At 44.2% G+C, this 143,515-nt stretch overlaps 4 protein-coding genes and 1 long non-coding RNA gene across 7 annotated transcripts; 4 read left to right on the forward strand and 1 right to left on the reverse strand.

The window, feature by feature from the left end:
* Positions 1 to 10,873: 10,873 nt before the first annotated feature.
* On the forward strand, positions 10,874 to 13,449 carry LOC115393462 (uncharacterized). The gene is made up of 4 exons (XR_003931956.1): positions 10,874 to 11,002; positions 12,174 to 12,218; positions 12,757 to 12,938; positions 13,125 to 13,449. It is a non-coding gene; the product is annotated as an uncharacterized LOC115393462 (long non-coding RNA).
* Positions 13,450 to 15,363: 1,914 nt separating this feature from the next.
* Positions 15,364 to 27,563, forward strand: vstm4b (V-set and transmembrane domain containing 4b). The gene is made up of 8 exons (XM_030098965.1): positions 15,364 to 15,478; positions 17,197 to 17,604; positions 22,356 to 22,409; positions 22,591 to 22,698; positions 22,776 to 22,809; positions 23,508 to 23,632; positions 24,547 to 24,611; positions 25,268 to 27,563. The coding sequence occupies exons 1-8, from the start codon at positions 15,427 to 15,429 to the stop codon at positions 25,391 to 25,393; spliced, it is 972 nt and encodes a 323-aa protein (XP_029954825.1). The 5' UTR covers positions 15,364 to 15,426; the 3' UTR covers positions 25,394 to 27,563.
* Positions 27,564 to 40,249: 12,686 nt separating this feature from the next.
* Positions 40,250 to 67,432, forward strand: arhgap22b (Rho GTPase activating protein 22b). Its single transcript, XM_030097687.1, has 10 exons — positions 40,250 to 40,387; positions 49,226 to 49,425; positions 52,843 to 52,930; positions 60,478 to 60,606; positions 64,463 to 64,670; positions 64,759 to 64,891; positions 64,971 to 65,044; positions 65,380 to 65,501; positions 65,791 to 66,814; positions 66,966 to 67,432. Exons 1-10 carry the CDS (start codon positions 40,345 to 40,347, stop codon positions 67,186 to 67,188), a joined length of 2,244 nt encoding a protein of 747 aa, XP_029953547.1. The 5' UTR covers positions 40,250 to 40,344; the 3' UTR covers positions 67,189 to 67,432.
* Positions 67,433 to 70,607: 3,175 nt separating this feature from the next.
* mapk8b (mitogen-activated protein kinase 8b) lies at positions 70,608 to 94,210 on the reverse strand. Of its 3 annotated transcripts, none has more exons than XM_030097716.1 (12): positions 93,916 to 94,210; positions 88,805 to 88,985; positions 87,662 to 87,791; positions 87,107 to 87,165; positions 85,986 to 86,124; positions 82,818 to 82,983; positions 81,404 to 81,475; positions 77,828 to 78,010; positions 76,960 to 77,084; positions 76,170 to 76,233; positions 74,997 to 75,074; positions 70,608 to 74,855 (listed from the first exon to the last, which is right to left on the reverse strand). In XM_030097716.1, exons 2-12 carry the CDS (start codon positions 88,924 to 88,926, stop codon positions 74,686 to 74,688), a joined length of 1,308 nt encoding a protein of 435 aa, XP_029953576.1. In that variant the 5' UTR covers positions 88,927 to 88,985; positions 93,916 to 94,210; the 3' UTR covers positions 70,608 to 74,685. The 3 variants fall into 3 exon arrangements, with proteins under 3 accessions (XP_029953576.1, XP_029953575.1, XP_029953577.1); XM_030097715.1 differs by lacking the exon at positions 81,404 to 81,475 and adding an exon at positions 79,587 to 79,658 and having other exon boundaries at positions 93,916 to 94,209; XM_030097717.1 differs by lacking the exon at positions 81,404 to 81,475 and adding an exon at positions 79,587 to 79,658 and having other exon boundaries at positions 74,707 to 74,860; positions 93,916 to 94,207.
* Positions 94,211 to 96,261: 2,051 nt separating this feature from the next.
* On the forward strand, positions 96,262 to 109,630 carry frmpd2 (FERM and PDZ domain containing 2). The gene is made up of 28 exons (XM_030098851.1): positions 96,262 to 96,518; positions 98,945 to 99,066; positions 99,172 to 99,335; positions 99,436 to 99,501; positions 99,592 to 99,771; positions 99,861 to 99,936; positions 100,536 to 100,623; positions 100,953 to 101,109; positions 101,227 to 101,298; positions 101,518 to 101,692; positions 101,846 to 101,981; positions 102,428 to 102,566; positions 102,784 to 102,936; positions 103,026 to 103,211; positions 103,297 to 103,456; positions 103,534 to 103,732; positions 104,679 to 104,773; positions 104,906 to 104,989; positions 105,139 to 105,246; positions 105,446 to 105,562; positions 106,345 to 106,526; positions 106,610 to 106,708; positions 107,170 to 107,263; positions 107,389 to 107,474; positions 108,140 to 108,341; positions 109,119 to 109,333; positions 109,435 to 109,501; positions 109,581 to 109,630. The coding sequence occupies exons 2-28, from the start codon at positions 98,946 to 98,948 to the stop codon at positions 109,616 to 109,618; spliced, it is 3,459 nt and encodes a 1,152-aa protein (XP_029954711.1). The 5' UTR covers positions 96,262 to 96,518; position 98,945; the 3' UTR covers positions 109,619 to 109,630.
* The last annotated feature ends 33,885 nt before the right edge of the window (positions 109,631 to 143,515 follow it).

Below are 143,515 nucleotides of genomic sequence, written 5' to 3' on the forward strand. Positions count from 1 at the left end.
TGTGAACCTGCAATATAGATTTGCATCTCTCCTGGGCTATCATCATGTTCATTCTTAATAAATGAAAGAGAGCAGTGTTGTGCTTTTAAAAACTCTGGAGCAGGAAAATTCTGTTAAACAACAGTCGTCTTTATTGGAATGGATCACAGACACAAGACAGCCCTGCTTGATTCTAGTTTTCTGTCGAGAAAAAGGCCAATGCAACAAACTTGCAAAACCAATCATCTCTTTCTGACCCCTGAATATTTAAAAAAACAAACTGCATTAAAACCAGTTCAAGCTTCTAGACAGTATAAATAACATCTGTGACGTATCAAACTCATTCATCAGGTGCAATTTCACTTTCCTGCATGCAAAATCATTCTCATATTTAGTTGCATTGACCAACTGAAGTCAAGAATGCTCTTTTTTAAGTTGATTGCCAAGTTAGTTCAAGTATGTCTCAAACAACTGCAAACTGTCTTTGCAGGGAACAAAAAAAGCCACAATACCTGAAGATGAGAGGAAACCTAACACCGCTGTAGTATTTACCAACCAGCCAGCATTTACAATAAATAGACATTATACATTCAGGCTAACCCCCCCTCTGTTTACACTTAGATACAGTATGTACATGGATCACCCATGTCCCTTTTCTCCTTCTTGAAAGTGACACATTATCTTACATTGCCTTTTTTTCACAAACCCATAACAGCCCTCAGTGTCGTTTAAAAAAAAAAAAAAAAAAAGCTGACACAGCAAAAATGTTATAGGCAATAAAAGCAAAACCAGAATGAAAAATCTGAAATTAGAAAACATTTAAGCCTGTTAAGAAAAAAAAATGTCATGATTGATGGATTTTGACGATTCAGGCGAGACACGAGAGCAGAAGCTCTCCTCTGGAACAGATGTTTCATTCCAGTGTTACAGTTCAGGGAAAAAAAGACACATTGAAGTCAAAGTTGATGTAAAACAAAAGTGAAAAATGACATAATTTTAAAATGTTTCATGAAATTTACTCCTGGAATGCAACATACATCCCAACATCAAGAGAAAATAAAAAGCATTCGGGCAAGGTGGGTTTTCTTCTCAACCTTCTTTCCGATCACCTGGGGCAATCCAACTCCTCAGTGCCCATAAACTCCCCCAACATGAACTCCCGCTGAGCGTAGACGGGCTCTAAATATGGCTGCCCCTCTTTACTGTGCATCTGCCTCGACCTTTCTAGGTGCCTCTGCTCAAACTCCTTTGCCTCCTTACAAGGTGCCTGAACGGGGGCTTTCTGAGCCATCGGGGACAGAGGCACCGGGACAAAGCCTCGATAGAGAACCATCGGTGGGCTCAACACCTCTATGGGGGAGGCCTGGGGGACGGCGCCTTCCGGTGGCTGGACAGGCAGCTGCACATAGCTTCCTGTTTCAGGGTCGAAAAAGGTTTTGGTCTTGACTTGCACGGGCATGTCAACAAAGAAGTACTGCCCCGAGTCTGGATCCTGCAGGAGCTTGCGCTGGGTCAGAGGGAAGGACTGCACGATGGCGTGCTCGATGCTCGACTGACGGGACAGCTGGCTGGTGTAGCTGGACTGGCGGGACAGGGACGAGGGGTGAGGTACTTCGGTGCTGTAGGCGTCGATGCTGTGGCTCCTTCTCAGCGGGTTTTCTCTGCTCGGCTTGTCTCTGGCTCGGCCTCTCTGTTGAAACTCATCCATGATGGATTTCTCGATGCGCTGGGCCCTGGGGTCCAGCTTTTCATTGGCGGACATGTCAGCGCTGAACCTGCGCTCCGTTTTCTCCCCCATGTACCTGTCGATGCTCTGCGTTCGGTGGAAGGGCCGATCGGACAAGGGTTGCTCTCCGACTTGAGATTTGTACACCGGCACGTTGCTGATGATCCTGTCGCTGCTGTAATGTCTGGACTCCGGCTTATCCCGAATGTGCCGGTTGCTGGCGCGTCCCTGCCGCTCCGACGCCACGGGGAGGAACTCTTCCCCTCGCTGGCCGCTGCTTATCATTGAATCGTAGCTCGGTCTTCGAGTCTTGCGGATCATTTCTCTTTGGTTGTCATTGTTCAGAAATTGCTGGTTTGTGTGACTTTCATTGTGAGGGTGATTCCCTTCTGTTTTCTCTCTGTGTTTCTTCTCACTCCTGCCACTTTTACCACTGCTGCTGCTGCTCTTTTGCTCGGATTTGTCGCCCTTGTGTTTACTCTCCCTGTGTTTGCTGCTGCTTTGGGACGACTTCTGGGACGACTTGTTGGCTTCTTCCTTCTTCATCCTTCTGTTTGCCAGCTTAATGGCCTTCAACACCGCCTTCTCAGATTTGGGCAAGACGGCTGGTGGCTTGGGCAGCCCTGTCTGACTGTCGTTACCACTGCAGGTGGACCCTGAGCGTTCGCTGAGAACCTTTGTCACCTCGCTGGGCGCTGCCAGCTCGTCGGCCGTGTCGGCTGCGCTGGTTGTTAAACTCTCCACGCCTTCAGATAATGGACTCACTCCAGAACATCTGTCGTCTTCCAGTGGGACAGTGAGTAAACTTCCAACTTGGGGGCTCTTTGTGTTTTCTTGTGGGAGCAGCAGGGGTGGGGATGGGTTTGGTAGGATCTCTTCAGGCGTTATGATTTCAGGGGGAATTAAAGTGCTCGTACTGCTGGGATTTTCATGAACCAGCAGGATCTCTGGATTTTCTTTTACTTGATGTGACTCCTCCTCCACCACCTTCCCTGTTCCACTTAAACTCCCTCTTGGTGACCAGGGTTGCATAGTCTTCTTCAGTTTATTAGTGAAAGTGTTGTCTTTGACTTTAAATAGAGCAGGGATTCCCAAAGTTGGAGAAAAGGTATTGGAGAGCGAATTTACAGTTGAAGTGTTTCCATCTTGAACTAAACTCTGATCGTCCTTATTCCTGCTCTCTATCTGTGGTACTTTTGGCTCTTTTTTAGGTGATTTTATCGAACGTTGCACAACTTCAGGCTCACTTTCATGATCGCTCAAAGAATAGTAATCCGGGTCGGCTCTTTCTGAGTCCCGTCTTGAGTTTTGTGAAGCGTTCTGGATTGCGTCGTCGGCCTGCTCCAGCTCCCCGGTCAGGTTTTCCAGTGAGAGGAAAACATTGGACTCCGTCTCGATATTTCTTTGCAGTGCACTCTCCACAGAAAAGTATGAGGACTTTGACGACAAGCTGGCTTGATCAGGCGGGCTCTGATTTATGCTGAGTCCGTTTACAAGCAACAGAGGTGAAATGATGTGTCTGGGAGCTTCATCCAGAGCCTCTTCTTCCAAAACCATGTCCTCCCTTGTTCTGCTTATTGTGTTTTGTTCTTCTGATACTGGAGACTGGAGGCTGTTTTCTGGCACAGCTGAGTGATCTGGTTTTAAAGGTGCTTTTCGCTTTATCTTACATGTTTCCTGCGCTTTAGTACTGCTGTTTTCAGACGAGGCTTCGCTTGTGGGACTGTAAATTTGGAAAGTATTCACACTGTGTTCATTTGCTCGGATCTCTGGGGATAAACAGGGTGTGTTTTCAGACGGTGTGTAGCTTGAATTCAAACTGGCCTGATCTGATTTTGGATAATTTCCTAGATTCCACTTTTCATGATAAGTACTGGTTTCATTTTGACTCGGTGCAGCTTCTTCAAACGGTGCCTGCTGGATTCCTGAGATCGTCCACGTGTTGTTAAAGCTCACCCCACAATCTTCATGTTTCCCGGTTCTGTGAGCGACATCTTCACCAACAGCATCGCTCTCGGTAGTCATGCCTTCACCGCCTCCCTTTTTGCTCCGAGGAGGGACGGGAGGAGCGTCCATCTTCTTGGAATCAGATTCATTCATCGAATATTCGCCACTGTCATCTGACGTCTGTCTGGCTGTCACATAGCTTTGATTAGTTTTAGTTTTTAAGAGTGCATCGAGCTCAGTTCCTTTGTTCTCCATGCCAGGAAGTGCGATCCTTCCGCCAGCTCTGTGACTCTCGCCAACTCGAGGCTCAGTTTGTGACAGAATCTGTCTCATTTGATTATGGTCTCTCAGATCAACTAATCTATCTTTTAATTCTCTCTCTTTAAATATAGAAGTGCTGACATTTTGTTTTTCAGTAACCTCCATCATAGAGTCTTTAATAGCTTTTTTGCCGTGCTGTATCCTTGTTACATAACTTTCCTCACTAACGTTCTCATCAACATTTTCATCATGCTCTGCGGATTGACACTTTCTTTTCTCCCTTTCTGAGATGATCTCCTCCAGGGCCATTTTAGCTTTGTCATAATTGTCGTTTATCAGTGCTTTGTTTACAACGACGTTACTGTCTAACCTCAAGAAACCCTCGTGCTTGCTCTGCTCCTGCTCTTTCTTGGTAAACATCTCCCTCTTGGACGACGTATTCCCCCTCATTGACAGCATGCCTTTCTTTATATTCCGGAGCTCTCTCGAGATCAGATCATTTTTAGCCTTTGCCTCTTCGATATTAACCGCTGTCAGTTTTTGCTTCGTGTTTTCAGGAGCTCGATCGCCAAGCCTTGCTTTCTCAAGCAGATCGTTAATGATGTGCTCACTGTCTCTCACTTCCTTCAGTGACATTATATTGTCATCGACCTCTGTTCCAATGTTCACATTCAACTGACCTTCCCTGTCCTCTCCTACATCATCCGCCACTGTAGATCTTTGATGTTTTATGTAATTGTTCTGTCTGGCTGAGAATAGATGCTTGTGCTGGATTTGTTTCTTAACTGATATGTTGTCATTTAGTGGTAAATCCATTTTTGCATCCCCGTCGTCACCATTCGATACTCTCTCACTATGTGTTTGCTGTTTGTCCAGAGCAAGCTGGATATCAGATTTAGCAAAATTTCTCCTTGGAACTGGTGGTGGCTCTTTTCTGACATTGCTGCTCTGGCCAGACAGAGTCGATTCACTCTTGTTGTGAGATAAATTACTGTTTTCTAGTTCCACACTCTCCCACGCTGACATTCCCCTGCTGCTAAGCAGTTCTTTTGAAACATTCTCATCCATTACTTTCTGCCCTAGATCTTTTACTTCTGACATCGGCTTATTGATGCTCTCTGATCGGGCTTTACTTTTGGCTGTGTTAATGGCCTCCCTTGCTGCTCTGATCACGTCCGTTGTGCTCATGGTTTGGCCACCAATCTCTCGCTCTTTGGGCAGAGATTGCCCGCCAAAGTCTTTCTCCATTACATCTTTCACTGGACGTTTAGTTCTGTCTGGTACGTTCTGGGGTCTTTTCTCAGCTAATGATTGTCCCTCTTTCTCAAGCACGTGGGGCGATCTTGCAGGTGAACTATCTTTGGTGATATTTAAAGTATTTGGTGACAGCCCCGTGCTGGCTGGCTTTGGTTTTGGAGAAAGATCTTTGTTTAGTGTCAGTGGTGAAACGTCATAGGTCTTAGGCGATGGATCTTTGTGGGCAGGAGAGCTAATGCTCAGGGGGACTTGGAGATACGCGCTATCACTGTCAATGGGATTTGCTTTCTTGTATAAATTTAGAGATGGGTAGTTTTGTTTTTTCGCCATGGGGCTCTTGTTCTTTTTTGATTGTATGAAGGGGGAAATAGGGCTGTCCTCCCCAATGCCTGAAGCATCTTTTTTAGTTTGCAGGAGGTTTGATAACAAATAATCATCTGAGAGAGGCTTGTCAGCATCAGGCTTTGTAAGATCAACATCTGGAGATGAGACAGGCTCCACAATAGGGCTAAAAACTGCAGGCCCCTCTTTCAGAATGGCAGGAGTACTTAAGCCAGATGCGTTTCCCTCAGATCCAGCATTTGCGGATTTCACATGATCCGACTGTGGAGACGGGGCACCACTTTCAAGCGACTCTAACGTTTTGAATTTAGGTGGGCTGTATCGGCTCTTCACCCTTTTCCTGTTGTCTTTAAGGTTAAAGAGGATGCTGGAGGCCAGTGCTTTGTAGCTGTCCCGCTTGACCGGAGGTTCAGGGGTTACTTTGGCCTCAGATTGAGGTCTGAGCGGAAGGTCAAGTGCCAAAGGAGAGAAGACTCCTTGGAGGATTTCAGACGTTTCTGTTGGTTGCCTGGAGGGAATCAGCGGGGTCATTAGCTGGCAGATACTGAACGGAGTCGAAGCCAAAGAGCTGACTTCCTCTACTGCTTTCACCTCCACAGATTTAGCTTCTTTTTTGACCAGCAGAAGACTTTCTTCTGTCGTTTTTGAGATGTTCTCTTGAACAGGCATCCCAGGGAGATTGCCTGGTACGGTACTTTTAGCCCTGTTCTTGTTTCGCCTCCAGGGGGCAGCACTTACATCCAAGCCTTCAGATATGCACCTCTTCTCAGTCTGAGGGGCAGAGGGCTTTGGAAGGACTTTTGGTGGTGGTGGGGGAGGAGTGGGCTTCAGGGGAGAGGAAACAGAGGGTGCCGGAGGAGGAGGAGGCGACTCGACTGCTGCTTTCTGACAGGCCTGTAGCTCCTCTTTCTCCAGAATGTCTTGTCGGTGCGCCTCAGTTAGCTGCTTGTAAAACGGAAAATCGTACCATTTGGGGATGCTATCTGCTGGGAGAATGGAGGTGACGGCGTCCTCCTGGCCAAAAGGGAACCGATTAAAATCCGTCCATGTTTGAAAAGGACTGAATTCACTGTGGAGGAAAAAGTTCTTAATGTTAAGTTTCCTTAGTTTAACACTGGTTTTGCTATTTTTAGTCTTTGTTGATTTCCCTGAGGGAAGGTTGACGTCTTTGCTTGCTTTGTTTGATGAACCGTCGATGGATCGATGTCGATGCTGGTTCCTGTAATGTCTGTCTGTGAGAGTGGTGTGGTAATCTGAGGAGAATTCAGACAGCTCTCTTTGGATGCTTCGAAGCGCTGACTTATCCCACGATTCCCCGTTTGAATCAGTCATAGCTCCATTTTTAATCAGCATCCCCTCACAGCTTTCCTCGGTGGCACTCAATGCTTTGAGGAAAGAAGACATCTGGGATATATTCTTCTTTTGCTGTTGCTTCCACGGTTGTGTGTCGCTCTTGTCATTCTTACTCTGCCCGTGCTTTTTGGAGTCCCTGTGGTGAGTCTTTTTAAGCGGCTCCCCAACCAAAGGCTTGTGGCAGCTGAAGGGCGAGTATCCGTACAAGAAGTCGTCGTTGTAAACCGCGTCGTCTCCGACGCACAGACTTCGAAAGGCTCGGTCGGTGAGGGTGCTGACCTCTCGGTCGGTTTCATCCATGAACAAGTCAGTAAATCCATTGGGGAAGCGGTGGTGGAGCATGCTTCCCACCCGGTGGTTCATGAGTCTCTTTTCCACACAGCTCATGGTGTCAACAGCCGTCTGTCAGTCTTGTCATCACCAGCCTCCGCTCCTTTAAGGCCGCAGCCAGGTAGCTCCTTTAGTTTTCTCCCGAGTCAGGTGAACATCAGAGAAGTGAAGAGACTTTCCTGAAAATCAAAACCAGGAGTTTAGCAACATAGAGTTTATAGTTTTGGTTTCAGAACAGAGCTTAGTCACACAATCTGTCTTTTTAGCATTCGTACAATTAAACAGTTGAGTGAAAGCTGTTTTATTGACATCATTACTATAAATGGTTTTAAGCTGAATGACCTTTCTGTACATGACTTCTGCCGCCTTCGACCATGCTATCGCTATGCAGGCAGTAGACAAACACTTCATACCATGTGCTTGGCTATTTTAAGCAACATGTGGTGTCTTAAACTGTGAGCACTAAGCATTTTGCCCATGGGTGAGAGCAACTTCTGCTGCATCTACAGAAAGAAGATCAGTCAATACTAACATTTACATTGCAACCATCAGTGCATTTTATTGAGAAATGTTTATTTCAGCTCACATATGAATATAATTTTTCATTGTGAGATTATAATAATTGGAAATTATGCCTACAAAGGTGTATCACAGTATTCTCACCAGCAAATTTACAGCACAAAGTACAGGAAATGCAAGTGAATGATGGCGAGTTGAAGTGCAGTTCAGCAGCTGCTGCTGTACTGTAGCTCGCTTTAGCGATCTGGGTGAGGTCTTAGAATAGCTCATTAACCCATTTATATGGTCTGACCTGGGAGCAGAGCCACTGGCACGCAGCTCAAGTCTCCAAACAGCCACAAAACATCACTGTCCTTATAAGAAGATGACACCGCTTCGCACAACTATATAGATTAATTCACAAATCAGTGACTGAAGGTAAGAAACTGGTCGAAATTCAAGTGTCAAGAACTGAATCGACAAATATCAGATAAATTTACAACAAGCAATGTTATAGGCCAATGATGATATTCTGATTCTTTTTAAAACTGAACCGATCAAAAGCCTCGAAGTGGGTGACTTTACTGTATCTCAAGCCTGACTTACAGAATGCGTTGGCTTCCCAGGACGCTCTAGTGTCCAACTATCTTCCAGCTCTTATAACCGGAGATCAGTTAGCGACGGCGGTACTTTCCCAGCATCTGCTTGTGTATTTATACCCTTCGAATCACTGAGCCAAATACACTGCATAACCCTGAAATCACTGGAAAGTAGCCTTCATAAAAGTGTGACAATCAACTTAATTTATAGAATTCTATATTATTCTTTTTCTAACACAAATATGAACAAACATTTGAACTTCCATGTTCAGTTTAAAACTTAATTTCACCATTGCTGTTTTGATCTTTCTCTGTGTTCAGTTTAGGAACACACAGCGTTTCCTCACCTTTGAAACAGAAGTTTCATCCTGAGTGAAGGATCCAAACCCAGAATCTGGCGTCAAACGATGCAGAATCCAAGTATCCAGTGTTTTACCCCCCGATTTCTGTTCACTGTTCACTGCTCACTGCTCAGTAGAAAAAAAATTAAGAAAAACTCACCAAAGTGAGTCAAGCTCTCAGTCCCATGTTCTAAAGCCCTGGTGTGTCCAGGCTCCTGATAGCAGGACTCAGGAGCTACCAAAATAGACGTGCAACCCTGTGTGGCCAAACTGAGCAGCAACAGAGGTCCCAGCAAGCTGGCTCGCTTTGGAATAACCGGCGGGTGTCAAGTGGCAGGGCAAGACAGGGCAGCGGGATGAAATAGACGCTGTCATTGGTTATTTTTGCAAGCAAGCAATGAGGCCTGATAGGTTCCCACATGGATCTTCCTCTGACTGTTTGATGCCTTCAGAGGGAGCATTGGTCTGTTTAGATAACACAGATGGGAGAAGTTAACTTTACCTGGTTACAAGTATGGAAAACCTCCAAGCTGAATCAGAGAAACGTACTCAGAGTGACAACACAAGACGAGCTGGAAGGGTAGGGCGTCTATTGAACAATCGGCCTGTGGAAGAGCTGGACTCACTCCTGTTGCTCAAGCTCTGTTTACAAGGTGGTCATGTGTGGCGGGACGCTCCACTTTTAGCAGCTGTTGTTGCTGAGAGATTACACAGAAATGGAGGCGGCATTTTGTTGACTGGTTTGGCCCTTGTGAGTCAGAGGGAGTGAATGCCATCGCATGCAGGGACCGATCAGCCCGTCCGCCAAAGTGGATGGAAAAATAAGTCCGTATTTCAACAGAAGGATGAACAGTTCATGGAGAAAAGCCGTTCATCGCACCTGAAAAATGAGTTTTGAAAACATGAGATGGCAGCATCCGCAGCGCCGTCCTCCATCAAGGTGCCATTTTTAAGCCGGTCTATTTTTTGCCATGTTGTATTTCATGAGGTAGCAGCGTGCATGCCCCACTGCGGACTTCACTGTGCACACACACGCAACACAATCAGTCAAACCTCACACATGTCAGCTGACGGACGTGTGAAACAACGGTTAATGCGCTCCATGTCAAAGTGAATCACTCCTGATCTGTGACAAACACAAACGATGTGAAGCAAAAATTAACTGAAAATCATTTTCCTGTTAGAAATCAGTTTGGATAAAGACAGAACAAAGTATTGAAACCATTTCAGACTTGGAAACAGTTGCAGTCTGAACCCCGAGTCTGTGCTGGAAGTGATCTGACACACATGGCGAGGCCAGCTGGAGCAGGACAGGCAGGCCTGCCAGACTGGGCAGGTTTTCACCCACTTGGGCCTGTTTTCAACACTTTGGGTGGGTTTCTGGAAAATATTCCAGACAAGATGCTCACAAAAAAAGTTCCCATAATAACTCTGCTGCAGCTTCCTTGATCAATGCTTGATGTCGGCTGTGGTTTGTTTCCAGTCTTCTGGTGGACAACTGTCGAGTCCACAGTCCTGTCAGTGCCAGTTTGTTTGTCTGAGACTGTGACTAACTTGTTTCTCAACCACATTATAGGATTCCCTGATGATTGTTCTTCTGTCTGCTCAGTAACACGACTCCACGATCCCGACCTGATCCGGCACGGCTGTGAGAAAACTGTTCAGTCAGCTCCGCAGACACAACAGAACTCTCTAGACATCGATCCCACCTTTATATAACTTTATAACCGGCCTTGCCGTTATGTTATTGGCCTTGTGCAGGAGGAGTGTTGACAGCGGGGCAATAAGTGATACTCTCGAGGGCTGATACGGCAGGCAGGTGGCGGACCATTCAGCCCAGAGCGTTAAGATGCTGCGAATGCCAAAACATCAAGATGGCATGATCACAGCGACGCGTTAAACATGGATTAACTCTCTTTTGACTTCCTGATATGTCCACAGCATAAGACCGCCGGTGTCTCTCTGGCGCAGTTAGACGTAAAACCTTGAACTGTGACCTTTTGCTGACAGTAATAAATCTTGGGTGCATCAGTTCAGCTGTGAGATTAAAAAAAAAAAAAAAACCTGCAGCAAGTGTCTTATGAAAAGTTACATTCTCATGAAGCAAAAACTATAAAGACATGATTTTTAATCAGTAAACTGTGAAAAAGACCCTCCATTACTGCAGACTGCACAACATTCTAACGAAAGTCAGACGTTTAATCTTTTAATCAGCAGCAAGTTTCAAACCCACAGGCTCAGGAAGTCGCTCACGAGAGGCTCAGAACGCTTTAAGGTGTCAGTAAACGTCCCAGAAACACCCAGAGAGATGGGAGTGAGTGAGAAACGTGGGTGGTTTTCAGCATTTATCACAGCTGTCCTCTTCACTGGTAAGTTCAACGCTCTTCTTTTAAATAATTCACAAACTGGGCTTCTTTGTGTAGAAGGTTTATGAATTTTTTTTTTTAATCTTCTGTTTTAAGTGTATCTGCAGCTGTTTTGAGTTTAACTTTCAGGCTGTGAGACTTGTCCCCTTCCTTGGGTCAGAAACCTCAGTGACACATTACATAACAGGTCGGCCTCTGGTCACGGGAAACGTTATCTGGCTCGCTCTGGATGTGTCGAGCTGAAATTACCGCGGGCTAATACACACAAACAGAAAGCCTTGCAGCACTTCTGCAGAGATCAAACTGTGTCCGAGCTCTGGAATCATTCTGGCCTTTTCCCTTTTTGCTTGTTTTCTTATGAAAAAGCATCGATTCTCGTTTCCATTCCTTTAAAACAGGCCTGCCAGTGATGTGTGTGTGTGTGTGAGTGTGTGTGTGAGTGTGTGGCTGGTGGGTTCAAAGTGAACGATAGCCACTTCACAGCGGGAATGGTGTGTTTCAGAAACACCCTCGCCTCTCATCACGCCTCTCCACTTATCGTCTGGAGGCAACGCCTGACTCAAAACATTCAAGGATTCAAGTTGGCGTATTCAAAAATTAAAGTAAAAACTCCAAGATGAGAACTTTGATGATTTTACAGAACCTGAAAATTAATTTTTATTTCCCACAATTTCATTTTCTGTACATCACCGTCCTGTCATTCATTCCATTTAAGGCTTCAGGGAGTCCAGCTGATGATGGGAAATGTCAGGAAATGCACATTGATGCAGCAGCAAGTGGACAAAAAAATGAATGATAAGCGTGAAACACAATAAAACTTAATATATCAACACGATAATAGACGTGACATTATTTGCATTCTTACATGATATGGTTGGTCGTGATTGAAAATATACCAGAGACAATGCTATTGTTGAAAACTGGAACTGCAACAGCACAAATCAAGATGAGCTATGTAGTCTGACATTCTAATCTCAAAAGGGAAATGCAGTGTTTGGACTGCTTGTGTCAGTTGTGTGAGTGTTTTGTGTGGTCTGAGTGCAGAGCGTTAACATGGAACTGTACCGTATCTGATCAAAACAGACACGCTGCAGCTTCATGTCCTTCCTGTTGACCTGAAAAGGCCCTGTGTAATAAAAACATAACCCCAAAACCCCTTTTTTTTGTTATTCAGAAAGTCTGCTGATGTGTGCAAAGGCAGAAGATGGAGAAGATTTCAGTGAGTAAACTGAGTCCAAACAAACACACAGTGGGGATTTCCAGGTTAGATACTGTATGAATGTACAGTATGAAACAAACTTTTTAAAGTACTGTCCCAATTACATAATAAAACAGGATCAAGTTTTGAGTGAAAAAATAAAAACAGTGAGTCTTTGACCCTCATATTCACTCAACAACATTTTAAGTCAAAATGCAAAAACAAAGTGCTACAAATTTTCCACTTATTTTCACTTTAAAGCGTTTAAACAAGCCCTCTGTTTCCCCCGGAGGAATTAATGGATCTTTCCAATCTATATCTCCTTCTTGCTGATTCTTCTCATCCTAATTGAACATGTTTAGTTCAGTTAACGTCTCACCTTCACCGTCAGCAACCCCGTCCGGTGACGCAGCTGAAATCTGCAGAAAGGAGCACGAGACCACAGCAGAGTAAACAAGTTGTGAAATCAAACCTGATCTCAGGAGAACATGAGCCGCCGCTTCCGAAAACCCCGACGCTGGTGTGTTGTGTTGCTTCATGTTTGTTGTTTTCCTTCCAGATATTCGGTACGCTCTGATCGGAGCCGGGCTCGGCCTGTTCCTGGTGGCCGTGTTTATTCTCCTGATGATCTGCGTCGTCAGGAAGAGAGCGACTCGGTCACATTAGAGCAGCTTTCAACGCGTTTCTACCTCCGTCCTCGGAGCAACGAGACAACAAAAGGCTTGAAGGAAGCCTTCAGAGGTAGGATGCTAATCAAATTTAATCAATTTAAACAACAAAACGAACATAATTCCTTTCTTATCCTGAATTTTTGTGTATTTTCATCATTGATGATCAGTCATGAATTCATCCAGGTGTTTTGTAGAGATGAAGGAAACGTGTTTCTATTAAAAGCTTCAAGTTCCCATAACCTTTATTTACTTGCAGCCGCAGCCTCGGCCGCTCGCTCCCGGACTCCTGAGCCAATCGGAGCGTCCCATGACGGCGGTGTCGAGTGCCGTGCGGTGTTAAAGGTCAGTCGCGGTGACTTGCGGGATCCTGCAAGAAGTGGCATCCGGGAGAAAGGTCAAGCGGGCCGCCCGCCGTCTTCTCACGTTCTGTCGCTCAGAAGCAACTCGACCTGGTTTACTGACACGCATCGTCACGGCCGCTCGCCGACAAAAGCCTCTTTCACGATCCGCGCTCAGCTGTTTGGCTTCTGAAGCTCAATAAAAGGCGCTGCGGCTTTTCTGGATCTATTTGTGTTTTCATTCGCTCTTTTCCACATGCTCCACTGACACACAGAGAATTCCAGCCACTCAGCAGGAAGTCCAGAAAGCAGTTGGTGTCTTTTCCACAAGGAGGCAACATTTCGCTCCAGTGCTGAGAGCGCCAGAGGGTCCTGGAAAACATCTCTCTGAAATGTCTTTACAGAGTGTGAGAACGAAACAGAGTGACCGATAAAGACGAATGATTTATGATGGAGTATGTACAAAAAAAAAAACACACTTTGTTTTTGTTATTTAAAGCTGATATAAGTCTATGTCCATGTCTAAACATACATTCTAAACATGTCTCCACTTACCTGATCTCTATAAAAGTGTATCTGCCTTGCAGTTTGACTCGTGCTCAGACTTTACAGCCTTTGCTGCACTTTGGCACGGCGTCCTCCCCACACCATATGATCCACATCAACCAAACTGGGAGTGCGAACCCGTTGCCAACTTTATGAAACGGCCTTTTCCATCCATAGACAGAGCTGAGGAAGAAGCAATAGAAGCGCTCCCTAATATCCCCGTAACTCGATATGCAATCACAGAATAATACCGAACAGATGGAGTCACTGCTGCACTTCTACTCTTGACAACACAGTTGCTCTGAAACACTGATCCAGATGAAAGCTGCAGAGAAACATGACGTAGTGCACCTATTTATGCATCCGTGTGTGGACCCGAGTTATTACCCAGTGATGGAGAAAACCTATTTATCACCTGCAAATGAAGAACTGGTGTCTTTTGTTATAAATATTTCTTTATTGATGACCCAGGTGGGTCTTCTCTTGCTAGTGGACGGATTTGAACCCCGATAGCAGGGATCTTGAGCTAATGGAGCTTTTATCTTCCAGCAGACACTGAGAATGTGTTTGTTAAAGGACATTAAACGACACTGCACCCTGCAGAAACTCCTGAAGTCGATGAAGCTGGTGTCACTGAAGCAGGACTGTCTCGGGGGAACGTCTACCGTTTGTAAACTGTCGCCAGACTTGGAGCTTTTCGGAGGAGCTGCGAGGCGTCCCCACTTATCTGGACATCAGGACTGTCTCAGATCTCTGCAGCACTACTTTGTGAAATTTGATAAAAGCCTACAAAGTGTCCCACACACCCCCTCCTGATTCTACCGGCTGTACAAAGACCCGCTGTGGGATGTTGAGTTGTAATGGGAGCATTTTGTAAAAAAGATTAACAGAATAGAGTGGCAGACAAACAGCGTGAGAGGACAGAGACAGAGACTCGACAGTTGCACAACAGAAAATAGATAAGCTAAATATTTTCCCATCAGGAATAAATGAAACTGTGCCCAGACAGAGTATTGATCAGAAAGATCATTTAGAAGTGTTCAAAGAAACCCAGGCACAAATATTTTTAGAAATAAAACTCTCAGATAGCTTGAACTACTTGACACAGACGGCAACCATCCCCCTCGGCCCCATGTCCTGCTTCCCCCAGTCAGCATGTGTGTGTGTGTGTGTGTTCCAAAATAAAAACCCTGACTGGTCTGCGGCAGCGTCCCCCCACAGCTGGAAGTGTGATTTGCTCGGCGTCAATCTCAACAACGCCGCCTGCGCCCACCCAGCATCCTGCCCAGGAAATCACATTCCCCTCAGAGCCAGAGGTGTGTGTGTGTGTGTGTTTGTGTGTGTGAGCGTGTTTGTGTGTGTGTGCGTGTGTGTCTGTGTGTGTGTCCCCTCACCTGTTTGTTTCTGTCACCTTCGCGTGTGTTTGTGTGTGGGCGTGTGCGAGTGTGTGCACGTGAGCTTGTAAACTGGGTTTCTGCCGGGGATGGAGGATCTGGGGGAGGGTCAGAGGGAGGTTCTGAGCAGAAACAGAGCCTCCAATGTTTCATATTTCACTCCTCAGCTGGGGAGAGAAAACAGAAGAGGAGGAGGAGGAGGAGGAGGAGGAGGAAGCTCGGGGCTTCTTTTCTTCAGGGGCATTTAACTGGGAGTTTATGGAGGCTGCAGTAGTGGAAAATGAAGATCTCCTCTGTGGTCTTCGCTCTCCTCACCCGGGTGCTGTTTGGAGGTAAGAAAAGTTTATTTTCCTCTGCTGCAAGGAAAAAGAAAAGGATGCGTCTCAGATCACGTTCTCCTTCAGAGAAACTTTGCAGGAAAGCTGTGAAGATGTTTGAGCAGCTGGTGAGGCGTAATATTGGTAAAAGCTTGTTGATTTGCCTGCAGCTGGACATGGTTTTCAGGGACGTAATGACCTGTTTTTCAGCGAGACACGTGTTTGAACAGATGAGAGGGAATCCCTCAGTGAAAATTGGTGGTTTTTCCTCCAAATGTCTGAAAGGTAAACTGAACTTGCAGTTTCACCTCCGTGGTAATTCATGGTAATTCAGTCGACCTGCAGCACTTTTCCCTCACCAGACTATACTTGCATTCTTTTGTTTTTGTCTCTAAGAACTAAAAGGATGCAGTGAATTGTGCTGAAAGCTTCTGCCTGATGTGGAAAGTGGATGATGAAACAGCTTAAAGCTTGAAAAAGCAGATGTGCTACACATCACCACGCGACATATGCTGCAATCCCGTCTGTTCCTCATATGCGGCCCACGTACGTCTGCAACAGCGCCAAAAGCAACACGGGAGTGGGAAGACAACTTGTTGAGCAACAAAAAAACTTCCTGTTGAGTCTCGGGCTGTGTGGCGTTCACAGGCGAGGGTTTGTTGTGGGGACCTTTTTTTTTTTTTTTTTTTTTTTCCCCCAGAGCTTCAGTTATCGAGAGTCAGTCGTGCATCACTGCAGGCTTCTGCTCACAAACAGCATCTTTAAGCCATTAGGATTCAGCGTCACTGAGAAAGTCAGGGTCCAGTTAAAAATGAAAAGGAAAATAATCGTACCTCCTTTGTTGCTTTGCTCTTTTCCAAACTTTGACATTGAGACCAGTCATAAACTTTTTTCTTTATTAGATTTGGATTTATTTGCTGTGATGCTCCATTGTTTTTGATAACTTCCTTCATCAAACAGTTCCAACTCCGTAGTAACACGTTTCATTTCCTACTTGTTGGGGTTCTTTGCGCCCAGTCCCTCCAGGAAGTTGCAATGTTGCGATCATGTTAATAAGATCAGGTTCTGGTGATTGCAAGGTCAGGCAGATTTCACAGAGTTTGGTTGAAATAATTACATTAATTGTTGTGATCGCAACTTCCTGCAGGGACTGATTGCTCCTGCCAGTCGCTCTGCTGTGAACACAAGGAAACAAACTTAGAAACATTAAGATGTCCAGGAGATGTAAGAAGGGCCAAAAGCAAACAAAACACCAACTGAATACTGTGTTATTCTGAGTTGATCACCAGCAAACTGAAAATACATCAAGCCCTGGGTGTAAATGTATATTTTCTGCTGTTGTAGTCCAGATCACCAAACCCGAGACCGTCTTGAAAGCTTAAAGGGACCGAGACTAACCTTGAAATCCTAGTCCCGAGACCACTGTTCTGGGTTTCTGGTGAATTTCAGCAGACCTTGAGGTTTGCTCCCGTCTGTCAGTTTCAGGCTAAGTAAAACAAACTGCAGTACGATTTCAGCAGTAGTCTATTGAAGTGTGAAAGCAGCCACTTAAACATGCTTCCGCATCAAACGAAGTGACAAAAAACATGACCTGCTCTACTCTCGAAGTACCGTCCAGATACAGAATTTGATTGGTGCCAGAAGAGCCTGCTCCCTGCAGGTGATTAACCTCTATAGCTCTCAGCAGGAGATCCGCACAGAACTATGAATTAAACACAGATTCTGCCTTTCAGATTTGTGTCTGGCCATCAACGTCACCATCACTCCCTACCCCTTCACGGTGGCCCAGGAGGGTCAAAACATCACTCTGACGTGCGTGGTGTCGCAGCGACGCCGGAATGCGGCTCTGCCGGTGGTTAAATGGACCTTTCTGCCGGCGGGCACGGACAGACCGGAGGACGAGCTCCTCATCGCCCGCGTCAACATGAGGAAAGCTCGCTTCTACGGCAACTACACCAAGAGCTTCCCGTGGCCCAAGCTGAAGCTGACCGTAGTGAAGCAGGGGAAGATCTTCGACTTGTTCATCCTGAACGTGTCGGAGGGCGACCGGGGGCTCTACATGTGTCGGGTGCAGGAGTTTAAAAAGCACCAGGCCCGCTGGAAGGCTTCGTCCAACTGCACGGCTGCCACGGAGCTCAGAGGTGAGAGCTCCATTTATTCGCCTTGTTTTTTAAGATCAAAACAGAACACAGCAGTCTTCCAAGACCAGACCGAAGCAATGAGTCTCCCAAAGAAACCAAGAGTCTAGCTTGTTTGGCTGTGCAGATGTCAAACATTCTCTCATTCTCACTTCAGTTTAAAATAAAATAGCTCAGCTCAATAATTTTCTCACTGTCACACCATTGGGTCATGAGAAGTTAATCATTCATTGATAATAACCATTCTGCATCGCGTGAATCAGAGGAGAGTACCAGGCACATTGAAATAAACACTGATAGTCATTGACTGACATGCATTATAAGGGTAATTTCTGTAGAATTTCAATTAATTCTTTGGTGCTAAAAAGCACAGCGCTTGTGTTTGAATAGTAGAACAGCAGGGAGACTTGCTGCTTAAGGCAATCTAAAGCCGAGCTCATACTTTACCGATGTATTGTTTGGAGAAACCTTTGCACTAGGTTCCACACCATTAAAGCAGAATGTATTGCAATGTATATTACATGGGCATTCATAAACTATTTGTGCTTTTTCTGCTGTGGGTTTTCAGACTTTCAGAGACTTTCAGAGGTTATGCAGGTTTTATGTGACAGAGGAGATATCGAGACACATTCTAAACCTCGCTGTGTTTTATAATTCTTCAGTAACCAAAGATCAAACTCCTTAACTGCAACTCTGGAGTTGCAGTTAAGTCTCGAGTGCAACTCACTTACAATGGAGTGGCAAAACGATAAACTCCAGAATGATAAATTCACATATGAAGTATAAAAATATACTTTTTATTGCTAAAATGGTTTGACATGGGGCTCCAGAGCTATAACTCATTGGTAAAGCCACAGTTTCATCATATCTTGCAGAAGCTTAGTTTTTTTTTTTCTTTCCCGTGGCGAGGTTCCAACGAAATGACTTCACCGCCTTAGATGGTGTGAAAGCAGAGATTTAACAGCCATTCCTCCAACCACAACAAAAACAACGGCAAACACTGTTTTGATAGCAGGACGACCGCCAGGAACTTAAAGCAGATGTAGGTTTGGGATTCTGGTGCCAGGAGCAGATATCGGTGACCGAGCGGCTCCTGCTCTGAGGGAGAGCAAGGTCTCCTCTTCTGTCGGCCACATTTAAAGCACCTCCAAACAAACACAAGTTCAAGGTCAGATTTGTTGTTCAAATATACAGATCTGTACAGAGAACACTCAAACAGTGATAACTATTAGTCCTGAGGGAGCAATTATGTGTCTCCAGTAGCAGCAGTTTCTCCCTGACCACAACCCGGTGCTGTCATCCATCTGGCTGCAGAAGTGAACCGGAGCGAGCCAGAGCGCCGCGCTGCTTTTGATTTAGGAAGGGAAATGTCACCGCGCAGGAGCGGGCACGGAGATAAAAGGATCCTCCATCCCCATAAGTCGCGGTGGCTCTGACGGAGTCGCTGGTCTTGGAAGGAGAGCAGAGAGCGGCGAGGTTTCATCGCCGCCGCCGCCGCCGCCGCCGGCACTCCAGACATTCTCACAGCGGAACGGATGACACATCGACTGCTATCAGATACTCTACTCACAAAACCAGAAGCAGACCTGGTGACAGGACTGAGCACCGTGGACGGCTGTGAATTTTTGGGTTTTCTTACTGATTTGGACTCTAATTTTTCACACAGTTTTCATTTGTGTCCCTTTAGGGCAGCAAAGTTTTGAACTAAAAGAGCATAAGAGGACGTGATATATACATTGTACCGAAGCAACATCACCAACTTGCTTGATTCAAGAGTGATTTGGAATGTTTCATCTGAAGATACTTCACGTTTCGATCTCCTCACCCTCGCGCTGTGCGCCGTCTGCCTCCCCGACATTCCTCGCGCCACATTTTCCATGGAAACGTTCCTCCGGGCTGCGACTTTCAGCGGCGTCCGCAGCCAAGCCCGAGCCCCGGGCAGACGCGCAGTCCCCGCTGACAGCTGTTGACATTGGCCCCGGCGTGGAGTTTCCCTCCCAGAAAGTGGAGCAGACGGCGAGTCCAGAAAGACTCAGCAGAAATGGAACAAGAGATAGTTGTGCCGAGGAAGGTGAGGCCTGCAGGGCCGGCGGCCGTGGGCGGCCGGCTCGTGTCTGGCTCTTAACCTTTGGCGGTGGAGGATGTGGAGAGCTATTTTAATCTGAGGAAGTGCCGGTCCATTATGGTTGCAGTGATAATAATACGAGAGCTTACTTTAACATTTTTTAGATGAATACAGCAATTAGGGAAGTTAAAAATACAACTACATGAAGGTGACAAGGAGCTAACCTCGAGGACGGCGAACAGAACACCTTTGAGAAAGGAAATGGAAGAGAAATCCTTCCAAAGTTAAAAACATTCTCAGCCACAGGGGTCGAACATATTTTAGTTCGGGGGCGACATACACCAATGTCATCTTCAGTGGATCTGGACTGATAAACATAATAACCTTTAAATTTTAAATTTAAAGCTTTTCACTGTCGTAGCGCAAAGCAGAAGTCATGAAAATGTCTCAATTTTTCCAAGAAAAACAGCAGAAAATGACTGTAATCTCAACACGAAGCCAGTTTTGATGATACCTTCGGTTACAAAATGCCCTGAAATCTATAGCTGCTGCATCATGCATGTTTTTACAAACTTACCCTGATAGCTGTAGCTAGAAACCAGCATGGCAGCATCACTGATATCTCAGCTTGTGTCTCAATGTTTTCCAGCAGTCTTAAGAAAGCGATTCTTGCAACTTACTCGACGGGCCAGATTGGAGGCTGTTGCGGGCTGGTTTTGGCCCACGGGCCTTATGTTTGACACCTCTGCACTTGCATTATCCCCATGCTATGCACAGCTCTGTGCTGGAGGGATGGTAATGGACGAGTCGAGGCTCTAGAATAAACAGGAAGCGTGAACCCCTTCAGGCCCGAGTGTTGACAGCTGCGATCAACATCTGGAAGGTTCAAACTCACCTGTGGGACCAATGTCGGCTTCAAATATCACAACGCAGATAACTGAGTGAGTGTGTTTGTTTCTGTGACGTCGGAATTCATGTGTTGGGGAAACATCAGGTGACCAGGTGTTTCCACAATCTCACAAAACCGCCCATTACCGCCTTACTAACACGTTTCCTTCGAGGTCAGGGGGTTCGGCACCGTGTGCACACGACCTCCTCCTGGCATAAACACTCTGAGCTCATAGGCACGTGGGCGATCGGGAGTAAAGGCGACGGCCCGTTCCTACGAGGTAGACGGATGTGGTGGAGTTTAACTATAGCATGAAGAAAAATGAGGATCAGAACCACAAGCGGAGCTTTGGAGGCTGCGCTGCAAGAAATGGAGGAAAACAAATGACATAAAAAGAAGAATCCAACAAAATAAGCTTGTATTTATGTTCATGAAGAGAACACAGTGTACGGAAAACATTCTCTTTTTTTTTTTTTTTTAAAGGAAAGCAAAGACGCAACAGGAAGCTACAGGCTGGATTATTTAAAGCTCTGTGAGGACACACACACACACAGGCTGTGTCCTTACATTCATCTCCAGTCATTTAGAATACAGTGAATTAAAACAGTGACTGATTCAATCACACAGAGTCATTATTGATGTTTACAGCCACGAGAGTAGAATGCAGAGAGTAACTGAGAGCAGCTTTGTGTCTTCGGATGAATTAATAGAAAAGGGTTGAAGAATGTTTCCACTGTGGTCAAGTCTCATCTTCTGCCGTTCAGGAGCTGCAGTATAAAGACGGCGTTTCAGAGACGAGGATAAAAGACAGTTTTATGGCACGCAGTCCACCAGATTTATCTAGTTTCAGCGTCTTCCAGCGTGTGCAGCTGCTGCACAGAAAAGAAACACACCACATAAATGTCATCAGTGATATCAAAATCTGCTGTGGGAATAATTCATCATGACTTCTGTAATAAATCATCTGCAAAGAGCGTTTCATTTCACACAGCGCAGCTTTCAATCAGATGGATTTTGTCTGTTACAAACTTCTGGGAGTTTCTGATTGAGTAAGAAGTGTCCAAGCTATGGCCCGCAGACCAGCTGCAGCGCGCTGGCCCAGAATAGGCCCGTTCCAATAGTATATAAGAGGCTAGTGAACACGCTGAGTTCGTCTTCTTTCTCTTTACAAATGATCACCCAGATAAGATGTGGAGATTTAAGCTCAGAGAAAAGCTTCTCGTCTGCAGTTTCTCTCTGATCACGGAGCTTCTGGATTGCCCCAGGGCGGCCTGCTGACATACTTCCTGGTCTGCTGGTCGGCCAGTCAGCCTGTCTGTGGGAAAGTCTCCACGGGCGCGGTGGCGAGCCGGCTCGTCCTCAGCTGCTGGCGGTTTGGGGTATTTCAAGATGCGGCCGTGGGTGTCACTGCCACGGCGCGAGCTTCCCAACACCAGCTCAGCAAGAGAACAGCTAGGTTTAAGACTGCTGGATTCAGATTATTCCGACTATTCTGGATGAAATCAGTACAGTTTGTTCTGATCGCAGAGAAGAGGACGAACGTGTGAGGCTGAAGTTTACGATGATGCATAACCTCAAAGCCATTTTCACCGATGTCTGGGCTAATGAGGCTTTTGGAGTTTGAGCCTTGTGGACAGTGAGTCAGAGACACAACCAAGCAGGGAGGAGACGGGCTCAGACTCCTTCTCTTCCTACGTTTGGCTTTATTTAAACTCCATCCAACGTGTAATCAGACGGCAGAGGAGCCACAGCGCAGGCTGCCCACCTCACGTGTTTCTCCTTTTCTTTCCTTCCACACAGTGCATGTCCTACCAGCTACCAAGGCCAAAGAAAGCCTGTGGAGCTTGTTTGAAGGTAAGTCGGAGTATTTTTAGTTGGGGATTCAGACTGTGTCCTCTCTGGCATTCAAAAATAGCTCAGACCAAAGGGAAACACTGTAGTGGCTTAAAATACCCTTTTTTTTTTTCATCCTCCTTCAGATGTTTTCATACTGTGGAGCTACAGGCTTGTTTGTGATGTGCTGGTGTGTTTCCAGATGTGTACCTGTGTGCCGTGCTGATCTGCTCCGTGGGGCTGCTGTGCATGTGCATGTTCACCGTGACAGTCACCTGCCAGATTATACAGAGGAAGCAGAGGCTAAAAGGTCGGTGGCCACACACGTTCAGACCGCGCAAATGTGACTCTCATGCTCCGTCTTCATCCTGTTTCTCCTCTCTGCAGATAACTACCACCTGGTGAAAAGTGCTCAGAACAGGTACGAGTTTTGAGTTAATTCTATGAGAAAAGTGACCATATTTGAATTGACCATATTTGGTATGTTGAAACCGATACTAGTGTGTTGTTTCCAACTGATGTCGGCATTAATAAATAATATCAACATGATGATTTAGTCTCAAAGCTGTATTGAAGTGCATTCAAGCAGCCTTAGGTTGAAATTTCAAGGTAATTCACTAAATGCCTGATAAGAGGTTAAAGAAAGGTTGGTCTCCCTGCAGTAAATGAGCATCAGAGTGAAATGTGTTTTATTGTCACTGGCAGATTTAGTATTATATCAGATTTGAAATGCCAAAAATGCTCCATACAAACAGCATTTTCAAATTGGAAGATATTGGGTTGAAAAAATGCCTAATGGAGGGTAAAGCTACTAATTACTTTATCAAAATACACAATTTTATTACTGAATTTTGAATAAATGCACTGTATACCGAGACAACAACCACATTTCAAATGAAACAACTTCTTCTTTTTACTGCCCATGGATCTCAACAGGCATCAAAAGTTACAATATTTCTTATAATGCAATTAAAGATAAAAGATGAGAAAATGTGACCAGATTTTTAAGTTGTTTTAAAGGATCTCATCTTCCCACTTTGTGAGAACTCCTGCTGTAATGACTATTGCCAGAAAAGCATCAAAATGTTCTGACTCTTCGGTAACCTGGTTCTTCTGCAGCTCAGGAGAGACGGTCACGAGTGTAGCCAGTGTTTCTCCAGCTCTACCGAAGAAGGAGAGGAGGTACAGGAAGAAAAGGAGCCGAGACTACCAGGAGGAGATACCACCAGAGATACCAGCCAAAGGTAAATATCAGTCATGGGAACATTCTGAACTGAAATGTTTCGTCTGAATTTCCTTTACATCCATCACACTTCAGTTAAAAGCTCAAAAGAAAAACATAAACACATCATACAGATACGACTGCATCACTGCAGACGCTGCACTGATCCACCTGTCAGTCTCCCTCCCCATCCTTCCCCCACTCATCACCAAGGCCCCGAGGTACTTAAACTCCTCCACTTCAGCCAGGGTTTCTCCACCGACGTGGAGAGGGCAGGGCAAATTCTTCCGGTTCTTCCGGTGAAGGACCATGGCCTTGGATTTGGAGGTGCTGATCCTCATTCCTGTCGCTTCACACTCGGCTGCGAACCGCCCCAGTACATGCTTCAGGTCCAGGTTCGACGGAGCCAACAGGACAACATCATCTGCAAAAAGCTAAATCCTGTGAAATCCTGTGGTCCCCAAACCGGACGCCCTCCGGCTCCTGGCTGCACCTAGAAATTCTGTCCATAAAAATTATTAACAGAACCAGTGACAAAGGGCAGCCCTGCCGGAGTCCAACATGAACCAGGAACAGGTCCGACTTACTGCCGGCAATGCAGACCAGACACCTACTTTGGTCATTTGGGCCAGATGGCCCTTAAAGGGGCCCCGGACTCCGTATTCCTGAAGCACCTCCAACAATACACCACAGAGACGCATTCAAACACCTCCTCCAAGTCCACAAAACACATGTGAACTGGTCAGGCGAACTCCCACAAACCCTCGAGCACATACATACTGGTGCTCGAGCTGAAAGATGTGCAGTAAATGTATTGTAATCGCAATATATATTGTGATTACAATACATTTGCTCTTCATCTTTCAGCCCTAGAACGCATAATAAACCATACATACGTTCTGTTTGCTTAACGGTTGATGTTTTTTGTCCCCGCAGCACCCATTGGAGACAAAACGCGAAAACCCAAACTTTTAAAACCTCAACCGAGAAAACTAGTGTTGGTGAGTAGCAGCATTCATTCTCCTGACCACATTTTCAGTTTCAGTGGCCCCCGAGCACTGTCGTGTGAATGAACACCCAGAACTCGGCGAAGGTTTCCATTTTCACTGGAAAACATTGCAGTGCAAACGGGGTCAAAGTACCATTTTCACCCATTCACACTATCAGTGCTGCCACGCAATGTGCTTTACCTCCGAATTCGAGGTTCAGCGTCCGGCTAAAGAATGACTACTAACTGACAAATAAGCAACTCGTGTGACAGCAACGTCTGCAAAAAGTAGTACCAAAACACTCATAAAGTGCGCCACATAACCCAGGTTGGGTTTTATAAGGTCACTGGAATGAAATGGATGTGTGTTAGCTTGGTGTTTTAGTGGCACCAAATGCTGCAGGATGCTTGAAAAACGTCTTTGGCAGCCTCGATGGAGAACCTCAGTCAGGAAGGTGGCATCTGCTGCCATTTCTCGAAGCCAGGTCGTCGTTACCCCGACGGCAGCATCCTCGGCTCTGTAATTAGCTTAATGGAGTCTCACATAAAACATTTTGTTTCTTAACCTCCTTTTTCCAGCAACTGCCTCTCCCCCTCATAACCCCATCATTATCTCTCTCTCTCTCTCTCTCTCTCTCTCTCTCTCTCTCTCTCTCTCTCTCTCTCTAGCCGAAGATCGTGGAGGAGAACCTGACCTACGCGGAGCTGGATCTGGTGAAGCCGATTCCGGAGCCGAAAGCGTCGCGCAGCGGCACCGTGTACGCTCAGATACTGTTTGGGGAGCAACAGTTATAAGAAGAGCGCACACACTCAAATACACACACACACACCACTAGTAAACTGTGCCTTAATTTTTGGAAAAAAAAAATTATTTATAATCTTCATTGTTGTGTATTCAGATGTTTTGTCAAAGGTGAATGTGTAATGCCACAAAATTGTACATATGATTTTATATGAACTTTGATACAAATTCTTTTAATAAGGACAAATGATATGTGCCTTTTTTTATATACTGTAGATATTTTTTTCTTTTTCTGTTTTGATCCTGTGTTGTCTCTGAGCGTGTTATGAGAGTAACAAAGTGGATGTTCGGACCTGCGGGCTGGTTTGTGCCTCCTCAGTCAATATAAGTATCGAAAATGATAAATGAATAATGATGCTATGTGTGATTTTGAAAAAAAAGAAAAAAGAATATACACTATAGCAAAAAAATTACAAAGAAATGAAACAACCTTGATCTGAAGAATGGATGTAATTATCCCATGGAGTTCAAAGAGTGAAAAAATCCACTTTTAGGAGGTTGGATGGATAAAATCATCAACATTTTCATTTCATAATTTTGGAATAAAATAGCTGATGTTTGTTTCAGCTGATCAGAAATGTGTCAAGCCTACCATCTAAACTATTTCCTGAATTCTGGAACTGCTCCTTTTAGTCTGCCGGTCTGTGTCATTTCACTTTCTAATATTTAATTCAACTGAAATTACATTCAGGCCGTGTGCAAGCAGCGTTGAGAATTCTTGAAATCACTTTTACAGAGAAATGTGGGAAAAGTAAAGTCAGCAGATTTATAAAGAAGGGGAAAAAAATGAGCTGTCATGAATGTGAACCAACATGTTGTTAAATTTAATTGACTTTTCAGTGTGTTCCCATCATTATCTCGCTCACAGTGTCAGTGTTTAGTCTGCATTTAGTGACCACAGCTACACCAAGTTCATGCTGAAGCGGCAATTAGCTCACTGACTGCCCCCACCACCACCACCCCACCCCCACCCAGACCCCCAACAACCAGCCGATCTCTTTCATCTGGTGCCAACGTAAACTTAACAGGCTGTTAGCCGCACAGACGCTCACACACACATACATACATACATACAAGGGTGGAGTTACCGAAGGGCTAAACGCAGCGAAAGGCACGAGCTGCGAAGCCAAAAACCTGCAAACAATTCTGACACCTGATCTCTGGGATGACATGAGACCTGCGTTTGGCCCGGTTCACATTAACGTCAATCACAGTTTGGGATCTTTGACTTTTGCTGTTGGAGATAAGAACCAGAGGCCATTCTGGCAACCGTCCCGGAAACCTGCGTGACGGCCTCCTTGCCTTCTCACGTTCCATGAAGCGGAGTGTGAAAATACTCTGGACTCCCTTTTTTTTTTTTTTTTTTTTTCCATTTAATGATCCGCTGGACTCCAGCATGGAAAAGCAAAGGAGAGCTTTTTTAAACAGTGAACTTGAAAGCCAGACACAAAGGCACCGGATCCCTCCCTTCCCTTCTCGGAGGAATCCACACTGATCCACTGTGTGTAGAAGAATTTTACCATCTCTTGATCTGCTAACTAGCTGACTGTGGTAAACAGATGAGATCCTTCTCTAAAGGTATGAACGATAAACTATGTTGCAGCTCTAATTCGCCCGGTAACAGCTGACGAGACTGTATAATGTCAGACTGCTGCGCTATCACAGATTGAGGCCATGTTTTTTCTGAAAAAGATTACAGTGTGAGACCAAAAATGTGTAGATTCCTGCAGCCAACCGGTGGTTAGACACTTGGACATGTTTTGTTCTCTCGAATGTTTTTAACATTACAACCTAAACCACTGTTGACCTTCGCTTCTGAGGGCGTTCCAGTTTTTCCGTCATCGTTCTCTCGCCTTCATCTCAGTTTGGATTAAGAGTGTCCAAAGTGACATGGCTGAAGGCGACCTTTCAGCGGTGGGTAGAAGTGTCTTTAAACTGCCCTCAGACTGTGAAACGTAAAGTTTCTCCCAGACCGCATTGTCCTTAATGGGAGTCGGCTCTAACTGGAACCATGTGTGTGAAACTCGCCTCTGTGCTTTCTTCCTCTCTCGTTTCCCTCTCTTCGCCCACCACTGACCTCCACATCCATCAACATTCCACTGTTTTCTGCTCATGTTCAGTTTGTACATTTTCAGTGTGCATCAAAAGGTGAAATAAACATGAAAATAGAGATAGGACGAGGATTCAAGAGAAGTTTTTTTGTTTGTTTGTTTTTTAACTAATCTGTTTGAGAGATTGGTTGATCATGGTTGTCCTGACTGAAGTTGTCTTGTGATGATTGAGTTCCTTCAGGTCCTCTCAGTATTTGCTGTATGTAGGAAATATCTCTACTTCTGCAGATGATGCTGTAGTGAATGTTCACTTTGTGGGAGGAGTTTTAAATCAGACAATGAACAGGGTTTGAAATCAGTGAACAGAAAAACACTTGATCACTTCAGTGTCACCTTAAATTATTTACCTTAGTTGATTTTAAAGATAGAGTGAAGAGCAACATGCAAATATTGTCACTTGCCTGATAAATGGTTAAATCACATTGATTCGTTATTCTGCTGACCTTCAGTAAGTACTTGATGTCATAATTTCACTTTATCTCGTCCTTCATCACTATAAACGATGATAGCATCTGTGTGCTGAGATGCCGAGGCTGGAAACTGTCTATCTATGGCTTCATTGTTCATTTATCTCTTCATCTCAGCCAAATAGTTCCTTCAGGAGAAGGCAGATTTGTGAGATCTAGAAAGCTAAATGATCGTCATTCATTCAGACTTTCTGTCAGATAAATGTGAAAATGTCCATAATGTAACAGCAAAACCTATGATAGATGTATCCAGTGAAAATGATTTTATGACTTCTCTATACAGAACGATAAATGTCATATTTATCAGTCTTCCTAAAAAGTTGGGAGAACTTTCAGAGTTATCATCCTGTGTACCCACCATAAATATTTTATTGATGTAATCGAGTTTATTGCAGTGAATTTTCATTACACAGTGCTAAAAATACAAAAACGTGTCCAGCTTCCTCTCGCTGTGAATACACAGTCAGGCTTTGCAGTCAGTTAAAAGTGACCACCGCTCAGATTTCTGTGTCAGCAGAAAAAAGCCGGAGGAAGGCTGCAGTCAGATTTGGGTGTCAGCTCCGCTTGCGGTGGTGAAAGGGCTGTAATGAGAGAGGGGGAGATTCAAACGTGAGGGTTAGTTTACCTGCTCCCTCCAAATGACTTAGGGAAAAGGAAAACATGGAACCCCGCTGCATGTGAGAGACAAAAGGAACCCCAGAGAGCCCAGAAAAATGTTTCCTCCTCATAAGGAAGTGGTCCAATAGCAATAAAATATGATCTATGGTATAAAAACATTTGTAGGTGAGATTGTTGAAAAGGCGCAGAGAGAGGAAATGAATGCAGAAGAGAGGGTAAACTGTAAGACTGATGCGGGTACTGGCGAGCAGCCGGCCTCGCAGGCGCTTCCTTTAAAAAGAAACAAGTGATGTCAATGGTAAAACAGCCAAACAACCTATTGTTACCGCTGAAACCATGCCAGGCGTGCGTGCTCCTGCTGCATCATCTCCGTCTATAGAAACACAATGCTCAGTAAACACGGTGGACCAGCAGCGTATCCTGTGTGGTGACAGTAATGTATAGCTACAAAAGGATAATGAAAGACTTGAGGGATGAGATTCGGGCTCCATGCTGAAAGAAACCTCCTCGGTCCTATAGGAGGACCTCGATACTACGATACCTCAGCGCAACAAGCAGGGGCTTTGAGTCGTGTCTTCTGGGGACAGCCGATTGGTTTGGTTTCTTGAAAACATACCGGAGGACACTCCTGCCGAGAAACAAAGCACTGCGTTCAAGGGAGCAGTGGAGCGGCCCGAAGGATCACAGACTGAACTCCGCAAGCCAAGCCAGCTGAAAAATATGCGCCCTCTCAGGCTACTTGTAATTTAGGAGGGGAGACTGCTTGTTTTCCAAAGTTCCCAGTCGATGAGTAGGAAAGAAAACATCTGAGGAAATGGAGGGTTTGTACCGCTCACTGTTCACCAGAACCCGAAGAACAAAGTGCTGTTCGAAACGTGGAGAAAGAGACATTTCTGCTTTCTGCCCATTTTAAATCCAAGTATTTTTTTTTTACTTTTCCTGCCATTCAGATGCATTTGTCACATACAGATTTATTAACTGTCATCTCTCATTGCTGTGATTCACTCCCCGTGTTGTGTGGAACTGTGGGCCGAGCAGAACTAATGAGAAACAGCTCGTCAGGCTCTGGTTCAAAGGCGCACAGTTCCAGCTGCTTGTCACTCCTCTGGGCTCCCCAACATCAACACGTCATACTGCATCGGCTTGAAGGATCAGCACTTGGTGTGAGTTTAGTGCAAAGCTGTAAATGGTGAAGTTAATGAAGGTGAAAATCTGTTGGGAGTTTCCCCAACAAAAGAGCTGAGTTTGGATAGTTTGGACCATAATCTGATCTTATATCAGGGGTCTGCAACAGTTTTCACCAAACTACATTTGCCTGCAACCAGATAATATGTTTAACTTTTTAAAAGAGAATAACACACTTCATAAAGTTATGATTTTACTTTTTGTAAAACAACTATGTCTTAGGTTTCATTCATGGACCGTTGGAGGAAGCACACGAGACAGGAGTGTTCTTTCACAGATGTTTTTATTAACCATTTTCCACAAAGGTCTAAAGAGAAGTCAACCCCCAACAATGGCCAGTAACCAAGGCTGAGCCCAAGGCTATCGATTCTATCTGACCGATCTCAATGTACAAACGATCAGGTCTTGATAAATTTGGCTGCTGAATTGAATCGCATTGACATATCATGCCCTTCAATATTCACGCCCCGCCTTGTGGACCTGTCATGAGATTTGATCTTACGTACACTCACACCCATATTGATAAATGCCAATCCTAGCCATATGTTTAGAGTCAGTGCTCCGTTTCAAAGCTTTGACACAAAATTAAAATTTTACTGAAAAATCTAATATTAACAGCAATCTCTGAGACCTGATATATATGTTACTTGATCATTTGTTTTAAATAAAGGTCTAAAATGATAAATTTGCTGAAATTGTTTTTTAGGATACATTGCTGATGGAATGTCAACGAGATGTTGCTTAATTATTGACTAGTTACTTTGTTCAGGCATACATGTGAATAAAAGTGCCTGTAAACTAATCTTGTTCCTTTCTAATTCATTCATCCTGTGAACAACCGGACCTTTCTCCAGTCCTGCTGAGCTTTTGCAGAGGGTTAAAAAAGATAATGGGCAGAAAAACAGACACCCTTTTTTTTAATGTTGTTGACTGTCTTGAAGTTATTTCCAATGCACACTAATCTCAGTGAACACGGTGCTATTCCACATCCAGACGCTAGGAGGCGCCTCGCGCTGGTGGTATCGGGTAAAGCAGGCCGCAGAAGAAGAACAAACCTTCCTGTTTGGAGTGAACCAACTCAACATGCGCGTCTTCAGTATTCTCCACCACAGGTTAGTAAAAGTTCATCAAAATGAATGTAAAAAACAGAGATCAATGGCTGAAAGTGTTGTTTATTGAGTAGATCGTTTCCGGTTGCAAGCAAATTAGTCTATGAAGAGAATTGTGAGGAAAAAAGCAGCAAAGAAGGTCTGTTAATCCATGCTAATGCTAGCGGAGCTGGATAGTGCAGATAATCTAACCACAAGCACCTGAGAGACTTTCAAATTGCATTTCTTTGCACCTTCTGGAAATGGTTCTTGCAGTATGATGCCTCTAATATGAAAAGTGTGTGGTGGATACCAAATTAGAAATGCCATATTGGAGGTGATGGTAAATATGAGAGAAATACTATAGAAAAGTCACCATTAGAGAGAACTGCGTACTCTGGTTAGCCTTTGTGTAAAAACTGTGTTGTATTTTATAATCAGTATATTCAGAAAATAAAGAGCAAAAGTTCATAGTGCTTGGTTTAAAATGTGTTTAATTGTGTTAAAAGTAAGAATTTTGTCAGTATAATGTGTGAATTGGTTTTTGTACAGACAAGGCGACAGTCAAGAGTGAGGGGAAACAAGTTCATGATCTTAGTTAAACTGTTCAAGTAATTCTTCTTGAGACATGTTAAGTCAAAGGAATGTAACAAATGCAGATGTTGGTCAATGTAAAAGAAAGATGATGGCCTGACTGAAGTGATTGATTCCTTCCTATGTGGAGCGAATGAGCTCAACCTGCATGTCCTCTCTGTTCTCCACCACAGCACACTGAGACAACCATCTCCACTGCTTCCTTCTGATCATATTGTCAGAGGGGCAACACTTTCCTGAAAGAAAACTGGACAAACATTTACAGAAAGGAAACCTTTGAACCAGTTTCCCTGAAGTGCAGACACACGGTTCAGAGGGGAGGAAAGCCACGTCCGTTCAAAGCTCAGACAAACTCTGAAAACGTGTCTGCCTCCACGGTGCCCGCTTTCCCAAACATGTCCAACAAGCCACCACTCATCTCTGCACAGAGGCTTTGCTTTGGCTGAGACAGTCTAAACACCAGTTTGTAAAGAAGATGAGGTATGAAAAAAAAAAACACGCCATAAAGACAGAAAACAACGATCCACATGATAGACAGTGTTGAGTTTGACCAGACTTCAGAGCTGTGGTTGTTTTAATGTGTCTGATTCTGAGTAGGACAGACAGAATTTAAATACTTTAACCCATTTATCAAGCTTGAAAAATCTGATCTCATTTTGCATTCTTTTAAAACTTCCATTTGTGCACTGAGCTCCTTGAAGTTGTTTATTATGTTTCCCTTCTGCTTATGGAAAAAGAAAACTCTCTCACCTAAGCACTTTTTAAAGGGAAGCGAGAACGTGACCCCAGAGAAGTGCTGGGTGACGGTTCACCACCGTGCATGTCATGTGATCCCTTGATTGTTTTTGTGGTTTGGACTTTGTGGTTTGTTGTGCTCTAAATGAAGCGGATTCCTGTTTTCCCAAATCAGTTACATTAGCAGACACTGAAAAAAAATCTCAGTTGTTTACAGATTTAATTTGGAGGCTCTAAACAACAACTTTTTACATGTTCATGACTCAAATAATGATGCATTTAGTTCTTGGCTGGAGGTGAAACAGCAGGAAAATAGGCCAGACAGCTGGCAAGTAGATGTAAAGGAAGGCAGGAAGTAAAATAGGAAGGAAGGAAATCTTTGTTGGACAAAGACAAATGCAGCACGGGGACAACATCTTGAGGTTATTCTGGAAATATTTGCATCTTTTTGCATTACTTCATATTTAATTATCAGCTGTTTGTTCTGAAGTTCAGAAATCCTGCCTTTCACCCTGATCCCAGCTTCAACAAGGCAAAATAGAAGCCTCTTCTTTTAACATTCACAAGTATACAAATGCTTTTTGTGACACTTGTCTGTTTACAGCTTTCAGACAGGAGTCTAAACTAGATTAAACACAAAGATTGTGTGGCTTTCTGGGCTGACAACTCCACCTGCTGGCAACAATGACTCCCTGTGGGTGTCGGCTTGCTGTTGGTCACCTGAAAAGCATGAGGCTCATTCAGACGCTTCACAGCTGAGTAATCCACGCGTCCATGCAGTGGTGATACATTACACTTACTGCTGACGGAAGGCTGTATGTTTTGGTCATGAGATCAATGTGCCGTCACATCAAGGGATTCTTGGGAATTGGGTCAGACTGGAAGCTATTTACAAGTCGGCCTTCAGGGCGAAGGCCACATTTCTGTCCTGTGTGGAATATTTTCCTGTCATTATCTTTTTTAATTTGTATCCAAAACATTTTTCAGGGTTTATTACAGCAGATTTCAATATATTTGACTGTCATGATTCATATGAAGGGGCTCTTGTTTCATTTTATTGAAGCTTTTTATTCCAAAATATTTTTGTTGATTGAAATGTCGTCTCGTGACTCTCCAAGAAAAGATTCATGATGATTGATCACTGCAATCAATGATAAATATCCCAATGAATCTCTCACTTGGAAAAATAATACTTAGAAATGAGCAACTTGCCAGTTTTCTGAAGCTTCTTCTCTGCTCTGTCAGTTAAAACTCACTGTTCTGGTCCTGTTAGATCCCAGCTGACTGTAACTGTAGCGGACTTCGTTTCTTTGCTGGCTCTCAGAGGAGGTGGACGCTTTTTCTATCGCCGCCTACTTTGCTTCTCCCTCCCTCTTGTCTCTGCTTGCTGCACTCTTGTCTCGTCTGTTTTACTGGAGGAATCACTTGACTTGGTTTTTTGAACTAACCAAATATCAACCGTGGAATTGATCAGCTCGTCTCTCTACGCAATTGATACGATTTTTTCAATGAAGCGCACAGGAGCGGGGGATCCTGCCTGTCCGGACGGGACTCGGCATGCTGGGTATGTGATGGACGCCCGGGAGAAGTGGAGGGCCTGGCACCCCTGTCCGTCAAGGTCATTTACATTTTTGGATTTATGATGATTGGCCTGCTGCTGATTGGCTTGTGCTGCGAGCTGATCCTCTTGAGGATTAGGAAGAACAACAAGTTGCTGATATTCTCACAATCTCCTTGGAATGTTTAGTCTTCGTTCCAAAAGTTCATTGAGAAACTCAAGATTTTATTTCTTTCCTCAATAGTCACACTGATCTAAGAATACTGCAAAAACAAATCATCTTCCCAAGTTTATTAATCCTGTTTTAAATTAAAATGCCTCATCCCACTTGATTAGGTGACATTATTTCTCCTATAATATTTCAGCCAAATAAAAAACATTTTTTTAATACATTTTTAAAGTTGAGGTGTTAATTTGCATGAGACAAATAATCTTGATTGAAGAAATAAACTTTACTTGATCTGAGTTAATTCTTAAAACTCCTTTTCAGAGCAAAAACAATGGACTGAAATCACATCCAGATTTTTCCTCACCGTAGAACTCAGTGCTTGGATGATGCTGTTCAGGTAGGATATTCAGATCTAGTGAAAGTAAACAGAAGTTTTTTAGATGCTTCTCTATTTACAGATTCAGCCTTGAGAGAGCAATAACAACGGCAGTGCAATGCAGAGATTACTTGAAATGATCACTCAAGTTGTAAAACATGCATTACTTTTATTTTTCCCTAGAGGGCAGCACCCACCAGCACAGCTGAGAACATTCTGGGTGCCAAAGCCCGGTCTCTCTACCACAGGGGTCTGCAGCCTGCCTCTGAGGAAAATCAGCTCCAACTCAACAAAATCACATTTTCACCAAACCTGCACAGACTGTTTCCTCCGCACCTTCTCAGATTCCTGATGCTCATTCTTTTTTCAACGGAGGACAAGAAACTGATCAAATCAGCAGTTTGGATCCAGAGCACCTGTGTGGAGGTGGATGACGAATCATTCCAGAACTCATATTCCCTGATGATGGTGAGGCATCAAATCATTCCCAAGTTTGAACTTAAATTAATGCATAATAGAAATACCACTACATAACACTTTCACCATGTAACGTCTTAGTATATTGAAAAACCGCTTGCCAAGAAAATTAAGTTTTTTGTCCATCAGGATTTGATATTCCCTCCCTCTTTTTACCAGTTGAAATCAATTCCCTTTTTTTTCTCTACTTGCTAACATCACATCCACACCAACAGTCAATACTATCTGTAAACAGGGAATAACCTCGAAGCCCCGCGGCAGCCAGGTCCTCCCTCAGTGTGGGGTCGATGAGTGCTGAGTGGACTGGATAAAGATCTGAGCAGACAGACTCATTAAGAGGCAAGCCGCCTGATATTGACTAAGCCGTATTATAATACTGAACAACAGTACACTAAAATGAGAAGCAGATTAGAAAATGGCTCAAGAGGCACAGTTTGCAGCAACAATCAACCTTTAGCCAATCAGGCAGCAGCTTTAAAGACTTTTTACTGAGTTGTCAAGTTGTACTTAAATGTGAAGAGTCATCTTGCTGGAGTGTTTCGTAAGCGAGTATTCATCACAGTCAACAACTGAATGGATTGAAGTGGCTTTTAGCCAAATGAACGGCGTGGCGCTCGTGTTTGTGCAGTCCTTCAGGTGAAATTAATCATCTCTGGTGGCTTACAGCTGAAGAAAATGTTTCTAGGAATCTGTGTGATTGTTTTGTGTTTTTTCTTCTTGCCTTTTGATTAATCATTGCCTGCTAAGCTCGTGTGATCTTTACTTGAATATCTTCAGAAGCCCGCCACGGCTGAGCAGGCTGATTCTGTTCCAGCTCCCGGATCCACCGACGGACTCTGTCACAGCAAATGAAAATCAATTCACAAGCATATAGATTCGCAGCCGTTCCATTCCTTCTTTTTCCCTCCCTCTCCTCCACTCCATCAGTCCGTCCACCCCCATGCTCTCTCCTTGTTTATAGGTGTGTGTCAATCAACTGAACACACACAGGCAGGCAGAATGAAGGCAACGAAATTGCTGTGGAACAACGTGACCACAAATAGAATCTAATTAACTGATATTGCTTTGGCCTTGGCTTCTGTGATTGAGAGGATCTGAACTTCGAGGGAGTCAGTCTACCATGTGTTCATTTCAAACATGCAGCATCATATTTTGATTGATGACTTTATTGTATAGCCTAAAGACCAATGTCTTGCTGCTTTTAGGTGTGTGTTGGAGTGTTTACTGTTTCAGTATTGAATAATCTTTGGGCACGTTTTAAAGTCGCTGTACATGGTCTTGCTGTTGCATCGACTAGATCAAGTGAGATTGGACAATAGTGTTCCATTTATGCACTTGGTGTTTGGCCAGTTTGCACAGATCTGTCAAGCAGTAGTGAAAGTGAAAGCTCACCATTCAAACTAGCTATTTCTGCAGCTGGTACCTGAAAATCTTTACAACAGTAGCAGATTCTTGGGGCCTGACAGATTCTGAAGAAGAAAAAAATGATGGCCGCAGGAGGAAAAAAAGAAATTGCTGCGAATGGACGGAAACACAGTTAGGCAGGCAGAAAGCTGTCACCCACACAACGTGCACTCTGCCGCCCTGTCAGCTCCTCTCATGGCCATTAGTGGATGAAGTCATAGCCTGGTTGTAATTGCCTGTGACAGAGTGAAAGACGGTAATGGGGGCACAGAAGGTTCGAGAGAGAGAGAGACAGACAGACACGCCTCACGGGAAAACACCTGTCTTCAGTCTGTCCTCTGTGAGCATTTTAATTAGATGAGAGATTTAAATCAGTAGACTGTTACTTATTAGAGGGAGAAAGGCTTAATGAGGAAAAATTTCAGATCAATTTAACCAAAGCTGGGAACAGCGTTGGACTTCTATGTGAGCTAAAGTCCAATTAATAATCCTCATAGGAGGTAATGTGTCTCTGTGAACTTTGACAGACACAACAGAATCGTTTGAATTATACCAGAGCATATTACCAAAGCAGAAATTGAAAATGTGAGTCCCAAAATGGCCACTTAGATTGAAAATGAGGAACCATTAAGAATATCATAGAATCTATGAAACAGGCAAAAATAGGAACACAAAAAGGCAGTTGTAAATGATTAATTAGTATTAGTAAACAACAACAGGCATTAAAATACTAAAAACAAATGTGAATGGGTGTAATTCCAATGGAAAAGTCAGAATGGATATTCCTGAATCTCCCTTGTTTTGCTGTAGCAGAGTTGATGTGAGAGCAGCTTATCTCTAATTGCTGCAGACAGCCAGTCAGTGGTGATCAATAAGTAATGCTAAGTCAACAGTCGCACCTTTAGCAGAACCCCTGCACAGAGCCATCAGGGCAAATATGAAATATTCATCATCGTCTAACACAAAGCAGCGATTGGCAGTGACTCCATGAATTTTAACTTCGGATGCAAAAACCAGCAGACTCGAGCTGCGAGCTAGCTTCCTGAACCGCCGTTCACCTGCATTCTGCCTGAAATGTGATGCCTTTGACTCATCGGCAATCGTACCTTCGTCGTAAGTGTGTCCTCCATTTCACCAGCTGTCAGTTCCCATTGGGCTCTGATGAAACAAGAAGATGGATTGATGTTACGATTCAACTGATTCACAATCGGCAGAAACCTCTAATATCCAGCGTATCCTCCTGGGGCCGTTGTGATGTATCGCCTTCATCATCTGGCTGCTTGAGAAAGCAATTCTGCAAAGCCGAAAACATGTCTGCTGTGGAACAGAACAGCAAAAATCACATTTGACTGTCATGTGACTGGTGCGAGTGCCTCTTTTAAGCAGCACTCTTCAAATTTATGTGCACACAATAATCACATCCCGTCCTCCTCCTCCGCCAGACACATGGTGCCGGGGCCAATCTTGTTTATTTTATACCAAACCAGCAGGAATCAAGGAGTCAGCAGAGTGGGCGAAGCGCGGAGGCCAGACGGAAACACAAACTCTCGCTGTGTGGCTTCTCCGTCCCGCCTCCCGCCGCCGTCCCGTCCCACTTTCCTCACTTCCACAGCACGACTCGGGCGATAAATTTAGAGGGAGCGGCGCTCGGAAGCCGCGCCCGGCGTGGTGCGGTCACGCCGCTCCCGCCCGACGCCGCTCTGCAGGCCTTTTCCCTCCCTTTCACTGCCGTCTCATTTTGGCTTCTCGCTGCGTTTGTGCACGTGTGTCGCTGTTTCATTTCAGTTTGTTGTGCCTCTTCCTCCTCCTCCTCCTCCTCCCACTCTGGTTTCGACTGGTGTGACTCCCCCCCGCCATCATACTCATTTCTGCCGTGATCTCTATCTGTGTGTTCTCGACTTCATTTCAGCCACTCGTATCTTGTGTGTAAATGTACTTATATGCTGCGTGTGTGTGTGTGTGTGTGTGTGTGTGTGTGTGTGTGTGTGTGTGTGTGTGTGTGTCCCTCTCAGCTCTGTAATAGGAGCAGCTGTGGTTGACGCGAGGCCAGCTCTGATTCAATTGCAGTGCAGGACCTAAAGCTATTATCCTCAGTCCGCCGAAGGGGAGGGGGGGCGCACAGCTGCTACACACACAACAGGTTTGAAGCTGCCTTCCAGGGAGGGATGACAGCGAGTGCGACATTTCACAAATCAGACAAGGAACATGCAGAGAAACTGCCCTCTGACACAGAATATCAGAGCTGAATCTTTAAACCGCGCTTCCCCGACCTTTTGTTTTCCGAGAAATACATTCACACAGGTTTGGTAACATTTTTTTTCAAATCACCAGTGAATATGTATAACATTCAAACAATGTTAATATAGCTAACACACAATGTTTATTTAGCATTTTTTTTCATTTGCAGCATAGCATAGGCGGTTCAATCGATTTATTCTTGACATCTGTGATTTTGGATGTATATTTAGATCAGTTCACTCAATGACAATCATCTTTCACACCCATGGCGAGCTAATGGAGAGCGCTGCTGGAGCTAATGGTCGCTCATGAGTGACATGTTGGAGGCCCCTGCTCGAAGCAGATGTCTGTGGTGGGGGGGTCGTGGTGATCGTCAGATGTGTCGTCATGCAGACAGAGCAGTTCCTGCTACTGCCGTGCTGAACGTGCACATCTTACTACAGGATATCCAGACTGCTCCTGAACACTTGACACACCTATGCTATGCTCCATGACATGAAAACCAATAGTAGAGAATCTTGGATCTTTTTATTCCTCTGATATAGATTTGCAAACTTGTAGCTCAGAATCTGTTGATATTAAAAATGATATTAAAACACTTCAGAGAGTCTCAGGGTCTGTTAACACAGAGAAAAAGGCAAACTTGACTTTCTATGTTTTGGGTGTAAACGTTTGCTCATACAACAGTGACTGAAAGTACCAATATTTTGAAATGACTCGAATGGTAAAACATTTTGAAACACGGAAAGATGCTGTTTCGGAAATGCTCCATCTCCATGTAAACAGGGAAAAATGCTGTGTTTCTGAAACACTGTTATTGCTCATGCACAGTAAATAGCTCTGCACATGCGCGAGTAGATGGACGGTAACACCAATGTTTGAGTGCCATGACTTCCGGTCCAGATTTTCCTGGACACGACTGTGTACTCGTCATTGTTTACAGACATTTTGGATAAATGTCCAGAGCACAGTCTCATGCTTCCTGCACTTTTTGTTGTTCTTTATCTGTTCACTACACAAAAATCATGACATAAGTAGACAGAGATCCTGGAACTACATCTATTTAGGCTGGCGTAGCTCCAGGCGACAGGACATTGTCTTTCAAAGATGGATCTGTGTTTCTCTTCCACCCTCTTCCCTCCAATTTTCTTCCGCTGGAATACCTGCAGGGCGTAATCACAACTCACTGTACGAGCTGGGAATTCCTCATGTCTGAGCATCACTCTTAGAAAGCCAAGACTGACACAGAGAGAGAGAAAACACGGGGTTATTAAAAGAAAACCGGAGACTGACAGCTTTGGGCGACACGGCGGAATTGGAGAAGGCTTGTGAAAGGGGAAGGTGAGGAAAGGATTTGAAAAAGAGGGTTAAATATTGAAGAAGAGGTGGGGAGGAAGGGTGATTAGGTGGAGACAGGCTGAAGACCTCCACGGCTTAATTAGGTGCAGAAGGAGGAAACGCCTGCCAGAACCTCCCCCAAATAACAAGACAGATCTCCATGAAAACACGATCATGATGGAAAATAAGGACACTTCAGAGCTTGACATCTATTATTTGCCGGTCCGACCTGTGTTCAGTCTGAAACCCCAGCCCCAAAATACCCGTCCTCCCCCCGACTCCACTCCTCCATCCACCACAGGCGGATGTAGCGTTATGAATAATGTATCAGGGAGGGGTTGGAGGACACTGGGCGTGTGTGCAGAGCGGAGGGAGGGGTGGCGGGGTAGTTCCTCCCCCTCCTCCTCCTGCACCACCCCCCATTCCCTTCCCATTCTCCTCCTCCTCCGCCGGAGCTCACCCAACCCCCTAGCAGCCGGCTGCACTGCAGAAGGTCAGAGCAGAGGAAGAGGAAGGAGGCAGAGGGAGACACAGGGGTGGGGTGGATGTACAGGAACATGCCGACAGGAGAGCGTGCCGACCAGCGATGACAGCCATGCTGAGCCCAAAGATCCGACAGACCAGGAGAGGTAGGTTCCTACTGCATCCTCCGCTCAAACTCTCAGTGACGACTCTTCCGATCAAAGTCTTCTCGTGCTGGAATCATCCTTTTCAAGCCTGCAGAATCACTTTTTTTCCCTCTTTTCCTCTTGTCATCTGCCTACACTAGTTATTTGTGAATGAAGCAACCCACGCAGGAAAACCTCTCACTCACGTTAGCTTTCCACTCCAGCTGGTGTGGATGCTATCGGGAGGACGGAGCATCTCTGGTTTCATCACTGCAGCGCTCAGCCGTCAGCTGCTGCGTGTGTGTGTGAGAGGATGGCTGTATTAATATGTCCAAGTGTGCCAGTGTGTGTGTTTCCTTCCTTCCTTGGCACTAATCTCCATGACTGCAATTATACAGCTGGATCTGATTAGAATGAAATGAATAGTTCCCAAGAATGACACAGTGATGTGTAAATCCTCGGCTGGAGCGGCCATGAAATTGGCAGCAAAGTGGATTAAATCTGTATTTGCATATATTAAAAAAAAAAAAAGCAGAACTGATTGAAGCAGCTTAATAAGTGAGAGGCATTCAATGTGTGGATTATGTTCATTATCACTTTATTGATTACCGCGTCTTGCCGGGCCCTGAATCACTTTAGCAATGTGCTTTTCATCAGAATTGAATATTAATGTTGAATTTTAAAAAGTGCATTAAGAAGAACGTGATTGTTTAGTGTAAGCCTGTGGGATCTCCATCAAATCCTCGCTGCATTTCTAATGTGGCGAAACGACGGCGATTAAAGCCGCCGAGCGGTTCGGCGTGAGAGGCGTTCTCTGCATACCTTCTGGAAATTGGTGTTTCGCCGCTGGCTGCATCGCATTTGTTGCATGGATAAAGGGGTATGTGGCAGATGTAGCAGGTTGTGCTGCACATGCTCCGTCAGGGTCGAAGCAGGACAAGACGGAGCTCCGCGCTCGACGGTACATCAAATACTGAAACGACAAAGGCATGATTGTTTGTGAATGAGGCGTTTATTATGGAATATCTGCCTTGTGGATCAATAACACAGTTAAGCGGTTCAAATGACAAGTTTTAATTTGGGGTTAAAGATCTAACTGCCAACCAGCTTCAGTGCGCCACTTACTTCATGTTTAGGGGAAAACAGAGAAAAGCTACTTTTTGACTCCTAAAAAACTCTGAAGTGTGATGTAGCGTCATGTTACACAATTTCTATGGCACGTTTGAATTTGAACTGTAAGGGGGCCTGTTTCAATAAGATGATTGCATTTCAGTTAAAGTAATTAAATTGTACACTTTGTCTCTTTTGCACTGAGTTTGCACTTGGTGAGAAAAAGCATGAAGCTCCAACAAGGAGAATTTTACGCCACGTTTTCAAATAAAAACGGAAAACTGCCGATACATTTTCAGGGTCTGTTCACACGAAGCAGTACTCTGAGTGACAAAAAAATCCATCAGAGCATTTTTCTGTACAAATGAGGAAAATTCAACTTTTCTGAAACACTGCTACACTGCCTGTGCATCACTGCCATAGTGCATAGTTCTTCTGCACATCCGTGAATCCATGGAAAACAACATTGTGGGGATATTGTCTCCTGTTTCCTCGTTAGCTTGCTACACACTGTGAACCATTTACACAAAAACACATTTATTCCTTGACTCTCTATCTGCTTGATTGTTATTTAACTTTGTGATAATTTGGATTTAACCCTGAAGTCTCGTTAGTTATATCTTCCTCTCGGTGTTTCTCTTAATTGGGGGCCCAATTTATCTGCGATCTGAGATGCTTGCAGACAGATGTCTCCACCTAGGAATCTATTTATTCACGCTGTTTGCTCCATAAAAGAAAAATGTAACTGCTGTGCTTCAGTAATTGCTCCAACCAGCGACGTATTAAAACTGTAGCAGGGTTTTGGGCTGGCACCAGATACGTAGTAGCAGCTTTAATTGCCCACATATCAGCTGCTTCGCTCTCTCGCTGCGTCTTTTTGATCTGCGTTGCCATGGTTCTACGATCAAAGTCCTGCTATGTAGCAACACTCTGACATCCTGCCGCTTTTTGAGACGCATGGAACTCACACACAGATACCATGCATGTGGAGATGACAACATGCCGGCTCTGCAGCTCCACCGATGCTCTGTATTACACACCACACCTCCAGCCTGCCACACACACACACACACACTCATAATGGTTAACACATTAATCAATAGCGATGGGCTAACGGGAAGCTACGCTCTGATGCACCTGTAATCCCTTTTACCATTTTGCACAAGCCATAAATCACTGGAAAAACAACCAGATTAATGAAATTGAATTCCACCAATATGCCTGTGTGGACGCTTGTGCTTGTGTGTGTGTGTGTGTGTGTGTGTGTGTGTTTGTGTGTGTGTGATTTAGCCATCAATGGAGTATTGCACTGCTGCTGTGGAGCGCCCGCCTCGACATGCTAATGGAGAGCAGCCATACATCCATTATCTGCCGATGATTAATATACGGCTCCAAACTGGATAAACCGATGTCGTGTGTGTGTGTGTGTGGGATGTGTGTGAGCGCGTAGCATCATGTGTCACACCAGTTGTGCTTTGTTTTCGGCCTGCAGACGACCATTTGTTCATATTGCGGCATGAGCTCCATGTGTGCTGCTGGCGAGGCCCATTCTTAGAGATCAGGTTCTCAGACAGACCAGTCACTGTCCCAATCAGCAGAAACGTACAATCATTCTCCTTTGGAAGTGTCTCTAACATTCATTCTGTTTCTAATTTGTGCATTAGAGACCCAAAGCAAAAGCAGGATGACCGGTATGCGACTTAACCGCTTTGGCCTCTGGTCTCCCAATAACGCCGCAGATTACTACTTATATCCACCGTCGGCGTTCAGTGCCAGTGCAGCTGGTGGTTTGTCCTATATGAGGAAAAACACGGCGTGGGAACCGGGCTGCAGAAGAGAGGGTTTTGATTTGCACAGACCGAGCATTTTAGAGATAAAAAAAATGAAATAAATTCACAGGCTTTAAAGGAGGAAAGTGTCAGTCAGAGTCACAGAACAGCATTAAGCATTCTGTATCTTCATGAGCCGATTTTAATGTAATTTAGCTTAACTGTCAGCTTCCCAGTAATTTCAGTTCGACTGAAAGGAGAGACGTGAAAGATAGTGAATATGTTTAGTCTTTCGAATGACCATTGAAACTTGTAAATAAGAATGTGTTTCTTTTGTCGTCTTTTGAGGTTTTGGGATGATAAAAGTATATCTATCTTAAAGTCCCACATGACATCAAAGACTGTTTAATGATTAAAAATGTGCAGATTAGATTACGTCTATATGTTGACAGAGGTATGATTTCTTTTCCTCTCTAACGCTGGCAAACTTGTTTTTGCGTCTATTCTTAACTGAAGAGCAAACCACATAAAATAATCACATTTACTGGTGCTACATTTCCTCGGCATGCCTGTTTTTTGAAAGGAATTGCTATAAAAAGAGAATAATAATAGAAAAAGCTTCCTAAATCATCTGAATATAATGTAGTTGGAAATGAAACAATAGTGCAAAATGAGTCAATGATGAATGCTTAAAGCAAAGTTTATCTTGTGGAGCCATTCCAAAGAGTTAATGCCTACAATCTCTGATTCATTGCACACGTTTCCAAATTGCCTCAAACCTTCTGAAGGCTGCAGTAGATCAGAAATTAGGTTTCACAGGTTCTCATCCAGCAGCTCCTGCTTCTAATTTCTTTCTCTCCTGTCTGAAAACAAAATGATTGCTGAACCTCATGTATCTGTGGTTTTATTTGCCGAATGCTGAATGAATGGATTTTGTGGTGACGTGCATGCAGACGCACGATCCAAGCTTCATCAGGAGATCAAGCAACATTTTGCAATAATTGATCATTGCCAATCTTCAAATTCACCAATGAAACTGAGGCATTTGGGTGCCACGTACTCACGAATTACTTCTTCGGTTGAGCTTATTTAAAAGTAAACATGTCACCTATTTATTGGCAGCGGTCCCCTAAAGTACAGTATTAAATCTTCCTGTGTGTTATTAAGACTGACTGGAGATAAGAGAATTGTTTATTGAAATGATCTGATCCAATTCCAGCTGTCTCGTCCCCCAAAAAGGCCAGGGGAATACAATATCAGAGATATTGAGTTTACTTTTCGTTGACAGCTCCAGTGTGAGCGTTGAGCTCCCGCAGCCATGAACGTGCATCCTCCCCAGACAGGCAAATCCAATCTTTGTGACGAGCCCACTGAGAGTCGTGTTATTTATAAACGCCGGGCCTTAAGCCTCTCAGGAATTCACTGTTTCTTTGCAGAAGCTGTTTTACACCCGACCTTCACCGACAAACACGCGACTGAATGAGCATCTGGTTTTCCTCCACATCCAGAGCCATTCATCTGTGACCCTGAAATAACATGACATTTGAGCTAATTTACATAAATTATAATTAGGGTGTGTCACCGTAAACAAATGTGGGCTCGCTGTACATGTGCACGCTCAGGCAGGCACGTTGTGGAGGACTCTTATGTTTGACTCAGCCCTTCTTCGACCGCCAGCTACTGCGAAACGAACCAGACCACAATTAGGCCTGTGCTTGGCTGAATTGCAGTGATTGTGCACGCTTTTACAGTAAAGCCAGTTCCTTTCGGCATTGTAGTTGATAGTCGTCGCGGTGACCACAGAGCAGCTCCACCCAAACCGAGGAACGTCTGAATCACTCGTCGTGGAAGGTCCAAATTGGCGAAGTGGGTAGTCGCGCTTGGCACTAGCACACACAGACACACACACACACATACACACAATGAGAGTCAGAAAATCAGTTGTTGTGACTCACTGGTGAATCATCGGCCCCTGTATGTTCCACTCAGTCTGTGATCCGGGCAGCTGATGTGTTTGAACGGCTCTTTTATATGCAAGGGAAAGATGGAAAGACACGAGGGACGTTACGTGGCGAGGAAAAACAGAAGGGTCAAGGAGGACATGCAAGGTGAGTGGTGAAGGCACCATTGGTACCTGCTCAGGAGAGAACACCCTGGAAACTACAATATTAGCCCAGAGGGAGACAAAGTAACAGCAGGCATTCAAATTATTACAAATGTGGTTTATTTTCTTAGGCATGCAACTTAATCTTCTCTTTGAAAGAGATTCAGTAAAACTGATCTGTGTTTTGCATGTATTCATTCATTTCTGCAGAATTGTTTTATTCTCCAAATTTGATCCAAGTTACTTCAAAGTCACAATATCAGAGAACATGTCACTAAATAAGTAAATTTTATTTCATGAAAAATATTTATAAATTCCAACTTTTCAACTTCCTTTGAAAGTTCCGGTTGTATTGTTCCAGGTAATCATAGTAGTCGTGCCACACCTGAAGCAAGTAGAAAATAGCCTGAGCTTCATCAGGCTCACATCTCAGACATATATCAAGCTGCAAAGTTAATGGAGAGAAGAAAATTTAAAGCTGGAGGAGCTGGGACAACAGCAGAAAATCCAAGATTCATGTCTTCAGTAAACAGGAAGACAATGCAGTCATTATTGAGATCCACAACTTAAAAAAAAAAACAATGTATCATGAAGCTAACTGTTAGAACAAAAGGAACATTCAGTCATATGGTTAAACTGTCAAAATCACAATAATATTTCATAATATTTAATTTTACCATAGCAACGGTATCTGCTGCGATGCTCCTGATCAATGCTTTTGAAGATAAACCTGTGCAAAATCTTTCATGCTGAATTGAAAACAAACATTGCAGGGTGGTTAAATAAATATGGCCTTTCGCGTTGGCTATTAACGATTAGGTTTCAGTTGTGGTGTACCACAGGGGTCCGTCCTTGGGCCTCCAGCTTTTTTCTAGCTACACCAAGGGCAAATAACCCAGAGACTCATTCATGTCCATTTTCATGCTGATGATACACAACTGTGTTTCGTTATCATTCCATGTTCATAACTCCACGATACATAATCGACCTGTACTAACAGGAGAGAATCATTCGTCCAAATTCAAGCATTTCTGCAGCATTCCTGTTCATGTTAGAGTTCAATTTAAGATTCGAATAGTCACGATTTAAGGAGAGGAAAGGGCTGGATCTGTTTGCTTGTGATTATTTGACCAAGATTTGAGGTGTTTCAGTCTTTTCTCCCATTGTAAAGTTCAGATTTCTATCTTTTTTCTTTGTGTACTTTGAAACCTTTTTAGGAAACTTACTACAACCAGTTTTACTGAATACAATTTTTTCTTAATTTACACGTTATGTTGAGTCTTCCCTGAAAGCCTCTTCCTGAAATGCTGCCGAGATGAAGTTGATTTTTCTTATTATTGTCAGTGGAAATACAATTGATTGTAAATGTTGATTACTCAGCAACAAATTAAAACTGGAATTGTTCCCGCTAAACAATGTCAATAATTCCATGTTATTGAAGGGGAAAAAAGCCAGCAGAATTCATGGCTAATCCGAGAACTAATTTATTTGACAAAGACCAGCGAATCGCAGGGCTTCTGGTGATAACAGCGTCTCCTTTATGTGCATGCGGCCGGTCTGTGCTCGGAGTAATGGCGCTTTGATTCAATGGGAGCAGCGGTGCCGAGCGAAAGAAGGGAGAGGAGAAATGGAGGGTGACGGGCCTGAGGAGTGAAAATCCAGAGCTGGAAAAATGGAGTTATTAACACAAGATGGATGAAAAAGCAAAGGAGAAGCAGTGAAAAGAGAGGAGGCTTGAGTCTTTTGGCATTAAACGCTTGACAACATGCCACTGAGGAGTGGCCCAACGTCAACAAAGGACTTTCCCGACACTGGTGTGATAGTTTTTCAGCCATCTACACTCAAATATGGCCAAATGCAGAAAGGCTAACCTGGATTAAACCCTCAAACGGAAAAAATGTAGCACCACTGAAGCCACTGCGAATAGAACGACTATTGTGGATACACAGACTAACTAAAACTAAAATCCCTTTAAAATGTGATACAGAATGAGAATAAAACAGCTTGTTTGTTCCAGTTACCACAGCATGATCATATGTCTCATGATCAAAACAATGCAGAATTTTTAAGATTACCGTTTGACTTTACAATCTGTAAATTCCTTTAGTCTACCTTTAGTCTCAAGTCTGTTTTATCCCAAATCTACACAAATATCCTGCAGCAGCACAGTTACAAGTTCCCATCTTAAACAGAACCAGGCTGAGACTGACCAGTGTGTTATTTTTAAACAGCGAACCACTGCGGCGGTTCACCAGCGCACGTCTGCTATTGCCAGAATCGTGCCAGCATCCTCGTTCAGAAACTATGCAGAGTCCAAAACACAACAATGCTAAAATAGAACCTGATATATTTGCTGTCCCTCCAGTTATTCATGCATCAGAGTCGTTTGTTGTGTAAATGGAAACCCAAAAGTTTTCAGTTTTCACTTGGGATCTGGACGGGAGTCATTCAGCACATCAAAAACCTGAGATTTACCCGCTCAAACTGGAGGCTCCACAGCATAGTAAAGCTATATGGGTAATAAACAAGGTTCTTAGAATCTTGTAAACGCAAAAACAAATAAAGGCATCCTGTAAACGCGACGGCTTTCAAAGCATTTCTCAGGGTTGGATCTAATTTGTCACGTGAAATGAGCCATTCTGTGGCGAACGAGACGAACAAAACAACAAAGTCGTCTTTTTTTATGGCATCGGCAGCAGAAACGGCAACGTGGAAACACTCTGTACCGTGGCTCTCTAAGCCTTTCAGGTATTTATCTTGATGTTAAACAACCGCGAGCAGTCAGCACAGGCGGGCTAAATACGGCGTTTAGAGGATGCTGTGGCAGCACATGTCTGAGCATCAACAGGCTTTCGGGGCTGCTGGGATGGAGCGTGACGCGCAATAAAGATGACATGATTTGTGTCCTTTAAACTCCGTATATATGCCGGAGGTAGAGAGGAGCTACAATAAAAAAAGAATAAAGATTGATTTTCTTCCCCCTCCCATTCATCCATCCCCTTCTTCGCCTCAGCAACATCCAAACATTGATCATTTCTGTGCAAATGTGTGTGTGTGTGTGTGAGAGCGTGTGTGTGTGTGTGTGTAGCACAGCAGCAGGGAGGATGCCTGTGCTATTGATTCCTATAAATTATACATGATCATCAAATAGCACTGCTTAGTTTGCCTTAGGTTAGCGTTATCTGGGCCAAACCGTGTAACATTCAGGCGGTGTGTAACATGATTTATCCTCTGCCAGACGACACGCCGGATACCCCGGGGGGGGGGGGGGAACCCTCCTCCTCGTGTTTACAGAAGTAAGCGGTCCGTGTTAAATTATGTCAAAAAGTTGTAGTATTGAAATGTTGACGTGATGCGAGGAAAGTCTGAGTTTTCTGGACGGCTGTAAATCAGCCACCGTCTTCCCTTTCTCTGTTTTTTTTTTTGAAGCCTGTCCTTGACTGAGCTCAGGTTACGCACGTTTGTGGAGAATGATTCAGTGTGCCAGCCATTCACTCACTCACTCTCTCACTCTCTCAGTCCCATGTGGGCCTATTATCCCGGCTCAAAAGCCTCTGCTTCTCCGCCGGGTTGTGGCAAACACACAATAAGTCTCTCCCAAGGACCTCTGAAATTAAAGGGGGGGGGGGGTGTTTCCCTGTCACCTGAGGCTATGTGCAATGTGTGTGTGTGTTTATGCTTTCCCTTCACAGCTGCATCTTCTCTCTGTTAGTATTTCAAGTTCTGCCCCTCCGTCTTATCAAGGCGTAGCAGCCTGGGGCGGAGGCAGACACATCCACCTAACAGGGAAGAAGCGAAAACCCCCCCCCCAAAAAAAAACAGGTTTGGTAGAATTAGTACTGAATATTAAAGATGTGTTCTCTTGTGCGTTGACAGCCCGGTCCAAGAGCATGGTGATGGGCGAGGTGTCCCGCGGCTCGTGCCGGCCCGGCTCCCCCAGCCTGCAGGAGGGGGCGCTGAAGGCCGGCTGGCTGAAGAAGCAGCGCAGCATCATGAAGAACTGGCAGCTCCGCTGGTTCGTGCTGCGCTCCGACCAGCTCTACTTCTACAAAGACGAGGAAGAAACCAAACCGCAGGTCAGTCCCTGCTGCTCAAAGTGTTGAAGACCTCTCTCTTTCACAACAGACATGTGAAGGTGCTCCCATAGCACTGCAGGCGAAGTTGGTTAAATCACGTCGATGCGCAATATATATAATGGATGAACACACACACACACACACACAGTGCTAACGGTGACTCACGTCACTCAAAGTGCTTCATTACTGCAGACAGAGCCGCATGTGACGCCTGGCTTCCTCCTGCATCCGAACACCCTGGTGATCATAAATCCAGGCTGTCGTCTGCATCGCTGGATGCTGGATGTGACCGGATGCTGACTCACTGCTCCACTGGATTTCTCATGTTAAGCTCACCAGCTTAGCTGTGCTTCCAACCAATAAGTGGTGATGTAATCCCACAACAATCGCAGGTCCACACACACACACACACACACACACACACACACACACACACACACACACATATGTTGGTTCAGATGTTCATAATAATCACCTCTTTACATTCCTGGCTGAATTCTTGACACAGGTATTGATTTTCCTGAAGCGTAGTGCTGCGTGACGGCCGCTCATTTAATGTAATGCAGCAACCCTGGGTCACCACACACACACACACAAACACACACACACACACACACACACACACACACACACACACACACACACACACACACACACACACACACAAACGTGTTAGCATGAGGTCTACTAATATTCCCTCACCCTTTATGATATCCACATTGTTGCAACCAAGTGCCCAGAAACAGTGATCATGACCTATTTTTGCCTTTGACGCCATAAAACACAGAGAGTAGATCATCATTTAAAATAAAAAAAAATAAGTTCTGTCGTTTTGCTCCTCCATAACAGTAAAACCCTCAATCCGTCCATCTGCACTCTCAACAAATGACTGAAGGCTTTGAGTGACTGTCTTTAATCAGAGCTTGCCAATACTCATCCAGGCTCTATTGATTGGCAACCCCCAATAGATTCAAGCTGGCCTCACACACACACTGACACACTCACACACACACACACTCGCTCTCACTTCCTCCCTTGGAGAGCTGTGTGTGAGAGACGCTGCCATCTTGGCCTTCTTTCTCCACCTCTCATCTTCTAATCGATAGGAAGGCTGGGAGTACGTTGGCGCTGGCCGCGGTGGGGGGTGGTAGGAGTGGGGGCGGGGATGAGGAAGCGGGTAGCGGTAGAACGAGACCCCCCGCTAGCACCACCACCCCCGACCCCCTCCCAACCCCGAACCACTTCGAGATGAAAGGAAATGATATTATGTGACAAGAAACTGAGGATCCCTCCTGGTTTTTTGTTACTTTGCACCATGTCGACATTAATCCACCACAGAAGAAGGGGGACGTTGGTGATCAGACTGATGGTCGCCATGACGATGAGAAGACCCTCCGACACTTCAGTTTTTTGATTTATAGAGCTCAAGCATGTCTAGCATATTGTTTAGATGTGAAGGTCAAAGTGGGCGATAGAGTGATGCTGCATTTTATGATTGATGGAATCTCTTTATGTTCTTCATATATTTGTGTCTGCCTGTAGCTGAATAGTATGCAAGCCAAAAGATCAATCATGGAAAAAATGGTGCAAGCACTGAGAAAAAAAATATTTTAAATTGGATTTTTATTGTTTGATGCATTTTCAGTCATTTTGTGAATATTACTTTTATTTTTGAATCTCCAAGCTGTCATGTCTGAGGTTGCTCTGTTTATTTTTAGTTCCATTTATCATTCCTTGTCATAAGTTTAAGACTTTGTTTTGACATTTTAATTGCATTGTTTCATTTTGGTCAACTTTTATGGGTTTTGTTGGAATTTTTGTCCATTTTTAATTCTGCATCCTGTCGACACTTCTGACGTCGGATTATTTTGCTTCATATTTTGGTCTTTGTGTTTGTCTCCATCTGATATTTGAGCCGTTTTTGAGTTTGATTTCTTACTTTTGATTATTTTGTCCATTTGTCACCTCTCTCTCTCTCTCTCTCTCTCTCTCTCTCTCTCTCTCTCTCTCTCTCTCTCTCTCTCTCTCTCTCTCTCTCTCTCTCTCTTTCTTTGTTGTTTTTCTCCACTTCCTGATTGTTTTGTGTTTCATGGCGGCCTGTTTAGGATTTTTTTCCCATTTTGTTGTTTTATATCACATTTCGGACGGTTAGTTTCTCTTTGGAGTCATTCTTCATTTCCTTTAATTGATTTTCTCTCACATTTAGAAGCCTTTGTGTCTCATCCAAACTTTTCCTTCAGTTTTTTTGGCGGGGTCATTCTGTGACATTGGATCTCGTAGTGTTAGTTTTAGGTCTCGTGTGATTGAACAGAGAGCCCGGTCAGGTCAGACTTACTCCTCCTGCTCTGTCTCATATCTGGTTATAGCGCTGATTTATAACGGAGGAGGCATCTGTGTTGGGAGTCGGCCGTGGCATGTGGCGGTCCGAGGTGTTTATGTGCCTCGGTTTGGTCTGTGTGTAACGTTGAAACAGGCCGGCGGAGGACGCTGCTGCTCGGCTGTGATGATTCATGAACAAACCAGGTGGAACGAAGATGGATGTTTCTAACAATTAGCTGAATTGTTGGCGAGAACAAACTGTGCCCTCCGTCCGATACTTACCGTGTGATTTGTGTTTTCTGCTTCTTGTTCACCCCCCCCCCCCCCCCCCCCCCCCCCCCCCTGTTATTCTGAGCACATAGCCCCCTTGGGACGCCTGTCCCGCCCTGCCCCTGTGCTGCATCCATCCGCAGCTTCCACCCTTTTCCATTTGTTGCCATGGCGACTAATGCTGGCGACGGGCCGGCCCTCCGGCTGAGGCGGTTTGGCAGACTCCCCTGCCTCTTTGATGGAGGATGCCAGTGGGGAGATTAACGGGGCCGACCCACCGACGCTGGCATCCCCTCACAGCTCGCCTGGCCTCGGTTTTCTCCGGGCTAAATGGGTATTGATCTGGATAATGTATTCTGATAATCTGTGTGGGTCCCTGTTCAATCACAGGAGTGGCTGCTTACAATTTTAGAGGGGTTAAGAGGTGTGTAACAAGAACTAAGGAAGGAGGGAAAAGGAGCTGAAGAACAAGGCTTTCAAGAAGAAAGAAAGAATCGTCCAGATCAGAAAAGATGAGGCGTCATAAGTCCATCATTAGTCCAGTGTGTGTGTGTTATTGTTCCTTCTGGCCTGTAGGAGGTGTAGGCTCGCCATTCACTATAGTTTCAGTCAGTAGTTGCAGAAAGAAACTGACATATAGGAAACTTTTTTTTTTTTTTTTTGTTATTGGTGTTCTGAAAGGTTAAACTCAGAATCCAGAGTCATCTCCTCATTTATTGTCCTTTGAATGCCAATATGAGTAAGTTTATGTTTTTGTGTGATTGTTAGATGCCACGTTTGCAGATATTGTACTTTTTGAGATATTTTAAGCGCTATTGTGTGTTTCAGGGCTGCATACCTTTACAAGGATGTCAAGTCAACGAGCTAACGGCCAATCCAGACGAGCCGGGGAGGCATCTCTTCGAGATCGTACCTGGTGAGATCAGTTATATTCGTCTGTCACCTCCTATTAATCTCTGATTCATTCCATCATCCTCTCACATTAACACATCCTCACCCTGCACCTGAGCCACTGGAGGCAAAATCTTGTTTTCCACCAAGTGATGCACTTCAGGAATTCACTGAGAGGAAATTGCTTTTAGATTAGTTTCATGTAAAAATCCTCCCTTTGCTTCATTTTTCATTGACAAAGAATATCTTGTCCCAGGATTCTAAATCTATTCTTGAGGTTTTAGATATTAAGCTTAGTTTTATTTATTGAGACTTAATAAATACACCTCAAAATATGATATTTTAGTCCAAAAACATTGAAAAAACTACGTGACTTTGTGTTCTTAAATTATTAAGGGAAAAGACCCATGAAAGTAAAAAAACAACTATGAAACTGTAGTGCTCTGACACCACAGGATGTAAAATCCCTCAATCAACTGAACAGAATCACCTCAAAAGGCATTCAGTGTGTCAGAAATGAAGGAAAATGGAAAGACAATAATTTGTATCATCAGTAAACCACATCAGATTGTCCCTGAGACTTCTGCTGGTCTTTCCTCTGTGGCGGCGATTCTCCCTTCAGACAGCAGAGGGCGCTGCTGTCCAGGCGGCTCCGGCGCTCGCTGTGTTTTCCTGAAACCGTTCACTCCTCCATCACTCTCCTGGCCCGCGGCCTGCGAGCCTGAAAGTGACAGGAAATAAATGGAGAACAGAAATGCCCTCGGCCCCCGTCGGCCGCTCAGAATCTTTGTCAGACTGTCGCACTTCACGATTGCGCGGCGGTTTTTCTTTTGCCCGCGGCCGAACGATCTGCTCAGATTGACCTCACATGGCCTTTAATGTTCCTGCTCGATCAATACAGCAGTGTTTTTTGTTTCTTTCTTAAAGGATGGCTGCCTTGAATGAGTCAGAGTGTATTTATTTCTATAGTTTAAAGAGAGGTTTTCTTTCATTAAAGGGTTGAAGTCGGTGAATTGTGCAAATTAAAAAGACCTGCGTCTGAGGTTAAATACATTAGAGGGGTGATTTTTCTTGGCATTAAAAGTCCTGCAGAGCCGCTGTGCTGTCAGCCGTCTGTCTATCACTGCGTCATCCTGCCGGTGTTTGCCCGGAGGTCTCCTCTTGTGTTTAGAAATGTGGACAGGCTCGTGAGTCTCTGTGTGTTTTGTTTATGGCCGGTCAACATCGCGGAGAGGCGCGAACCCCTCCGGGCTTCCAGCGCAGCGAGCCACCGTCCCGAGGGATGGGTGGACGAGCCGGATGGAGGAGAGATTAAAGGTTATCGGGACGCACGTCAGCAGCGCTCGATCCGGATCGATCCCCATCCCTTACATCAGTCTTCACGTCAGCCGAGAAACAACTTCACGCCCGCTGAATCTGATGTTTGCATGGTATCAGGTTTGTTGGCTCCTCCGGGGAGAAACACGAGTTACCCGGCTCTTTCTTCCTCCAGCCGGTAATCGGCTTAGAGCGACGGAGGCTTTACCCGCTCCCGTTGTAGGAAATGAATAGACCTGGATGTGCTGCGCCGTGCATTGTGTTGAGGCAGAGCGTCGAGACCGCTTCCTCCCTCTGAGCAGTCATAATGCCGTCTGGCCACGTTTACAGCTGCTTCCCTCAACAGATCTGCTTCAGATACAGAAAGACACCTTCATTCTTCCTCTAGAGACTTTTTACTTTTTTTTAATCAGCACTTTCTGATAAATTGGTAAAAGGCAGATCTCGGCGGGCCTTGATAATCAGTAACGTGACAAATTGCAGAAAGTGGCACATCTGAGAGGCCGGCTGACGGCCGATTCAGACTCCAGGACTGATAAAGTCCTCCGAGCGAGGTCAGCTCGACCCCGACATGAAAGGTTGCGGTTCTTTCTATCAGTGCTGATAGATCATCTGCCGGCTTTCAGCTCCCTTTTGTCTGCTGTAATAGTAACCACGAGCTCGGGGACGCCGGCGGCTCCCCGGGGTCACGCCGCCGACTGATAGGCTTTGATTTGGTTGGAGAGTCTGTCCAGTCGCACACCGAGTCCATCGCTCACGCTCGCCGCAGAGACACAGGGCCTTGTAGATACAAGCTAGATAATAGGAAAAACCTGCTAAACCCTCGTCGTTACAAAGTAAGCATCAGCTTTGTGGTTGGAAAAAAAGAAAAAAAAAAAAGATAATTTGGCTGATCTCAAGGTCAAAGCCAGCGGAGAAACATTCCTGACTGGAAGCAGAAGCACGGCGTTCCTCCTGGCCTTTGGCAGAAATAACGACAGCTGTTCAGAGTGGATGCAATTAAAGCTGGACTCCCACCATGTTTTTTTCTGTTTTAATTCAGTGTGTATCGCAGACAAAGCGGCCGGTGCGCCCAAACAAAGCCGACTCAGCAGTCATGCGCCTGAACTGTCTCAAAGCCTGGAGGCATGAAGGAAATTACAGCCAAATAATTGGATGTATTTTTTTTTTTTTTTTTTTAAATATTCTTTGTATTTAATAGCTGACTCAAGGCTATAAGCCCTCTGTTGTGGCAGCGCGGAGCAATTAGAAGCCACACACACACACACACACACACACACACACACACACACACACTGAGTACACTTGAGCCTGTGCAAATGTGACGGCTTCTGCCAACTCATTATTGTGGACTGGCTATTTGAGCAGCACTCCACCCAGGCATGAGCTACACACACACACACACACACACACACACGCACACACACTCTCTCTCTTATACTTTTTTCAAAGAGCCATTTCAGAGCCCTCATTTTCTGGCCTAAAAGATCGTAACACAGTGTTAAAAATTGCAACGTTTTGAAAATGTTCTGATTCCGTCTCTATGGAAACGGCGGGAAACGCAACCTGTGTCAAACGCTGGTGTTTTGAGTGTGCACCACGCCTGTAGTGAATAGTTTTTCTGCACATGCACGAGTCGCTGGACAATAACAACAATGGCGGCCTCCAGAGTGTCATGACTCCCAGTCCCCCCTCCCCCCTCTGTTTCTGTTGTAGTTAGCAATGAATTACTTTGTCTCTCTTGAAAAGTACATATTTCCTCTTGTAAATTTAGAGCGGCTAAATGTTTATTCCAGTTTGGACCTTTCGAAGTATGAAGGCTGTGAAGTTTCCGCTGGAAATTTGTCAGCCTCAGTCTTTGGATTCTCTTTGGGTTGTGTTTAGTAGTAGTAGTAAAATAGGAAGTAACAGTGTGAAATGTGTGTGTGTGTGGGTTTGTTTTTTTTTTTTTTGTTTGTTTTTGTTGCTGTTTTTAATATATTGTAGGTATTTATAAGAAAGTATATCAGAGGAAATATCAACTGCAGCACATTAAGGTGACAGAATCTATATAACCAGAGTTATTTTTACGACGTTATCTGATGTTTGATGAAAAGTGCATCCATGCCTTCCTGGTGCCTGAGCTGCATTTGCCACCCAGACATGGGAGCTGTATTGATTATTTCTGTCTCGCCACTCAGCGATTTTCAGAATATATCAAACCACAAAGTCCCACTAACGTTTCAGTGTCTTTAATTTCCAATTTTCTCACTTAGCAATTTCCTGTTTGTTCAACCAGTGCATGACAGTGCACCATATATCAGGGCGGGGTCCTTAACGCATTAACTTTGATGGACATTTCACAGAAAAGATAAGATGTTAAGGTTCATTTAGTGTCTAGAAAAATCTGGCTGAACTGAAAAATGTCATTTTTTATTAAAGTCCTCCAGCAAATATGTTCAATGGCTTAAGCAGAACAACTCAAAAGGTTTGAGGAAGCAGTTTCTTAAAGCTCGGACTGACTTTTGACTGTTTTATTGCCTCATGAGGTATTGTTAGCTGAAAACAGAGGAACACACACACACACACACACACACACACACACACACACACACACACACACACACACACACACACACTCTCCCACTGAAAGGAAAACTTCAAGGTTGATTTTTTTTCACGTACAGAAAAGCAGGATTTTCCCAGTCGATTAGGTCTGTGGACGCCTGGATGACTTGAACCCAAACGGTCCCGTCTGAGTCCTGCAGAGCCTGATTGCTACTGTCTGTTTCCCCTCAGTGTGTGTGTGTGTGTGCGTGCATGCGTGTGTGTGTGTGAGTGTACACTGGTTTGTTTGGAAAAGACTGGAGGACAGCCCATCTCCCAGTCACTGCACACTCAAGGAGAGGGAGAGAGAGAGAGAGAGAGAGAGAGAGAGAGAGAGCCTTGTTGCTCTCCTCCTCAGGGATTTGCTTCTCCCCAGGGGGGCCGAGGGAACAGACCTGCTGCCCACTGCTGAATGAAAGAGAGGGTGAATGAAAGGACGGGGATAAAACCAGAGAGGAGCCGGGAGCGGGGCTTGGTCGTCAGAGAGGGTTGGGGTTTTTGGGTTTTCTTAGAGTTTGACGGCTGGCGTCGAGCATGCCTCAGTGGCAGGTCGCCGCCGCCGCCGCCGCCGCTGCTACCTGCGTACCGATCCGGGACTGCGAGGAGCCGCTGCTCCGGGCTGCAGCCGCAGGCCGCGGCTCGCTCAGACATGGGGCCGGTCTGCTGCAAGCCGGACCGACTGAAGAAACAACATCTCCAAGGTAACGGGAAACAGATGCTGGAGAGTTTTTTTACAAGTGTGGAGAAGAAGCTGAGGTGGAGCGTCTGAGACTGCTGGAAACCCCAGATTTATTACCTGTTTAGAACAAACTCTTATTTATGGCAGGGAATGACGGTTACGGCGTTTTCAAACCGCAGCAAGACACAGAGAGGCAGAGTTTATGTGCGAACGCTTGTTCGGCAGTTTCCCAACTATTTCTGCAGAGGGTTTGAATGCAGAAGCTGCTTAAAGGAAAGGCTCAGAAACTTAACTTTTAACCTGCAGTGCAGCTGATTTCTCTCTTAACTGGTATATCCTCTCGATAAACTCACTTTAAATCAAAGTACTTTATGCATTTGCATGATATTCAACTTGCAGCAAAAGCTACAAGCCTCCTGCCTTCAGATGTGGCTGACAGTGGGCGTGTCCGGCGGCGTTTGGCTTCACTGTAATGTTGTGGGGGTCTGCAGACTTTCAGAGGCGGTCTGTGGGGGCTTCAGGGGAAATAATGGCCACATTCACATCCATATGGAAATCTGTGTTAGATCCTCTTCTTTAAAGTATTCTTTAAATCCCAGGGAACTTCTTCACTTTTGTGACTTTAGAGTTTCGGTCATCGTGAGACTTCCTGAGAGGTTTTTTAACTAATCGTTAACGTCTGTGTTTGATGACAGGAAGCAACATTTTTCAATTCAAACTGATTTCGGTGGGTGATTAAATCACTTAAATGTGTTTAGATATTCATATAACAACCTTTTTATAGGCACAGTCGGCGACCAAGAAACAGCATTCTGAATTCTTTCTCGATTCTAGAAAGGTTTTGATGGAAATGACAGAAATCATTCGCAAAATTTTGAAATTGACAAAAAAGAACAAAAGTTGGTGCTTCTTTGTAACACTTGGCTGAAGGTATAAACTACGAAAAGATACTTTAGAGAGTCCAGGAAAAACCCAGGAACCTGCCTGATGCTTTTATTTTGAGAGCTCAGTTTGATCTGACCTTATTAAAGTTTTGGCAAACCAGATCAAAAACGACACAAAGTGTTGAAACCAACCAGCGATCATAAAATGAGAGCCTGGAACTGATTTCTGTTGTGTCAGATGAAAGAATCAGTGCAGTGATCTACAGTTCTACCCTTTGTGTTTACAAGCCTCCTTCTCACAGACATAAATAAGCAGCTCAGAGGTTATTTTAAAAAGTTAATTCCCGACTGAACAGTTGGATTATGAATAATATCCTCTGCGACACGAGACAGAAGCTCACTTTAACTCAAATGTTTCAGGCTTTTGAAATATACAGTCTCACATCTATGGGTTGGATGGAAGGAGGAAATAATTCATTTAGCATAAAGATAAAGGCAACGATCAATGGAAACTGCATTCAAGTGCAAAATCAAAATTTCTATCTGAATTAGATGGGGATTGAATTATTGCCAAAAGGTTCTGCTGTCGTGGCAGCAACATGGCAGTCCAGCAGCGTCTTTTACAGGAATAAAACAGAAACCGGTGAATTTTTCACGACAGTTAATCTGAGAAACCTCAAACGTGTTGGGATTGGGTGAAATCTCTCTCTGACTGCAGTTCAAACGGGGGCGCCAGCAGGAAACCGGCTCTTCTCCTCTGCTTCTTATCTCCGCGTGAGCAGCGTCCGTGAGCCGTGTGACATTTACCAACCGGACGGGCATTTCTTCAGGGGGCATCTTCAGTGGCGGCAGACGCTCCGAACGCACGGAACGCGCCGAAATGTCAAACTCTGTCAGCGGGAGGAAAATCGAATCCACCGGTTCAGAGGAAAACTCTCGTGTGAAGTCGTTTCTCTGTAAAAACCTCAGTCGGCGCCATCTTAACTGACTCCAGTCCTCAGTCCTCAATGCTTCAGATCTTCAGAGCTCGGATTGATTTGAAGTGACTCTGTGTGTCTTATTGGAAGATTTTTACTGCAAATAATCTCTAGACATCTTCTTTCAGTTGTTGGTTGTTTAGTTATTTATTTTTTCAATCACTTTCTTGATCTGGGACCGGTTTGGGGACTGTAAACCCTCAGCTCTGAGCGCGTGAGAGGACGGACTGCTGTGTGTTTTCCATCACGACGGTGTGAGTTTGAAAAGCCGGGCGACAATGGCGCCCGGCTTTATAGCTCCGCTGTTTATATTTGGTTTCTCCCTCACAGCTAAATGACCGACAACAATGACTGTGACTCTGGCAAATGAATCAAATCTGGCCGCACACACTTCTATAGAAGAACGACAGGGGAAAAAGTGAAAATAAAAGTATGTGTTTTTAATTAGCTGTGAAAATCATGCTGGATTCAAAATCTGCAGTTATGAAATCTACAAAATGAAGCAGTTCATTCACAAAAAGCTGCTTTGGATCCCAGTAAAAACAGCACAAAGGCACTGTGGCGCCATCTAGTGGTGAAGAGCACATGTAGCAAATTGGTACTTCTGGTTTTCCTTTTTTCTTTCCTTTTCACATTCATTCAACAGCTTCCTAGGGAATGCACAAAAACTCAATCCTTCAATCAATCAATAAAATAAAAATTTCATGAATTTACATGTAAATTCTATTTTTATTTCAATATTGAATCACATTGAGTGACAAAATGAAAGTCGAACCAATAATGTTGAGGGATTCACCTCTAAATTCTTGTATTCACATTTTTGTGATAAATTTATCCCGTTTTCTGAATGATTTATTTCTTTGTAAAACTTTTATAAAGTCAGCTTTGGGTGAACTGATTCATTCTGACCGTTGTGGTGTTGGTTTATCATCACGGAGGTTTTTAATTTTCTTTTTTTTTTTTCTTAAGTACTCAGTTCAACTTCTCTCATGTATTCAGCAGTCAATTATGTAGTATTCAATTTATTCTGAGCCACGAAACATGTTTAATCCTTAAAATAAGGATAAAATAACTCATAAAACACATCCAGAGTGCTCTGGCCTGATCTTTTCCTCTTTTGCCCCCACAGGCGGCACGGGGGAGAAGGACCGGGCCCCCATCAGCCATGAGTCCTTCCTGCTCATGGCGAACTCCCAGACCGACATGGACGACTGGGTCAAGGCCATCCGGCGGGTCATCTGGGCGCCGTTTGGAGGAGGTAAAGCCAAACGTAGGAGGCGAAACATGAGCACCGCTTTTATGAAGCGCAGACGGATTCCCAGCCGAGACGTTTATAAAACCACCTCAGACCTCCGACGTGTTGAGATCCCACCAATTCTGTGCAGTAATGAGTGAAATCGTGCCGTTTTAGGGATTTTTTTTTTTCCGTCCTCTTTCTTTCATTTCCTTTGGGGCCTGCAGGCTCCAGACGTCTTCCACAATATTTGAAACCAGATCTTCCTGCTGAAGCGGGAAAAGAGCAGCGGGTCCAGATCTCTGCTCTGTCTGGGTCGCTGCTGGATAAGTTAGGAACCTGAGCCCGGCCGTGCAGACCGTCACCAGCCCCTGACTGTGTGGTGCCGTTAATTCTCACCTCCAGAGGCTCTATTCTCGGTATCGAACAACTGTACCTGTGGCGGGGGGGCCGGTTTGCAGTCTGAGGACCACCCCCTCTGGTTAATGTATAAACTGTGGAGAAAAAGAGCTGGGCGGATCTAAGTCAGTCATTCAAATCTATTTTTTTTTTCCATTTGATATTGCAATTCAAGTGAGTTGTCTTAATCTAATAATAGTTTAAAAAAAATCTATTGCTATGCCATCAAAATATGTTGAGTTTTATAGGGCTTCAAATTATTTAAATTTGAGCTTTTTCACACTTTTTCATGAGTTGATTTTCTTTATTTTTGTAACATTTCAAGGTAATCCCTAATCATTCGTGCTAACTCAACCAGAACAGTAATTCAGAAGTTAGTTTTTAAAAAAGTGTCTGAAAATTTCAACACTGGAAACTTTTTAAGGATGTTTTAAGGGTTAAGTTTTATTCCAGTATTTTTCAAAAAAAACTAATCAAACTAACAGTTTGTGATTTATAGAGGATCTGAGGAAATAATCATTCAATATTTTTGAAACATCCAATCAGTGTTACTTTACTACATTTTAATTTGTACCAAAAAAACCTACTAAATATTCCTTAAATGTGTCTATTGCCTTTTTATACAATGATTAAATATTGTGCCATGACCAAATAAAACATTTATCCTTAGTCACACAAGCTGCACTAATTTCAGTATGTTTTAATATCTTCTGTGACTGTCACAAAACGCTGAATTATGTTCCCGTGTGTGTTCATTTTCAGTAAATGTAACGTTCAATAAAATTTTGCTTCATTTAACAGCTTTTTCCACATGGAAGAGGTCGTAAGCGCAAAAATCCAGCAGAAATAACCAAAATTAGTTTCTGAAGTGCCGTCCGTGGATTTTATGAACAATCGTGTTGAATAAAATGAAAAAAAAAAAACTGCTGCAGTCGGTATAAATTAGGAGCAAGAGAAAGAGCACTGTTTTTAGTTGAAAGAACAAATCTTAAAGCACACAGACATTAACATCATCTGCATACGTCTGTTCACCTTGCATCCTACTTTTTAAATTATAATTTCAGTGACTTTATCATTACTTAAAATTACAATTTTTTTCAAATCTCAAAACTTAGAATTTTACATAGTTTTTGTTTTGCTTCAGGTACCAGAGTACTTTAATTTCCTCAATCTAATTTATAAAAAAATAGTTGTCGTTTTTGCCAGAATGTGTTTTCTGCGTTGTGCTTCAGTCTCAGCGTGTCTCGTCTCTGTGAATGTGGAACCAGACCAGAAATAAAAGCAGGCCTGTAAACCGCATAACATCAGGAGCAGCTGAACAGCAAAGTGTTGGGTTACAACAGGAGCTCGATATTAACACGGGGATAAATTCAGACGATTTGACATCACTGCTCTAAATATCACAGCTTTTTTGTTTCACGGCCAAATCTGCTACTAACAAAGACTGCAGTTCTTCACTTTACCATATTTTCAAGACTATTTTGGTTTGTTTTGTGTTTAACAAATGCAACTTATGACCAGTTGACACTTATATTCCAAAAAATATGGCACTTTTCTTTAGGCCTATTTTCATTTTACTCAGAGAAGTGAACAAATGTTATTGTAAAGAACACAAATAGATTGGTATTATTTGTTTCAGAGGGATGAACGGCCAGACACTATAGATTTTCCCGGTACCTTTCCATGACTATTTCTCTCTCTGACTCGTAGCCGCCACATGTGAACACAAATATCTGTACATTCAATAAAAAGATGAACGCAGCTAAAGCTGCAGAAGTTAAGTAGTTAATGTTTTAATCCATGACTTCCTGATTGCTTTTTTAAAACAGTCCTTCCAAAACCAAAGCACTAGATGTCATTCAGCCAGGTGTACGAATTGAGTCTTGACTTGTGTCACTGCTGAGGATTTAGATGGAGGATCCACTCTGACTCACATGCTGTTGGAGAGTAGTTATGATGGTTAAAACTTCCACCACTAAGACGCTTGAAGACGCCTTAAAAAAAAAAGTCCTATGTGTCAGTAAAGTCTTAAAAATGAGCTCCTGTACTTTGTTGCTCTCAGTGAAGTAAAGACTCGGTACTGTTAATTCTCAGATTGCCAGATCCGTCCTCTGACCTTGAGGGTGACCCAGGTTTAAGTCCAGGATGTGGCTGATGGAACAGTCATCCAAGTTTACATTGCAATGACTTGCTGGTGATGACTGCAAGAGCTAACAGCAGGAAAACTTTAGAGGTCCCAGAACTAAAGTTCTCGCTAATTTTTAAGCGAAAGGGAGCGGCCATATTGCTTTTTTAGTTATTGCCATCTGAAGGCTGTAAACTGGTAAACTGGAACTTTCAACTAGTAACTAGGTGGGTGACTTCATGGTTGGGGTAAGGAGCCCCCCTCCCGGGGGGGTGGTGGAGGTCTGACATCTACCCGGTTGCCTCCTTCTGTCTGGCTCGTATTTCCAGCCTCCCTCTCGGATTTACAGGCTGCAGATGTCCGTCTCGCGGGTCTCTGTCCAGAATAGAAACTGTCGCCAAGTTACAGGCCGGTCGTTAACGGTCGCACGGCGGTCCCAGCCGTTGACCCCTCGTCTTTCCACCCGGAGCTGCTCTCCGCCGCGCAGGAGTTTGTTAATGTGGGATTAATCCTGCGGCTCGGGGTCCGATGCCTGAACTGGAGTGGATAAACCTGGTGAAATGTGGGCTGGGGATGTATGAGAGGCGCTCCGTGCTGCTGTGCAGCTCCTGTTCGGTCAATCAGTACGACTACTGCCAGCTGTCTGCCAGCTGCGACTGCTGCAGCCACGCTACAGGTAACTCCTGACATAGAACCAGAAGAAAATAATGGAAAACTTCTAAGACTGCTGTTTAAAGCATTTTAAAATAAAAGTGTTTTTGTTTATTTGTTCATTGTAAATGTTTTATGATGTTATCTTTACACCATTTTACATTTTAACACCATTATCACTTTGACAAATACTAGATTATCATATTGTTGTGTACCTGTATACGTGGTGCAATTTGTGGTAAATAATTTGGAAGTAAAAGACAAACAGTTATTGTCAAAGTGAAAACCTTATTAACCTATGAAATTTAATCTACCATGAGGAACAATATGTTTCTTGTAGACTGACACAAAAATACCAAGACCTCCGGACTCTCACGTCTGTCGTTCTCTTGTGGAAAGTTTTTATATTCTAATGACATTTTTTTGAGGTCCTGTTTTTCTTCTGGATGACAGAAATACTGACGCCTCCAAACTGTTGTGTTGATACTGGAGCTCATGTTGGACCACTAAAACAGACATTTTTTATGTCTGAATCAAATAATAAACTACAGATCAGATCAGATATAACTCGGAAGAGAATTTACAGTTTAGCAGTTTAGGGGCAACAAGGAGAAGAAGAAAAAAAAACTCCATAAGGCCAAGAGGTGTTTCTTCGTAACAGTCAGCGAATGCACCATCAAGTCATTGACTGCCGTCTGCCCTCAGGGATATTTGGTCAACGCTTAGAGGACACGGTGCAGTATGAGAAGAAGTTCGGCCCCCGGCTGGCGCCCCTGCTGGTGGAGCAATGCGTGGACTTCATCAGGGAGAGGGGTCTGGACGAAGAGGGTCTCTTTCGGATGCCGGGACAGGCCAACCTGGTCAAAGAGCTGCAGGAAGCCTTCGACTGTGGGGACAAGCCTCTGTTTGACAGGTGGGAGATTGGGAGGGGGAGGTTTTGTGAGAGAATCACATCCTTGGTATGATTCTACCATTTTCTTTGATGATACACACTCCTGCAGCAACACAGACGTCCACACGGTGGCGTCCTTGCTGAAGCTGTACCTGCGGGAGCTTCCTGAACCAGTCATCCCCTTCTCCAAATATGAAGACTTTCTAACCTGTGCACAGCTGTTGGCCAAAGACGAGGAGGAGGTTGGTGCAGTCAGTGGATATTTCCTGTGTGTTGCTCAGTCGTCGTCTGAGTGTCATTGTGTCTTTTGTCACCTGTCAGGGGGTCCAGGAGCTCGGAAAGCAAGTCAGCACTCTACCTCTAGCCAACTACAACCTCCTCAAGTACATATGCAAGTAAGTGAGCGAGGGCTGGCCAGTATCAGCTGCACACTGCTGGGTGTTACGATAAGGTCAATATCAACACGTACGTAGATGATGTTGATGTTTTTGTGCCTTGAGATTTGTTCTTCCAAGTAACAGTGCTCTTTCTCCTAATTTCCACCAGCGTGGTATTTTGACCTCGTGCACTGAAATCTCCCAACAGGGATGGGCATCTCTTATCTTCATCTGATTGGCCAAATGTGCTGACAAACATAATTTACTGTTGCAATATATTTATATTGCAGTCATAAAGTAATTGGAGATCACCAGTACTCTTTAATTATTTTATTTTGTGAACCTTTTTCTAGATTTCTTGATGAAGTACAGTCCCACTGTAACGAGAACAAGATGAGCGTCCAGAATCTCGCCACAGTGTTTGGACCAAATATCCTTCGACCCAAGATGGAGGACCCAGTCACTATTATGGAAGGTGTGGACGTCTGAACTGAACAAATTCAGTGCTGTAAAGTTTTGGTTTGGTAAAGAATCTTTACCGATGTAAGAATTGTCACAATATTGCAAATGTTGTTGTGTATCAACCCAAATGTGGCAGTAGTATGTATGTCACAGTATTATATTGTGACTTTAAAACTGTGATAGTTTATCATAATGCAAGTATTTGTATTTATTGCCGTATAGTTTAATAATCATTGAAAAAACATATTCAAATGAAATAATTCCCTTTACTTTTCTGTTGGAATGTTGCCCGTATTTTTCAGGAACGTCTCTGGTGCAGCATCTGATGACAGTCCTCATTCGGGAACACAACCGTTTGTACTCAGGGAGGGAGCAGGAAGCTCCCACTCCACCCCAGACCGAGCCCCCAGCCCAGGGGCATCAGCTCCAGCACCGCAGCCTGGGGGCCTGGATCTCTGAGGAGGACCTCCAGAACTGCCCCATCTCCAACCCCGATCACGAACTGCACAGCAGCGCCTCCTCCCTGGATGCCAAACTGTGCGCGGCCGTCACTCCCACCCAGACCCCCAACCCAAACCCAGGACCAAAACTGGGGTCTTCGTCAGGGAAAGGAGACACGGTGGTTAGCCCCAGTAAACAAGCCAAGACCATACCTTCTTGGAAGTACTCCTTCAAAAGCTCCTCGGCGCCTCGTTCCCAGCCGCAGGCGAAGCCGAGCAGCAGTGGCAGCTCTGTGGCTGAAACGACCAGCGTGTCCTCGGGCGGCGGTGGAGGTGGAAGCAGTGGAAACTGGCTCATGAACGGTTTGTCGTCCCTGAGGGGACACAGGCGAACGTCTTCCGGCGAGCGCTCGACCCGGGATCGCGACTCCACCGGCTCCTCGCAGAGACTTTCCACCTACGACAACGTCACGTCCTCCTCCAGCACGGGCAGCGTCCCGAGTGTGTCCAGCACGCCGTGGTCCACGTCCTCCTGCGAAATCTCCGTCCCCGACTCCGGGAGCGAGCTCCACCCAAACTGTGGAGGTGTTCCAGACGGCGGCGAAAAGGGAGAGTGGATGGAAGGCCAGAGGGAGGGTGACAGAGGGCGAGACGGCGGGCTGACGACGGACCCCAGCTCGGAGCAGGACAGCTGCGAGGCCATGGAGCTGTGCAGCAGCAGCGCAGCCTGCAGCGAGAATGGAAACATGGCCGCCGCGGCAGGGGTGCCATCCATTATCATGACCGAAGACGGAGACGAAACAAGTCCGACGCTGAGCAGTCTGGTGGAGGGGCTCAAGGACGAGCTGAAGAAACAGAAGGCCACGTACGAAGGCAGGATCCAAAAGTAGGTCCATGTTGTAGATGGTAACTATGGTAACTGTAATTGATTGCTACAGCTACGACAGGCATTTGATTTTACTTTATGTTTTTGTGGTTGGCACCATAGTTTAACCTGAAACGAGCGTGTCTGTGTGTGCTGTGCTCCCTCCCCTCAGACTGGAGGAGTCCAGCGCCGCGCTGTGCGCTCAGATGGAGCGCCTGGAGCAAGAGATGGAGCAGGAGAGGAAGAAGCAGCGCATGTTGGAGATCAAGCTACGAAACTCGGAGCGAGCGCGGGAGGACGCCGAGAACCGCAACCGGCTCCTGGAGAAGGAGATGGAGGATTTCTTTTCCACACTGGGGGACCTGGCTCTCGGAGCGAGGACAAGCGACATTTGACGAGCCGCTTCTCGTCCGTGTGGGACCAATATTGTGGCTGTTTAGGTTTGTTTTTTTAATGTATTTCCACGCATTTCTAGGTTTGATTTTAAGGGCTCACGTCCTTCTCGGTGCATCAGGAAGTTGCTTTAAAAGAAGACTGAAAGAAGAAAATGAAGGAACCCTATTTGTGCACATATAAGAGAAACTTGAAGAAAACTGAAACGTGGGAATGTGAGAAAAATCTGGAAAGACTGACTGCGTGGTGTTCATCGGGATCGTCTGCTTCGAGCGGATTGGCTCGGAAACCAAACGCGTGGAAGTTTCCCGTCGCTGTGAAGAGTCCAGGGTTTGTTTTGTGGAGGCGGTAACTTAAACAGTTCAGGTTCCTGAACTTTCTCTGCACCGGAGAGCACTGACTTCACTGTTCCACAGAGAGACTCGCTGAATGGATTCAGTCCTGAAACGGTAGGATTGATTGAAAGTTCAGTGTTTGAATGCAGACAGCTAACTGATACTTACCTTAAAGCAATAGCTTGACATTTTGAAAGAATCTGTCCTGAATTGCTTTTTTTTTTTTTTTTTTAACTAAGAACTAGAAGAGAAATTTGGACATCAAATCAGAAACTAGAGCCAGGAGTTTAAAACAGAAGTGGAAAACAGAAGGAAAACGCTGCCAAATGAAAAGATAGAAATTCTGATTAGCATGAAAGAGAGCAGAGCTAACATTTTTCTGAGTGCAAGGGATATTTCCTGAAGTTATCTAGCTCACAAAAATGCAAGAAGATTTACCAAGACTGTTACCTTCTGACACTGGAGATACAAAAAGGTGAAGATCTAGTTGATGATGTTTGCTAATGACAACTATGCAAAACTGGCACCTAAGTAGCTCACAGTAGAACGTTTTGAAAGCGTGGCATTACTTAAATCTTACATATAATGAATAAATTACTGGTTAACAAAACAGAAACTACATTAAAATGTGTATTTTATGTTTTGTTATCGCTAAACAGCAGCAAAATCTTCAAGTTAAATCAAGCTAGCAGCTGGCTCGAGCTTTAGCAGACTTTATGCTATCAATAAAAAAACTGCAAGAAAGCAAATAAACTCAAATTTTTTCAAAACGTCAAGTAGTTTTCTTAAACTGCAGGGTCGGTTCAGCCTGGATCAGAAGCCCGTGAATTGCTTTTTATTTGTGCGGGCACTGAAAATGCTAATTTTCTACAGAGAGATGTCGCTAATTCCTCATTTTAAATCTCCAAACCTGTGCAAATGAAAACATTGGAGCAGCTCGTAACCACTCATTTCCAGTATTTCGTCATCATTTTGGTGAACCAACTCTGAAGTTCCAGCGGTAGCTTTAGCAGAGCTTCCTTCCCGTTGTATTTATCCACCTCCATATTCATATAGCAGCCATTTTGTTCAGAATTATTACCGCATAAACGAGTTTGTGAAATGTAAATGCAGTTTTGGGTGAAACTAAAACGGGGACTTCTGCCACAGCTGCCTATGACCTTTGCCCTCAGGCCCTTCCAGTGCCTCTACTTGGCCTCTCGGTTCTCCTGATGGCGAAGCCTCGAGTCTTTACTCCGTTCCTCACTGATGTCAGCATACCTTTAACAAACTCATCTGCCAGGACAAAAAATAAAAAACTAAAACCAAAGCTGGACCGCCTCAGCTGTTGGCTTCCTCGCCGATTGGAGCGTCCCGCCTGGAAGCCATGTTGATTTTGGCACACGAAGCTGAACACTGCCCTCAAAGAAACAATGGAGTTTCCTGGTTTGTGCCTTCAGGGAAGTGTTTTTGAATATAGCCAAGAAAAAAAAAAAAAAAAGAAAGAAAGAAAAGTAGTGTTGCTTGCTTGTCAAAGAGATGTAGTGCATATATTCGCCCATAGTCCAAACGGTGGCTGCATTGACTTTTGATTCTGTTATTTTTCTCTTCCTGACACGGTACAAACTGCTGATGAATCCCGAGAAGGTGCCAATTATCGTGAAAGTGACTTGTGAATCGAATGAAAGTTTTGCATTAAGAATGTATCCTTGTAAGTGAATGTAATGTGTTGTTGATGAAACCAGCTCTAAAAAGAAGAGAAAAAAAAAGAAAAAAAAAAAGAAACAGTTTTGAAATTCCCCCTTTAAATGAATGGACCCAGGAATTTGGTGGCCGGCCCAGTTGCATGCAGGGAATTTAAAGAACGATCACCAATCAGCAGCGCGTCCACCCAGATCGAATGCTAACTCCTTTTCTGCAGAACAAAAAAAACAATGTTGTGTTGTTTTGCACAGGTTTACAAGGTACTTGTTCCTCATCGGATCTCTCTGAAACAGCGGTGTCAAACTCATTTTTTTTTTACAAACAACTTCGTCTCAATTGGCCTGAATCAGCAAAATGACAGTAATATAATTTCAATATTTTAACTGTTTTGTTAGAAATACAAAGACAAGGTGATGCTCAGTTAATGCACCCAAAACCAAATTTGTGGTGATAATTTTTCAAAGACGTTTTTAGATTAAAACATTGGGGGGAGGGAGAATTACATTGCAAACATATGATTTTCTCTCTTTTTTTTGGACAACTCAGCTGAAATGTATAAAATCCATCATTAAAGAATTCAGTTCACACATTTGTAATTTTTACAAGTTGATTTGACACCCTTGATTCAGCTGATCCAGTCCTCAGTAAGGTACTTTTATCTGATTTATTGAAGTCACCCTGAAGGCCTGATCGGACCGGTTTTGGCCCCTGCTCCCTATTTTTTGACACCTCAGGTCCCGAAGAACAGACAGCGGGTTCCTTCAACCCCTCCTGTGGACGTCTCATGACGAAGACTAAATGTTTGTTGTTGCTCTGCTGGTGCTTATTTATTTTGGATTTCCACTATTGTAATGAATGGACATGTACGGGAATAAAGTGACGAAGATCACCTGTGAGTTGGAGGTGTTATATTCTGAAACATTAAAATCAACTGGACAAAAAGAGAAAGGAAAAAAAAAAGGCAGCAATGATTGATCACAGATGAATCGGAATAGTTGAAGACAGTTGATAGTGGATGACTTTGTATAGCCTTTCTAACAGTGTCGGGAAAAAAACCTAGCAAAAGTGCAACACTGACAGTACAGAGATTTCAAAATAAAAGCCTCAAACTAGCACAATTTACACTTACTTGTCGCAGCTAAACAGTTGGCGGACTCATCTCTGAGAAAGCCTGTCATATTACGACGTGATCATGAGATTTCCTCTTACACAATACAGTGCTACAACAAAATTTAATGAAACTATGACATTTAAAAATTACGCAGTGAAACAGTTCAATTTCAAATGCCACAATGAGACCTTTACATATATGCTACCATGTTTATTAAACATGAAAAAAAATCAGTCTTGATTTGAAGTGTATTTCTTTTATTTGCAGTACATGTTTTTTTTTTCCTTTTTTCTTGACTTTTCTTAAGAGGTGGCATCGTCAGATCCCAGTGCATGTTTTCTCGTAGTGCACTTCTTCGTTGGTTGCGGGTTTTATTTCGAGACGCGCAGATCCAGGAATTCTTAAAACTACTTTGCATGGCTGGATTCACTAGCAAACATTATAAACCAGCACCATACACATAATGATTTCTCGTAGGTATGCACTCATTTTTTTTTTTTTTCCCCCCCCTCAACATTACTGTTCCCACTCCATCCCGAATCTAAAAATCCGCCGGAAACTTTCGGGTCACAGGACTTTCCGATCGCCGCCGACGGATTTGTTCGGTGGGTGGCTTAACGTTATGACTATTAACAAGTCACAGAAATAACAACTGATCTCATTCTTTAAAAAAAAAAAAAAAAAAAAAAGGAAATTAAAGTATGGATTGACAGTACCAAACATTTTCTTTACCTTCAGGAGACAGCTAACAAAGGCTAGGCCCATCACATACTACTAGCACAGTTTGCTGAAGGTATTGCACATTTAGTTTAAAAACAAAATAAAACCAAAAAAAAAAAAAAAAAAAAAAATACATATAACAATTCTCTTACTTCTAGGTGAAGTATACATAATGTACAAAACTAGAAGTCTGTTGAAACTGACAAATAGTACACTTTCAAATAAATAAATAATGGAATCTGTTATTCACACGTCTCGGAGAGCTAACTCTGCAGGCGACTACGTAAAATGCAAGGACTGGCAGAAATTCAGCGTGAGGTAGTTCATCAAAGCCGACTAAAATCAGGATACAAAAGAATTAATGGCCGATATTAAAGCGACAACCACCTAAAGAAGAATAAAACATAAGAATAAAAAAAAAATACCTAAATACTCCAATTAATTCCCCTAAAGTTGGGCAAAAAAATTAAGAGCACTTTAGAGAGAAAACAGTATTTCTGATTGAAAATTTATCTATTGTATAGCACATATTTCATTCTCATTACATAGCTAGCAATACAAATGTGATATCGGTTATTTCTCAGGACTTCACTGGATTTACATGTGGGGAAATTTGCTTTTCCACTGTTTGAAACCATAAATTCATTAATTTTTTTTTGCCATTTAGCTCCAAAACTGCGATTATGGATATGACTTCATAACAAAAGAAAAAACGATAAAACAATTTCTGCTCTGTTCTGCTGAGAGTGGCACCAGCTGTTCACGTTTACAAAAATGAGCCTTTGCGTCTGAATCAAACTGGTCGTGATACAGATTTTATGATACACTGAAGTTGACTTGAGCGTCTTAAAATATAAATCAATAATAATGAAACACAGTGACCGTGTCTGCATGTTGTCTGACCAGAAGATGAATACAAGAAGCTGTATAAAAACTAAGGCGAATATTTGTTTCTAGAACAAAACTGAACAATTCAGCATATATTCCTTAAGTTTAACTTTTTCCTCCAAATGTTATATTTACTAGATCTAATGCAAATGTACACGGCTAACATTTTAAGAGTTGCCTAGCTAACATAGAAAACTAAAAGCAAACATTTCATATTGGTAATTCCGTAGTTACCTGAAAAGAAAGTAAAATTAAAGGTGAAAGCAGCAAAAATGATGTGATATTTGCTTTTTAAATGTTATTTAACAGTGTAGCTCACTGGCAAAACCAACATTAGCTTAGTGATGCATTAAATTTAGCCAGCTGTGTGGCTAACAAACAATGCTAATGCCCATTTCTTGAAGTAGCTAAGTTGTTTCGCTAAATGAAAAGCTAGCAGTCATCCGAGAAAGGAATAAAATGATTATGGTGATAAATAGGTGACATACGACGACTCCTGGTCGATAACCAAAGTGGATGTATAATCATTAACACTTAAATATTCGGCATTTCTCTGCCAAAGCTAACGTCTGCTTGTGCTATCACCGTTTTACTAAAGTTTATTTGCTAATGTACGACCCGTTTATGCTCAGAGTTAAGGTGAGGTAATGTGATGCAGTCCGAGAAGATGTGAGAAGGTTTAAAGTACATTCAGACATGTAGCGTGAAAATTACATTTCTCTTTACAATGCAGGTTTTTTCCCCTATCGAAATGACAGTGTTAACTTATCTTTATCCTTGTCGAGCGATTATTGAACGGCTGGTGCCAATCCAGACCTGGAAACGCAACCGCAGCGCCGATATCTAATCGATGCCGCTACGCCAGGAGTGAGATGTGTGTTTTGCTCGGCGGAGCCTAAAGATAAACCCCCACGCTCTGAGGAAAAACATCCGGCGGGAAAACCGTGTCGGGGTGTTGAGTTACGCGTCTGGACGACCCTCGCACGGTTTTATTCCTCCGCTGTCAGCGTCCACGGCACGTGCCGGTGATTCACACCGTGGGCGTGAAACTCACCGGCTCTGCCTCCTGCGGATAAACACTCGGCAGCGACGGATTAGCTGCACGAGAGAAGCTTTCCGATAAGTAATGCGTCAATCCGGGTAATAAAAAAAATACTGACGGGCTCCCTACATCGGCTCGGAGGCGTTTTCTCTCCTGCAAATCACATTAGATGCAAATGTTAAAAAAGAAAACCAAAAAAAAAAAAAAAAAACCCTGTATTTTGGTTGTTGTCACTGTAAATAACTTTTTTTCACTTTGATGAAAGACCTTGATAAAACCTGCCTTCTCTTCCGGAACGACCCCAAACTCAAAAAACACGCCGTCGCCTCGCCGGGTCCGAATCAAAACAAGTAGAAAAATATACAATACATTTGTGAGAACTACAACGCCGTCACACATCATGGTTTCCACACGGACACTACCGTTTCTATCCGGGAAGAGAAAAAAGAAAAGCCTCATCGGTACACTTCTGAAGGAATGGACGACAGACAACAACAGGCACTTTTCCTTTCATAACAAAAACCTCTACAGTGGAGAAAAAGGGCACCGTTATTGCATACAGTCATTTTCTTTCTTTAGACTCTTCATTTGTGCTGCGTCTTTTTTTGTTTTTACATTTACCTGTATTTTTTTTTTCCAAATTCCCCTACAGTACATTACTAATACCAGGATCTTAAAGTAGAAGGCGGACATTTTCCTCTTTCTTTTTTTTTTTTTCTCACCCCCAAAACAAACACCGACACGTTCGCACGCTTTCTCAACGTCACAACTTCCCTTCGACTTCTCACGAGCTCCACGCCTCGTAACGCCCACCGTCACAAACATAAATTCCCGCCCCCCCCCCGGAGCAACATTCCAAAAAACCGTCCTCAAACCGACCCGGGTCCAGCGACACGTTTAAAGCACTTCAGAAAACAGAAGACGGTCTCGATGGGCCTGCTCAACGCTCCTTCAGCCTCGGATGCCACGCTGGAAATGTCAAAAAAAAAAAAAAAATGATAAAGCTTTCATTTATGACACCAAAGAAAATGGAGATCCCACAGAAACGTGTGTCAGTGAAATCCAGATATCCAGAATGGGATGAAAACGGTTACTAAGACTGTTGGTTCTTTGATTTAAATTAGTTTTCAATGGCTCGCCGTAAAACAACACCTACCTTTAAATTTTGTACAAACTCAGTCGACATGTATATGGTGAGTTGTAAAAAGCAGTAGCTTACGAGTGGAACGAACGACTCAACAGAAAAATAGATCACAGTAAAACGTTTCTTTTCTTCTTTTTTTTTTTTAAACAGATTTCCTCTCCGTTTTCACTGTCAGTTTGTACAAACTGCAACGCAGTGAAATCATAAAAATTCTCTTATCGTCTTAGGCTTCCAAAAAAAAGAAAAAAAAAATTAAGAAATGCCACAATAAATTACAGCAAAGGACTTAAATGAAAAAACAAATTCTAATTTTAAAAAAATAAGTCATTAAAAAAAGAAAGAGGGAGAAAGATCTGTCCTTTCAGAGATGTTTCTCAAACAGCTAGCTGGCTAAACGCTACACTACTGAAGACGAGCACGGAGGGGACGCCGGTACAGCGGGTGGGGGGCGGGGCCAATGTGGGGCTGGCGGCCTTGGATGTGACCGTGAGGGGGGGTGCGGCCCGGTCCAGGGCCGAGAGCAGCAGGAGGAGGAGGAGGAGGAGGAGGAGGAGGAGGAGGAGGTGTGGATGATAGTCATCTGCAGCAGCCCACGGGGCCGGTGGCTGTAGCAGCGAGAGCGGCGCTGGCGGCGCCGCCGCCGCCGGCGGGCTCCAGGCTGCCGTCGGAGTGGGTCGGGGTCGGGGGGGTGGACGTGGAGGGGCGGCGCTGCTGGTGTGCCGTGGGGCTGCTGCTCACTGCTGCACCTGTGCTATGAGAGGCAGGAAGAGGCCTGTGGTCAGTCGCCAGGAGTAGCAGCAGCGGTGCAGCGTCTGGACGCCACTCGCCAGCGGCACGGCGCAGACATGTTAAATAAGTTAAAGTGTGAAACACTGGAGTCCACTAACCTATGGAAGCTGGCTGTCCCCTGATCACGCCGTTCTTTGTTCTTTCCTCCCAATCCAGCACTTCTTTATATATCAACTCTGCAACACAAAAGGAAAGTGGAACCGATTGAAACTGAAGCGCGCCGTTCTTCAAACAAAGCCTCTGACTGTTGGCTGATGGGAATGTTGAACCGTCGCCTCGTGTGTGAACATGTCATTTTCTCTCCGTCTGTAACAGAGGAAGGCGGAAAATATGCAGCAAGGACGCAAAACATGGAGGAAGTGTCTTTTTCCTCTTTGCCACCTCCACCAGTTTCCCCGTGGCGTTCCCCAGGGGTCAATCAGAGGTCCACTGCTGGTTACAGCCACACAATGTCTCCTTGCTGTTTTTCCAATCAGATTATCAAAAAAGAAAGGCTGCAAAACTCCTCCTCTAATTGACTGACTAAAACAGCTCAGTGATGCCAGGAACTGGAGGACAGACTCTCGCCTGCCAAGGTCCGAACAGGAAACCAGAGTTAGGCAGTTTTCAAGGTCTGGTCTTGACACCGATATTAACTTTTCTGAAACTGAACTGAAGGTTTTAAGCGTTTTAACTTCATCCCCTGAACCCAAAGAGTTTAACCTCAGAGAAAAGGAACTCATCGTTAGATTAGAACAAATAAACTCATAAGGAATGATTACTTTAGCTTCACTGGGGACGCGCGGGTTACGGGAAGTTCACGGAAAATAACCTGGTGAATTAAGGTCTGAGATCTCGTCGCGCTTGAATGGTCAACCGTCAGTTTTAATCCACTTTGCTCTTGATTGCCTCTCCGACACGGCGCCGTCATCCGGAATGGAGGTCGGCGGTGTTCAGGTGACTCACGTCTTTTCTCCTCCGCTCTTCTATTTTCTCCGCACAGCAAACGGCGAACGACCGCCTCAAGTCAGGCGTGAAGACATATCGACTTAACCGCTTCCATTCACACACACTCTTCAGCTTCCCCTCCATAGCGTCGCGGCGAACCTGGAGGTCGTGCGTTTTAACGTGCGTGGGTTCATTGCCGTGTCCCGCGTGGACGGCGACAGAGCGCAGAGGAAAGCTCGGGACTCCTTTTCCAGGAGGAAGTTCGGCCGTCCTTACGCAACACGCTGCAAACGACCGAGCGCTGGTGACAGCTTCAAGAAGAGAGAAGAACGTTTTTCTCCTACCTTTCCATTCCTCCACTGTGTGCTCCCTCTCATCCAGCTGCTTGTCTGTGATCACAGGGGGCGGCTGGAGGGAAAAAACAAAACAAAGCACACAAATATAAAGCAAAGCCTTCGGATCTGCAGGTTTCCAATCAAACCTGAACGACGTCGGACGAGGTGAAAACTGTCTGAATCGACTCCTGATTGAAACTGCAGCATTAGCAATAAAACCACTTTGTGCTGACCCTTTTCATTCTTTTTTTTTTTTTTTTTTTTATCCCGGCCACAATCGTTTCCAGCTAAAAGTACCCAGAAACTCTTCAAGGCCAAATTTTCTTCAGGACAGGAATTAACAGCGTGTGTGCCAGGCATAATTCAGGAGCAATCAGTCAGCCTACTGCTGCATCATCTGCATAAAATCTGCACTTTTCACTGCAGTAAGAACGAAGGGCGTTTGGAGGAATCTTTTCATTACACAGAAGAAAGAGAGAGAGGGAGAGAGAGAGAGGGAAGGGATTAGTGGTTTCACATTTTTCTTGTCGGAGAGCAAAAATCAATTTACACATGCTGAATCATTGTGTCCTTCACAGACTTTGTGTTTTTGTTGCAACGTCTCGGAGAATCTGAGATTTAATGTTTAACAAGCTCAAAGCAGCTCAAGGCTTTCAGACTGAAGCCTCCAGCTCCGAAGGAGAGCTTTCAGAGTCGAGACGAGGCTTTTGTACCAACGTTCACTGGAATTCATAAAGCACCGTCACGCATTTTCTTATATTTCAAGCTTTCCTAAACTTCAGCTGCGGCTGCTCCTTACCGCCTCCACTTCAGTCAGGTCATACCACACGTTGATGTAGGGGTGCTGGAGAGCCTCGTCCACTGAGATCCGCTTCGATGCGTCTATTACCAGCATCTTGGAGAGCAGGTCTCGGGCCTGGCTCGCTGGAACAGCAACAACAAAAACACATCAGGTGATAAAACTCTGTTTTCTGCAATGATGTGAAAAAATAAAAATAAAGAAAAGACTGAAATTGTGTCTGAACACTCAGCGGGGTGTGTGTGTGTTCAGAAACAGCAAACTTATATCTGGTTTAGTGTTGTGCTCGACTCTGCGCGGGGACTCTTTGATTCTGACGCGTTGTGTATGAAGCCCTGCCAGCGGGGGTCTTCAGAGCTTCGTGTGAACGTCGAAGCGATGCGGCTCGAGTGGAGAACTTGAGGGGAAGCGCGCTGCCGACACTTTGCTTTTTTTATATACCTCCTAAAATTATTGAGGACATAAAAAGATGAGCCGCTTCTGTTCCCCCCCCCCCCCCTTATAACAGCTCGGCGGCTTCCTGTCATCTCCTCTAACTTCTCACACCGAGACACACCGGAGGTGAATTCCTCCTCGCGGTAAACAAGTCGGTCCTGAGCTGTCAGCTCCGGTAATCAGCGCTTAACGTTGAGGCAGCTGCTAAAAGCTGAAGTGTCGCTCGGGCTTTGCTGTCAGCCGACGTCTGCAGAGAAGAGAAGCGACTCAAACTCAGGCAAAGTGCAGATTCCTGCTCGGATGCACTGAGCCACAGAGGACCCATTATTTTAATCCCTAAACCACAAAAGCAGCCATCAAGGAGTCACTGATGACAAATTCTACAACATCCAAGAAAAGATTTGCATTCCTACCAGTAAAGCCGAAGCCTCACCTTTCAGCTTGTTGTGTTCGGAGTCTGCGGGGAACAGGACGTCGGGGAAGAGCTTCTCGAAGCTGTAGCCGGCGTGCCGCGGCCGGTTCTCCACGTAGGTCCTCACCGACTGGTTGAGCTTCATCAGGAACTCCTGCGACGGCGTCCCCAGCTGCTCGATCACCTTGTTCCACTGGTCGATATCTTGTGGTTGCGTTGTTAAGAAAGGAAACGGGCTGGACTGGGAGGAGATCGGCTAGCATCGGGAATTCAAAGGAGGGTTTTGACTGTATTCTAGTTTTTTTGGATCTACGGATCTCATTTCTCTCAGCTGATTCCTAACTGATTTGCACGTCGATCCTGTAGAGAGCAGTCAGGATGATAGCGGGACAAATACACCACCACGAACAATGATTTCAAACATCTGCGGCCGTCAGGCGAGGCGGCTCACCTTCCAGACGCCCAGATGCTGGAAATGAATGTTTCCCCATTGAGGACAAAACACACACGAAAATACAAATGTAACACATACGGTAGAAGCTTGTTCACATCTTTGTTCGTCGTTGGCAACAAGAAGGAGAAGCTAATGACTAATAACTGCAGATTAAACTCAGCCAGAAAAAAACTAACTGAACTGGTTGTTGCTTCATTTAGTATTTTATGTACATATGCATTTTAATGACCAACATCCCTTCAAATAGAAATTGTAAAGTTGAGACATTATGGAATTAAAAAATCTGATCTCTTACAGAGTCTGTGTTGTTTTAAATATGACTGTACAGGATGTCTCAGTTTTATGAATAATTTAAACTATCTAAAAATAAACTGCGGCTCATCTTCTAACAGAGGAAAGGCTAACGCAATCCTTTGGTTTCAAGACATTTAAGATAACTCAATGCATGACTGCAAATAAATGTGATTTAACAGGTTTTCAAGCTGCCAAAGTCTTCTCATGTTTCACTGTTTGATCACTGTTCTTTAGTTTGGCACTAAATCGTTTTATATTTCATAAAAGTTTCATAGAAATTGCAAGAGATTCATCAAATTTGTAGAATTTTCTCTGTAGAGACGGTGAACTGCAGATAATTTTGCTCATTTCAACAGTTTGTCATATACAAACAGCACATAAAGGAGATGATCTAAAAAATTAAATATCCTCAAAAAAAATTTCAAATTACTTTTTTATGAGTTTGTAATAAAGCTGGTTCAGTTATGCCTCAGTCAGGTGAAACTGGACCATTGTCTAGCGAAGCTGCTGCAGGTTTAGACTGCTGGAAGACTCTTCCTCCTTGTTTTAAGTCAACAACACTCTGTCCTCGGTCTCTCTCTCTCTCTCTCTCTCTCTCTGTAGTTCCCTGCAGGATTTCTGATAAGACCTTAAAGTCCTCGATCTGTTCGTCTCGATCAGGTCTGCAGGTAGTGGATTAGCTTATCACCTGATCTCACCTTGTTTGTTTTTCTCTTTTTATCTCCTGGCCTCAACTGGTGCGAGCAGAAAGCCTCTTATGGTTACTTCCAGTTTTTCTCTCAACAAGCTGGCTCGTCTTCTTCATCACGTTATAAACAAAACGCTCTCAAATGAGCTTGTTGTCTGATGGATCATTATTCGCCATGAAAAGCGAGTATTCATCTTCAAAAAACCAAAATCTCTTCCATCCGCTGGTTCTCCTCATGTGTGCAAAGATGTGAACAAGACGACAGAAAGATGAGGCAACTCAGCATTTTCCTTCTTTCTTTTGGGGAGGGGGCAGTTTTGGATGGAGGTTCAACTCAAGGATACGATCAGTGCCTGGAAACAACACACTACCCCGGACCATTTCTGCCATGATGCAGCCAACAGACCAGACATCAACTGAAAAAATGAAATGACAACCATCCAATTAGCATGCAGGACTCAAACGACAAAGAAAAAAAAACAAACAAACTGAAGAAAAGAAAAACAAACACAAAGATGTGCGTGCAAGGTGAAGTGTGTGACACGTAAATGGACCGCATGCAGCTGAGTGCACTCTCTTCTAATGCAGGAACGGTGAAAGATTATCCAGAGGCGGCGTGTTTCCTATCGGTTCTGCTTCAGGTGCTGTGAATCATCGGCTTTGGACAGTGAGACATTGACTTTCAAGGTCTTCCAGAAGATTTTCTTTTTTGCATTTCGGCCTCTTTGCGTCTTCACTGCGTCGCATGCTGCGCATAGAACGACATGGAAAGTAAAGAAATGTGTGTTTGCTTGATGATTTTTCTTTCCTGTTTGCAAATCTGTTGGAAAGTCCCTGAGACGGTGCTACATTTGTGGGAAAAAAAAAAAAAAGTAGAGCTGCAAACCAAATCTGCCAATGCCAGGGAAAAAAAAAAATCTGTTTACCTGCTTTTCAATCTGGTCAAAAAGTTATCAGTTACTTTTTTGTTAAATGGTCATGTTGGCATGTTGGCTTTAAATATTCATTAAATGTAACATGCAGGAAGAGAAATGCACACATAGGAACAGATGAACTACGGTTCATCAGAGGTCAAACACAGTTGTAAGGTCATATAAGATCCATTCAGGGCCAGATTAACCAAATCGAAGCAAAACAACCTGCAAATAATGACAACTCCACATTTCCATTTGTTTTCTGCTACATATTTTTATGAAACCTAAACAAGCAGTTTTTCAAAAAACTATAAGTACAACTTGAACGGTGGACCAATTTTAATGAGGTGGCCTCATGTAAGACTGCAAAATGATGAAAAACACAATTTTCTTGATTCTCTGGATTTCTGCTGCATCCAAAGACAATCTGCTCTATCACTGTGCTTTTCCTCAGAATGCACCTGCCACTCTCACAGCCTGCAAGTCTTCACAAATCATCCTGGGTTTCAGGTCTTGGACAACAACACTTAAAGAAATACAGAAACAATAATTTGGGGGAAATTTTTACACTTTGAATGTCATCAAAAAGCCAGAACTGGACCCGTTTTTGATCCGCAAACTGCATGTTTCACACCCTTGTGTTACACCTGACACCTTGCAATTGACGTTCTTTCTACTCCTAATTCCACCGCTGGGAGGAACATAACACAACTTTGACAGTGAGAAGGGAGTGTTAGACGGCAGCAACAATATAGTTGTGCAAAAGTAAAAGCTGGTCAGCTTGTATTTATAGTTTTAGTCATTATGAGGGTGAGTTTACAGAAACGCATTCAATTCTGTAGGAGACGTGCAGTAAAGGAAGTAACCGTCTCTCCATCAGTGACATACATGTCTTTAGATGAAATATGCTCATTTTGAAAATCTTTAAAGTACTCATGAATGTTAGAAAATCTATGAAAATGTTGGGAGTTGTCATTATGTTACTTCTATTTGATGATGCAGCCCCACACAGACTGGATTCCAGGTCTCTCTTGTGGCGGTTGTGGTGTTTCATAGGGTGTGTGTGTGTGTGTGAGTGTGTTTATGCAGGAGGAGGAGGGAGGCTACAAGTCGAGATGAGACAGAATTTCTTCATCGCAATCCGTTTGATGCTAAAGAAATGAAAGACAGCTCATCGGGAACGCGTTGGGTGCCGGGTTGGTTTCAGAAGCGGTGCCAGACGACTGCTGCAAGCAGCTCAAGGATACAATCCCTTCCTGGAAAAAGGATTTTGTGGCGAACCATTTCTGCCATAATGCAGCCCACAGCCCAAATATCCACTACACGCGCGCAGCATAGAGGGAGGAAGAAGAGAATAAGCAGCGAAAGGAACCGAAATAATGGCAACAAGTTCAGCAGGAAAAAAAAAAAAAAAAAAGGATGGTGTGAGTGTTTCTGTGAAGAAGGCTGAAGATGAGAGTTTACAGGAGGCTGCAGCACCGTGCAGTAATCTGGACTGAGACAATATCGAGTTATTTTAGATCAACATATAAACTTCTGAAGGACCTGAAGCTATGTGGAAGCAGAGTGCATCATGTAGTGATTAAACACCTTTTCTTCCTGACATAAGTCGCCTTTTTTCATCGTTCTCAATGGATATTCTGGTTCAGCAAGACGGCTGGTCTTCATTTCCCACAGCTCTGCTCTGTAACGGCTGTTTACTCAACTTCTGCTGTGTGGAGATGAACTGATGTCTGAAAAATGCTGCAAACCTTATCAATAGAGAAGCAGTTGCGTAACAGTTAAGCAGTCATGATAACCTTAAACCTGCACAGGAATAAAACACGAACCGAGTCATAGTTTTCTGACTCATCATCTCCGTTTGACCACTTGATGGCGTCATCGTTAAGCGTCACTCATAGCTACAATCCAACTATTAACTTTGTTCCATTGGAATGTAGGAGTACTCGATTTCATTAATGCTTGTAGCGTATTGTTCGCTGCAGGCGTGTTTCAGATACATCGTGTGGCACCAATTCCCAAGGTAAGAATAAGAAAAGCCTGAACTGGCATTGTGTAGACGACTTGTGTTGACTATCGCTCTCCTCTCTCACACCAGAGGTTGTCAGCTGATATTCGGGGAGAGAAAACAACTTCTAGAAGGAGATCCCAGCCTTTAAATCTGCCTCCACACATTTCTGTGACCTTTAACTGATCCCCTCCCTCTGATATCGCTTTCTAATATTCTGCCAAACTAAGCTACACACTCTCCGGCTCGAGGTTTCTAATTGACTGATATGAGTTTGGCATCGGACGGCGTTTCTCCAAACGCGCTGAACTCTTCTTTGAGGCCGTCTTGCAGAAACTGAGCGGTTTCCAAGCGGGAGCGCGGAGTGAGAGTGCACGGTGCATGCACGGTGGCCTGTGTTCACGGAGCCGGGCGGGACTGAGCTCAGGACAGGCAGCACATGCTTAAAGCACTGCTGTCTCCAAACAGGAGTTTCCCTCCAACAGCGCCCGCATGCCCAAGTCCGCCCTTTACAGAAAGTGTGTGTGCATTAAGTGTGTGTGTATTCTGGGGAGGTGATCTTCCAGCGTCTCGGGGAGAGGTGAGGGCCATGCAGCAGGCCAGGCAGCAGCTCCCGCTCGTCGGGCCGATCGCCGCTGCGCCCCGGGACTCACCGTTGGCCTGGTAGCCCATGCCCAGGATGACCTCGGGGGCGCGGTAGTAGCGGGTCACCACGTAGGGCGTCATGAGGAGGCCGGTGGCGGCCGTCCTGGCCAGGCCGAAGTCCAGGATCTTTAGTGTGCAGTCGGACTTCACCACGATGTTACTGGGCTTCAGGTCCTGTGTGGAGAAAGATGGAGTTACATCTCAAACACGGCAACGAGAGCTTTATAGTGTATTTGAACTTCTCTAATTCATGCGTTTAGAACACATCATATTGATAGTTTTACAGCTGACAGCCACCCAGCGTCATTGTTTTCATGAGACGATCGAGTTTCACGATGCTGCCCCTGCTTTCTGAACCATGAAAAGGCTCCAGAATAAATCCATTGGAAGGCACAAAAGGCAAAGGGCTCGCTGCTTTAGTTGACAACATGTGGTACCACCTCACGCTGAGAGGAAACTTTCATGTGCCTCGCAGCAGCCGCTCTGATTCTGATTAAAAGCACGCTGAATTCCCCGGCGCGTCGGCCTGGTTAGTTTAAGCAATCTGCAACTGGCTGGGGGGAAACCCTGTATATCAGCTTGTGTTGTCTGCAGGGTCAGTGCAGCATGTTAATGTGCCGAAACCTCAGAGAAAAACACAAACGCTCCATTACATGGAGGCATTTCGGTGATTTTCTAAAGACAGGAACAAACATCACATCTGTGAAACTTCAAACATATCACAAACAACACATTGTTGGACTGCCAAGAAAATCTTTTTGGTCCAATGAAGAGTCAACAACACAATAAGATGCTTGGCTTTGGTGAAGAAGATTTCAAGATGAATGAGTTCTGCTGCTCAGTCTACAAAAGCATGTCCAGTGAAGCCGGGAAAAATGTAATTAAAACGACGAGTTATCACCATCCTCAATGAGCTGCTGCTGCATTGATTAGACCAACCTGTCCTTATCTGTTCAGTAAAAGAAATCTGTATTTCCATTCTCCTCCAGCAAATCCTGACAAACTGAACCGAGAGTTCCAACCCGCTCTTTATGATTCCAGCTAATAACACGCCGTCAAGGCTCACTGCCTGCAGGTAAGATCTGCAGAAAGGTATATTCCAGCTGTGAAGGTGAATGTGGCAGCCATGACAGTTGAGGGTTGACGAGAATCTCATGTAGACCGTTAACGTTAATGTGTCCCAGCATGTGCAGGAGGGAAGAACCTTCCTGTTTAATATTGTCATCACGTCTTAATTATCGGAGCACTTGAATTAAGCTTGAGTGCCGTCACAGGGAAGGAAATCATTTCCTACAGTCACAGGTGAGTACCTGCTCGTATTCTCTCAAGGGAGAATCCTCCGAATCTGTCAGGACCTACGACCCGCCCGCCGTCTGCTCGCCTTATGAAAGCTTCGCGTGCCGATCGGCGCCGGCTGGCTCTGCCCGCGGTTCAATTAGTTCTGGCTGGCGGAGCAAAGGGAGCTGCGCTAATCTACTGCTGCAGGTTTCACCACGGGTGATGGACAGAGTGCTGCTGTCACCAGGTGCCCCGAGGATGTGTGTGAGAGAGAGTGTGTGTGTGTGAGAGAGAGTGTGTGTGTTGTTCCAAGGTGAATACGAGTACCTGAGTGTGGTGCTTAAAAGTCGGGCTGCACGATATCAGATGAACACATGACAACATCACTGTCAAATTTCGCAACAACACTCATCATCCACATCACTGACGCAGAAGACGTCTTGTGAGATTAACAGTGCTCTTTCTCTTGGCCCTGAAGCTGAACCAGTTGTGACTGGATCATGTCATTTTCCGTTTGGTTTGGCGGTCAGAAGTGAACACTTTGAGTCACGCTCTGATATTTTGGGTGGGATTAAACAATCAGTCTCAGAATTCGCCTCACACGGTTCAAAAACGTAAAACCAAAAAAGATTTGTTAACACATTTCTTGAAAACATCCAATCGTTCCTTCAGTTCCTGTATTGAAATTCAAAGCTTGATATACGATTTTTCTTTTGTTTTTTTAAATCTCAGTTGGCTTATGCTGACCTTTGAATTCCAGGGAGTCCTGATCCATTAATTATGCATGCTGGTTGGTGCATTAATGGGCTTTTAATTACTGTAGCTGATGAAAGCCTTTATTGGAAGAATTACTCAAATCTGTTCAGTAAAAATACAAACTAAACACAAAATACCAACATTAAAAAATTCACCATGAGCAAATAAACATGAGAAAAATGTGTTGTTTTGATCCTCCTGACTGGTGAAGCATTAGAGCGCTACCATCGTGTTTCTAATGGAGATGCTCCAGGTGGATGATCGCTCCATCCATCAGCCTCTTCATCCGACCCGTCCTACCTGTATTCACCTCTTCTTCAATGCAACCATTTCTGTGTCACGCCTATCAATCAATCCCACAATCGATCCCACCATGTCTTACTGCCTCTATTCCACATCACCGCGTCTATTCAGTCCTCATCCATCACCTTCTCCACCGATCCATTCATCCATCACTCCATCCGGAGTGACAGAGCGTCATCCTTTGTTGAAATAAAACCACCCGAGGAGTTCAGAGGGAATGAAAGCCATTTGGTGAGGAATCAAACAAGTTCTCGACATCTGATGATTGAGTGTGACTTCGCACTGCAAACCAGAAAAAATGTTTTTGTGCTTTTTGTGCTTTTCAAAAGAGGAAACAAAGCACTCACAGTATAAATAATTAATCTAAAAAACAAACTGAAAGAATGCAGCGGAATATGTGAAAAATGACATGACTAGAGATTAAAATTAAAAAAGGTGGGAGGCGACTGAAATCTTCAGCTGAAGGCTGTGCTGTCAATTCACAGAGACAAACCCTCTGAACGGTATCTAGTCGTGGGGTTGGGAGAGTTTTCACAAGGCGAGCGTACGGATCAATCTGTGGGGTCTGGTCCCATTGATTTCCTCCTTCTCCCGGTGGATTGGTGGATCTTTGTGGTGGCCTCGAGGTCTTGTTAGGTCTTTGCCCTATTCTTGACCTTTTAGTTCTGACTTTCCTTGAGTCAAATGTGGAGTCAAACCGAAATCCCCCTAAAGTGCAGGCACCCTTTAACTTGACCTGAAATGCAACACTGGACGGAGACTAAAAATACCACTTTACTTTCTGCTGACACATGCAAAAAAAAAAAAAAGCCACGCATGTAGATGTTGGGATGACTAACCCTGTGTATGATGCCTGCAGCGTGCAGGTGTTTGATTCCACACAGCATCTGGTAGAGCAGGTAGGAGAGCCTCTCATGGTCCAGCTCCATCTGGATCACCTGGCAGAGGTTGGCGTCCATCAGCTCCATCACTAGATACCTGCAGGGAAACCACCAATTTGTGGATTTTGTGCAAAATTACAGGCCAAACATGAAATTAATCTCATCCGGCACGGCTAAAGGGAGTTGCTTTTCCAGACAAAGAACAAAAATGGGGAAAAAAAATCCAGCATAAATGAGTGAAGCGACTGGGTCTGGGTTTGTTACTTGCTCCCTCACGCAGCACTTCTTCTGCCTGGCATTTGGGAAGTGACAGCGCGGGTTTCTCCTCCTCAGAAACACCGGTGACGTGATGTTATCTGGCAGCTGTTATATCATCAGTCTCTTCAAACCTCCTACGTGGAGTTAAGAAAACCTCCGACAGCTTTTTGTTCCAGAGTGAAAGCAACACCTTGGCGACGGCGTCTGCAGATTCTACACCATTAAAGATCCGTTCCTGTGCTCGGCGGAGTGACAACGCGCCGTCGAAGGAGCGCTTTCGGGTGCAAGGTCGACCGTTTGCATACGCTGAAATCTCTACTCAAAAAAAGTGCTGCTGAAGAGCGCACGAGGCAAACAGGGCGTACGTCCTCATCCTCTCCGCTGTGCGCTCGCCCTGCAGCCCCTCCGGCTATGATTTGTCCGGTTTCCTTTTTAGCTCCAATGAGGCAGACAGAGCAGCGCAATCAGTCGCACGCACGCACGCACACCCTGAGCTTCTCGAGGATGGCATTAATCATGTTTGTTCCCGTCGCGCTCGCTGGAACCATCACTTCCCCCACATCTCGGTCCAGAATTCCCCCCTCTGTGATTTTACAGCCAGTTTCCACTCGCATGGACATCTTGTCGACTTCGAAATACATCCAGGACTCTGCTAAATATACCCAGGCGATGCTCTCGGCGAAGGCAGAAGTTCGCACAAATGTCTTTCGCTCATTTGCTCGGGCTGATTGTGTCGCTCCACTCAGTTCCGCCGCTTCTCAATTCTTATGAAAGGACAATATTATTCAACTGAGCTCCAGCTCCGGTTTTCTGATACTCACACATCTTGGAATTCTTCCAGTGTCTTCTGCGGCGTGAATACATTTAAGAGGCCGATGATCTGCGGGAAACGAAAAGCACAGTGCTGGAGGTTATGGATGGAAGCAGGACGTTTTTATGATTGACAATAAAGGCGAGACATCGAGGCAACATAAACGTATATCCTGTGGCACTGGACGTCCAGGCGACGTCCTGCCGAGGAAAACAAACCGAGCAAGCCTTCTGCTTCACGACCGACTCCGCAGCGGCTCTGAATGTGACCACATATCAATTTTTAATCGCTTACAGAGCCGGCGACGAGACTACAAGGTTTAAAAAAAGGATGCACAGAGGGGAGATTGATGTTGGGTTTTATATACAGACCAAGATTTCCTCAAGCAGACTTACATTTTATCCATTTAAACGGGTATTTCCTGCTTTTGCATGTCATTATTCATACACTGTGAGATGTCTGCACAGTTAATTCTAAATCAAGGTGATAATGTTTAATGGCTTGAGCGATATTCCGTCACATTCAAGTCTTTTCTGTGAGGAGGAAAGTCATGCGAAGCCCGTACGTTTTTGTGGTTGACACATTTCATGAGCACCAGCTCTCTGTAGGCTCGCTTGGCATGAGTCTGATTCTGGAAGGGCCGGCTCAGCTTCTTGATGGCGACGTTCCTCTCCAAGTTGTGGTCGTACGCCGAACTGCGGTGAAATGTGAACACAGAATTATCACAGAGTGTCTGTCCATTTTAGGAGCAGCAGAAAACGATACGGAGCATTTGCAAAGGCATGAGCAGATTCATGAATGTTATATGAATATATCTGGTATCGTTCTGAAGGTTTTGATCCAAGGAGCAGATATTTCCAGGCGTAGCTGCAGGTGAGCGTGATGCACATCTCTTGCTGTGAGGCAAATAGACCTGGGCGCTCCTGATTGGCTCCTTCTACTTTATCAGAGCAGCTCTGCTTCGCGACAGGTTTGTACGTCCAGGACGATCACACACTCGCCGTTCCACGCGTTATTTTAGGAGCGCCGTATCGCTAATTCAATCATTACAGTGTAAAAAACTGCTTCGCACTGCACAGTGGGTTCAATTTCCTTCTCAGTCAGCACATGTTCCCGTTTTGAATTGCCGTTCGGAAACGCAGATGGCCAATCGGCGCTCTCGAGTGATGGAACTGTCGCGAGTTCGGTCCTGAAGTGTGGGAAGCATTTTCCTCGCACGCTGCCAACGTGAGAGAGAAACACAGCAGATGCTGATATTTAATTGCTATTCTTGACTGATGCTCGTCTCCGTCACTCTCGGCGTGTTCCCACCTGGTATGGGGACCGGGGAGGATTGATGACAGCACAGAAATTGGATGAGTTCATCGTGGTTAGCTTGTGTTACGAGACCGGGGGGGCCGGTTTACTTCAGACCGCCCGTTTTGGCACTTAATTATATATTTGACGTTCCAATCAATCAGCCTATGGCATGATAGATGTGCGAGCAGTGTGCAGAAAGCCATTCTCATATGGTAATCAACGGTTCCCTCGTCACGCTCTTTTTCATGAAAACTCGTCGACCTCTTGCGGCTGATCTGCAAACTAAATGATGAGAAACTTTGTTTTCTTTGCGGGTTTAAAACCCATGACAAACAATGTGGGGTGCTTCCTGCTTCGTCAAGCTTCATGAACGCCCTACCAAATGGGATGATGATTCAGTCATACTCACCAGACAATCCCCTGTGCTCCGGATCCGATGGGTCTGAGGTTCTGGTAGCGCTTTAAAACCATAAAAGTTGAATCGCCCACATCTATACTGTAGTACTCCTTTTCACGCTTGTTCCGGTTCATGGTGACGTCCTGGACGAACGCTGTGGCTGGGCATCCAAGGAGAGATCGACTCTCAAGAGCTGCAGAGGGGAGGGCAGAGAGGAGGACAGGTCAGGTTTGACTTAGAGGAAAAACATCAAATAATCCGGCGCTGCTGATTATGGGCCACTTGTTTTCAACACAATTCAAATCCCTTAAGAACCGCGCACAGCGGGAAGCGGTACGGACGAGATGAACAGATGTTAAACACTATTTTAAAGAGTTTGGTGTCATCTGATTAAGCACGGCTTTGCGTGAAGCCTCTGAATAAACAAAGAGGTCAAGACAAATTGCTCATATATGCATATTTGAATATGCATGGTGCGATTTGTGATGAAAGCTCGGGGAGGGGGGGTTTAGAAGCAAGCCAACGTTTCAATGCCGAGGAATTAAATACTAGAGATGAACTGGGTCGCCCTCAGAGACAAAATGTACAAAATGCTGTCAGGAGGACAGATTAATGAGGCTCGTCTTAATTTAAGTGTTACTTCAGTTGACAGAGAGATTATTCACCAAGAACAACCCGGCTATTTACGTACAACAAAAGCAATGTGTGGCACACCCACTGAAATTGAAAAGAAGGCCTTTTAATACATGAAGTTTTATAAAGTAAAGAAAACACAGCCGTGTTGTGCAGCTCTTCCAGCAGTAGCTGTCCAGTTCAGCTGATCACAATGACATCCTTCACTGATTCTGGAGTGTGAAAATGAGGATTATTCTGATCGGTGCTAACGGCAAGTACCTGCTATCACTTTCCCTTCAGCCCAATTAAAACACCAAAAAGCACTCACGAACGGCAGCGCATCAAAGCGGCCGAACAGCCAAACGCCGCGATGACTAAGCTCGTGAAATCCGTGGAATAACCCCGAGGAGCTGGATATGAAATCCAAAGGTCAGGGGAGATGGAGCAGTGATTGAGGCGGAGAGGAAGCAGGAAGCGGGGCTTCATACTGAGTATGAGGATGACAAATCATTAGAGGGATTAGGAACGCCGCGGTGAAGAGGTCAGCTCCGCGCTGATGGCTGAACGTTCCGCGGCCTATAAGCTGACCTCTCGGTTTCTCAGATGAGCGGCTCGCCGATGCCACCCCGCCCCTTCGCCTACAAGCCGTCTCTTCTCTCCATTCGATCACTCTCTACATGCTTTTCCTGCTGGGAAGATCTTGACTCGGGTTTAACTGCCTTGCAAGACAAAGCTAAAAGTAAAATCCTAACCCTCATATTGATCACTGAAGAGACAAACTGTTCGCTGAGAGAGAGAATAAAGCAGTTTGCTTGTAGTCCTTCCTCTTGAGGGAAAATGTCAACGAGCAGCTGTCTGGCTCAAACAATGCAGATCTGACAGTCTTTCTTCTGTCTTCTTCTCATCTTTGTGCTCCTCACTTCTCTCTCTTTTGCCTCAGTTGCTTTGAGTCGGATCAGGAAACACCGTCTTCTGTCTCCCGGTGCGCAACCTTGTCAGCAGTTTGGATGGCGAAGCGGCTCACCGTTTTATCTCACAGCGGAAGAAGCAACCAAGACACAAACACAATTTCTCTACACTCAATATGAGCTCAAATGGCAAATAAAGCAGTAGGCTGACCATAAAGAGGATAATGGGAACTTAAAATGACATTGCAGACCGACCGCAGCAGTGTCTTCACATGTGATTGCTTCCAAACTGCAGCAAACACGTATAAATAACCTCAACACTCAAAGCTCTCAGGCTTCCGTTATCTGCACAGTATTCACTCTGATGTTGGTCGTTCCATTAATGCTGCATCCAGTTTCATTAACTCTTGCACCCGTAGCTGACAGGGAACAAAAGAAAAAAAAAAAAGAGGAAGAAAGCAATCTTAAGCCCTCTCATGTAAATATGAATCCTCGTGCAGCAGCACAAATGTCAACTTCATTTGCCAGGGGTATCTCGCTTCAGCAGGGCCAGAAATAACAAGTAAGCCAGCTTCAGACTTGCTTTTTTAGAAAATGTCATTTGACAAATCCAATATGGGCCACACTGGAGGGGGAGAGTGTATCCTCGTCCTCGAGTATTCGAAGGAGTGCGTGACTCCGAGTGCTGTGGGGTCCGTGTGAAAGAAGGGGGATCGGTGCGAAAACGGGGCTTCGCCGACGTGACGGAGTGCGTCAGAGTCCGGCATGTTTGGAACAGCATCACATCAATGAATGAACGTGTGACTGAATGATCCAGCTCAGTGACTAAAGTGGGTTCTATTCACCGGATTTAGAGAAATGCTTCGACTCTCTGACCGTCTGCGGTGGCTCAGGTTCGAAAGAGATTCAACGCCAACATGCATATTCCAATCCGCTGGAAAAACTCCACACCAAACGTCTCCTGACAGTCAGACAGAAAGGAGGAGATAAAGTGTGTCAGAAAAGTGCCAGATATGGCTTTTGGACTGGCAGCCGTGTCTGGACCCTCCACAGCGCCCCTCCCACAGCTTTCCATCAAACCGTCTCTACTGGGAGTGGATCTGTCTCTCACTGCTACCGCAGGTCTGCTCCACTTCACGTCAGATTCTTGCAAAAACGAATTCTGAGGTCATCTCAGCTGCTTTTTTTCTCTTTTTAATCTACGAAGCACTCGTGTTCGGCCAAAGTAGCGGCTGCTGATAAGGAGCCACAAGGACGCCGTCAGCACATTAAAGACCCTGAGCCGACTGCGCCGACCACACGGACCAATCAGTTTTAGTTCAGATAGAACTTCCACTTTCACAAAACAAGGTCGCCTTTCTCATTTGCATTCCAGAGAACAACTAGATAAAACACAAAAGTAACAACACATCAAGCACATTCAATGCTGCACACGTGTCAAGAGCCGATTATCTGCTGCCGCCATGCGCTGATGGCTTCACGAGTCAAAATCTGTCAGATATATGGAGGTAAACTATCACAGCTGTCCTCAGATTTAAAAAAAAAGAAAAAGGTTGAGTTTTATCCTCAGACTGTTTTGCTCGATAGTTCTTCAAATTGTTTTATTCAAACACAGCCCTGATATATAACACTTTCAAATCATGTGGCGGGTAATTTAATAAAACATGTGTTGTGCTGCAGTAAACCCACCTATTATTCTCATATTACCTTTATTTTTTAAAACTCGAACTAGCGATTTTCTCCAATTTTTCTACCTTTTCCACGAGAAATCTTTGTACACCGCACTGAGCTCTTTGGAACAGCTGGTCTTCTATCCTTCACTGAGATAAAAGAAATCTACAGTACATATAAGACTTCGTTTGCACAACGTTGTCAAGTGAAAACAGAAAACTTGTTGCTTTTTGGGGAGTTTCATTGACATGGCAATAATGTTCAGAGCCATTGAAAATGCTAAATTTTGAAAATGTTCCCCAAAAAGGTGAAACCTTTACAAAATGCTCCGGCGGTCTCCATGGAGACGGCATGGGGACTTACCTGAAACGCTGCTACTGCACACACACACACACCAGTCGTAGTGAACAGATTCTGATCGTTTCTGAAACCACAGCTGTAGTAAGTAGTTCTATAAAAATATCTGTGTATACGCCATAGTTCATGTTTATAGCGTATTGTTCTCTATGTGCAAGTGTGTGAGGTTTCACTGCAAAAACAAGCAACATCCACTAGTGGCAAAGTATGAAAACTACATAATGTTCTGCATTTCTGTCATTTCCATGTCAGCGACATTGTTCTCAACACGTTGTCATGCAAACACAAATTTTTTTCTGAAATGAAACCCACTCCCTAATGTGCTCTGAAGTATTTTCATGCAGGGATAATACACAAGTGTGTCCGCAAAACATGCAACAGCCTGCATATCGTTGAAATAAAACTATCATCACGATCCTGGACTGGCACTAGCAGCATGATTTTTTTCAAGTGAAAATGAAAATTGTTGCAATTTGAGAGTCTGTTTACAAAACAACGGTGAAAACACAAACTTTACTGAAATGCTGACACTACAAATATGCACCACAGAAGATGTAAATACTGTAGTTGTTCTGCACATGCACCCGGGGACGGACAAGAACAGGAATGGAGGCATCCAGAGTGTTTGGACTCCCAGTCCATATTCTCCTGGGATTTGGTTGTTTTACAGTTGGGAGTCAACAGCAATAGCAATTCCAATTTTCATTAAAAAAAAACAGTGCCAACTTGTGGCCTGGCATGCAAACTACATGGTTTTCAGTGTTTTTGCTGGTTGTTAACGTTGCTGTGTAGAGGCAAAACTTCCATGAAATGAAATAGTGCAACTGATGCGTTTTCCCTTGAAACATTGTGTAAATCGGGTCTTATTTTCTGTTTCCCCGTGTGGAGGGCTGTTTACCTGTTCAGAGCCCCAGTCCCTTTAAAAGACTTTAAATTGCATGTAGCAGCATAAAGGAGGAGCTCTAACAGGAGAAACCAGAAAATCAGACTTCATCCCATCTCCGCAGACTACACTTTGGTGCAGGGGTCAGATTTCTTGGTGCATTTTGGCTGACCATCGCTGTCCTTTCTTGGCAGGCGGTTTGAAAAGACCTGCAATCAACCAAATACCACTACAGTGCAGGAGCAGGAACTAACATCCATGCAAGCTGCCAAGAGATCCGAGCTCCTGAGCACAGTTGCAGGGAGAGATGAGGACATGCTGAGGCACAAACCGCGCAGGATGTGAGAGGATTCAAACCCACGGCAGCTAGCTAAAAACAGGGTGTATCCGCAGGCTTGTGGAGGAGACTTCTGAGCGTTTCGCCGGAGCGGATCACTTCCTATGTGACAGGCAGGTTAGCCTAATGTGCAGCCCCGACACGGGAGGGCTCCAGCGGCGCTCCCCCTCCCCACAGTGGAGCCTCTCGGTCCGGGCTGCTCCGCACCGTTTAGGCCGGACCTGTCCTGCCTGTCGTGTGCGTGCTGGAGGAACACAGAACTACAGTGGTACCCGATTATGACCCACTTTCAGGCGCCTCTAACAGTTGACAACAACACGACAAACATGTTATATTCATATATCGAGCTCACCCCGTTCCGGTTAATTCCGACACTGTCGACCCGCTGAAGCCTGCCGGAGACCCAACAACTAGGACTGGAGTCTTTCTTTCTTTCTTCTTAAAAAAAAGGAGAAAAAGCAGCTCCTAATTCCCCGTTCCTTTCTCCGGTTTGCTTCACACTAGCAGGCCAGGACCGCCGCAAAATACATGTGTAGCTTCTACGTAACCTAATCTCGGCGCTTCCGTGACACGGACAGTTTCTGCCATTTCATTCCGACCGTCGACGAAAGCTTCCGATCTTCTCCGATGAGTCTTCCGATGTTTCCTTCGGCTTCGCTCGGCACCGAAGGGAGGACGGAGGAGCGTTCAAGAGCAGCGGGACGTTCTTGAACGCGCACCAGGCAGTGGAGGGCGGAGGGAGGAGCGTTCAAGAGCGGCAGCGCGTTCGTTTCCGGATGCTGATTTTACATTGGTTTGAAATGTTACATTGCTTTAAAGTAACTTAAAAAAGGATTTAATTTCACTGTGAATGCACACACACACACACACACACACACACACACACACACACACACACACACACTGCACTTTAATGTTCATCAAGAGTATTATAGTTTAATTCTAACCAACCTTGACTCACTGACTTTTGTGGCTGATCTGATTTTAATTATGGTTTTATTTGTTATTAATTAAGCAATACCTTTCAAGAGATATTTTTGAATGAGCAGATTTTTGTAGGTTGATTTAATTTTTTTTTAAAAAAAGGTCAAGTGACCCCTCCAATTTCCTTGGTCCCATGTCCTTTGTTTCCCTTCTCCTCCTTGCCCATATCTTCTGTAGATGCAATATTAAATTTCATTGCTGTGTGGATGACACTCAGTTCTACATTTCTAAAATATAATATAACTGAATGGAACAGACTATTTTTATTGTGACTGTAACAAATACAACAAACTTAAAATTCATTAATCATCCAATCAAAACTTGAGTAAAAAGCGTGATAAAATCTACTGTGCATCATACAGAAAAACTGCTATAAGTACTAAAATCTTCTAGCCCCGAACAAAACATGGGAAAACACAAGAAGACACCCACTGCCAAGCATGCCGTCTGTCAATATGTCATTGTGCTGATCCTTGGTAAAACATCAAATTATTTCTACCCCATTTTCTAATGTTGGTATTTTTTTAATGATATTTTTAATGATATTTAATGATGTTTTAACATGTTCATTGTGTGCAGTGTCCTGAAAGGCAGTGATAAATAAAATATGGGGTTAGCGTTGTTTTTAAGTTTTCCCTCATGTCACAATAATGAGTAAGATTAGGTTGAAAACTTGACCAACCTTTCTGTTTTCTAGACTGTTTCAGCCTTTTTGTTTTTATTAAATATTACATTTCATGCTTTTTTTAAATAGATTCATACTTCCATAATTTTTGCATGTAGAATCTTGAAAAAAAAAATTGCCCTGACCATTTTAGTCAATTGCATATTTTCTATTCAAAATAAACTTAAATCGGAGAATTAAAGCTTCATGTTTTATTATGTTGTCTTAGTTAAGATTAACTTTCACAGATATCTCAGACAATGCCGGCCTTGCATTTAAAGAGACAATTAAAAATTGGTGACTTTAAATCAAAGATGTGGCATTTTGTACACCTACCACGAGGATTTTTAGAATGGAAGATCATCTTAATTTTTCCAGTACAAAAATTTTCCAGTAGTAATATTTATATTTATAATCATGTAGTATATTTTATTCTATTTCGTTGAAATATAATGCACATTCATGAGTAATCTATACAATTTATGCATGCATGTGTCTTTGCTTGTGAACTTTTTAGCTCTGACTTCAAGTCAAATTTTCCAGGTTGCAATCTCTCTTTTGGTCCCAACACCATTAATTGGCTGTTACATTACTATCTGTGGCTGTTCCACATTTGAAAATTCATGGAAGAAGCATTATAGTTTATTCACATCATAGATATAGAGAAATGCTGAACCTGCCTGTAACAAACCAGTGAATTCATGTGATTTATTCTGTTGCTGTTGATGAAACCCAAGGTAATGTCAGTTTTCACCTTCAAATGGGGTCTTAGTTCAATTGAATTAGGTTTTTTTTTAAGTGTTTTCAGTCCTTAATTTATTAATGACTCATATGTATTATCCAATCACTTTAAATCGATGGACACTGTGAGTAGAAAGTTGGACAATTAATTTGTCACTTGCAGTTGAAACATCAGATTACCGCAGCACTGCCTACAATGGATTGGTGGTTTGCTGCCCCATCTGCCGCTCACTTGCCCTGCAAATCCAATTATGTTCTTAAGTTCCGCAGGCTAAATATAGTTGAAAATGACGGAAAACGCACAAAGGACCACGTCAGTGGAAGAGCGCGAGGAGGAAATAATGTTATGGAGCTGATGTGCTCTTTATGCAGCAACGATTGATCTGCCAGTGAGGAGATGAGGGGCTGGTGAAGTTCTGACGATGAGAGACGGGAGGGCCGGGAAGAGGGAGAGGTGGGAGGAATGGCAGCAGGGGACGCCTAAGAAGAGGAAGGATTAGGTTCAAGGGTGGCGGATGTCTGACGGAACTTAAAAAGGGATCTCTACAGATACCGGATGAAAGAAGGTAAGCTTGTACATGTAGAAACTAAACTATATAGTTTTAATATTGCTCATCAGATCAGCTGGAAATGTGTGTATGCATGGATGGATGCGGCTGTTACCGGTGGTCAGCATGGCTTTTGTTGTTGATTCCTCATGTCGCCTCAGTTTTCCTTCGGGACCAGCAGAATAGTGATGAGTGGACCCCCGAGCAGGATGGAAATCACAGCTGGAAATCATTCCTAAACTGTACAAGTCATGGTGGACCTTCAGTCACACCAAACCTAAAATAAATGATGGCTGGATTCCATTGAACCACTTCAGGATGATGAACCTTGTGCTGTTTATGTTGGCGCACCGTCATGTCTTAATGTAATCCATCCTTAAATATAGCTTTTCTAACTTTAACATCAAAGTGTGCGGTGTGACATGGGCCCACACAACGCCTGTTACCGTGCAGACACTTGCTTCACAGCAGGTGATCTTCCTTGAATTCATTCGAAGTGCACATAACCCGATTACCAAATCTCCAGTTACAATTGATTTTCTTAGCAGTCGCTTTCACGTGAAGTAACGTCTGCTCTCTGCTGAATAGTCTGAATTCCCTTCGCATGAGGGATGGGTCACAGAATCAAGTGGGCGCATGGCAGCGGTTTGTACTTGCACACATGCCAGCAGTGCAAACAGCACATGATTCCTCCGAGGCTTTCGTAGTGACATCTGGGCGTTAATCTGTTAAACAAACAAGGAAATGTCAGGTTACTGGTGCTACCAAGAACCATGTAAATACCTCAGTGTCAAGTTAATCTGGGTATTCACAGCAGCTTACATTTCAGCCACCACCCGCTCTTGACTGCGAGTTGCTTCCAGTTGACTTCTTTTTATTTCGTCTTTTCAAACAATTCCTCTTTTATACATGAGCCAGTTGTCCAAAGGCACGTTTATTCCTAATTATTTTTACTACATAAGTCTAGTGTTCATGCTGTTTTAAACAGTTTTAGATGCTACATTTTCCAAAAAAATGGGGCACCCAATGGTTTAACTCAATCGTTTGACTAACCAGCAGTATCAATATATCATTCGACTGATAAATGGTAGAGCTTACCTATTTGACATTCGCCTGTAGAATAGCATGATGTGGCAGTATCTGATAGATGAATGGTAAAAGTCAGCCACTGGGCATTCAACTGACCATAAGCAAAAATTGGCTGATCAGTGGAGCAGTTTTAGTAAAACAGCGTTCAGCCAAACAGTATTCACCTGACCAATGGTATTTCACTGAACAGCAGTGACATTTTGTCAGAAATGAATTAGATTGACCAATGGTGTAGTTTCGTCATGTAGTATTCAGCTCACCAGCTTTATCAATTAGTCAATCAGTCATTATCCTGCATCATATTTATCTCAGAAAGGAAATATTTGACTTGCATTTTGAGTGGCCTTACCCATACTGTATCCTGTCCCTCTCTGAAGAGCCTCATGGATACACAAAGAAAAAGTATAACCTAGATTTTTTGTTTTGTTTTATGTTAGCAGCCTGAACCATTACATGATATCAACAACTTTGCTAGAACCGTTTCTTATTCATCAAACCAAAGTCCTCTGAAATTCAGAATTAGTCCAGCACTGCCTAAAACATGTTCAATTATGATCCCAGTATGTGAAATAATCGTGTTATATAGGATGACTGCATGATAGCCGTGAAGATAAACCCTGTTTTGTGTTGTCTCTCACGTCACCATCTACAACAGAAGTCCTTTACTATAAGCACATAAGTGCTTTAAACATGCTCAAACCAGACTCGGTTCAATTGAGAATTCAATTAGTCCCGATAAACAAAATAATCCATGAGTGCACACGCAGGTGAACAGTAATGAGCATTGTGTTTTCTCTATCGTAATTGTTCTGAAAGGCTGCCTTTTGCACTTGACATAGTTTTTAACAAATTAAAACGTCTCAAACGTCAATTTTCCAATTGCGACATGCAGTTATCACTCAATGTGGCTTCATTTTGAAATAAAGGGTACAAGATCCATTGAATCCAGGAATTAGATTTGTTTCTACTTAGCGCTCTTCAATCCCACTACACCCTAATCTTATTGGTCTGAAACTCTGACCTCTGACCTTTGCATGCTCACTGTGTGGGATGTACATGCCAGTGGGATTCTGGTCTGTGAGACTAGACGACCTGTTTGCTCACGAACTGTTCTAAGAATTTGCAATTTTCTCAGTTTGTTTCCTTTCAATTGTTAGCCAATGAAAAAACAGGGTTCTGACAAGTATTGAAAGGGTCGCATATATATTTTTGTTAAGAAGAAGAGTTATATACATGACAGTTTTTTAGTTTTCTCTTGCCATCTCATTTTCTGCAACTACAACCAAAGAAATCACACTTTATTATGAAGCAAAATGAGATCTGGGTGTGTGTCCATGGCATCTGTATCCCAGCAGGATGGGCACCTTTGTGACCCTGGCAGAAGTGTTGGAGGCCCGGGGTTCACCACTGGAGGAGGAGGAAGTCTGGTGTCTTCTGCTTGCCACCACGGAGGCCTTACTGGACATCTCCAAAAAGGGTAAAGAACTAAGAGTTATCATCTTCAGTTACTCCCTACCTGTTTTTCATTTTTGAAAGACAAAGCTGTAAGACTTTTGAGCCTGTGGTCTGCCGTGTTGTTCAGGTTCAGGTAACCTGTGCAATGTGCTGAGCCCGGGCTCGGTGCTGCTGTCTGCTAATGGGAGCATGGCCTTCAAGAGCTGTGGGCGATATGAAGACGTGGCCTCCTTCACAGCCCCTGAAGTCCAGCAGGGTCTCGCTGCCTCCACCAGGACTGCCGCCGAAAAGGTCTGGAAGGTGTCGTGATGCTGGGGCCTCTGTTCTGTGCCACTGAATGATGGAACTGAAGGTCAAATTCTAGCATTTGTTGCATTTTGTTTGTCCTCAGATGGTTGTGTACTCCCTTGGGATGACTCTCTATTGGTGCGTTGACTATCATCTACCTCAAAACCAGGTACTGCACCGTCTCTTCTGCCCACTCCCTGTTGCGCTCGCTCTTCAGTATTCTCAGCACATCTCCATGCTGCACCCCCTTGTTTCACAGCCGGTTCACATGAGCGCCGAGCTGGAGGGATTACTGTTGAGCATGTGCGAGGACATGGCCATGAGGAGGACCGACCTACTGACGGTGCTCGAGACCTGCGAGCTCCACCACAAGACCTCAATGCTGCCTCCCGCGGAACGACTTCTTCGACAGCTCGTAGAGGATGTGTACAGGAACTCGGTGAGTGGTTACCGGTTGGGCTGCTTAACATTTACAGATGGTGTTGAGGAGTGTGGTTCACTCTTGTTCTGAACTTGATGTCTTTGCAGGTTGATCATGTGTCCATGGGTGAAAACGGGTCCCCGCTAACAGACCGCAGTCAAATGGTCAGGGACAGATTGCACAGTAAGACACTGATCCCTTTCTTGGAAATGTTCTTATTTTCTTAAAAAAAAAAAACAACAAACAAAGGCTGTCATAGACTGAGGCTGCGATGAAAAAAACAGTGACAATTAGAAAAGCCAATTTGAATTTAATTAGAGGCTTGAATAGATTCCAGTAGCCTCATTACTCAGAGAACAGGAAGTGCCTTCAATCTCGCTGATACCTCAAAGGAACTGTTTTAAAGCCAACTGGGAAAACCAAGTAATCAGATAACAAATCAACAGATCTGGCTGCTCTTGTTCTTCAGTCAATATCTGTCACCACTGAGTGATGGGTTTTTGTACTGTCTGTTAGATTTCATGACAACATTAAAGTAAAATGTTCTCTTTTGCAGACACTTGACAAAATCAATTCAACTTGATTTGGAACTTTAATTTACATAATCAAATATATCTAAAGCCATGACTGGACATAGGAATGCTAGTTAATGTTGGGCAAGTTATATCAAGGCCTTGTACTTTTTTGCCCATACAGAATTAAAAACATAAGTAATTTACTAGGTTTTTATTGGGTGAAATGTCTTTAGAATGTGGAAAATTAATTGTCAGTTGGTCTTTCAGGGGGTTCTCTGTGTAACTCACCCTGGGCTATGAGGAGGAAGATTTCCAGAGCCTTCTCGGGAGTAGCTTATGGAGCCGAACCCTCTGGGTAAGTTTTCTAAATATACCATACCCATTTAGAAATGAGTCTACAGGCACAAACAGGCATTTGCTATAAACCCATTTGCATCTCTGAGGCATAGTAGAAAATTCATTCATCCGTGAATTCACATCATCTTCAAGCTAATTCCAGGCGCAAAAATAATTGAAATGAAAAAGACAAAGTAGACAGAAACTATGAAGGGCAGAAAATCTCCCCAAAGGAGTCTCTTGGCAGAGCCTTATATTATATATTTTCTGCTTGCAAGCCCCATCATTTCATGAGTGACAGATCTCACCTTCCATCAGAGTGAGGAATGGAAAACTCATTTTCCCCAGGATTCCCTCGGGAGGTCGTCACAGGGAGAGTTATGGCGGCTGGCAGCAGCTGAACCGCCGCTCCTGCAGCCCGTACATGGATGGTAATCGAAACGCCAACTCAAGAACCCTTGCAAGCTTTGAATCCACAATGAGTTTAAATGACAAGAGAGTCAAGGTGAAACTTCTGATGACATTAGTTTTCATCCCTTAATATTATAAGTTTAATAACTTGCCATAATCTGTCAGAAGCTTGTGTGAAGGTGAGTTTGACATATCTTCCTCTGTGCTGCAGGATATGGGTCCTGAGTTTATTAGAGTGTTAGAGGAGCCTCCGGTCGTCCTGGAGCTGCCTGGATCTATCGTGGTGAGTTATCAAAATAAAATATGTCATCGGAGAGTTTATGAGATTTTCTTTCAGTGGCACATCCAGCAAACTGGTACAAGTACAAAGTAAAGCTACAGTAATTTATCAGAAAGCAGTGGGCTACAGCTGATGATCAAGCTCAGTGTTTTCTTGTGTGCTCCTGTCATTTTGTCATATGTACCCTTTATGTATTTTCTCAAAATTCTCTTGAATTCACAGTCAAAGAAAGGGAAATCGCCCACCACCCAGAGGGAGCTGAGCGTGGTGATGCCAAACGGTCAGAGCATTATCGTCAAGTGTGAGGTGAAATCCACTGGAGGAGACGTCTTTGACATGATCGTGGCTCACTCCAACCTTGTAGAACACTTCTATTTTGGCCTTGCTTACATTGACGGTAAAGAGACTTCAGGAGATGAGTGAGTGACTGTGTAGTAATTCCATTTAAAGAGGATTTGATGAGTTTGGGAACATGACTGTCTTCAGTTGAAAATGTTTGCAGGACTCTGTGGTAAAGTTGACATTTTATCTTTGTCCATTCTCTGGTCAGATAACGAGTTTTTCTTCGTGGACACAGACACCAAGATATCCAAAGTTGCTCCAGATAGCTGGAAGAAAGTGCCTACATCCACCTTTGTCCTTTTCTTCAGGGTCAAATTCTTTGTTAACGATATTTCTCTACTTTTGTAAGTTTGATTTTGCATTGATATTGCAATTTCATAAATCTTCAGCTCAATTCAAGTGCCCCATTGTTGATTTCTAAAGGTTATTCAAAAAGGACTTGCACTGATAATATGATAATAAGACTAAAAAAGAACTTTAAGAATTGAAAAGAATTTTCTCATCTAGAACCCAGTGTTTGAACCTCATGGAAGACCATTTCTCTTTGTATCACATGTATGGATATCAACGTAATTCAAATGATCAGGATCAGTATATAGGTAGATATGTGTTTCTAAACCCCAATCAACAACTAGCCATGTGGCGTCCACAATGGGGACAATACTACCCCAAATCGATTGGGGTAACAAAAGCTAATAATGGCTTTTGAACTGTGCTGAAGACTTTACTTGTTAGTATGGCCAAAACTTGAAGGTAAAAATGTTTACATGTGTTTGACCTTCTCCATCAGGCACAAACAGACCCGTCACCAGTATTACCTCCAGCTCAGGAAGGACCTTTTAGAAGACAGGCTGTCCTGCCACGAGGGGACCGCTCTGTACCTGGGTGCTCTGGCCCTGCAGACGGAGTACGGAGACTGCGTGCCTGAGGTAGGACACCAAAAACTATACTGTCAATAAAAGTTGGGTAGCATTCCGGGATAAATGCAAAATATTATGAGCAGAACACTTATTGTCCTTAAATCCATCTTTTAAACCTGCTTAAAGTGTTCTATATTGCTGCAGTTGGTGATGTTGTCATGGCTGTCCATAATAAGTTGACTCTACTGTACTACACTCCTCTCATGTTGGGTTTTGTTGTGTTTAGGTGTATGGTAGAAACTACTACCGCCCTGATCAGTATGTCTGTAAGAGTTTGATGGAGAAACGTGCCTTGCCTTACATTCAATCGGAGCTGCTGCGACTTCACAGCAACAACGCTCAGATGCTCCCTGACGAATCTGAGCTTGAATTTCTCAAGGTAGTGGAGCAGTCTGGAATTTGACTATTCAGAACACAGTGCTAAATCTATCGACCCATGATTATTATCCTTTTTTTTAATTCCTGCAGGTGTGTCAGCAGTTGCCAGAATACGGTGTGTTGTTCCACCGAGTGATGCGTGAGAAAAAGCCTTTAGACGGAGAGATTATCCTCGGGGTTTGTGCCAAAGGTGTTATCGTCTACGAGGTTAAAGACGGGTACAGATCCACTGCTCAAAACTTTTACTGGAGGGAAACGGCAACCATCTCCTCTAATGTGAGTGACTGACTGATGGTGACGCTTGTTATTTCATGTTTCCCTTGCACGACGACACATGTCAGTTTTCCTTGTTTATCGACAGAGACGCAAGTTTTTGGTAGAGTGCCGTGGCGGCAAGAAGAAATACACCTTCATCACAGAGAGGTCAAAAATCGCCAAGTACCTGTGTAACCTCTGCTCGGCCCAGCACAAGTTTAACAATGAGATGAACTCCCGACAGCTGAGCCACAGCCTGGCCTCAGGTCAGTAAATGTATCATAGCGCAGTGAAGGACAGAAAAGACAAAGCTACTGGAGATAACCTCTGCCTCTCTGTCCAGAAGAGAACATCGTCCAGTATGCGTCGGTCTGCCGGGCTCAGAGCGGCCGGCTCAAGTCCTTCTCGTGTTCAGAGACACCACAAGATGAAAGTGGCCTAACTACGCCTCAGGACGAGTCCTTGGCCAAACTGTGTGACGACGTGGCAGCAAGGATCGAGGCCCGTGTGAGACAGCAGCGCCTGAGCCTCAATGAACAGAGGTACCAAGATCGCTAATTGTCTTGTGAAAAATATGCCTGTCGAGGTTAAGGTGGGCTAGGCTAAAATTGAGCATTTCTTGTTGCAGGTCTTGGTGGGTTTTAGTGAGAGATAGAGTTTAGTGTCACAGAAACAGTGAAGGACAAAACACACACAAGAGAGTGTTGGGGGAAGTGTTGGAAAACAGTCTGATCACAGCTCCAGCTCACAACTTAAAGGTCTTAAAGGATCTGCTGCTAACATGTGGTGCCAGACACAACAGGGCACCTTCACAGATCTGTGCAGCTTTGGAAAGAAGACAAAAGTCCAGTTGATTCTTTTACAAAGTAATGAAGTGACCATTTAAATGCAAATGGCCATTTAGTGGATTTCCAGAGAGGACTGAGAGTGGACCCATGGTGACAAAACAGCACTAGTGAAATGTAATAATAATAATCTTATCGCTTCCCATTATCCCATTAGAACTTGGTTATGTGTTTTACTTTAATTGGTTGCAGAATTTTATTACATGAACTTAAACACATAGTTGACATGAAGGAAAACACAATACACTGGTTTAAATCACATTTGTACAGATTCCAGTTTGTTCATGTCAATCATGATCAACCAGGGTCCCTTTATTTCTGTGTTAAGTCAACCATGCAACCCTATACATGCTGTATGTTTTGTCATATAGATTGACTGGATTTACTTCATAACTGCACAACTGTCAAAATATTTGCAGTTTTTTTAGAACCCTGCTCGTTTTTTCAGAGATAACATTCAAAATCTTCAACTTTGCTATATTTGATGTTACTGAAAAAGACAGAAGAAAAAAATAAAATGGTTTGTGGATATGCAGATGACATCTTTTTCTTCCTTTGTTTATCTATGAGGTTATTAATGTTTTTATTCTACATCATTCGAGTAATAATCCACCCGTCCACTGAACATCCTTTTTCTTTACAGCACTTGCTCCAGTAGTCAGCGCAGCAGCATTGGTATGCGTTCCCCAGCATGTTCCCAAAAGAGTGGCTCTGAAGCCCGGTCTGGTTCCTCTACAACTCGAGGTAAGTGCTCAGCGTCCTTAACCAACACCCTAACTATTCCACAAAAACACTTCTTTTAAGATGGATGCTTTTTCACCCTTTACTCCACCTCAAACTCATGAACTGACTGCATTATTTTGATGTGACCCATAGAAAGCCCTCCCAAGGTTGGAACGCCGGAGAGAGAAGTCATATGTGTTTCCTTAAAGAAAGACCCAAAGCTCGGACTGGGTAACATGATCACACTCCACCACCAGCAGCCAGCACAATGCTGTTCACCTGATATAATCCATAGTAAACCAACCCACCTCAATACATGTTCTAGATGAAATTCATGAAAAAGAAAGTTCTCTTTACACACCATTGGCTTGCATCCGTAGGTATAATGATAGTCGGCGAGGACACGGTGGGGCGTTACGACTTGGGCATCTATGTTGCCTCCATTGTGCCAGGTGGACCTGCTGATAAAGACGGTCGCATCAGAGCAGGTAAAGAAACCACTACTAGTGCAACCAATGCTCCCTCTCCCCTTAACAAAACACCCGTAGAGAACATACAGTGGGAAAGTGCAGCTGGGGACAAAGAACAAGCCTCTGATTTGTCTGTTCAGCCTTTTGGAGTCACACGGTCTTTGATCTGTGCTGTTACTGGACACTGGCATTGTTTCACTGTGACCTTTGCCCTCAGGTGGTCGTCTGATCTCTCTGAACCACATCAGCCTGGAGGGTGTCACTTTCAACGAGGCAGCAGAGGTCATGCAGAGCAGCCCCGAGGAGGTGCAGCTCATCGTATCGCAGCCAAAAGGTGATCTCTGTGCATGTGGGTTTGTTTTTGTGTGGAGTTACTGAATGCATGTAGAAGTACTGTTGTTAAAACCTTTACCTGCCTTTGGGGACATTAGCAATAATGGAAGATAAAAAAAAAAAAGAAAGTTCTTTTCTACAGAAAGACCATGTCCATGAGAAACTTCCTGCAGCTGAGCTGTCAAACTTCAAAAGACCCCGAGCTAGCGGTTTTATCTGTTAATGTTTCCTGTTTCAGCCTCCAGATTGTGATTGAGCAACACAAGGGAGAGTTAATCTTCTCCTAAAAACCAAGTGCTGATATTACCTTCAGGGCTAACTCTAGTCACCTGACTCATCAACCAGGGAACAAAACCCAGAGGCTAAAAGCAGGTTAGCTAGTGGAAAAGTGATTGTACACTGAATAAATGATCAGAAAGGCAGCTCTGTTGACTTGTCTGGATTTTATTTGTGGCTTGAAGTGCTGTTGCCATATATCATAAAACAGGACATATGCTGACTTCAGCCGTTGGAACAAGGTACACCTGACTAAACCCTGTCTTAAATTTATATCTCAGTTATTTATTTGCTTGGTTTTGTTCAATTGAGGATCCTTTGAATCGACTATTTGCTAAGTTAAGCCAGCATACTGTTGACTTGAGGGTCTTGCTGATTGGAAAAACACAGAATAACTTCAAAAACTTAAATAGTGATGAAAGAGAAAAAAATGCTTTAAATTTGGTTTTCAATTAGGGATCGTTGACATGTGGCAGAATCAGCTCAAACTGTTCTGTTTGTCCTTAGTCTCCATCAGCCCCGGCAGCGCTCGCTCATCTGTAATGAAGAATTGTGAATCCCAGACCACACTGATGACAGACGGACGATCGGGAGAGGAGAGTCTCGATGAGATCGTATCCGTCATGATGACGCCAAAGCCCGTCGACAAGCTGCGCGTTCCTCTCGATGTACGAGTCGTTAATTCACAGGTATCCCTCGTGATGATGACGATGCTGTGTGGGCTGCAGATGAAGCTGAACTGAGAGCTGGTTATGTCTTTGGCTGGCTTCAGGATGGCTGCCCACTTTCTCCTTCTCTGAACTGCTGTGGGCCGGAGGAGATCACCGTGGAGCTCAGGAAGATATCGGGAACCTTGGGCATCAGCATATCTGTGAGTTAAAGATATGTGTCAAAGTTTTGTCAAGATTAGGACAAGCACCATTCCTCTGAAATGACAAATTTTAATAGTCCTGAGTGTAACCGTTGAATCTGTTTTTGGGATAGCGGGCTTAGCGTCATCCTGCAGGACACTTAATGTTTACAGTGGATGTTTCAGTTTGTATGGAATTTAGATGGATGGATGGATGGGTAATTAGTGACGTGACTCATGTCCAGTCACTGGCCACAAAGTCAGCTCCACCCAACCTGATTAACATCTGTGGTCTGACAGGATTACACAGAGATAGAGAGGGTTACCCTTCTCACTCTGAATATCCCCGCAAAGTGATTATGCAGCGTTCCACAAGTAAAAGTTTGGGATTAGAAACCAGAAACAAAAGCAGCTTAATGTATCAAACACCAATGCAAACATGGAAAAGTTGAGTCAAAAAGTCTCTGTGTCCGACTGTTCAGGGTGGCGTGAACACCAGTCTCCGTCATGGAGGAATCTACATCAAGAGCCTGGTTCCTGGAGGGGCCGCTGAGAGGGACGGACGTCTACAAGCAGGTATTATTAGAGTATGGTGTCGTTTGCTTTGGAATTTCAAACAAAGCAGACTCGCCAGAATCGCTGGAAAGCTGCTTCACTTGAAAAATCATCCGTTTGTTGATTGATGTCTTTTTCTTCCACAGGCGACAGACTGTTGGAAGTGAACGGGAATAGCTTTCAGGGCTTCACCTACCAGCAGGCTGTGGAGTGTCTTGGCAAAACTGGAGAGGTAAGAAACATCAGATATTATTCATTTCTATACGATGATGATGATGATGATGATGATGATGATGATGATGATGATGAACTGTGTACACAGAACCTGACCTGTGTATGAAGATATGGGCGTTAACAATTTGATTCAGTCTGTCTGTTGGGTTTTCAAGAAATTTGCGACACTAACTTTCAAAGGTCACGGAGTGCTGGAGCTCTTCCCAGCTCACAGGCTAGGCTCCATTTACACGACAGTGTTTCAAGTGAAAATGCACGGACAATCCATTTTGGTGTCAGAAAAGTTTTGCGTTTACATGGCAACGTTTTGAAAACATTGTTTTTTTTGCATGGAAATGTCAGAAATGCTGTAAATGAGGTAGTTTTCGTGTTGAGCCACTAGTGGGTGATGCTGTTTGTTTTTGCCATTGAACTCCACACACATGCGTATGGGCAGAAAACGAACCTGGATTATTATTACGGGTGACTGACTTCTAAAACTGCGGCTGGAATTCCCCCCCCCCCCCCCCCCCGGTTTGTCTACCGTAGACAAAGAAGAAATGCACATGACTGTGAATGCAGGAGATAGTGGTGTGTGGAGTGGAGATGGGCTTTGACTGAACCTCATTTTTCCTCAGCTGCACATAGAACTCATCGATCCAGTCTCTCACTTCCTTTCTCTAGGTGGTTTCTTTGGTCGTGGAGAGGGAGGCGATCAACCTGCCCAAAGTCTCTATCAGTTCGGATAACAGCAGCATTGTGTCCAACCAGAGCCTCAGTCCCATCATCAGCCAGTCCAGACTCAACAGCTGCTCCTCCACCAGCACTCCTCCTCAACCAAACGCCAAATCTGAGCGGCCCCGGGACTACGCCTTCGCCACAGAGGGTAGGACACGTTTGGAAGTATCTGTAGAGCAAAGTGACAAAGTGACTTACTTTCCACAGTGGAGAGGAAGAGCTCTCGTGAGAGAGCCTCTAATCTGCTGTGAGCTTGACACGGCCAGACTGGTGTGACTGCGTGAAGGTGAACTTTAGCACACTTCCTCTTCCTACTTCATCCTGAGCTCCTTCACCGACCCTGACCTTCCACGTCTTATCCAGCTGGCCCTCCTTATCCTTTGGCCTCTATATCCGCCAGCCATCACGGTCAGGACCACCCGTCATGCATTTGTACGGGCGTACTTGGGATCGGAAGTTGGCCTGTTCGATCCCCACGGTGAATAAGTCACCACTTCGGCCTTTAACAACAGGAATGGCCTCAATATGGTCGAAAGACTATGAAAGCTGACCCTTGAAATACCCATCAGAGGTTCGGGATTGGGTTCAAATTTTCAGATATTTCAGTGAGTGACCCTATTGGTCTCCAGTTCCGGTCCTCGTGGGCCGGTGTCCTGCATGTTTCAGGTCTCCCTCCGCTTCATCACACCTCAGTCTAAAGCTGACACCATCAAACAGCTTTTAAAAAAGCCCGATAATCAGACCCTCATTGGAATCAGGCGTGCTACAACTGGGAGAGATCTAAAGCTTACAGGAGACCGGCCCACGAGGACCTGTATTGGATGCACTTCCATGTGGGTTTATGGGAACAAAAAAAGTGAATTTTACCAAGAGATGACGATGATGAGCATTGTTTGTTATTCTCTCTGCCTCTCTCGCCTTCAAGACAACACCCAGGACGTGACTCTGACCAAGAGTGCCAGCGGTCTGGGCTTCAGCTTCCTCATGTGCGAGCTGGATCCGCCCACCCGGGACTTCGGCAGCCTGGTCCGGATAAAGCAGCTTTTCCCCGGGCAGCCCGCGGAGCAGAGCGGCAGGATCCAGGAGGGCGACGTCCTGCTGGCCATCAACGGGCAGTCCCTCAAGGAGCTGTCGTACCCGGTACGGGCGGCGTGCAGCCGAAGGACTCGAGTTTCCAGTTACAATCGTATCGATAATATGTGCTGATTGGGTTTTTGAGAATCTTCTCTTTCTTTCTGTAGAAGGTGCTAAAGCTGTTTAAGACCTCCTCACCTGAAGTCCAGCTCACTCTTTGTCGACCTGCACCAGGTATCCATGGGGAAAAAAAAAAAAATCCCAGCATGCAATTGTATTTTGTGCACCTCGTTCACCCTCTTCTCCTCTGCAGGCATCCTTCCTTCGATGGATCAGTTCACCGGTACGTGAGCCGGGTCGAAGCTTCGGTGGCTGTTTGGAAGCAGCAGCGTGCTTTCTGACCAAGACATGGAGCTCAGAGATCCGTACTGATCCTGGTGGATCCTGCGGAGGGACGTCAAAGACAGGTTGGCAACGTGACTGGACCTGGCAGGCGGAGAGACAGAGCACACTGTGACCTCCTTTACCCCCCCACTGCTCTGCTCAACACAGCCAGCAGGAGTTTTGTCAAGTCTGATTGCATTTTCTTTTATCCCTACGGTCTATTGTTACGTAACAAATCATCACATGACATAATTCTGTGAAGCACCATGCTGCTTTCACACATTCTACTAAGTATATAATTATATTCTTGCCTGTTTTTCATTGCAGACTGAAGAATGACAGACAGATCAGAGCAGCAGAGAGTTGAAGAGGATATGAGTGATCGGCTTCATCATCGGTAAAATACTGACACCGTCTCAGTTTGGATCTTCTCATCGTGTTTGATTTCTCAGACATTTCTATGAAACCACAGTGTCTAGAAAAGGATAAACGAATTTGGATTTTTTTTTGTACTTTTCCAATAACAGGGAGATTATTGTACCCATTATTATGGATTAATTGCCATTCGACTTCACTGCCATCTACTGTATTTTAAGAAGAATGGCATTTAGTAATCCAACAAATACATTTTATGTTCTTAATCCCAGTTCCAGTAGCTGTTTCAGTGAGTTCATGTGTTTTGCCCATTTTATCAGTTTTAAACTATTGTAGTCAATTTGTCAAATGGTTTTAGCCACTTCAGTCACTTTTGTAGCCACAAAACACATATAAGTTTTAAAATGAAGATAACACAGCTCATAAACTTATTAAAATAGGTTTGTGTACATACAAAAATGTGGTAACACTTTACTTGAAGCCCCCCTGCATAACACATTATAAGTACATTCATAAAGCATTATAATGCCATTATAACATGTGTAGCTATAGTTATAAACATTCATAGATGATCACAATGCCAGGACCTAACCCTAACCCTAACCCTAACCTTAATCCTATGCTGTATACTGCTGTATAGTGAGTTATAAAGCATTGTGATCATGTATTAGTGTTTATAACTACTTATAATGTGTTATAAAGAGGGGCTTCAAGTAAAGTGTTACCAAAAATGTTATCATAGTTGCCATTCATTAAGTTTCATAATTACGATTTGAAGGAGACATTTTACACATTTGTAGGTATTTGAGTCATTTACTGTTTTTTTTCACTAATTTTATTTCAACTTTCATATTTTCTTCTCCTGTTTATCCCAACTTTTATATCTGTTTTAGTGGTTCAAGCCAGTTTCGCTGTTTCTGTTATTTTAGCAATTTTTTAACTGATTCTATAATTTCACAGTATAATTTGAACCATTTCAGCAGGTCGTAGCATTTTAATCTGTTTGAGTTTTGGTCATTTGTACTTATTTCAACAATTTTACCAGTGTTTGACCATTATGTCTGTTTAAGCCAAAGAAGATTCATATAATAAAAAAATCGTGTGCAAAAAAAACCAAAAACTTAAAAACAAGATTCAAATGTCAACATAACTACAATTTTAAGTATGCTTCAGCGAGCCACCCCAGAGGGGTACAGGGTCATGTCTGGACCCAAAGCTGTGGGTTACAAACAAAAAATTACCTAAAAATCTATCAAATAGCAAAAAACATGTTTCTTTGTGACGCCAAAGTGATCACAAGATGGATCATGTGGCCGCTGTCCACCCATGTCCTCCTGAGATTTGTGCAATTGGTTCAAAATTTGCTAAAGTTCAGAAAAAAACCCAACACAACAGAATGACTTTTTCATATTTATGGCCTTTTTTTATGTTTTACCACAAAGATCCTGTATAGATCCATACATTCCTAGAACTGGGTTAAAAAAAGCATCTACATTTCTTAAATGCTTCAACCACAAGGTGGCAGCATTGTGCTGTAAGCCTCAACACTCATTTATCTCCTCACACACAACTGGTAGTATCTTACTTTGGGAGGACAAGAAGGTAAAGATGTCTTTTCTGTCTCTACAGGAAATCCATGAAAGAAGAAGATCACCAAATGAAATAAGTTCCATCCTGAAATGAACCAGTTATTTCATTAAAGGGAAAAGTTCTCGGTGTTTGGGTCGCTTCCTTCACTTTTTTCAGGATCTTTCCAAAGCCTCACCTTTTCCCACCAAAATTAAAGCCATTAAACTGAGTCTGACCTGAATGTGGATGACCTACTCCCAAACACCCATTTAGCGAGTGGACACACACACACACACATACACACACCTCCCTGGGTGAGGAGCCAGCTACGGCCCCTCGTAAATAAGGGTTCCTGTATTTTCGGTGAAACCCAGTAGTGCATCTGGATCCCATCAGAGCTTGTGTTCTCTTTGCAAATGATCCCAAATGTTTCTAATTATGCCAGTGGAGCCGGCACGAGGCTGTGCGAGCGAGTCCTGTGTGCGTTTTCATGTATGTGTGTAATCACCCTGAGGTACATACACACTCGCACACACACACACACACGGCGCGCTGGCCTCTGTTTATTCATGAAGCGGGTAGTGGAGATGGACAGCGCGGTCTCGAGCTCTGAAGCCTCGGCTCAGGTCACTGAGGAGTGAAACGTGGAATCCAGAGAGGGATTTTCTCCCAAATAACATGAAACCACTCACGATTTATGGGTTGTTTTTATGTTCAACCCATGTAGGATCTGCATCGTATTTAAGGTTTCCAAAGTGCCGAAGGCTTGGAGGACCCAGCTGAGCTATTGTGACGGTGGACTGAGAGTTTAGATGACTGCTGGAGCAAAGCAGTATTGACTCTACCAACAAGCGTGATTCATTCATCCACCTTCTACTGTTAAATCCTGTGCAGGGTCGCAGGGCGCTGGAGCCGATCCCAGCTTACGATGGGTGAGGGAAGGATAGATCCTCGAATGGCCACCAGTCCACAGAGACAGACAAAGACCACCACAGACACTCACATTCACACCGAGGGGCCCTTTAGGTTCACCAATTAACCTCACAGGGAGGAGACGGGGACACCCAGAGTAAATCCATGCACACACACATGCCGGTGTTTGAACCTGGACCCTCTTGCTCTAGCTCTGTATTTTGACGTTAACACTCTCCGGATCTTCTGTCTGATCTTTTCTATTGGATTATTTGAGGAACGTGTGTCCAGGTTTGTAGTTTCTTAGCAGATGAAAGGTCGAGAGCAGATATGTCACGCATGGGACAAAATGATGAATCTTAACAAGTGGTTCACAGACACAGCAAAGACACCCTGAGTTCAACAGAATGTTGTTTTAGCAAATTTAGACTGCTTTTCTTTTTAAATGATTTAGTTATAAATTTTCAAGTCAATTTTTCAACACATATAAACACAATGGTCACGTTGTAAGAATCAATTGCACAACGCCTGATTTGAAAACAAACTGTAGTGCATCACACCTAATACAGACAGTGGCGAGGCAAAAAGAGTGACAACAGAGCAACATTATGCAACGAAACCTTAAAAAAAGAAAACGATTACCACACTATATGGTCCATGTGCTATTAAAATGAGAATAAGACTCGATCAAGACTCTGTTTTAACGTGTAAAAGGACTTCTATGACTTAGGATATTTTATAATAGCCTCTAACAAATATTGTTCATTCGGCTAATTTAAAAGAGGAGTTATATACATTTTTTAAGCTGCTAGCTTTTAAAAAAACTCATTATTTATAGTAACTCTCCCTGTTTCAACACAGCTAGCTTATGCAGCCTGTTTCCTTCAGAATTCACCTCGCTATCCACATTGTTTAGTTGATTCAACTTTTAGCTAGTTTGAACCACTTAGTTTTTCCAACTTTGTTGACCTAACCTTGAATTACTTTTAGCAATTTCTACCCACGGCCTGTTAGCAGAGCAAAAACCAAAAGCCTGTTGTGTTTCTATTACTGTGATGTAATATTTATAAAAGCCAGACCTGCTTTCTAATCAGAAATGAAAATAAAACCCTGTCCCCTCCTCAGGATGGGACCTTTAACATCGCTGTGTGTGGCCAGAAGCAGTCAAATGACTGTTAATGTGACTGCAGGAAAACCTCTTGCTAACACGTTAGCCACAGATGTGCCTCCGCTCCGATTGCTGCTGTGGCGCCAAGCCTAACCGCTTATTTCTTACTCGGGATCAGTCTCCACTTAACCTTCGGCTAAAAGCCGATATTGAGCGTGGAGGGCGCGACGATGTCCCTCCCAGACTAATATTACACGTAAGTGTGGATTGAGCTTATTTACAAAGAGCGGCATTATACGGTGTCTGGAAATAGCCGCGGTCTGGTCTGACCTCGTCTTTCCTTGTTGTGAGTAGTGAAGCAGCACGTGAGAATCTGGCTCCTACACCTGGGCTGCTCATTGTTTCACACCGCCTCTCCGACTCACGTATAAACACATAAACAACCTCTGTCCCCCGATCGGTAACGTGACAGGGCGGGTACAGAGTGGGCACAGCGACGCACTTTGGCAGGCCTGGAAAACACCCTCTCTCTGCTTCACGAGGCCTCGCATTCTCACTTTTTCCAGGCTGTTTGATGTCACCTCTCGTGATTTCCCCCTCCAATTAAAACTGATTGTGCTGAAGTGCGATTAAAGGTAAGGGGTGTTGTTTTTGAAAAGGGCCTCGCATCCATCACTACAGACATGAACCCCTCCAGCTCCGCTTGAGACGGGAAATCATCAAATCTGCCGAGTGGAAAAGGATATCCTAATTATTATTGTATCCTGGCCAAAGCGGGTCAATATTTGAAAATGAAAACAATTGGTAATTGGGCTGGCTGGTGAGAGAATCCCACCTTTCAGGAAGTTAATTGCCAACAAAAAGAAAGTTCAATGCTTTGAATTGATGAATGGAGGGTAAAAGGTGCGGGTGGGTGTGTATTCATAAGCGCGCACACACACACACACACATATGCTGAGGGAAAACGAGAGAATCAAAGGAAATAGGAGAGCTCGTAATGTGTGTACATTGTTGAGTGTGGGAGGTCGCCCCGGGGGCACGCCGCCTAACGCACAGGGGAGAAATCCAGCGGCTCTTTCAACGGAAATCCTCATCGCACGTCTCCGCCGCTCTCGGAAATCAAAACAAGCCAGCGAGAGGAGCCACGGCCGGGGCCGCGGTCTCCCCAGTCTGCGGGGCGGAAAGGATCACGAAAGATTTACTCACTTTGATGACAGGAATCCAATATCTCACGCGTCGAAACCGAGAAGAAAGGCACACACTGTTCAAACATTATTCAACGCTTTACAGGGCAATCATCGGAATACCGTGCCCCAGAGTGTTATCTGAAGATCTCTCAATACTTTAAAGACAGTTTAAAAAAAAAACCTCATGTGCTGTTCACACATGATAAAATGTGTCATAAAGAGGCACACTGGCAGGTAGGTCATGGTTTTTGGCTGAAACTTCTTCAAATTCAATGTGCAAGTGTGCATTTGTTGAAAAAAAAAAAAAAAGAAAGTGCAGAAGTGAAGTGATATGGCCACCTGGGAGATAGACGTTAGTTTGGCATGTGTTTACAAACTTTACCGGAAGCCTATCAGGTTTCCGAGTGATTCAACAATGAATCTTTTTGGAGGGAAGTTTACCGCTCTCCCACTCGCTTTGAAATAAATACTGCGTTCCACCCAGAGGGACGTGTGCACACACTGAGGGGAGCCACCTTTCCTGGGAAAGGTGACTGCAAGGCGTCTCATGCATATGCTCTTTCTCAGCAACACCGATTTCACACCCGGTTACACCCACTTACATCCGCGGCGAGCCGCCCACAAGCAAGAGCAACACGGCCGATGGGGACGTGTGGTCGTTTCGGGACGTGTGACGAGCAGAAGTGCCTTTTCATGAATCGTCAAGGGACGGTGACCGCATATGAGGTGTAAAGGCCCGACCGCGTTGTCTGTAGCCAAACGGGGAGATTTACAGTGACCTCCAATGACCAAAGTATTTATAGCAGAAGCAATGTAAGGAGGAAGGGGAGGAAGTGCAGAGGAGGACAGTCATCGTCAGAAATGGACGGATGATAGGATTAACTGGGGTTCAAGGAGGAAAGATGGAATAAAGAACAAACAAACAAACTGCTGTGCTGAAGCGGTCACCAGCAATACTTCATGGCAAAATGTCCAGCATCATGAAGTCTTTGCTTTTTCTAATATCTGTAATGATTGACTTCACACAGCTTGGTGTGTTGTTCGGACTTGGAAGTTTGAAGCAGCAATTAAGGATCTTAAAGGGGCATTAGCTGAGAGTGCGACCATTTAACTGTGGTGTCATTAGGTGGCAGTGTTGAGTCTCAGTGCCATCCTGTTCTCCGGTTACTCTATTTTCTGGAGTATAAGTCACATTTATTTTCCCATATCCAGACATAGCTGCACCGTTGACACAGATCTTTTCTCCTGTTGATTTAATTTTTGGATGCATATGTAACATTTGTTTCTATCAACATGTCAGTCAAATATGGTAGTAACAGAGTTCAGTTTGTTGGTTCTGCACGGCACTCTATTGACATTCAGTGACATCAACTGATCACATTGTGGAACATGTCTGATATAGAAGACGCTTCTTAATATAAGTTGCATGACCAGTAAAGCAGCTAAAACATATGCAAAAAAATGTAGTAATGATACCGACGGCGATCTGGTGACAGAGGAGATGGAGGTCGAAGGGGGATAGGAGGTGGGCGACAGGCAGACAAGCCTGCGTACAGAGCCAGGACCAGCCTTTTCTGGACATCCAGCAGGGGGGCTTCGAGATGCTGGAGAGGCAGCTGGAAACCCTGAATACCCAGCTCCGCGACCTTGGAGCCCCATCTCTCCTCCACTAACTCCAGCCCCGTGAGGCTGGCCCATGTAGTTGACGACGGATCCCGGCCACTTTGGCCTCGGTGTGCTGGAAAGACCCAGTGGTGAAGACGGCCAGAGCCGCCGTCACCGAGAGCGCAGCGTCCACCGGGCCGAGCACCAGAGGCCGCGATGCGCGTCACCGTATGGACCACCTCCCGAGACAGACGCAATCTGTTCCTGTGTCATGAGTAGGACTGCAAAATTAAGTGACAGTTGCATTAAACACAGCAGCAGGCTAATCCAGTTTGTAATCCACTTGCATTCCTGCTCAGTCATCAACAACTAGGAGATCCTCCTGGTATCTCCTCCTCGTCCTCCTTGCCATAATCTACTCCAGCTTTTTAAATAAAGATAAAAACAGAAATATGGGCAATCAAGTACATTACTGACTTACATTCATTCAGCGAGCATTTTTTTATGAGAAGCCCAAAAAATATGAGTATCAGGTACTGTGGTTGTTTGTCGCTGAGAGATGTCTTGTCTTTTCACAGAAATAAAGACACTTAACTAGAAACCTCTATCAATATTTGTAACAGTCGAAGTCAAACTCTAAAACACGAGGAAAAGTCTAGAAACACAAAGTTTCCAAAACACAAGACAAGTTGAGGATCTGGCAATGGACCCAGAGGGACAGGAGAAAAGGAAGACCCAGGTGAGATGCATTGACATAATCAGATCCTGAGACAAGAGCGAGGACCGACAGGAAGCATGAGACAGGTGTCAAAATAAAACAGGAAGAGACAAACCGGTCAAAAGAAGCATCTATTTGTCTTTTTCTGGACTTTGCTCCAGGTACTCCTACTCCATTTGAAGGGCATGTGATAACTGATTGACACCGTTTATATTGAAAAATAAGAATTCCTTTTTGGCCTCACATAAAATACAAAAGCATCTCTTAAAAGTTCCAGCAGCATTGGAAATCTTTCGTTTTCTGAAGAAAGATGGTTGACTTTTTGCAACTTGCATCAGTGTGGTGCTCAGAGGACAGTTTGTTATGGATGGTTATGCCAAAGCACTTCTGACTTTGTGTCACCTCTACAGCCTGGGTATTTTAGCCCCCATTCACACAGCATTTCAAGGGGAAATGCATCAGGCCTCTGCCACCTTGCGTCCCTCACTATATTTGAAAGCACTATTCTTCCATGGACCCACTAAGGGGCGCAGGACAATGACTGATAATAAGTGGCCACCTGTCAAAAGAACATTTGGGAAGGCAATTCGGCGTCCCTCCTGTACACTGCGCCCTAGTTGGCCACTTTGTTTGACTATGGAAAGCATCTGGTAAATTTTACAGTGTCTTCACAAAGGGCGATTTTTCTCATAGTGCCTGTTTAACAAACAGCTAAAAGTGGCCAGTTCCTCATCTGGAAATGGAGTTAATCCTCAGACCAGACATGTTTGGTGTCAAGAGACAATACAAACCATTACATGGACGTTTCGTGGACAAAAAAAAGAAAGAAAAAAAAAACTCAGTCTGAAATGGAAATGGAAATTCAAGATGCTGTATGTAATTTTGAAATGGTGGAACCTGTTGAAGACATTCTGGAGAGGAGCTGGACTCACCAGTTCACAGAGTCGATTACAGATGAAGGTAAATATCTAACAGGTGGGACCGGGTCTACTTAGATAAGTGACAGTGGTCAGTTCTTCAAAGCCAGGACTGTTGGCTCAAATGTGGTTCAAATTTTCTTGTTAATCATCGAGCCATCCATCATTTATACCTACTTGGTCCAAGCTGGGGTCACGGGAGGGTTGGTGCTCATCTTTGCTGACATTTCGCAAAGGGCAAGGTCCTCCATGAACCAATCTACCCAATACAGGGCAAACATTAAAAAAAACACCGAAACAATTCAGTCATCAGCACAGAAGGTCGTAATTTAATTGTGACATAAGGTGGTCCACGCTGTAGTAATGAAAGGTAAATGCTTTTCCTTCAGTCCAAATTCCAAAACCTTTGAGCTTGTTTAATCCGTAAAATTCACCTCATCTGCAGCGTGAACTGAAGCTACGCTCTCATAACAGACAAAAAAGCCACAAGGATCCTTGGATCCAGTCTTTTGGTTTGCTCATTTCGCTCTCAGTGGTCAGTATCCCGGCGCTCTCTGGCTGCAATAAACCAGACTCTTCAGCTCTCACTCAGCACCTTCTCCCAGAAGAAAACCATCTGCGCAAAGGATCAAACGGCCAACAGGGAAAGAGGCTACGTATCCCTTACAAGCAGAGGTTAGGACCGGGGTCCGATGTTCTGCTTGCTCTGAGGCCAGAGATTCTGGTTATGAACTTACGATGAGGGAGGAAAAGGTACTTGTAGCGGACGTGGACAGAGGAGTGATGGGACTTTAATTCGTCTGAATCCCTTTACAGTGATGATAAGACCAGAAGGATGAGGTATTGTGTGACAAATTAACTCATTTTTCCAGAAGCCTTAATGAGGCTCACATAACTGGGGAAAGGAGCTCCGTGTTTCGCCAAGTGCTGGAATCGTTCAGGGGTCTGCCACCGTTTTAAATAAAACATTAAATAAACAGAGAAATTCGGGCTAAGGGTAGTTTTTAAACAAATAAATGTCACTTTTTTTGTTCTTTTGGCGGGCCAGTGTAGTATTTTATGGTGATTCGGTCATTCACACTTTTGTATTCAACAGAGGGGTGCACGATATATGGCAGTGTCAACATTCACGGAGAAAAGACTGATTTAACTGCAATGAACTGAGTTTCTGTGCAGTGTGCACTCTTGCGCTACGTGTTCACATATCTGCTTCATCAGATGGAGCCCTACGGCACGAGATTGACAACAGTCGTATTTCATCTTATTATTTCAGCATTATATCATATCTAGTAGCAAAAAGTCAGAAGTCTATAGGACAAAAGCACAAATCAATACATTCAGATGGAGGCATTTTGAAAAAAAATGTCCATTAGCAGGGAAACAGCAGGAAAACTGAAAGTTTTGTAGTTTTCATGTTGGACCAGGAGTTGGAAAATGGTGTGCAAACAAGGCTTTAATTAAAGGTTAAAGTATTCTGCATATCTCATGTTTAAGTAATAACTTGCAGCCCTAATTTAAAGGATTTTCCCAAAAGAAAAACGTTCTAGGTTGAAATAAAAACCAAACCAAACCTTGAGCGACCCTTTCTAAAAATCAAATAGCGTGGTCACACTCCACTCTGCCTTGTCCGGGGGAATCTGATGTGAGATGAGGCGACTCGACAGAAAACCAGGGATCGAACAGGGTGTCCAGTGAACCGTGCTGCAGAATGACGCGCGCTCCATTGCAGCCTTATGGCTTGAGCGAGGGATTGTTAATTTACAGTAGGACTGGGTATACTGTACGATCTGTTCTACATACAGTGGAGGGTCCCTGTTCATGGACAGACTGGATGTGGAACCTGGAACGACCCGAGATCAGGGGTGGCTATAAGATGCCTGATGAAAATGTGTTTATGTGCAGCCCAAAGGCAATTGTAAAACTTGGGTTTTCTTTATATGCGTGAATAAGAATGGCCCTCATTCTGAACGCTGTGATGCATTCTGTCCGCTGGGCAGCGTCAGCAGCAGCCCCACACGATGGGTCAAACCCTCACACATACAGCAACGCCCACCCATCTGCAGCAGCCGGAGCCCGGATCATCCGGAGCCATCTCCTTCTCTCTCCGGTCCAGGAAAAACACGCCGAGCTTGGACCCTCCACCTCGCCGCTGCAGTTAACGTCAGCCTCCGTGAAACGCGGGGAGACCGCATCGGCCCCAGACCGCTTTTACAAGCCCCCTGCTCGCCGTTCTGGCCTCGCTCGGCACCGCCGCCCCCCCACAACCCCCCTCGAAGGCCCCGTGTCCTCTCCCGGACCACTCCCCCGGGCCCCATTAGCACTCACAGCTTGAGGTTTTACTTAAAGAAGAATTTCTCTGGACAGAAGCAGACATCGTCGCAATGGGCAGTGGCCAAAGATCGGCGGTGTTTGTTGAAACGTTAACCGGTGTGGAAGGAACTCTGGTCTGGTGCCGACCGCGTCATAAAGTCAAGGTGTCTGACTCTGATTTACAACTCTTACATCATTCAAGCTGCTGAAAAGCTTTACATTTTTGGCTCTTTTGTGGTAAATTGATGCATGCCTTCTCTGTTTGTCTGGCTCCAACCAAATTACTTGAGACAGCATTAAAAACACTGCAAATCCCAAAGATTCAGGTAGAAATATTTACCTTTCGGTTGGATTGATGGCTTGTTTGTAGAGTCCCCATGATCGCTCACAGATGTCACGTATTCCCAACCCCTCCCTGAAGAAGGGCAAGAAAGTATAGTTTAAAAAAAATAACCAGAAGGCATTTCAGTCACTTGCAAGTCTCTCACCCATGTAGTACATAACTGTATCATATAAAATAACTCAACCAGATCAAATAACTTTATGCAAAAGCTAGAAAATATATATAAAACAAACCTCCAGCACATGCAGAGATTGGGTAAAGTAGCATTTTACAACTCTCTTCTCTACTTTAGTTCTGTAAAAAATGTGTTTTCTGCTGAAAGTATTGGTTTGGTGATGGTGTTTTCCACAGGTCTCTCCAACTTTGCATTCAGATGCACACAGCAAAGAATATGATCCGCCTTTTGGATTAAGTGAATGTTCATAAAGCTACTAAAAGACCATCTATTCCTCTGATGGAGACCTAAACCTACCCTGGTTTTGAACCCTGGCTGGAGCAGGAAGCAACAGAAAGCAGCTCAACTGATGTGGCATTGCTTAAAGAGCAAGGAGCTTACAGCTTCTCTTCTACGAAACAGATTTGCGTTGTGATCATCTTGTGCTCCAAACCCATAAATCGGGAAAAAGACGAGGGTCTAATTATCTGTAATGATGGAGTATGGAAAACACTGTATTGGATTGTTTTTGTACAGATTCTTGAAGTTATCGTTTATTTTTCAAGCCAAAATGTTGGTTTTATTTTATACTTCAGGAATCAAACTTCTGAGGAATGTGCTGCAACTGATCCCCGCTGCTGTTGTGGTTTTTTTTTTTTTTTATTTGACGTGAAGATAATGAAAGTGAATGACAGGAATTCACCAATCCCCACAGCTCTCTTTTCTTTGGGTCTTTCTTCTCTCCTCTGTTTCCTCTGGTTTATTTCCCTTTTGCACATTCATTCCCCTTTTCTTCATTTATCTACCTTCTCTCCTCTATCTCTGCCCTCTAATGGATCCCTGTGGACGGAACGGGCCACGCCAGAGCCGTAAATCTCGCCCCAGTGTCCGTCCATCGCATCTCATAAAAGTCTTTCTTGACCCAGCGAAAACTCCACATCCTCGGATCCCTGTAAATAATTTGTTGCCATGTCATTTACAAATCATCCTCCCAGTGTGATGTCCATCTTGTTTCAATCACTCCCTGGAATGGGTGATTTGATGCGCAGCGTGCGCAGATTGCTACAAGGTGGACTGGAGCTTGAATCAAGGGGACGGGCGCACGCATGCAAGTAGAGCCGCTCGTGCATAATGCATCTTGACCCGCGGGGTCAAATTGTCTCCACCTGTTATTACGTCTCCGCAGACATTCTTGTTGCATTCGATCTTGGCAAAATTCAAGGCAACAAAGACCTTTCTCGCCACACTGTGAATCATTTATGAATCTTGACCCCGAACCTTATAAATTCAACCGAGGAAAGCGGCCGGGATGAAACGTGTTGCAGAAAATCCTGTTGAAGGATCAGCGAAGTTCAGATAGAGTACAAAGTCAGCAGCTGCCGCCAACAGCCGTCCAGATGGAAGACGGTTTTACACGCGTTCTCATCCGAGAGCGCAGTCAGGCCCCATTTACACATTATCAAATGAAGATGTTGCTTTTTGGAGGTCAGTTTACGCGACAATTGCAAAAACTAAAATTGCAACTGTGCTGATGAAAAAGAAATATTTGCGACTCACTTTTTTCCATTAATCTCTCGATCCACCTTCAAGAAAACGATACATTTGATGGCTGTTAATCCAAACAAACTCAGAACTCCTCAAAAGACCACCAGACCCTAATATTCCTGTTCTTTTGGAGTAAGACATGTTTACAGGGTGTTGATCACTTGATACACCGACACAATATTTTGAAGAAACTCTGTGGAAAAGTTGTTCCAAACGTCAAACCACAGGTCCTGTGTGGATGTCGGCTGGCTCACATCCTGCTGTCTCCTCATGTAATCCCTGACACACTCTGATGTTGAGATCAATAGTTTGTGTGGTCTGCAGCATTGTTCCCTGAGTTCTGTTTTTTTCTCTGAATGCATTTGCATGGTTACTTTTTCTTTTTTTCAGTCAGTCTGATTGAGTTTTTTCCAGCTGTCCCATGCAAATAAACACTGAATAGAGTGATCGGATGCACCAAGATCATCATCCAAATCAATCAGTGAATCAGTCCCCTAAGTCTTCCAGTTGGGACAATGACTGTTTGTGACCCGCAGACAGGAACTCAAATCAAGCTTTATCTGGAAGCCTTCCATTATTGGTTTTCCAACTGAATGAAAGTCTAATCAGGAAGAGACGAGCAGTCAGCCGTCTGTTGCATGTGGAAGCCTCGTCTCCTGTACCTACTAGTTGGTTTGCCACTGCTTTTTTTTCCAAAAACACCGTGGGCGAAGTGTCACATGGCAACAGACACGCGCACAAAGCAGGCATGGAGCCCCAACGATGGAAAGCAATCCGACATGCCGTTGAAGTTTGCTCTGATCATCATTGTAAATTCAAACTCAAGTCAGTCTAATCAGAGAGAAGTGTTTACATGATACAGGTTTACTCAGACTGGTGTTTGGCATGTTTTGGATTTGTTAGAGACAAACAGATGCCTTCTTGTTGGTATCGCATGTTGGATAAGTATGTTAGGAGAGGTTTTGGTCAAGCTGCTTCAAAATATTGCAGTCAGACGGAAAGCCAGACATTGCCGGGTCCCTTGGCCTCACGTCGGTGTGTTTAAACATCACAACACTCTGGATGTTCCGTCTTTACTTCCTTCCTGAATCCTTGCTGTTGGTTTATCAATCCTGACCAGCTGCCACTTGATCTCAGCGTAATTTCACATCCAAGTGTGATCCGATCCAGAAGATGGCAGTGCAGAGCTTCAGCCGCTGTCGCTGTGACAGGCTGTCACTGAGGCAGTGTCCCTCAGCAGTGGCTTCCAGCTGGGGTCAGAGCAAACTGCATGCTGCTGTTCATGAACTGTAAAGAAGCACCGCTTCCGAACAGTGGCTGAACGGTGAAACTAAGCAGTCTGTGTTTCCAATCATTTATTATCTGCTTCACGTGTGTGTGTATGTGTGTGTGCCATTAAAGGTAAATGCTATCACTCTGACAAGAATAAGATCAACTGAATAGTTTCACCCGGGATTAAGGGCGTGTGCCACAACTTTAAAAAGACAGCATAAATGGAGCCGCAGTTTGAGTCTTCATAGCAACAGGGAAGCAGGGGAAGGGGTTTTCACTTTAACATGCTCATAATGCACGTTTCAATATGTTTTAAGAAAGTATAGTGTAACACGCTGCAGCTGCAGCAGTAGAACGTTGTTGCTTGAGTCAGTGTGTCAGATCAGATGTCATTCGTTGCAATTACAATAATGTTACAGGTGAAAACTGCTTGAATTGTAAGATATTTTTTCAATTTAGATGCAATATGGGAGAAACACACTATACTGCGATGGGATTACCATGGTCTTGGACTGTCCTCGTTTGGGGGGGGTTTCCTTGTGATTCCCGCGATGCTTCATTTTTTCCTCTTTCTTAAACAGGTTTTTCTCCAGATGCATTTGGTTGAGGAGAGTACAGAATTTTCTCCCGTCTGCTCCAATGCATTTTGGAGAGAAATTTTCTCACTGAAATCCAAATGATCACACATTTTGACAAGATAAACACTTGCGTTTTAATATTTATTTTATTTATTGATTTTTTTTTTCTATTTAATGCTCAAATTGACTCTTTTTTTGTGGAGAAACCACAGCACGTGGAGCTGCAGAGGAGCTGTGTGCACATGTCAAATGCAAATTGCCGTTGCTATCATTTTCACAATGCCTGCATGTGAAAGTAAAGCATTGTGAAAACGCTAGCAGATGCGGAGCAGAAGCATTGCATGATGCAGCAGCAGCTACAAGCTTTAGCCCCCACTGGAATAAATCTGTTGTGGCTGCAGGTTGAATCCAGCCGTCAGTAAAATGTATCCAGTGGAAATACAGCCGGTGTGAAGTTCCTCTACAGCTTTGTGTGCAGATCTCTTTTTCATGTGCGTGCATGCCTTATGCGCCCTCGGATTTTAACAGTGTAATGGCCCCATCGATGTTACTGTTTTAAACTTCTTGTGTCTGTCTTGGATGGTAGAAGCGCCGGCCCCCCAGCAGCAGCTTCCCTCCTCTTATTGACCAAGGTCACTCTTCTTCCTCCTCTGAAACAGCCTTCTCCAGAAACCCTTGTGCCCGTCGTTCTTGTGGTCCCTCTTGGTGTCCTGTTTTGTTGCCAGCGCCTCCAAATCTTTGACTGCTTCGGTCCCTGAAGCTGTGATCGTGCCCTCAGTTGTCCAGTTGTCATCTAAATCTTTTGTCTCTTCAGAGACAACTTTCGTTTTCTCCACCTTCTTCTCTCCATTGTGTCTCTTCTTGCCACGATGCCTCCAGAAGCCTCTTTTTTTCTCTTTCTTGGCCTGAATTGTCTCCTCTAAAACCCTGTTGGCCTCCTGTAATCTGATCTTCTCAGATTGGAAGCTATCTTTCTCAGCCCGGAGGCTCTCCTTCTCAGTGCGGAGTTTCTCCATTTCAGCCCGGAGGCTGTCTTTCTCAGCCCGCAGGGACTCCATCTCTTCCTGGAGACTCTTGTTTTCAGCCCAGAGGCTGTCTTTCTCAAACTGGAGGGTCTCCATCTCTTCCTGGAGACTCTTGTTTTCAGCCCAGAGGCTGTCTTTCTCAAACTGGAGGGTCTCCATCTCTTCCTGGAGGCTCTTGTTTTCAGCCCAGAGGCTGTCTTTCTCAAACTGGAGGGTCTCCATGTCAGACCGGAGCGTCTCTGTGTCAGACTGGAGGGACTCCATCTCAGCACGGAGGGACTTCTCAGCCAATGACACCTCATTCTCCACCCTCTTCCTCTCCTCCACCTCCTGCTCCAGCTTCTTCTCAAGAACTTCATGGTTCATTTTCCATTCTTGTTCTCTTTGCAGCTCCTGTTTTCTTCGGTCAACCAGCAGCTCAGATGATTTCTTCAGCATTGCACACATCCTCCCATTTTCCTTCTTATATTGAGAAAGCATCACATCTGAGTCCCTCAGCCTCCCCTTCAGTTCATCCACTTCTCTTTTGAAGCCTCCAATGTGCTTCTGGAGTGTGAGGTTATCTGCCTCGGCCCTGGTCGCCTTCTTTCTCTCTGCCTGCAGCAGTTCAGACATCTTGCGGAGCTCCTCCTTCACTGATTTGTCTTCACTGTGTTGCCTCTCCTGGTTTATCTTTCCCTGGTCCTCCTCCAGTTGGCCAGTTCTTTTCATCAGCTCCTTCTGATCGTCAAGAAACTCCTCACATTTTCCTGTTTTCTCCCTCAGCTCTTTTTTTAACTCCAGAATCTTCATCTCGCGGTCTGTAACCGTCTGAATGAGCTCATCAATATGAGCGCGCATTTCTAAAAACTCAGGAGGACAATGATTACGACGGCGGGGGTTCCTGGGGAATCCTCCTCTCCCCCTGGGATGCTGATATTCAGTCATTTTCACAAATGTGTTCAATAAAACTCAAATGTGCTGAACAAAACTCAAATGTGCTGAACAAAACTCAAATGTGTTGAAAAAAAACTCAAATGTGCTGAACAAAACTCAAATGTGCTGAACAAAACTCAAATGTGCTGAACAAAACTCAAACGTTCTAACTAATTCGTCAGTCGGTGCTGTCGCTGTTCTCTCTGAATGTGTATTCAGTGAACGTGAACTATCGACTCGAAAACGGCTCTGTCGGTGCTCTAGCAGCTGCTCCACTGGGGGCTTCTGGTAGTTGTGACAGGAGAACCAGACCAAGCTGCAGGCTGAAGCTGTCTGATGACATCACTGATGACATCACAGCCAGAGCAAAGCAATATGCAAATGAGGCTGCCACTGTTGCCTTCGCTAGCAACGGTTGCTAGGGCAACTTTCTCTCTCTCTCTCTCTCTCTCTCTCTCTCTCTCTCTCTCTCTCTCCCTCTCTCTCTCTCTCTCTCAGTGCTGTGACATGACTGTTTTGTATTCAGAGCTATAGAAATAAAACTGAACTGAATTCACTTAATTTGCCTTTAATTTCTGATTGTTTTCGATAGCAGAAGATATCAGTTGGTAAAAACCCAACAATTCACTCTCCAGGCTTTGGTCAGGGTACCTTTGGCTTCACTTGGAAGTAGGATGGGGGCATCATGTCGTGGTGGAAGTGTGTGGTGAACATGCGTGGAGACGGCCTCTCCTCCAGGTTGAGGGTTCTCCTCCAGCCACGGGACCCGGTCCCAGTTGGGCTGAGTCTCCACCGACGCTGAATCCCCTCTTCTGACGACCAGCGCGATGATCTCCTGGGTCCATGTCGTATCTGCACACAGGAAGCAGGACTTTTTGAGTCTTGAAATATTTATGTTATCGTGTTTTTTGTTCTGCATGTGAATGTATGGATGTGCGGCATGCATAATTGCTCATGAGTTCCTGGATGTGCCATTATTAGGAATCTGCCCTCTAATTTTGCATCCACAGACTGAACTAGAGTTCAATCAGTCAAAATTCTTCAGTGTGAGATCATACGTCACCATTTAACAGGCACATATACATAAAGAAAAGGAGGGTATTCAATTTACACCGCAACTGTGGGGATCAGTTTGCATAAAGTTTCCCAAAAAACATCTTTGTTCAGTGAAATGAATGTTCCCACTCCTGTGAAATGAAAGAGTGGAGTTATTGGACTGAGCTGAATGATACCGACTTCACAGAGGGAAACATGCTCCATGGATGTTGAGATCGTCTCTGAGTATTTATTATAGAGCAGCAGTGAAATGTTAGGTTCCGTTTTGTAGCAAGAATCTGTGTGCGTGTGCGTGCATGCGTGCTCACGTGCATGCATGCCGATGTATACGTCAAGGTGTATCTGTGTGTGTTTGTGTATGAATTTGTGGGTGTGTAAGTGTGAGTGTGAGCATGTAAGAGTGTGTGTGTTTGTGTGTAAGCCCCCTCCATCTGCCATTACCTCACTGCAATAATAACGCCATTATTCTTACTAACTAAGATTCCATCCTCAGCTCTTGATGACAGTTGAAGCTCCTCCAGCTCCAGTGTGAGTGTGTGTGTGTGTGTGTGTGTGTGTGTGTGTGTGTGAGAAACACAGCTGAGCCGGCTGGCGGGGTTTAGCCTTTCACCGCATAAAACGTGTCATCCCTTCTCCCCGAGACGGATATTCTATCTCCAGGTGCCCGGCTCTGTTCGGCTGCCCGTGAGCGTGTTCCCTGACTTACTGTACCCTCGCCACGGCTCCATTAATCACAAGCCCGAGACCAGACACAGACCATCTTTGTTTCGACCAAAGACGCTCCTTTGATTTCCGTCTTTCCTCCCCCAAAACCGCTAAACGGGACACAAAACATGATCTCCTTTGACCGCCATTCAAAAGCCCCCTCTGCGCCGCGGCTGGAAGGCCGGCCTGTATTGTCTTTAGATATGGGCTAGATCGGACAGACTGCGGGTTTCCTGGCTGGGTGAAAATGTAGCGGAGAAATGTTGAATAGACATTAGCAGAGCCATTTATTTTACCCTGCTGTGGGGTATCAGTGTCAGGGAGGGTTACAGGCCATTTAACCGTCTTCTGCTTTTCTAACTTAAACTCTCATGCAGCAGTGCACATCCAGACGCTCATTTCACTTATGTCAGCTCAAAATCTGATGTGTGCAGGCCCTGGATTTATTACCCTTGTGGTTATTTACATAAAAAAAAAAAAAATCATTTACAAATAATATAATATTAAAGGAAACATTTCAAGTTGGTTATTATAATTATGATATTATATTAGATTTGAGTTGAATGTGGTTTTGGAGGAAATGTTTAAACATATTGGATTTTTTTTTTTTTCAAAATAAAAAAAAAAAAAGAGGAAGAAAAGTTTTGGATCCTGAAGGTGCCAGAGCAATATGAGAGCTGTGAGGGATGGCTTCCTGCCTGGCCTCTGTTTCCTCCTGCGGGCATCAGGTGATGGCAGGAAGCGGAGCGTGGCGTCATGCATTCCTGATCTGAAAACACGACTCAGCACAGTAACGTGAGGATAAACACGTCGTCTCCGCGCTTATTGTGATGGATCGCCTCGTTGTTTTTCACCGAGGGAGGAGAACACGCGGTTTTCTTTAAGGACAGGAAGTCGTCCGTAAGTGAGCAGATACTCGAATAGTATCAAACCTACAGGTAGATTCATCCCTCCTCTTGTGTTACAGGATGTGTCTTCTTCATGGTTGGATCTGCATCGTTGTGCGTCTGGCTGAACTCTCTGCGGTTTTTGATACACACACTGAATATTCGGAGGTTATTTGAGTCCGTTGGGATTTGGAAGAACGCATTCCCGTAAACGGTTTGAACTTATTGACATATGGGAAGACACGGATTTCTGTTATTTATCCGCTCCACATCAACGGCGCGGTGGTTAGTGAGCGTGCTAGGCGCCATTCCAACGCAATGTGGACTTGACCGGGCTAAAAGCCACCTCCGGGCCAGAACGGGGGTCCCGCTCAGGGTCTGGAAAAGCCGCAGAGTTTAAGGTTTGGATAGAACAGACCCATCAAGACGGAACTCCGTCCACATCCACTCCATCTAATCACACTGAATGCCGTCGGTCCGTTCACCTTGGAGCTGATTTAATGCATAGTTTTCCTAAAGTCCTTGGCCGCGACGGAGGGAGCTGCTCGAATTCTACTTCGAATTCAAGCTTATTTATTTCTGAAGGCTGTCGTCATGGGCCTGTCTCAAATCAAACTAATCAACGATCAATTAGGGAAACAAATGCGGCTATAGAAGAAGACGAGGGCCGTACAGAAGGCAGAACGAGCTCTCCAGACCTACAGAAGCCAGCCGTGGCGGCCTGGCACCGGCAGCCACGGGCTTTTTACATGTGTTTAAGGAAAAATGGACCCAAAACCGGTCCTGCATTTATTTATCCTGCATCTTTCATAAGCACCGAGACAAGGTGTACAGTCTCCTTTAAATCTCTCCCCTGCCAAAGTCTCCTTCTCATATGTGGCGTTCGGGGAGGTTGCGTCTGATTTTAATCCAGTTCCAGACCGCCTTATTTATTATTAGTTTGGTAAAGATTTGAGCCTAAACGGCCGTCTATATTTGGCCGAAGACAGATGTTAAAAGTAATCCTCACTCAAAGCCCTTTATTTTGGTTTTCTTTAAAAGTGAGATTTACCTCTCTTTTCTCAGCGACTTCAAACTTGATATACCAATCAAGCACGAGTTATTAAAACACTGATATTATGTTTGTCTTATTGTGCACATGGAAGGAAGGCATGGAAGCTCTGCTTGGCCAAATGAGAACCTAAAGCTATCATTTACCCTGAGACGGTTGTTTCTAAGACATTCAGATTTGTCTTCTTTCCTCCAGTAAACGCGGCGATTGAGGGCACGAAAATACACAGAAAGCCACAGGAAGGCGAATCAGAAGTTCATTAGGCTCCAGATCAGGAGCCGGGGTCAGTTTTCCCAGCGAGAACATTCATCGCAGGGTGCCTCTCAAGGCGTTTTCATTGTTGACAAAATGAGACAGAACTGTCAAAACAGCGCAGATGCATGAAGGGCGCGACTGTGCGATTGTGCGCTGTTTGTGTTTTCAGGGCAGGTCCATTAACCGGCTACTTACAGAGAGACTCAGCGGGGTTCACATGTGTTTTGTCTCGCTGTTGATTCAAGCTGTGTGACTCCGAGGCTCCACAGCCGTCATGGGTGGCCACACTGACACACACACACACACACACACACACACACACACACACACGAATTGCTTTAAAATCTATTTGCATATACAAACTTACATGTTCTTCCTTGATCTCTAATGCACACAAGTACGCATGTAGGCAGAAAGTACACGTCTAATGCATGTTTGAAAAGGGACGTACTCACTCAAATACTTTACACACACACACGCATATGTCTGAGCTGTAAAAACAAACTGCTCAAAATATGGCGTTTGTCTTCTGATTAAACTCCCCGCATTCCATCAAACTGTGCTCGGCCAGCCTGGCAACAGCCGTCATATTGACAGTGGGGCGTGCGGTTTGTCGGGGCGATCGCTCATGAAGGGAACCTTTATGGCGCAGCCAGCGCCGTATAATCAGCTCTAAATGGCCCCAGTGCTAACCAGCAGAGCCCGGTGCCAGCCGAGCCGGCCCCCGGGGGTCAGGAAGCGCCGGGACGACAGCGACGGCGCCCATCACAGACTGGGGAGCGGTGGCAGTGTTTGTTAAGTCGGTAACCACCGGTCTGGAAGCTGTTAGGCTGGAATGATGATTTGCTCCTGCGTGATGAATCGCTGCAGCTACGCAAACCAACAGCCAAAATATTTGGGGCTTTATTGAAGTTAATGTAACCAAGATTTCAAATATTTGAACTCATCAGCTGACGGAGATTTGTCCTGGACATCAAGCATTGTTGAAATCATATAAATCTCCATGAAAACATCAGTGTTTACATCAACTCGAGGTGGAAGGCTTGATTTCTGATACTGACAGCAGTTTGCCTGAATTCTTCGCTGTGATTAACATTTTTCTCCAACAGTTTTCCTTCCTAAAATTTCAACAGCCGGATCAGCATGTTGGTTTTTCCTGTGACTAATTTAAACTATCCTACTTTAAACATTGTTCCTGAAATATCGTTTGTGAATTAGGAGAGATTCAGACTTGAAATTGAAATGCTGCAGATATAGAAATATTTTATTCATATTTATAGGTTAACATTATATGTCCAACTCCATATTCAGGTTTAACATTTTACATTTTATCCAGAAACAATTGACTGGAAGCGGCATCATTTTTGTCAATTTGTTTCCGAAAAAGTTTCACATTTTGAACAATAACACTGTAGTTTTCACATTGCTCTTTTGCACACAGAGATCAGTAACATTCAAGTTAATTCAAACCATTTTAATTCATTGTATTGGCCCACTGGTCTATATAAGAAATGTGTTTCCACTTATGCAGACGATGGTGTAGTAGATGTAAAGTTTGAATGAGAAACACTGAATTGAAAAAAAATGACAGATATCTATCAGTAGACACAACATAGAGATATATCAGTAGACAGGCATATATCAACAAACACATGGACATATATCAGGAGACAGAAACATACAAGTCGACACGAATACATATCAATAAACAAATAGACATAGAGCCATGTACAATAGAGGCTACAATACCAGTGGTCTTACAGAGGGTTGTCAGTCCCAGAAACTAAAAAAAAAAGACAAATACATTAATAAATAATAATACACTTAATGCTTAATACTCAACTTCATTTTCTATTAAAAATATTGCAATAAAAGCGCACCAACCAGTGCTGTTTGATGGCTACAGCTTGAGACTCCCTTTAAATCACCCACTGCATTTATCAATAAATCGTGTTTAAGTTAACTGAACTGAAACATGATAAAAGCACTCCACAGGAACAAAAAAGGAAGGAAAAACAAAAACAATCCTAACATAGACGATGACATCTGTTTCATGGATGTGGAGCATTAATAAGCCTTCAGACATCAACAAAACAGTGGAAGTCTTCGTAATACCGTCCCATGCTCGCCACTTCCTGTCTGGTGCTGCTACTGTGAAACAGGTTGAAAAATGAAGAAAGTAAAAAGAGAAGAGTCGGGGGCCCACACATGGTGCCTCGTCCCCGAGGCCCCAGGGGCGGCTAAAAACACCCCTGCTCCTGTCCGATCCCACTGAAGCGAGTTCCTGTAAGGCAATGCAGCAGTAAAATCACGGCATTTGCAAGTATGGCTCATCTCTGAAGACGCACGAAGAGCAGAGAAGAGAAGTGAAGGGAAAAGTCATTCTAGATCTAAACAAAGATGACAATAAAATTTCCCCGTCATGTGATCCTGTTCAGACCGTCCAGTACCATATTTTATTTTCTCATTATTTCCCAGCCCAGCGCGGTCCCTCTGGCACAGAGAGAGTCATAAGAAGGGGATAACTGGAGACACGGCGAACCAGTCAGAGGAGATCGAGTTACAGAAACAAGGAGCCTCAGACACGGTGATGTAGAGGCTCCAGTGTCCGACGGCAAACCTTTCATATCCTCCACCGACAAGTTTTATCTATCAGAGGACGCCTTTACGGCTATGGAGCGGTCTCTCTCTCTGGCAGCCATGTCTGAGACTGCGAGGGCGAGGAAAGAAAATAGCCGGGCGAGCGTCAGGCGGACGTCAGAGCGCGGCTCTTTGTTCGGGTGTCAGAAGGAGGATGAGGAGGAAGGCAGGAGGAGAAGAAATGAGATGAGCAGAGAGCAGAGTTTGGATGTTTTACCTTGATGCTCCTGTGAAATGTACAAAAACGAAAAAGAAAATCACTATTCTGCTGGTATTTTATTGAAGATATATTGATATGTAAATATATTTTCTTTGTTTTGGTATTAAGATATCACATTGTTTAAAGATTAGCCACTCAAAAACCCATCGACGAGAAGAATTAAGTTGAAGTGCTAGGATCAATCGAAAAGAGTACACCTCAACAAGCTAACCAGTGCTTTCACTTCATAAAAAGAGTGTTTTCAGGCGCTCCGAGCCTCCAGGAAGCTGACACCTACACCACACATAGCCGAGAGGAACTTCTTGAATTGTTGACTCCATGTTCAGCCATGCGCAGCTTATTAACCGAGCCCAACTACAATGGGACAAATAGACTGAGCTTAACAAGGCAGCCGGCATCTGGCGAAAGTAAACCTTTACAAGGCCCAGACACGGCGGCAGTGAGACAAGAAAGACACATTATATGGAGATAGGAAGAGGAGGGCTTTACGGGACAGCTGTGTAACCCAAGAGAGGATGCTAACTGAGGCGTGCAGACTCCGACAGTATCGGAACACTCGGGTTAGAGCGGGAACTGAAGGAAGGCTTTCTACATTGCACCAAGATAAAAATCCAGGTGAAGTTTATAAGAAAACAATCTTTTAAAAAGAGGCTCATCAGGTCTCATATTCTGACTCAATACAGTAAAGGATCTGGAGGAGGCGTTCCTCTCCGCCAGGAGCTTGTAAAAGAATCACTGCTGCTCTGTAACAGTTGAGTTAAATAGCTATAAAAGTGTGTGTGTGTGTGTGTGTGTGTGTGTGTGTGTGTGTGTGAGTGTGTCTGGGTGTGTACGAGTGAATGTAGGTTGTGTTAAAGCCAGCCTGCCCGGACGATCATAAAATGCCACAAAGCTACAGGATGCAAATTTGCATAGAAGGAATAAGTGAAAGCATTGATAGGACCGAAACGAGCAGATTTAAAGACTGCTGATCAATACAAACAGACGGGCACTATTTAATGAAATATTTAAAAGGCGAAGAGTTTTCACAGCCTGTGTTGGTCCGGATCTATAAATACTGTATGGGTGCAAACATGATATTGCCAGCACTTGTGATGAAGCTGATTTTGTTAACTGTATTCATTATACACTTATAATTACACACATGATCAGTTTTGTACATCTGTCTTCATGAGTATAGGATGTCGGTTATGTGAGTCAGATCACAGAAAAGCAGATTCCATGTGTTGTGCACACTTGTCTTTCCGTATTCTCTAACTTTCTCCTTTTGATCTTCTTTTTTCCAAAGCGTTGACCTTTGCTACATCGTCCATATTTTGTTTTTAATTGCTTTGCTGTACTGAGATTTGTTTTGCTGTTACAATATATTCGATAACTTCCTGAACCGATAGAGTTGTCTTGGTAATTCAACAGCTGATAAAGCAGCTCATTCATACCGGTTTGGCCACAGATGTGAAAACACCTGTATTTAACTCAAGTTAAAGAACCATATTCCAGTGGTGAGTTGTAAAAGTGTATTTTTTTCCATCTCAGCTCTGACTTTACCTGTATGGTCTTTATAGGCTGTCTTTTTTTCTTTTTTTTTTTTGTGGTGTGTGTCTGGACCAGTGCATGATACAGCGCATTGACAGTTTATGACCATATCTGGTAACTTTTGGAAGGGGTAAAACCTTCCTGGCGTGACTGCAACGTGTCCCATGTGCTCGGTACGCTTGCAGGTTTCAGCCGCCGCCGCATTCGGGTGGACCGCGGCGGCGCCGGCTCACAAAAGAAATGCCGGTCCGCAGCTCACCTCTGCAAGTGTTTTCTCAACTGGACTCCGGTACAGCAGACCGAGCGCTAAAGCGCTATCCCAGATGTACGCCGTGCATCAGGCTCCTTGAGCGCTGTCCATAGGAGACGGCGCCCAAATGGCCGTAGATCCGATGGCTTTCCAGTGGCTTTATGACTTGAGATCTTAATAAAGTGTCTGAATGACTTTCCAGTGCTTTTATTCGGCCTAATTCTCCTCACTGGAGGAAAGCAAACACTCTCCGAGTGCTGCGAGGATCTGCCTTGAAGAGCTTTGCAGGTTTTTTTTGCCTTTGAAGGAACTGTGCTGTGGGGATTTTCCCAGTACAATTCATCACTGTCTGTCCTTTCTGTGAGTGAGTGAGTGAGTGTGTGTGTGTGTGTGTGTGTGTGGGTCTGCGTCGGGCCTTTGCAGCTATTAGTGTGGATTTTGCCCTCTCTTTGAGGCGGCGATCTGTTTCCTTTTAATAGGTGAGAGCTTGGATTGGTGCTGAGCCTCCTGGGCACACCGGCGGGGATTCGCTGTTCCCGCAGGGCGCTGCGGATCGTCTCACACCGGACCGCCGTCGCCCTGGACGTGCGGTGGGTCTCACACGTGTGAAGAACACTTGCGGGAAAGCTGAAGGCCACGGTTTGGTTCGCTGGTGAACACAGTTTCAGAAGAAAAACACTGTCTTTAGAAAATCAGAGCTGAAGGTAAATTCAGTGATTCAGTGGATCCATGTTGATCCACTCTGAAAACTCGCCGATCTGGTTTTAAAACTCCAGGCTCGGTGACGTGAAGCATCCAATGGGAGTTGGGTTGTGGGTTTCCTGTGCCAAAGGTCTGCAAGTTTTACGAATAAAAGAATCATTTTTTACCACTTTCCACCAAATAAAATTCTTCCGGAGTCAAATTTAACTCAACAAGATTCAAGATTCATCCCACATGAGGAAATCTAATCATCACAGCTGCTTCATGTTGCACAAAGACAGCAAAACAAGAATACTAAAGAACTATAATATTCTAAATATTTGAAGGGTGGATGTGGCTCCAGGTAGAGTAGTCTTTGCTGTTCCCTCTTTTTTTTTAAATTGCTTGATTGTCTTTGGTGCATGTCTTTGTAATTTCACAGGTTGCGACTCATTCGGATGTCTTTGTAATTATTTAGCATGTCTATGAAGTTATGTTGTATTTCTTTACAGTTGTTTCATATATCTGTTTAATTTGTCTGTTACAATTGTTATAATTTACGAATGTTTTTTTCATTGCATTTCTGGTTGTCTCTTCATATTGAATATGAATCCTTTTTAAAGGGAAACTGGCAGGTTTTTGATTTATCATGTTTCTCAGACACATTTTTGTAGTTTTGTGTCTGCTTGTAGTTGATTGTACATTCTTTGAGATGCTTCGCATTTCTTCAGGATCGTCTGTGTCTGAAAACCGAGTCCCACAAAATAAATGTAAATAAACAGCTTCTTTATGTCTACTTCAGACTAATGACTGGCAGCTTAATGACACTCATGTTAACAATCCCTCAAATTCAGCTCTCCTCTCTGCATTTATACGTTCTTTTTTTGACAGGACTTTTCACTGTAAACACAAAAACAAGTTTGCAGAGAGAGGAGAGAGTGCATTTTTGCAATAAAGCCAAAAGCAGTAAAGCTTGTTTTCAACAACACCAAAAGTAATAGCGACATTATATGAAGCTGGCTGCGTTTCCACACTTTATTGCCCCTGATTGCTTTGTGGGAACGCTCGAAGACATAAAAAACCTGAAAAAGCAAAGGTGAATAAACATGCCTGAGAGTTTCAGGCAGGTTCGACCGTGCATTCCACCGATCCTGGCTGATATGTCTTTATTTCAAAGGGATTTCTTTTCGTTTGAGACGATCTTGACAATTTACAACCCCGAGGTTTGCTCCAGGTCCCGGGCGACCCTGGACGTACGCACATGCTCGTTTGGAGCGCCTCTTGTCTGAAGTATTCTGCCAGGGAGCCTCAGACGCTTTTATGTGCTTAACTCTTGTCTATCACTTTAGCCTTAATTGGCAGAGCGAGCTGAAGGAACAACAAACAGATCCTGAGTGCTGCTCAGGCCCGGGGGGAGACAGATACTCATCCAGCGGACGCTCAAGAAACATAGAGCGCCTCTCACAACTGACACTGTCATCGTCCATATTGCAGCTAATTCAAATAAGATATCTTTTATACACAAGTTTAATCCTTTAGTACTTTTCTCTTGCATTAAAAAAAGGATCTTAGTTGAGTTTTATAATTATTCCCATAAAACGTGACCACAATGGAAATTGCAGAGTACAGACGCCTTGATGCTGACAACCTTCAATCTAAATCCGCTGCACTTAGATCCAATTGAAAGTATAATCATTGTGCTGACGTCGGTGCTTCGACAGAAGCACTGCAGTTTGTGTCAAATTCACCAGGCTGGCTCAGCGAGGGTGTTGCAACCCTAAATACTGACAAATGAAGGAAAATGAGCTGGAATAAGCTCAAACACACAGCTTGCTTCCAAAATGGTTTTTCAACTTGACACAAGAACAAATGCTTCAGCAACAAATGAAGGATTTGCAGTTGATGAAAGAATTCTATTATAATAGAAGTCATTTGAAAGCAGGCAGTGTTTTTGACTTTCATGGTGGCGCTAACAAGGATACAACTGATTCAATTTAATCAGAGGCGTCACTACGGGGTAGACAACACGGGCATTTGCCTAGAGCCCCGAGCTGAAGGGGGCCCCAAGGGACGGCTGACATCAGTCAGTTTCAATGACAGATTAAAGGCGCTACACTAGACGCTGCAACGACAGTGTGTCGAAAATCCCCCGCATAGGGCCCTTTTCCGAGGACTCACTGGTTAGTTGCTAGTAGGGGGGCCCGACAGACGGCGGGTACCAGCGACACAACTTGAACCCCCCCCCCCGGATAAATCACAGTGACACGTCGGGAACCTACCTAATGGGGCCCCACTACTACCCGGCTTGCATCGGGATACAGTCAACTCGGCCCCAAGCTAAGTCGGCCCCATGCCTCGAGTCTCACACATTGAGCGTGACAGTCACGCATTTCGGCCTTTTGCATTTCTCACGCTGAAAAAAAATACCGGTAAATGTGTCTGGTGCGCCGCTGCTATGGAACTGTCATTCACTGCTTTCAGCCTGGTTTTTCCTCCTGCGAAGTCCACCGGAGCTGACATGAAGTTTGTGCAAAGAAAGAAAGAACCTTATTGGTCTTGAATTGAACTGAATGGTGAGTTGTGTTATACATTACAGTGTCAAAATGATTTAAATGAAAGTGCATAATGTGAAATAATGTTAGTATTTACATTAAATGATTAATGATTAATTAAATATGGTGCACTTTATTGTGTTTTGCAGGAAAAAAAAGACCTTTAAAACTGATATACGAGGGTGTACCCAAAAAAAAACGGAATTTGATTATAGCTTTTTATTTATGACATTTCAAAATAAAACACCACCGTCTCCTTCAAAATAATCTCCATCCGCATTAATGCAGCGCTCCAGCCGTGTCTCCCACTTCACGAATGCGTCGTCAGACCCGCGCGTAAAAGTGCCATTTTTTGCCGGCTGCGATTTTTCTGTCACCTCCTCCACATCTGCAAACCGCTGTCCCTTCAGCTCCTTCTTCAACTTGGGGAACAAGAAAAAGTCACTCGAGGCTTCATCTGGCGAATAAGGCGGATGGGAGAGGAGATTCATCTCATTCTTCTCCAGAAACTGCGTGACGCGCAGCGCCGTGTCCGCTGGCGCACTGTGGTGGTGGATCAACCGGGCTCCACTCTGCGGGCCGCTTCCTCCTCACATCCTCACGGAGCCGTCTGAGGACTTCCATGTAGTAGTCCTGGTTTACAGTCTGACCTGGAGGGACAGACTCGCTGTGGACGATACCCTGGACAGCGGAAAAGCAGCTCAGCATTGTTTTCACTGCTGAGCGGACCTGACGCGCGGACATCTGGCCCTTTTTAAACCACCCGAACCACTCATGGACCTGATTCTTTCTCAGAGCATCATCCTTGTAGGCTTGCTGCAACAAAGTGAGTGTTTCTGCTGCTGTTTTTTCCCAGCAAAAAGCAGAATTTAATGTTTGCGCGCTGCTCTGGCTTCCCAGTCAATGTCGCCATTTTGGAAAAAATCGCAGACCGCCTCTGCACTCTGTTGCGATAAATAGCGCCTGACAGGCATCAGTGTAACTCTCGGAGCTCAAATTTCTCACAGATGTGCATGAGGCTTACCTGCAGCACATCTGACGGCCAGAAGTCGGAACTCATTATTATTATTGTTTTCTGACCAAATTCCGTTTTTTTTTTGGGTCCCCCCTCGTATTGCTGCTAACCCCTCACTTAGGTACTTATTGAGGCTGGTTTGCATATCTAGGTCAAATTAGATGATGACATCATTTAAAACGATACATTGTTGCAAACTCCTCAGTCAGGAAAGTTCAAAATGACATCTTCATACAGAAAGAAGGAACCATATTGGTGCAAAGTGAGTCACCTGAAGTGACAGAGCTACAAGTCCTGATCATTCACAGGCAGCTTTTAAACGGAAGTACAGAGATCTATTCTTCTTTTTAATATGGACCCTTTGTGTCTGAAATAAAGATTGATTTGATTTGATTTATTGTCTTACATCTATTGTGTTTCATTATTCTTTTGTAAATGTAGAAATGCTATCTACAGTTACAAATCAGATTTGATTGGTGCCTTGTCTCATGTTATCACACAGCGACATTTGAATAATTTAGATTGATTTGAATTGATTGAAAGTCCTTTTTTTGCCCAACAGGGGGAAAATGCAGTGTTCCCGCAGCACAGAGAAAAGAATTATAAATGGAATAGAAATATGAAATGTGAAATTTACAAAACTCAACCATACATATAAAAATGCAATAGAATTCAAATATAAGTTTAGGATAGATATAATTAAATAACAGATGTAAGCTAACCAAAATAATTAGATATAATTCAGATATAAATTTAAGACAGATATAATTAAATAACATATATAAATTGAATCTATTTTACATATACGAGTACATCTTGTACATCTAAGTCAGATACAATTAAATAATTAACAGATATACAGTAACACATATAAATACCATATAATTTAAGTATACTTTTAAGACAGGCACATATGTAGACTATAATAATAATAACAGATATAAATTAAATATAATTTAAATATGCAGTTCAGACAGACAGGCGCTTTATATGTTTGTTTGCACCCTGAAATCTGCACGTTTAAATGGGTTCCAATGAGACCCGGGCTCTTTTTAAAACCAACATCATCACCCCCTGCTGGAAATGCCCCGGAAATTATAACTTTCGCATGATCTTCTTATTTTACCAGCGGAGGTCGGCGCTCGGTTTCAGCCCTCTTCGGTGGAGCTCTTTCCATGAACCTTAGACACCCTGCTGACCCTACTCTCTGTCTGCTTTCCTAACTTCAAAACAGTAATCAATTACTTTACAAATCACTGCCAGAATGAGTGAACTTGAAATTGTCAGTCTGTTTATGTTGGTTCGTTCTCAGCTGATCCATCTGTAATGTTAGTCATTCACATTCAGTATATTCATGATGGTTTTCACACTGGACTAACACAGGCACGTCTTAAAATAAGTCCATTTTTAACTCCCCAACATAGATGTATTCCTCTTTACAAACTTCTGTAAAGTTTGTAAAGCCTCACAAGCCTTTCCTTCTTGCTTTCGCTGCTATAACTGATCGACAACCTTTAATTGTGATGGATTTATTTGTGATGCTGACTCTCATGGCCGGACGGTAATTAGCCAGTGAGCATGCTAGCATGTGTGTGATGCCAGCTATACCCCGGCATGGCATCAGCATGTTTTCATTGTAAAGAACCCAGTTTGAAATATTTATAAAGCAGTAAACGTAAGTGGCACCTCTGCGCATGGGGGGAAAGTGTAGGTTGAGAGCACGATTAGTGAACTGCGGTTTGAGCCGAGGAATTCCCACATAGGTGCAGAAAAATGCGGCTCATGGAGCTGGTGCGACTCTCAGGGAAGCGCGAGCCGAGCCGCTCGGCTAAGTGCTTGATTCACACCTTCAGACGCCCCCAAACCACACCGCACACACACACACACACACACACACACACACACACACACACACACACACGCCTCCACCTCTCCCACCACTCCTGGCACCAGTTGAAGCGTCGCGTCTGAGACACCCCTCATTAAGTTTGTGAGTGTGTAGAAGTGTGTGTGTGTGTGTGTGTGTGCGTGTGGATTTTGATTGGCGTCTTTTTCCTGCTTATTAAACATTCATAGGAGGGCGACTACCCCCGACGCTCAAGCCCCGCTAGCTCGTGTTTGTGTGTGTGAGAGTTTTCTGTGAGGCCTGCAGCGAGAATGTTACAGGACGCTGACAAAGAGCTACTGTTCAAGACGTCGACCCGCCGATCGTCGCGTCTTCGTGTCCTGCTGCTCCCTCAAAAGCGACACAAATTCTGGAGCATTTTGCATCCGTAAACAAATTCATTATGTAGTTATTTATTTATTCCCGCCAGAAAGAAACCCTTTTGAAACTTAGCGTTTAGCATTTGGAAAGTCACAGGTTCCAGTCCCACTGCTGACAGAGCAGTTGTGATCTTTCCAGGAACTGGAAGTCTACATGTTCCATATCAGTTTCCACTGAGGGTCTCTATACAAGACCCCTGACCCGACAGGAAGGAATAGGATGGGCTAAACGCAGAGAAGGAGCTTCCCCGACCGGATCCGTAAAGTATGCTTCCTTCCTTTCTTTCTTTAGCTTGGTCGACCTCAGAACAGTGAGAAAACACAGCAATTTGTTGAAATCTGCAAGTTTTTATTATTATTATTATCATACAATTAAAATTGCAGCTGTTTTGTTGATGTCCTGGGAATATTTTCTGAAAATCTACCCGATGTTGTAAAAACCAGACTACTGCCATTTCTTTAAATGCTGCACGGAAGTAAAAGCAAGATTTCCAGATGATGAAAGTGAAGATTTATTAATGACCTCTTCAACATCGTCAGCACAGCAACAGTAAACAGCCGAGGCCCGTTTATATAACAATGGTTTTAAGAGAAAATGGAAAAGTTTTGTTGGTTTTGGGTGTCTGTTTATACAACAAATCATTAAAGACAAGAACAACCCGCAGCGCCAACTCATGGCCTGACATGATAACTACATCATTCCCAGAGTCTCTGCTCTTACTGTGTAAACAAGCATCGTTTTCAAAACGTTGCCATGTAAATGTGAAACTTTATTGAGGTGAAAACAGAAATGGTGTTTGTGGTGGACAGAAAGTTATTTCTGAGGGCTGGTATGACATCCATCTCAAACGTCCATACATCATAAAAAAATATAGAGATGAATCATCTCAAGAACCATCATAGTGAGATTTAGAAGTTCATTAAATTCTTGGACAATTGAAAAAAAAACTGAGGAAGAAAAGTAAATAAATCAAGAAACTTTGCTGTAACTTATAAGTTATAAAATTCTTATCCTGTCTTGTCTTAATTTATATGCAAAATATATTCAGAAATAAAATAAAATTTCATGTATGTATCAATATAAATTAATTGTAATGTGCTTTTTAAATCTGTTCAGAATGACATTTAAATATCTTGAACAAATAAATTTGAAAAAGTATTTCAATGAGTGCCCCATGAAGGGTTAAATCTCATTATATACACACACACACACACACACACACACACACACACACACACACACAGGTCATTTCACTACTATAATAACCCCTTATATAAACAAAAAACCTGAACTCCGGTGAACCCTGAAAACTAGTAAAACCCACATTTGCCTTCACTGCAGCTGCTTTTTGAATATCTCACCTTCAGATCATTTACTTCGTTCTACCTGAATCCACTGAGAGTTCAACTCTTCCTTCTTTCCGGTCATTAAAGACCCGCAGAGATGTTTGAAACGTTCACGACGGTTGCGGTGTTTATCTTCTCTGTCTCTTTTATTTGGTTTCATTTCGAAACGGCCCGTTCTCACATCTCCGCTCTTTCAGCGGCCGTCCTCATGCCAGCAGCGTTACAGAGGTTGGATCTTTTAAAATCCTCTCTCCGGGGAGCTAATCTTCCACTCCGAGCTTTCGGCCAGAAAAACATTTTATTCCAGGTAATTATTCCACTCTCACAATGCCTGCGTACCTGGCCAGCTCCCCCGCAAAAGGTTATTTGCCCGGCTACACAGATTCCTTTAAAAAAAAAAAAAATAATAATGTGAAAAACCTCTGACACAGAACAACTCATAATCAACTTCAGATTGGTTTTTATTCGTTCTTCTGGTGTGGACCAGGCTTCACTCCGATGCCGCTGAAACGTTGCAGTGTGGGACGCAGTCATGTGTTCATTTTTATCACAGACAGTAAAGTGCAGCTGTGCACAAAGAATGGGCATGAAGTGAAATCACATGTATGAAGTTTAATTACCAAGATAGTGGGGGGAAAAAAAACCTAAACGACTTTTCTTTTCTTTTGAGTCAGTCTCTCAATAAATAGTTGGAATTGTCCCATTTTTAAAGATCGCTGGTTATCTTGTCGTCCCGTTCCCACCTCGTTGTCATTTCTCCTCGTCTGTCACTCCAGCACCGCTCCTGTTATCGGTTTACAAAAGGCCGGCGAGGGGAACGTGTCAGTCAGACAGGTTGTCGCCCAAAATGATGACAAATTGACCGTCTCGCCGC

Source organism: Salarias fasciatus, chromosome 8 (genome assembly GCF_902148845.1).
Source record: "Salarias fasciatus chromosome 8, fSalaFa1.1, whole genome shotgun sequence".
In the NCBI taxonomy this organism is placed as follows: domain Eukaryota; kingdom Metazoa; phylum Chordata; class Actinopteri; order Blenniiformes; family Blenniidae; genus Salarias; species Salarias fasciatus.

Bases quoted from the DNA above. Each gene is read 5' to 3' on its own strand.
- mapk8b (XM_030097716.1), bottom strand. From the start codon at position 88,926: ATGAACCGGAACAAGCGTGAAAAGGAGTACTACAGTATAGATGTGGGC. The intron at 87,166-87,661 runs GTACGGGCTTCG...CGTTTCCCGCAG, and splicing joins AATGTGTCAACCACAAAAAC to ATCATCGGCCTCTTAAATGT. The intron at 82,984-85,985 runs GTTAGTCATCCC...TTCTCCACACAG, and splicing joins CTGCAGGCATCATACACAGG to GACCTGAAGCCCAGTAACAT.
- vstm4b (XM_030098965.1), top strand. From the start codon at position 15,427: ATGAAGATCTCCTCTGTGGTCTTCGCTCTCCTCACCCGGGTGCTGTTT. The intron at 15,479-17,196 runs GTAAGAAAAGTT...TCTGCCTTTCAG, and splicing joins CACCCGGGTGCTGTTTGGAG to ATTTGTGTCTGGCCATCAAC. The intron at 17,605-22,355 runs GTGAGAGCTCCA...CCTTCCACACAG, and splicing joins GGCTGCCACGGAGCTCAGAG to TGCATGTCCTACCAGCTACC.
- arhgap22b (XM_030097687.1), top strand. From the start codon at position 40,345: ATGACAGCCATGCTGAGCCCAAAGATCCGACAGACCAGGAGAG. The intron at 40,388-49,225 runs GTAGGTTCCTAC...GTGCGTTGACAG, and splicing joins GATCCGACAGACCAGGAGAG to CCCGGTCCAAGAGCATGGTG. The intron at 52,931-60,477 runs GTGAGATCAGTT...TTGCCCCCACAG, and splicing joins TCTCTTCGAGATCGTACCTG to GCGGCACGGGGGAGAAGGAC.
- frmpd2 (XM_030098851.1), top strand. From the start codon at position 98,946: ATGGGCACCTTTGTGACCCTGGCAGAAGTGTTGGAGGCCCGGGGTTCA. The intron at 99,502-99,591 runs GTACTGCACCGT...CTTGTTTCACAG, and splicing joins ATCATCTACCTCAAAACCAG to CCGGTTCACATGAGCGCCGA. The intron at 103,212-103,296 runs GTGAGTGACTGA...GTTTATCGACAG, and splicing joins CGGCAACCATCTCCTCTAAT to AGACGCAAGTTTTTGGTAGA.